The sequence below is a fragment of the Artibeus jamaicensis genome, unplaced genomic scaffold, assembly GCF_021234435.1.
Source record: "Artibeus jamaicensis isolate MK-2021 breed Jamaican fruit bat unplaced genomic scaffold, CSHL_Jam_final contig_1998, whole genome shotgun sequence".
Lineage (NCBI taxonomy): Eukaryota > Metazoa > Chordata > Mammalia > Chiroptera > Phyllostomidae > Artibeus > Artibeus jamaicensis.
The window spans coordinates 1,338,211-1,476,470 of record NW_026521407.1 but is presented as its reverse complement, the minus strand read 5'-3'; the positions used below and the strand labels follow the sequence as shown (position 1 = coordinate 1,476,470).

General features: G+C 54.5%; 3 protein-coding genes and 2 pseudogenes across 9 annotated transcripts in view; 2 read left to right on the top strand and 3 right to left on the bottom strand.

Annotated features, from left to right (window-relative positions):
* GPR179 (G protein-coupled receptor 179) overlaps positions 1-7,482 on the bottom strand; it is a 14,779-nt gene extending 7,297 nt beyond the window's left edge. Inside the window, exons 1-8 of the mRNA XM_037150018.2 lie at positions 6,512-7,482; positions 5,092-5,200; positions 3,322-3,409; positions 2,692-2,927; positions 1,809-1,877; positions 1,306-1,415; positions 764-1,002; positions 441-579 (exon numbers count right to left, since the gene is read on the bottom strand). Coding sequence (XP_037005913.2) covers positions 441-579; positions 764-1,002; positions 1,306-1,415; positions 1,809-1,877; positions 2,692-2,927; positions 3,322-3,409; positions 5,092-5,200; positions 6,512-7,305 — 1,784 coding nt within the window. The 5' untranslated portion in view covers positions 7,306-7,482. The remainder of the gene's footprint in view (positions 1-440; positions 580-763; positions 1,003-1,305; positions 1,416-1,808; positions 1,878-2,691; positions 2,928-3,321; positions 3,410-5,091; positions 5,201-6,511) is intronic.
* Positions 7,483-11,779: 4,297 nt separating this feature from the next.
* On the bottom strand, positions 11,780-13,322 carry LOC119052593 (40S ribosomal protein S14-like; annotated as a pseudogene).
* A 59-nt stretch (positions 13,323-13,381) lies between these two features.
* On the top strand, positions 13,382-48,327 carry SOCS7 (suppressor of cytokine signaling 7). Of its 4 annotated transcripts, XM_037149881.2 has the most exons (10): positions 13,382-14,386; positions 20,868-20,932; positions 23,235-23,339; positions 23,799-23,900; positions 24,772-24,902; positions 25,397-25,565; positions 32,819-32,947; positions 39,126-39,261; positions 39,662-39,811; positions 42,651-48,327. In XM_037149881.2, exons 1-9 carry the CDS (start codon positions 13,431-13,433, stop codon positions 39,780-39,782), a joined length of 1,914 nt encoding a protein of 637 aa, XP_037005776.2. In that variant the 5' UTR covers positions 13,382-13,430; the 3' UTR covers positions 39,783-39,811; positions 42,651-48,327. The 4 variants fall into 4 exon arrangements, with proteins under 4 accessions (XP_037005776.2, XP_037005773.2, XP_053512044.1 ...); XM_037149878.2 differs by lacking the exon at positions 23,799-23,900; XM_053656069.1 differs by lacking the exon at positions 32,819-32,947.
* Positions 48,328-55,706: 7,379 nt separating this feature from the next.
* ARHGAP23 (Rho GTPase activating protein 23) lies at positions 55,707-132,521 on the top strand. 4 transcript variants are annotated; one of them, XM_037149892.2, is made up of 24 exons: positions 55,707-55,730; positions 88,972-89,133; positions 91,878-91,905; positions 93,021-93,116; positions 93,316-93,394; positions 93,537-93,591; positions 96,526-97,690; positions 99,200-99,355; positions 99,565-99,679; positions 99,854-99,911; positions 101,300-101,443; positions 106,022-106,336; positions 107,579-107,640; positions 107,889-108,019; positions 108,548-108,669; positions 109,015-109,170; positions 112,255-112,333; positions 115,900-115,973; positions 116,226-116,315; positions 116,934-117,059; positions 123,707-123,748; positions 124,307-124,403; positions 126,472-126,503; positions 129,789-132,521. In XM_037149892.2, exons 1-24 carry the CDS (start codon positions 55,722-55,724, stop codon positions 130,824-130,826), a joined length of 4,431 nt encoding a protein of 1,476 aa, XP_037005787.2. In that variant the 5' UTR covers positions 55,707-55,721; the 3' UTR covers positions 130,827-132,521. The 4 variants fall into 4 exon arrangements, with proteins under 4 accessions (XP_037005787.2, XP_037005785.2, XP_037005788.2 ...); XM_037149890.2 differs by lacking the exon at positions 55,707-55,730 and adding an exon at positions 63,747-63,996; XM_037149893.2 differs by lacking the exon at positions 55,707-55,730 and adding an exon at positions 85,327-85,548 and having other exon boundaries at positions 106,268-106,336.
* LOC119052585 (40S ribosomal protein S12-like) lies at positions 113,159-113,542 on the bottom strand (annotated as a pseudogene).
* Positions 132,522-138,260: the final 5,739 nt, after the last annotated feature.

The window sequence follows — 138,260 nt, the reverse complement described above, 5'->3', positions numbered from 1 at the left end:
GGATGTGGGTCCTACCTCAAGGTTCACGTTCACACCCGTCTCCGAGAAGCCCTCCCAGAATACTCCAGCTGGCCTCCTCTGGCTGCCTGTAGTATAGACTCGTGCCCACAACTCTGTTATGGACCAGCCCGTGCATGGATTCTACCTCCACACAGGGCCAGGTCCTTACGGACACACAGCAGGCAAGCTGCTGGGACAGCTGCGGTGTGAGGAGGGAGAAGGCAGAAAGCTGAACAAGTGTGGGAGGGTGCTTCCTCTGCTTGGGTGTTGGGTGAGACATGGGGTGCAGGAGGGGGATGTGGGGTAGGGAGAGAGTACAGGTCGGGGCCTTCCTCACCTAGCAGTGTTGTAAGGGTGGCCCTGGGAATGGGGCACCCTCATCAGGGAGAAGCAAGGAGCAGTATTAGGTGGGGAGGAGTTGTGGGGGCGGCCGTCCTCACCTGGCTGCATGGAAGGCAGCAGAGAGCAGCAGCTCGTTGTGCAGGGCGATGCCCATGTAGCGTGGTTCGTGGAAAGCTGAGGGCACAGCCCGGGCGGCATAGCAGAGGAAGCTGCCCCAGCACAGGAGCAGCATCTCGGCTGTGGGGAAGCAGCGAGGGGCACCACCTTAGCAGCGAGGCCCCCCTTTCTCTCTAGGGCTTGCTGGGGGGAACCTGAGCCAGGCGCCCGCCCGGATCCAAGGTGGGAGGAGCAGGACCAGAGGACCCGTGGAGGTGCAGAATCAGGGGCCCGAGTGAGACTGGGCTCTGTGAAGGCAGCTCACCCACAACCATGACGTAGTCCCAGTGGTCATGGTGGCAGAGGGAGAAGTGGCGGCCCGTGGAGGTGTGGCCTCGGGTCACCAGGGGTGTGTGCAGGATGCCTCGCTCCAGGACCCCCACTGTCCACACAGCCAGGAAGCCCAGCACTAGCAGCAGAAGCAGCCCCAGACGCCGAAGCAGCTGCCCGCTGCTTAGCAGGGGGCCCCGCTGGGCCGTTCGAGACAGAAACAGCTGGAGCACTCTGCAAGGTGTAGATGCGGGTGGAGGGGGCAAGGAGATGGGGCCGGGGCTCTGTCCTCTGGCCACTGCTCCCCTAACCCCCACATATACCTGTCTTCCCACCCCTCCCATGGCTTGCTGCCTCCTCACCCCCCAGGAAAGTGACATGGAGGTGAGGACTATAATGACTACGATCATGCGGGCAGGCTTTGGGGACACGGGAGTGGAACTGGTAAGAGTCTCACTGTGGAAAAACTCCATTCCACCAATGAGCTGGGGCGGCCAGGAATGAGCAGCACGAGAGCAAGTTCCGCTCCAGTCCTACCTATACAGCTTGAGTATAATGGTGCCGTAGACAATGGCAAAACCCAGCAGCCGGACCCAGCGGAGAGCAACGCAGCGGAATACACCAGGCTTGAAGTACAGGATGAAGACCTGGTGAGGGGGGTGGGGGGAAATGGCTGCTTTCCACCGCACTCCCACTGCCCGCCAGGCCTATGCTCAGCACATTGTCCATCTCCTCACAGCCTTGCAATAGAAGCAGCATCACCTCCGCTCTCTATAGCTTAAGTGGCTCAAGAATCAGGGAGATCAGGTATCTTGTCCTAAGTCACACAGCAGGTCATAGAGCTCTTTTAAGCTTGGACTCTTTGCTTCCAGAGCTCACTAGGCGAGCCTGCCACTTGTGGGTCTCAGTAGGGGCATCTGGAGATCTCTGGATCCTCCCAAGAGGGCAGAGAGGAGACAGCATTCTGGGGTTTGGAGGGCACCACGCTGGGACTGTGGGGACCCTGGGAGGTGGAGGTCAGCCTCTTGCCACAAACTCACGGGGAAGTAAAGCAGCAGGGATCCAAAAAGAATGGTTTCCAGCAGGACAATTCCAGATGCCCGGATCCTCTGTGAACCCAGGAACAAGAGGCAAGTAAGCAGGGCAGTCAGTGGGAGGACAGAGCCTGGTCGATGGTGTGGGAGGGTCTTAGGCCTATTTTAGGGGTCACTCAGTGGCCCTGGGCTAAGACTTCACCCCATAACATTAGCTCCACCTTCCACCCACAGCCATGCCCCTGTTCTCACCACAGGCTGTTTCCCTGGCCCTAAGCCTGGCGAAGGCCCAGGTTTCAGACCCCAGCAACCTAGCCCCATTCTCCCCGCAACCCCAGCCTGGGCCTTGCTGCAGACCTGGGCTCAGATCAGAAGCTGCTGGAGCTAGAAGGTACCTTATACATTTCTCCAAGCTTTGGTTCAGACTGCTCCCTCGTCTAGATACCCCCTTCTCTGCCTGGTAACCATCCAGTTGTCCTTCGAGTCTGGCTCAAATGTCACTTTCTCCAGAAAGTCTTCCCCATGCCAGCTCAGGCAGGACATCCAGGTCCTTTCTCTGAATTTCCAAAGAAACTGACACATAACTCTATTGACTCCATCCTCGCCTGTGTCTTGCTGCGCTATTATTTATTCACATGCCTGCTGCCTCTGTTCACCTGGGAGCTCCAGGTTTGAATCAACACCCAATGCCTTCATTTTCCGGGTGAGGAAACAGGTCTAAGGTGGCACTTGCCAAATGTCATGTAGCATGTTAGATTAATAATCAAGACCAGAACCCATGTCTCCCAAATTCTAGTCTCAGGTAGCCTCTGGTCTCCAGCTGATGCCAGGGATGCAAGCTGGGTAGGATGCGTGTGCGGAGAAAGACGTGGAGAGGAGCCTTCCTTACCTTGCTCCGGCGGCAGCGGTAGGAAACCAGCATGCTCAGGAAGACGGACGACATGCAGAAGGCCTGGCAGGCCAACACTGCTGTCCGCAGTGCCAAGGCCTCCTCCACCAGGCACGGCGTGGCATCCCTACAGCTGGTGCAGCTCTCGGCACATGGCTGGCACCGAAGCAGCCTCCCGGAGCTGCCTCGTGGTGACACAGATTGCTCAGTGGGCTGGGTGGCACTCTCCTCTGACCCTGTAAAGAACAAGATGGGTACAGGGAGAGGGGCATGGCTGGGGCATCCTGAGATGCTAGCATTCTCTCCCAGTGGTCAGCCCAGCCCTCTCCCTGCCGTCCTTTGGCAGCCTCCTTTGGTCAGGAGGGGAGGGATGAAGACATGGGTGCTCCCAAGGGGGGGCAGGGTAATGGGAAGAGGTGATGCCAAGTCAGGGCTCATTGCAAAGTCAACTTGCAGCAGACTGGCATGTTACGGGCTGGTCCTCAAACTAGATCCTGCCTGCCTCTTCGGCTTCTCTCAGCCTGGGAGGAAACCACCCAGTGTCTTGCCCGAGCCTGCCTTGCCCAGATACCCTCCTCCAACAAGCCCAGCCTGTAAAACACCTGCCCGACCCTCACCACAGTTACATACCCCCGGAGCGGTTCGTGCCATAGAAGCCGGGTCGGCAGCGGCAGAGGTAGCGGCCAAGGACAAAGCCCTGACTCTCCAGAGGGATGCACTGTGGGAACAACAACAACAAAAAAACCCAGTGAATATTTGTATAGGGCTTTCCCTCCCAGGAGGAGATGGAGGGCCCATCTATCTCCCTTTCTGTCCATCACACCTGGGTCCATACCAGGGAACCTCACCAGAAGCCCCCTCTGGGCCCCACGGAAGCCTTCCCTCTATGGAAACCCCACTCTCCCCCACACCTGCACTGCCTCTCTTCTCAAAGAGACACCCAAGCAAAGAGGGTGGGGCTGGATCACCCTTTTGTTCAGACCGGCAGGGACAGGAGCCTCGCAGGTCCCATTGCCCAGTGCCCAGCTGTTGCTAGAATGAGGTGCTGTGGGAGGTGTAAGTAGGAAGAGCTCTGAGCCCAACTGCACCTGTGTACCTACGTCCTGCTTCAAAGGGTCCCGTCAGCCTCCCTCTTTGGCACACAGGTAGATTGAAAAGGCTCCCACGGAGGAGCTGCTTCCTCCATCAGGGGCCATCTGGCTTTGGCACAGGACTGCTTTCCCCAGCCCTGATGCCAGGCTGATGCCAGGCTGGTGGAATGCCAAGGCCAGCTCTTTATTCCACCTCTGCCCATTAATGTTTACCCAGCAGGGGACAGAGCAGACCTCAGAGTCAGGTGAGGAAGATGAGCCCATGGATAAGGCCAGATCTGCTGTAGGGAGTGGCCGGGAATAGGCAGCATTAGGCATAGGAAGGGGTAAACACGCAGAGATTCTATATCCAGCCCGGCCTTCACCAAGAAAGATGCAAGGGTGCTGCCTCTGGAATCGTGGCCCTGCTTCCCCTCTTGCCCGGTGCACTGGAACACAGTCTGCTCCTGCCACGGTCTGCGCCATCAGAGAAAAGCCTGCCCAGAGGTGTGACTGTGGCTTGGGTTTAAAAGGAACCGGACACCAGGATCTCTTCTCTATTCCTGGACTTACAGCTCCAAACGCATGTGCCCTGAAGAGCAGTAGATGCCCAAACCGGCCCCATCTCCCAGCAGGCTGCAGGGATGGCCTTGGCCTCAGTTCAGCTCAGGAACAAGCACACAGCCAGTGTAACTGTGGAGCAAACGAGTGCACTGGCCTCCCAGTTCCCCAGTCCTGGGCTTGCAGGATTAGCAGCCATTGCTTCCACTATCCAGATTCTTCTGCATTCTTGGCTTTGATTCCGCTGGCTTCTGGCCTGGGTTCCATCCTCTATACCAGTCCCAGAGCTCTTCAAGCTCCAGCTTAGGTTAGATTCCTCCCACACCCCAACCAGCAATTCCGCTTATTTCAGCAAACACCAACTGAGCATCTTTTGTGGGCCAGAAGGAGCCTGGAGCTCTGTTGACATGATATGACAATGTGGTCCAGGAGAAGGGAAGGGGATGATTAATAGAGATCCAGGAGATGGTCTTGGAAAGGGACTTCGGAGCCCCCAGAACCAGAAGGGGAAGCAGACGGGGAGGCTCACTATTTCAAAGACATGAAGGCGGTTGTCTCGGGTGAAGGGCGGCGGGGGCTTATGTAAGCACCCTCACTTTTTAAAAGCCTGGAAGCTCATTTTTATCTCCTCACTAGAAACTCCCTGAAGCCCTGAGAGGCTTGTGTGCCTTTGTCAGCCACTTCTGGGAGCTGGGCGGTGGCAGTGGCGGGAAAGGTGGGGGGGGGGGGAGGACCCTGCGCACCGCCCCCGCCCTCCCCTTGCCCTTACCTGGGTGCTGTTGAGATCGCACAGGTGTGTGTTAGAGTACCAGCCTGGGCCGCTGGCACACTGATCGATGTCCACACTCTGAATGTCTACGTCCATCCGCACCTGCCCCCTAGGGCAGTGAATCAGCAGTTAGGGACACAGCAAAGGATGTCAAGGTGGACACGTGTCCTTGAGCCCCATAATACGGGCAATGCCAGCGCTGTGGACATTAGCACAGTGGCTGCAGTGTGTAGAGGGGGGTGCACAGGCCTCCCATTTCTCCAGTGCGATTAACCCCCACTGTCTGCAGGCAACAATCCCTCTCCCCTTGGCTGTCCTCCACCCTCCCAGCCCTCAGCTTTTCGATGTCCTAGCATTTTCAGGCTTCTGTAAATTGGTAGAGGAAGGGGACATGTCAAGACACGTGGGAGCCGGGACTTTGATGATCTGTTTGAAGGGGATTTTCACACTTTCCCAATGCACACTCACACTCACGCATACACACATGGAGCTCAACTATTGACTGCCCCTCACTCTGCCCGAACCAGGTCTGAGTTTATATAGCAAAGCAGCTATGGAAGGGAGAAACCCAGAGTTAGAGCTGCCTGGCCCAAGGGCTCCCAGCCCCTGCTCTGGTTGAGGGGAGAGAGCTGGCAGGCAGCCAAACTTCCTGCCAGCAGCAGGGGACCCTGCTGGGGACAGCGAAAGGGGGACACAGAGCTGGTAAACAATGTTGCCTGCTGAATGACTTGAAGTACTGGGCCTGGTGGCTCCCTCCTTCCTACCAGGGCTCCCAGTCACCTCTTCGCTCTGACAGAGGGGGGTCAGTTATTTGAGAGGTATCACAGCCTCCTGGGTCAGGACAGGCAAGACAGTGGAATCTACCTGATATAAGCATATAGCCATTGGGAGTGACCCTGGGGACCTGGCCAACTGCTGGACCGAAGAGGCAATGGTTTCAACCCTCCCCTAAGCGTTTCTCTTCTCTTGGAAAAGCCTCCTCTCGCAGCTCTGGGTTGCCAGAAGGCAGCAGGTTTAAGCTCTTGCAGTGCCCGCCTGGCTCCTCTAAGACACCTGCTGTGTGGATTATCATTTTCACCCACACAGAGAAGCCCTCTCTCATGCCTCTTATACCCACTACTCAGACCTAGGGGCCAAGACCTACCCCTGGCTATACCCACACACCGATGCACACACATGCGCATAACTGTATGTACATATATTGATTCATACACTGTCTGTATGCTCACACCTGTATGTGTCAACACGTAGTCACAGATTCCCAGAGGTGACTGCAAATACACTCCGCTGAAGGCAAATACACAATCTGGGTCCCCAAACACACCGTGCATGCCAAACGGCCTATGCACAGCTGGGTGGACCTGGGCTCCCCACCCCAACAAACCTGCAGAGACACTGAATCCTGCACAAACCCACTTACCTGATCTCCGGGCTGAGGTCCGGCTTGAGTCCATAGAAGGTGGCCGAAAGTGTGATAAGCCAGCCAGGACGAAGCTGGCCCTCCTGGCATTCCAGGAAGGGAGGAGACAGCCTCACATGCTGCATGTCCCCCAGGTATCCATCTCCCCGTGGCCACTTGGGGCTTCCGAGGGTCCCTAGGTCATTGGTCAGCACCCGTTTCTGCAGGGCAGGAGTGTCGAGGGTCCCGGTGAGGATCTCTTCCAGCACCCTGTTCCCAGACAAGTCCTGAAGGATGGTCTCCTCCCCCATTCGGGTGGCCTGCAGGGCCAGCTGCAGGTGGCTGGCCCCTGGTGGGGGGTTAAAAGTCAGCAAAGCCCGGTACGCCCTTGGGTCCCCCTCGGCCACGCTGCGGACTAGCGCCTGGTACCACTCCACATCCTCCTCCACACTTGACTCACGGATGTCATTGGCTTGTAGCAGCATGTTGAGGAAATTGGCAGCCTGGGCAATGGTGCCTGCTGCCCTCCCTAGGATCGGGGGGACCCCTGGACTGGCTTCTGCCCCCCGAGCTTCATAACGCACACTGCAATTAGTCCCCAACAGCTGTCGGGCATCTCCAGAGTAGAGAAAAGCCAGGGCTGCTTCGGCACCCTCTGGGGGCACCCGCACAGGTACATATTCAGCCTTGACTCCAGAGGACAGCGAGGGCAGAGGGTGGGAGGGCCGCAGAGTCCCCAGAGCCCAGCCACAGAGGAGCCAGCAGCCCAGCAGCCCCGACACTGGAGGGGACATAACCACTTTCCCGGTGTCCATCACTGGGGCAGATCTCAGGGACCCTGGCGTCCAGGCTGCCTGGGGATTTGGTGGCTCAAGAGAGTTCAGGTAGAGGCTGGCTGCGGTCCCAGACTGCCGCCCGCCTGACTCCTCTCCTCGTGTTCTCTCTTCCTCTCTCCCTCCCTTGCTCTCTGCTTGCGCTGTGTCGCCTGCTTTTTCTCTAAAATCATCAGCTGGCTTCTGGATGTAGGCATGGGGCTCTCCCTCCTCTTCTCTCAGTGTGGCCCCCATCACAAACCCTCTTAATCCCAGCACACCACTCTTTCCTCCCCCTGTTATCCAGTATCTAGTCTCCCTCCTCCCATTCTCCACCCTACATCTGTTCCAGAGAAAGCGATAGATGGGAGGGGAGAGGAAGGGCCCAGCCGTTCTCTCTCTCCCTCTCTTTCTGCCTCCCTCTGCCCTTTGCTCCATTCGGAGAGATGGGCAAATCCAGGATGGGGCGTCATAGCAACCGCAGATGAGCCCCTGCTCCTCTCCCCACCCCTCCACTCCACTCAGCCTCCTGGCAGCAATTGCGACAGGCATGAGGAAGGGCCAAGCTGCATCTCCTGGCAATCTGCTCTGGCTGCCTAGAGCCCCGACACTGTGCTGCAGAACTGGGATTTGAGACTAGGGATGGTGAAGGTGGGAAAGAGAGCTTCATAGAACCACAGTCAGTCATTGTACAGACTGTGGCGGTTTATAAAGTGTTTTTCATGTGCATTATCTCAATACGTCTTCCCCACAGCCACATATGGTGAGTATCATCGCCATTTCACAAAAGCGGGGAGGCTCAGAGGCTCACCCAAGGTCACCTAGGGGCTCACTTTGAGTCGAGACACAAACTCAGAGCTCTGACTCCCCTACAGTGCTCCATCAACCCACGACGACCGCCTGGTGATTCATCCTCAGGGACCTTAATCAAGCCCCATTAGAGAGGAGTAGGTCAAACTCAGAGAGGTGAAGGGAATTCCCTAGGACCACACTGTGGCTTGCGACACTGCAGAAGCCTCCACCAGATCTCCACCTCCCCACCCAGGGGTTCCCCCTCCGGCATCACAGAGTTGACAACCACAGCCAATGGGGTGGTTGCAAGCGGGGGCAGGGACAAGAGATTGCACAAAGCTTTGTTTCCGCTTCTTCCACCTTCATTTTTGTCATTCTAAGTCCTGTCTTCTTTTCTTCTTGAAGACCGTGCCTAGCCTTTCTCGGTCTTCCTGGTTTTCTTATCGTTCACACCATTCCCTCCGTTGGACTCAATAACTAAAGAGCTTAGAGTTCGTCTGAGGCAGCTTTCTTGGATCAGAAGGATGTGGGTTCTTGCAGGTAGCCACAGAACAAAGTCCCTTCCTTCCTCTCCCTCCTTCTCCATCACCTTTCCACTGCTGACGTACTCCGCACTCGGTGATCTGGCCCCAAAAGCACATGCTGTGTCTTTTGGCTCCTTCCCTTCTCTCTCTGCTCCTCCCAACCTCTGACATCCCAGATCGCTGAGTGTATGTAGGAAGGGACAGGTGGAGGTTGCTAAAAACGTCCCTTACTTTACAGGTGGTCTTGGCAAACAATTACGTTGTAGGACCCTAAGTGGGAGTTAAGGGGTGGGAGAAAGACAGGAGGCTAAAGGACAAGCCTCCTGCAGACCCCATAAGGTGTCGAAACTAGAAGTGCCTGCAGCCCAGACCTTTCTCTAATAGAGAAGGAAACCGAAACTGAATGTCAGCAAAACGACCTTCTCAAGGCCACGAAGTCAGTTGAGTGGTTACTGGGGTCAGGCCTGCATCACAGCTCAGTAGTTCTGTCCTTGGCTGCTCTGATTCTGCATGCTGACTAACCAAGAGAGGGACAGAGGGAGCAAGTGACCCATTCCTGGGTCCTGTTGTTATTAGTTAGCATAGCAAAGGCCAACAAAACACACTGGGTGAAGACACAACAGTAAGTTGTTTGTTTTCCCCTCAAGAAGCTTTTCACACTAATACCAACTAACAGTCGTATAATGTTTTAGCATTTACATGTAATCCCCACAACAGCCCCGTCAAGAGGGATTATTATTGACCTACTTTTTTTTTTTTTTTTTTTTTTACAAATGAAACACAGGTTCAAAGATGTTTAACTGTTTGCCCTTGGTCATAGCTCCAGGAATTGGCCTGATTAAGACTCAAACGAGAGAGCGAGCCCCAGTGGGACGGGGACTTGGCCTGTCCCACTCGCTGCTGCACCCCCGAAGCCCAGCCCACTGCCGAGTGACTTCGGTGACCGCAGGCCTAGTTTAGATGATCTTCATTGTTCTTCACAAACTTTAGGAACTAGGATCCTACCACTGCAGGGAGCACTTATATATTCTTCAGTGAAAAGGGTATGTGTAGACACAAAACCCGCTCAACACACACCAACCCAACTCATACAAAGTTACATTTCCTTTGCTTGGATCTTAATTTTCAATGTTTTTCCCAGGACCTGAGCTACAGGCATGGACATTTGAGGATGTGGAGAAAGGCGGCATTCCTTCCCCTGCCTTGGAAAGACCCCGTGTGCATTCCCTTGTGCCTCGGTGTACTCCGGGAAGGTGCAGATACCCCAGGCGGCAGACATAGCCTCTCTCTGGGGCTAAGAAAATAGATGGACAGCAGAGGGCGCTGCAGAACTACAGACCTTGCATTACCCCTCCCTGTAATCTGTTCTGGAGCCAGTTTTTCTGACACAGCCCGAGATCTTAGGTGGTCTTCATAGGCCTCAGGGGTTCTGTGGTCCCACAGAAATTTCTCCTTTTTTCCAGAAACCTCAGTGATGCCTGAGAGGTAGTTGAGAGAGAGAGAGGCTAAAGGATAAAATGTTTGACATCAGATAGTGTTGGTTTTGAATACCACTGCAACTTTTTGAACTGTGTGATCTTAGGTGAATAACTGAGCTTAATTAAGTTTCTTCATGGGCAAGGAAGGATATTAATTCTGTTGTGCTGCATGAGATGAATTTGCATCAGGAGACTCTTAAAAGTTGTGAGGTTGTTATCATGAGTCTACTCTGTGCCCAGAAACAGCCCTGGGCCCCAGAGAGTCCACAATGGGCAGATGTGGCCCTTCATGGAGCCGACAGCTTAGCAATGAAGACAGACTTTAATCAAATAACCCCACAGATAATTGACAAATAATATCCGTGCAATGAAGTGCAGCAAAGGGGCAGTCCTGGACCTCAGTGAGGAGGAAGTGCCCTGCCAGGGAGATTTATTTCCCTGAGGTAGCAAGGGGTAGGACGTTACTAAGCAAAAAAAAAAAAAAAAAGTGGGGGGTGGGGGGTGATGACCGGGGTGGGGAAGCCTTCGAGAAAAGGGTATAGCTTCTGCAATGGCCATATATGTGCAGGCTCCACACAGGGCTAGTGGAACTGCACGGGAGAGAGAACAAGGGGGACCATGGTGGGAGATGAGGCCAGAGAGATGCAGGATCAGATCACAAAGGACCCCAAAAGCCTCCTTAAGGGGTTTTGCTTTTATCCTAAGAACAGTGGGAAACAAGAAGCATTGTAATCATTGGCCATGGACACATTTCCATTTTTAAAAGGTCTCTCTGGCTGCAGGAGTCACAGCAGACCCTCAACCCTCTTACCCTCAATGAAAACTCAGGCACCCAAGTTGCTGAACTCTGCGGGCTGCTGCTTCCTCTTGTCCCTTGCATCCCTCCTCGCCTCACACGGGACTATTGCAAGGGTTTCCTAATTGGCCTCCCTGGCTCCAGACAAACCTCCTCTACACAGCAAACTTGATCTTGTTTGATCTTCACAACATGCCTGCAAGTAAGCAAGGCAGCTATCCTTATCTCTGTTTTGCTGATGAGAAAACTGTGGTGCTACGGAGCTGGCTCGTATGGGCTTACATGAGCCAATTATTAAAATTTCAGGAATTCTGCAAGCCAGTTGTTAAATCACAGCCACTGTTAAAATTAAATTATACAAATTTATAATGAATAAATGATATTAAAAACAAAGGTAATATTAAATAAGTTCTCAAAACTCATCACTTCCTAATAATTTTACTATTATTTGCTATCTATGTTCTTGAGGTTATTTATATTGTTGTATCTGCATGATGAACAAATACATAATGTATGCCACTGTTCATCTCTTTTTACCTCTGTGTTCAGTTTCTTTTTTTTAAAGATTTTATTTATTTACTCTTACAGAGAGGGGAAGGGAGGGAGAAAGAGAGGGAAAGAAACATCAATGTGTGGTTGCCTCTTGCACGCCCCCAGCTGGGGACCAGGCCCATAACCCAGGCATATGCCCTGACTGGGAATTGAACTGGTGACTCTTTGGTTTGCAGGTCAGCACTCAATCCACTGAGCCACACCAGCCAGGGCCCTCTGTGTTCAGTTTCAAAGCCAGGTTGGTAGAGTGAAATCAGCCATGATGGCAATATTTACACAATGGAAAATGGCAAACCATATAAATTTAGTGTTAGTGTTTTGTTGATTACCTAGACTTAAGAAAATGATGGAGAAAATGTTAATAACTCAGATTTAAACTTTTTTAGCTGGCACAAAGGTAATTTATTAACAGAAATAATAATTTGAGGACTCCTGTTCACAGAGGATGACCACATAACACCCTTCCTGTGGGTGCTGTCGGAGGGGGTGGGAGTGACATCCTCAATCCATCTGATTTTCATTCCCGAGAAGGCAAGGGCTCTGAGAGCTGACTGGGCCCCTGGCCCAGGGGTCTTGGTCCTATTTCCTCATATGGTCTGGAGTTTGATGTGGAGAGCGGTGGTGCCCAGCCCCTTGCACCTCTGGGCCATATCCTGGGTAGCCAACATGGCAGTGTATAGAAAGGACTCATCTCAGTCAGCCTTGACCTTCATCCCACCTGTCACACAGAGGATGGTTTCTTAACAGAGAAAACAGCGACATGGGTATGAGTGTCATTGGAGGATGTAAAGACCTGGTGGACACCAAATACATTGTCTCCCTCAGCCACCTGAGGTCCGAGGCAGATGACCTGTTCTTCCTTTTTTTCCTCCTCCTGACAAGGTGCCATTTCTGCACATTGGCTCCAGACTCTGCTACTGGAAAGCTCGGTTTAAATTTAATATGGTATGTCTGTAGCCATTGGATTGTGAATAAAACAAAAATTGTGGACATTTTCACCATTTGCAAACTGTTTTCCGATTCAGCAAAGAAGTCATTCCCATAAATGATAGTTAAGACTTTTTTTTTTTTTTTTTACTTTCCTCTTACAGACATAGAGGAAAATAGTAACCAACATCCATGTGACAATTACACTCCTTGGTCAACTGAAACCACAGGGCGACCCATTCAAGAGCGTGGCAAAATCACTGAAAGCATTCTGCAAGAATCAATTGGTTACATGGAGTTTGCAATAGTCTATATTATCATTATTCTTGGCAAATTGTGTGCTACATATCTTTTACATTAGTAAAATTTAGTATATACTTATGTACCTGTATATACATACATACCCCCCCCAGAGCGACAGTTGTTCAACATTTATCAGCACACCTCTGAGTCTTAGAGGTGTATCTATGTAATGACACACATTATTGGTGTGTCATTACCTAAATATTCACTGGATATTAGGGGTGAATCAGACTGTCAATGAAGAAATGACTTCGCCTCGGTAACACATCGCAAATGGCACAGGGGAGACGAAAACCAGTTTCTCGCAAGGCTTGCGGTTCTCTCCTAGGGGCAGTCCAAGACCCCCAGAGCTGCTCCTCCTCACCGGGAGGGATGGCTTCAGCCTGAGTGCCCGGGAAGTGAAAAGCCAGGGTCGAGGCAGGGGACCAACAGCCAGGCGAGAAGCAGCTCAGGGCCAATAGCGGATCAGGCCGGAGTAACGTCACGCTCCTAGGGGCCGGCTCGAGCACACCGGGGGGGGCGTGGCACAGTCTCCCGGAAGTGATGCCATCCGGGGGGCGGTCCTCCGCGGCGGTGGCGCGCGGCCTGCGCTCGCGCTGGGCTCCGCGCGCCCCCCGCCCCCTCTAAGAGGCAGAGGCCGCCGCGGCCGTTAGCGCTGTAGCTCCGGGGCCCGCGGCGGGCGGGGCTCCGGCGGGGCCCGGCTTAGTCCCCACCCCAGCCCGGCTCCTTGTCGCCCGCCCTCCCTCCCTCTCCCCGATGCAGGGGGCCGAGCTCCGGGATGGTGAGGCAGCGGCAGCGTCCGCTTCGTACCGCGTCTTGAGCCGCCTGCTCGGCTATGGAGAGGCGGCCCCCGAGCCAGGCCCGCCGCCACCGCCCCCAGGCCATGGCCCCCCGCCGCCACCCTTCCTTGCACGCCCCGGTACGCGGGGCTCCCGGCCGCCGCAGCTGATGGTGTTCCGCAACGTGGGTCGGCCGCCGGAGGAGGAGGACGCGGAGGCGGCCCCAGAGCCGGGACCCTCGGAACTGCTATGTCCCCGGCACCGCTGTGCCCTGGACCCCAAGGCCCTGCCCCCGGGGTTGGCGCTCGAGCGGACCTGGGGTCCGGCTGCTGGACTAGAGGCTCAGTTAGCAGCTCTGGGACTCGGGCAGCCGGCGGGGCCGGGAGTCAAGACGGTTGGTGGGGGTTGCTGCCCGTGCCCCCCGCAGGCGCCCCCTCCGCAGCCCCAGCCGTCTGCTGCCGCCCCGCAGGCCGGGGAGGACCCCACGGAAACGAGCGACGCGCTGCTGGTCTTGGAGGGCTTGGAGTCGGAGGCCGAGAGCCTGGAGACTAACAGCTGTTCGGAAGAAGAGCTCAGCAGTCCGGGCCGCGGAGGAGGAGGCGGCCGGCTTCTGTTGCAACCCCCAGGCCCTGAATTACCCCCGGTGCCCTTCCCGCTGCAGGACTCGGTCCCGTCAGGGCGCTTGAGTAGAGGGGAGCAGCAGCAGCCGCCCCCGCCCCCTCCTCCTCCTGGGCCCCTCCGGCCACTCGCGGGCCCTTCTCTGAAGGGCTCTCTCAAAATCCGCCTCAGTCGCCTCTTTCGCACGAAGAGCTCCAGTGGTGGTTCTGGTGGCGGATATGGGGCCAGCAAGAGGCCTTCTGGAGAGCTGGCTGCTTCAGCTGGGAGCCTGACCACCGTGGGAGGCTCTGCCGGCCGGGAGCTGGACGCAGGGAGGTGAGACCTGCCGGGGGGGGGGGGGGGGGGGCGACTCACAAACTTCCCTTTTTTTGCTTCATTTCCCTTTTATTCTAACAAGATCCTGACCATTCTGATGACATGGCCTTCATAAGGAGGCAAAGAATTGGGGCTAAAAGTGGTGTGACATCGTTCATTAGGCCAGAGCTAATTACGGGAAACAGCTTTCACTCTTGAGTTCATTCCCCTTGACACTTCTCTGCTGGTTCATATCTCTCTAGTGCCGAGATGATTTGAAACCGTGCCCCCTACCCCTACCCTGGCCCAGCTTTTAAAGTTTTCCCAAGGTGTCTGTATACTGTTACCTCCCATTTGGGCTTTGGGACTTTTGGGATGGAATGTTGGTGTTGCGTTTTGACCACCTTGCTTATTACTCATGTGTGCCAGCACCCCACCCCTTCATACTCATGCATACGAATGATGTGAGGAGTTGTAGGCCCACAGTCAGTTGGGCATCTCTATTGCAAGTTTTCATGTTTCCCTGGTTGGTCTCCTAGATGTACTTGGTATCTCAAGCCTGTGGGCTGATCCCCGTCAGTGAGAATCGAAAATAGCTTTGCTCTCAAGCCCATGTGAGAATTCTAAGTATGAGGTATAGGCATTGGTGTGTTAGTTCTAGGCCAACTGATGACACTTCCCAACTTAGACATTGAATTTTTTTCCCTGAACTTCTGAAGGATGGGCTGCTGTCTAACATCCAGTGTGAGATCTATACATTGGTTTAGAAATCTGTCAACTTTGGTGTCCACGAAATGTGACTTACCTTGTCGTAACCAACTGCCATCGTGGTTTGTGCTGCTGAAGGGGTTAGGCAACTAAATTGAGAACTTTGTGCACCAGAACCATTGGGGGAGCTTTGGGCAAAGGTCAGTATGTCTCAGGGCCCAAGAATTTGAATTTTTACAAAGCTCCCCGGTTGGTCCTGCGGTATCACCTGGACTGGGAAGCACTCATCTATATGTGGGACCTGGGGTACTCCAAAGGAGAGTGGGGTCAGTTTGACATTGCTTCCCTTTCTGAACAGCTATGCCAGGGTCTCATCTTGGGGATCAGACCAAACCTGAACTCCCTAGGGAGTTGATGCAGGTTACCCCCTTCCGGTAGACCTGTGTTTCTGCATTTGCCTCCCAGAGAACTCATGCGCAGGTCTTGAAAAGTGTGTGGCTGCTGAAACAGCTTTTTTGTTGTAGGCTCTGCATTTGATGCTCCATTTAACCAGTACAGATGAAATTTTCCTCATATGGGGGGATGGCAGGACTGAAGCTGTGGGTAATGACATAGGATAGATTGCTGATTTTCTTGTGGTTTGTCTTGCCTTTGTTCCATATTGACCAGGATCTGGTCTAAGATTTCAGACACGCCAGATATGAGGTGTGGCGTGAAATTAGCTGCTCCGTCTAATAGATTAGGAAGTGGAAAAGGCATATAACATTATACGGTGTTTTGCCTTTGGAAGCAGAATTTAATGGTCATTGGCTGCTCTGTCACCAACCTTCACACTAAGCACAATACAGAATTCTGCTGCGGAGCAAACTGGGCTGTAGCTCTGAAAAGCTTAGTTCAGAGCACTGGAGAATTACATTTTTTGGTCCAAGGGCTTTCTCTGATGGATTGGGGAAGAGCTAGGTATTTATGTACGAACGTTCGGTTGACTGCTGTTAGGAGGCAGCGTGTGGGACAGACTGCGAACATCTAATTCCATTTAGAACCCTAGCATCAGCTGTGGGACGCCAGCCAGCTCTGTCTTCTTCACGCTTCTCCCTTTTTGTTCATCAGGAAAATGGGAGCGATTCCTGTCTTTTTCCTGTTCTTGTAGGAACAGAGTGAAGACGAGAAACGGAGATGGAATATCTTGTGCTTTTGGAGAAGTAATAAGATTGAATTGGTGATTTTTTTTTTAATACTCAGGATTCGGTGCTGTTAGATTTGCTTGTTAGCTTTTACACAGCTTACTATGTGCCAGTCTTGCTGGCAGCCTTGCAGCTGTGAGAAACTTGGTTAAGTCTGGCCAGGGCGGTTGTGATTTCTGAGGACCTGCCCCTCCTAAGTCAGTCCGCCCTGTTGGAAACAAGGATGGGTTTGGAATTTTAGCTCGTTTTTGTGTTTTAATTGGTAGGACCTGGAAGCTGTGAGAGACCTTAATCTCTTGCCAGAAGGTGTATATGCCTTCCTCTTCATTGTTGGTTGGAGTCTCTGTACTCTTTGCTCTATAATTTGGAGTTTTTAACAGTAACCTCCGGTCATGACTCTTTGCTCTTCTTAATATCTTTCCTTCAGCTATTGCTAGAAAGTACTTCCTGCAATCAGTTTATAGGACTTAACTGTTTGCATATTTTAACATTAAACAAGATTAGTTCCTTTCAGATGCTTTAGAGTGTGCTAAATGGACCTACCTGGATATTCTGAGTCTTAATTCTAGAATAAGTTGGCTTAGAGAACTCTTTTGAAGCGAAGGAAGAAAGGGGCCCACCAACTAATCAGGTTTCTGCTGTGAAGAACTGGGCTAGGCCTTTAACACATATGTTGGAATTCACAGAGCTGGGCTTGCTGCCTGTGGGCTTCAGTGTAATGTAGAATTGCTATTTCAGGAAAACCAGTGAAGTTCCCCTTTCTGTTTCACATATGTTGAGCTGATTGTCTTCCTTTATATTTGGTGAGAAATGGCATTCGATCTGACTTTTTTGAATCATCACATAATATACATTTGGTTGGAAATGAGCACCTTGTTCATTTTTTAAGTTTTTATTTTTCCTGAGTTGATGGTTGAGGCTGTTGTCTTGGATCTTCATAGTTGTGATGGGGAAAAATGGATGATAGTTCTATGGTGGTTTCCTGTCTATTTGTTTGGAGGGAAAAGATATGGTTCTGGAAAGAGGCAGCTGCCTTGGCATTAGTTTGAGACCCTGCTGTCATGGACAGATTTGGCAGAAATGAGAACCCTCTTCTCTGTTTCGTTGGGTCTTCAGGTCCGAATGGGGTATTTTTAAGAAATAGCACGACATGCCGAGATTAAAATGCTCTGTGGTGCGGGAAGGAAGTCCTGGTTCTGCGTTTGGGTGTTAGGTTCCATGCTCCATGGATTTTTGCAACTGCCTTTCATGGAGTGGTTGTGGTCGGCAGCTCTCATTGGGAGTGAGCAGCCTGGTTTCAGAAATCTCTATCCATTTGAGCCTTGTGTCTTTGCTCCTGAATATTTTTCTCTGCTAACATCATTCCTAACGATTTAGTCCTTGGACTATACATTGCTTGGCTTTTCCCTGGAAGTTCCCTTCATAGGTTCTTTGGTTGGTTTATGCTGGAGTTTTGGATTTGACCTTGGTGCACAGATGTCTGTGTGTTGGAACTGAAACGAACACATGGTTTTTGTGCCTGTAGCACATGAGCAGACACTAGCTTGTGACGTGTTGAAAATGGCACAGGCTGGCTGACTTGGCACTGTGTGCTCAGCAGGGGCAGAGGTAAAGGGTGGCTGTAAAGTCTGATAATTGGGCATTCTTGTTTGGGAGTCACTTTTGAAAAGAGCATGTGTAAGTCTTCAAGCGTAAGTAGAGGAGATTAATGGACCAGAAGGGAGGGCCTTACCATTTCATTGTTTGTAATTTAGGTTTCAAGGAATTTGCAAAGTGGCTGATGATTTTATGAGTGTGTCATCAGCCTATCTAGTTTAATGCTTTTAACTTTTATCCCACAGATCTGTTGCCATACAATTAGCAATTTGCAGAGTGGAAATGGACAGAGGCATTCTGTCTCTTTGTTACCAGAAGCATAAGCAATGCACAGCTGACACAAAGGACTGCTTAGCCTCCATGAAGACCTTTGCCTAAGGTCTTCTGCCACCCTGTTCTGTTCTGTTACCTGAGGCTTAGCCTGCCAAATCCTACTCCACTCTCCCCTCCAAGCCTTTCTGCTTCTTAGCTTTTACATAGCTTTCCAGGATGCACATGGCTTAACTTTGCACTCTAACGCTCATCAAGGTGACCTGGGGAGGAATAAAATAAATGGGAGTGTGGTATAGAAAGGTTAGTTAAAAATGTTATCCATGTCTTCCGTGATGCTCTTCAAAAAACAGCACTTCCAGCTGAGAATGGGCTTCTATCATTTTCACTGTTTCATATATACAAAAGGATGTGTATATAGTGTGTGCACCATAATAATAATCAAATGCGTACCCAGGTACATATCTCTGAGCTTAGCAGATAGAATGTTATGAGTTACCCTTGAAGACCCTGGTGTGTTGCTTCCTGATTACATCGCCACAGCTACCATAACCACCACCTCCGTGTTATGTTAATCATTCCCTTGCTTTGTTTTTTTACAATCAGCTAGATTGGTCTTTTCGAGTGACTGCCATTAGAATGCTCTCAGGATCCGTGAGACAGAAACTGCTTTGGATTTTCAGTTAGCATCTCCCCGAAGAGAGAAGGAAGCACTCATTTATTATTAGCCTTTCAGCCTCTTAGACCTTCTCCCTCTCCAAGCTTCTTGCTCTGAGGCTCCCTTATTTGCCAGGAAAAAAAATCTCAGGGCTCTTAAATGGCTCTGCCTGGATTTAGATTCGTATGTATTTCTTTTTCCAGATCCTAGAAACTATGATTTTCTTCTTCAAAATGCTGGGGGCGGGGGAGAAGATGAAGTGGAGTGAGAAGGCCTCTGCAAGCTGTGTGCATTTGGGTACTGCCGTTCTTCAGTGCTTGGCACTGAGGAGATCCGTCCCCAGCATGGGCAGATGGCAGAGTAATGCAGCTTCCTTTGAAAAGAGGCAAACGGCCAAGTGGCTGAGGTGTGAACCCTCTGAAAGGCCAGTGCTTTAGGTTTCTGCTTGCTGAGTTTAATGTTGTACCCACAGTTATCAAATAAAAATTGGTGTGGAAGTTCTTCAGTCTTAAAGTTCATGTCCAGGGGAATTAACTTTCCATTTCAGCCCTCTGGAGTGTTGGAACTAAGCTGTAGGCTGCCATGAGCAACTTTCACAAACAGAGGGACCGTGTGCGCTTGTGTCTTGTGGCGATGCAGTGCCTCTCCCGTGGCTGCGTCATTAGACTTTTTAAGCCTCGGCGTGTGGGAGGTCGCAGAGGGAGTGTGAGACCGGCCAGGAGACCAAATCAGGCACCTTGGCTATTTCTAAGATCTTTACACAATGGTTTTGAAATTTTGTTTGAAGTGAGTTCTGAGAATCTCAGATACATGTGTTAAAACATAAATGCATAAAGATCTTCTAAAATCAAATAATTCTAAATAGGATTTTCTTTGCTTCCTCCTCCCCCTCCTCTGGCGCAGTTGAAGTTTCACTTAGTCCTTTGGGGGAGAGTAATTTGGGAAGGTGAGCCAGCTACAAGGCCGAGTCAGGCACTGACGGCGGTGGTGGGTGTTTTTCAAAAGAATGGTTTATTGAGGAATGATTTATATACCACCTAAAACGCCCCTATTTAAGGTGTCTAGGTCTATACATTTTGATAAACATATATAATCATCATGACCTCTGCCACAGTCGAGATTCAGCACATTTCTGCCTCCTCCACAAGTCTTTCCTTCCTTCCCTTGCAGGCAATTCAGTCCTCTTGAGATGGAATTTTTTAGCTTAGCACATTTTTAGCCTGAAAGTCTTTGTCACAGTCTTTAGATTTCTTCCATTTCTCTCTGAAAAGACATTTGAAATTGGTACAAAGCAAAGTTACCTTTTGTGTATCTTTTCATGGAAGACCTGGGTTTTCTGGCTGGTTCCCTGGAGCAGTCAGGCAGGAGTCTTGGGGGGAGCCGTGTGGCGAGAGGGCCGTCTTGTTCTGTGCCAGGTGGAGCCCCTGACCTGAGCGGGCACCTTGGTAGCTGATGGTTTTAACCCACGGCTTAGGGACATTTGTGCAGAAATCAGAGGTCTTAAGAGGTTGAAGATTATACGCACGTCCTGTTCCAAGGGGCAGGCCCAGAGGGAAAACTATTGCCCTGACATGTGAAAATCCACTGTGCAGCTGACTTCCTTCCTCTAGATTGCCATTCAAGGTGTTTTACTCTTTTTTTTTTCTGTTCCTTTTTTTTTTTACTCATTTATCTTTAGAGGGGAAGAGAAGAGAGGGAGAGAAATAGCAATGTATGGTTGCCTCTCGTGTCTGCCCCACTGGGAACTGGCCTGCAACCCAGGCATGTGCCCTGACTAGTAATCGAACTGCGATCCCTTAGTTTGCAGGCCCACGTTCAATCCACTGAGCTACACCAGCCAGGGTGTTTTACTCTTTTAACATGCTGGGTATGGAGCGATGCAAAGGGATTTCTCATTGCTTTGCATACTGGTGAATTCTCTAGCCAGACTTGTTTAAGGAATTGCCTTAATTATTTTACTCTTCCCCTTTAAATTTTAAGAGTTGATTACAAAAATGTTGCTGACAATGACTACAGTTTGCTTTGTTTCAGTGCATCTGGAATTGAGTCTTATAGTGATTTCAATGCGTGCTTTCTCACCCCCTAGGAAACCCAGGTTGACAAGAACTCAAAGTGCCTTTTCTCCGGTCTCCTTCAGCCCCCTGTTCACAGGTAAGGGTGATCTCTTTCTTCTGACGTGTAAAAGCTGCGGTGTTCTGAGACCTGTCAGGAATCACTTACAGATGCACCTCAGAGGGAGCTTCAGGCATGTCTGCAGTTATTTTCTTCATTCCATGCTGGGTTTGGAGTGAGGCTATTTTTATGGTGTGGAATGTGTTCTTGACTTTGGATGCTTTATAGTTTAGAGTAGTGGCGGCTTGCTGGTAATTAGGTGGCCCTGGCAGTTATGCAGTGCTTAGTTCAGGGTCGTCACATATAAATTAAAAGGAGGAATTACAAATTTATAGGTTCGCAGTGCACAGAGGACGTTCAGTTCCTGTCCCGGTTTCCACTGGAGGTTGTGCATTGCCTAATAAACATGACTGTGGCTATCCAGTCTATTTTTAAAGACTTTGGGCAAAGGGGATTACATGAACTCTTGTCTTACCCATTTTAGGGGCTAGCAGTTCTTGCAGCTGTTTGACTTCTTCATTATGTCTAATTTAAGTCTCTCTTGCAGCAAGGAGGAACACAAGTTACTAATGTAGGAAAGTGGTTGAATGTCATTTGGGCAGCTGCCTCCTCTTTAACAAGGATCTCCTTCGGAGAGGGAGACCTCTTGTTACGTCAGTCGGATGTGAGGCTGGCTCTCCTGTGAATGAGCTGTAGGAAAGAGGTCGTTAGCCCACTTCCCATGTCTCAAAGCTGAGTACTCATTGGTTATGGCTGAGAAGCCTGTAAAAAAAAAATCCCAATTTCAAATTCTTTTGGTATTGTGTCCTTCAAAAAGATGGTTGCAAGAATTTTGACTAGGGAATAGACATTTTCAGAAGATGTTAAGTGGGCTGGTGGGACCCACATAACTGCAGAGGTGGCCCTGGGCCATCAGAACAAGTGAGGCAGTGCCTGTGATGGGCACGGGCAGGGAAGGAGGGCTCTGTTCTTGGCCCAGGCCCAGAATTAAAGAATCTTATCCTCTAGCAATATGTCTTTCTAGTTAATAATTGTTTCCTTTCTGCAGTAAGGAATGCCCACATCTGTAGTGCTGGGCTTGGTGTTACTGTTTCAGACAGGCCTTAGCCCTTTGAATTACCGGTTTTCATGGAGGTGCCGCACCCACAGTCCAGGCCTCTCTGGCCCTTCAGGAGCCACACTTGTCCAGGCTCATGGCGTCGGTCTGCACCGCTGGGCTCTGTTATGAAACTGTGACGAGTCCAGCTTCCCAGGACATCCACTGATGACTTTGGAAGAGCTTTTCTGCTTATCGTAATGAGTGTTCAAGAACTTTGTAAAAAAAAAAAAAATGTGTACTAGATTCTTAAAGCCCAGCTCCAGACCTTTTAAGAGACATTGGTTTCTATTTATAATAATAAAATCTAACTGAGAGCTAATTCAAATTAGCCTCTGGAATAAAAGGCGTTGGAAATAACACCCTCCAATTAGTGAAATCCTGAGTTTCATCTGTGGATCAGACCTTCCAAAACAAATCTATTTTAGGCTGTCAGCTTTAATAAAATACCCTTCATCCTCAGGTGACTTGGTGGAGAGGGGCAGCTGGGGTTGGGTGGCAAGAAGGAATGTGTGTGGCTGAGAACAGAACTGTACGACAGGCTGGGAACTAAAGGGAAACCACGTGCCATCAAGTTCCTCCTGAGAGGCTTCCTCTAAGCTTACCTGGCTCAGCGGACTGTGGAAGTAGCTAATTGTTAGGGTTGGGAATGCACTTTTCCGTCTCTGTAGCCTTAGCTATTAGGAACTAGTTGATACCTGAAACTGGTTTTCTTGTGACTGAATATTCTGAAAACTCTAGACATTTAGAAAGAAGTTGGGGCTAACACTGGGACCTTTATTTACATTCAGTGTACACTGCAGTAATTACATTTTCTGGCACTTTTTGTCTTCCCCATGTCCATTTGGGCTTGTAACAAGCTGCTTGCCTTGCCCCCGAAGGCAGAAACTGGTATACAAGCCTGAAAAATAAATGGCGTGGTTCCCATTTGAATGAATGAGACCTCTTGGTTAAGGTTATATTGTCCGTGGCAAAACCACAATTAGTATAATTAGTTGACTTTTCCACTGTCAAGCATGTTTTCATCCTAAAGAATCCTTGATCACTAATGAGGCAAGGAAATGGTAGAGTTGAACATTGACTTCCTAGGTGTGAGAGGGGAGTCCAGCCCTAGGAGCATTAGTGTTTGGATGTTTTGAGAGCCATGGACCTCTAACTTGCTTTGCTTGCCCTTTGCCTCTCTGATCTGGCCTCAGCTTTGGGCAAGGTGCTCTCTATAACGTGCTTGCTCTGTGAATCCTTCAGGTGAAACAGTCTCGCTTGTGGATGTGGACATCTCTCAGCGGGGCCTGACCTCTCCACACCCTCCAACTCCCCCTCCTCCTCCAAGAAGAAGCCTCAGCCTCCTAGGTATAGTCCCCTCCACTCTGTCTTCTTGTCCTAGTTGGGGGGTGAGCTCTGCAGACCTGTTGTTCTTTGCTAGGAGCCAAACACACTCCTGGGTTTCTAACAATGAACCTGTTATTTCCTTCCCTCTCTCAGCACCCCTGTCACCACCCCAAGGGGCAGAATAGGTCTCTCACTTGCATGCTGTTACAGCCTTTACTGTCCATGGGTTCACTACGTCTGGATTTATCCTGCCCTTAATCTACAGCTAGTGGGCTGCTTTAGGAATGTCCTTCCTTTCCTGCTTTCAAGCAGAGGAAAGCAGATTAAGATGATTGTTGCCCTTTGTGCAAAAAGACAGGGTGAAGGTCGGGCCATCTCGCCCCCGAGGGCAGCCTGGTGACCCTTCTCCCTCTGCTCTGCTCTGCCTTGCTCATTCTGTGCTCGTATTTCTGAACCTCTTGCTTTTGTTCTCTCTTCTAGATGATATCAGTGGGACGCTGCCTACATCTGTCCTTGTGGCTCCGATGGGGTCTTCCCTGCAGTCTTTTCCCCTACCTCCGCCTCCTCCACCCCATGCCCCAGGTTAGCTTAGATTAGAGGCAAGACCTGCAAGAGTTGGGAGCACAAAGTAATACACTTTTGAAGGATGGGAGAAATCTATTTATGGAAATAACAGAACTTAGGGAAAGCTGAAATTTTTTCCCCTTGGCTAGACCAGAACTCCTTGGAAATGAGGCCAAGAACTGATTTTTCTAACCCATTTTATTTATGGAGTTGAATCTGATTTTTGTTAGAAGTAAAAGACTATTGAATTTTTTCGTCTTTTTGCTGCTGAGACTTTTTTAATCCTTGAGTAGACATCACTGAGGAAACTGCCTTAATTTCAGGGTAGTGAGGAGGTTTAATATGTTGCTGGTTTTCAAAGTTCTGTGGTTTTTCTAAACTTTTAGTATTGACTGCAGCCTTGTAAATAAGTACCAAGCATTTAGTAGCCCACACCTGCTTTGCCAGCCTCCAGTACCCAAGGGATAAAATGAGTGAAATCGGCATTCTTTTCTACTTGCTTGGCAAAATCATTACACTTCCTGGGCAAGTAAGCGAGTCACTATTTCCAAGGCTGCTTTACCGGCACTTCACCTCGAGGTGGGAGAAGTTGGAATCGCTCTAGGCTGGTGAAGGCCCTGAAGTAGTCACCTTAGTCAGGTTAGTGAGCAGCTTCCCACCCCTTCTTGGGGTTCAGTGCCCCCACCCATCCTTCACAGCTTACACAAGCCCACACAGCTTTTTGTTCCAGCCCATCCAGCTTTTCCCCACTGCTTTGGCTTCACCCTTTCCAGCTTAGCTTCTAATGCCTTACCCCTCTTCAGTTAGCATCTTCGTTTTGGGGGGAGGGTGTACTTATGGTTGGGAGCATAGAGGGAAAGCAAGTGACCACCGCTCTGTTCCTCTGCAGACGCATTTCCCCGGGTCGCTCCCATCCGAGCAGCTGAATCCCTGCACAGCCAGCCCCCCCAGCACCTCCAGTGTCCCCTCTACCGGCCTGACTCGAGCAGCTTTGCAGCCAGCCTTCGAGAGTTAGAGAAGGTAGGTGGCACCCGAGCACGGGAGGCTCACCGTCTCCCCCACCCCTTAATTCTGTACCTCGTTCCCCTTTTATTACTTTTAGAGGAAGAATTGTTTCCTTGTCTCTATATTTATAGTGACAAGACAATATGCTACTGTTATCAGTTCCATAAATGATATTATAAAATTGAATCTGGGATGGGAGGGGGCAGAATTGAATGCCTTAAGGAAGGGCTGTAGGGAAGTGTTTGCATCGTCGAAGCTGATTGTGGCAGATGAACTGACCTAGGTCCCTCTTCTCTTCTCTGGGCCTTGGTAATGGAATTGTAGGCTTAATCTTCTGTAACTTTGGAGGGCTAAAAATATAACGTTTATTACTGCTGGTTAAGACCCTCCAGTAACTTTTCCCCACTGAAATGCTTTGGAAGGGAGGGCTTCTCCTGTGGTAAGATGGATTGTGTTGAACACTCCGACATTTCTCTGCTTACCACTTGACCACTTTTTATCTTTGCTAGTGTGGTTGGTATTGGGGACCAATGAATTGGGAAGATGCAGAGATGAAGCTGAAAGGGAAGCCAGACGGTTCTTTCCTGGTACGAGACAGCTCCGATCCTCGTTACATCCTGAGCCTCAGTTTCCGATCGCAGGGAATCACCCACCACACTAGGATGGAGCACTACAGAGGTAAGAGGTGCCGGTGTCGGAAGGGGCCTTTCTCTACCTTTGCTGTTTGCTTTTTCATAGGGAGAATTCATAGAAATGGAAGCGTGAATAGGGGAAAAATGTCATAGACTTAATCGAATGCTAATACAAGCACTGCTTTCAGCCACTAGAAGAAAAGTTGGCAAGGGTAGGGAAGAGAGTAAGGGTTCCTTTTAAAATTTATTCTCAGCCTCTTATTTCCCAAACGGAAGGGCCTGGACAAGACTGCTGAAGAACAGAACAAAGCCAGTAAAACTCTACAGAAGGAAGAAATAACCTAGACAAATCCTCCCAAGCTTTGTTCTTACTTAGCATCTAGAGATACTTTCTATTAAATCATATACACGAGGAGGAGAATTTAGTGTTGATTCTGGACTGTTCTGTTCTGAGTTTCTTTTTTTTTTTTTAATATATTTTATTGATTATGCCATTACAGTTGTCCCATTTCCCCCCCTCATTCCCTTCTACCCTACATACCTCTCCCCCCACACTCCCCCCTTTAGTTCATGTCCATGAGTCATATTTATAAGTTCTTGGCTTCTATATTTCCCACACTACTCTTGCCCCACCCCGTCTATTTTCACCCCACCATCTATTGCTACTTATTCTCTGTACCTTCTCCCCCCTTCTCCTTCTCCCTGTTGCTAACCCTCCATGTGATCTTCATTTCTATGGTTCTGCTCCTGATCTAGCTGTCCTCTTAGTTTGCTTTTGTTTTAGGTGTGGTTCTTAATAACTGTGAGTTTCCTGTCCTTTCACTGTTCATCTTTTTTATCTTCTTTTTCCTTGATAAGTCCCTTTAACGTTTCATATAATAAGGGCTTGGTGATGATGAACTCCTTTAACCTGACCTTATCTGAGAAGCACTTTATCTGCCCTTCCATTCTAAATGAAAGTTTTGCTGGATAGAGCAATCTTGGATAAGGGTCCTTGCCTTTCATGATTTGGAATACTTCTTTCTAGCCCCTTCTTGCCTGCAAGGTCTCTTTTGAGAAGTCAGCTGACAGTCTGATGGGAACTCCTTTGTAGGTGACTCTCTCATTTTGTCTTGCTGCTTTTAAGATTCTCTCTTTTATCTTTAATCTTGGCTAATGTAATTACGATGTGCCTTGGTGTGTTCCTTCTTGGGTCCAACTTCTTTGGGACTTTCTGAGCTTCCCAGACTTTGTGGAAGTCTGTTTCCTTTGCCAGATTAAGGAAGTTCTCCTTCATTATGTTTTCAGATAAGTTTTCAATTTCTTCCTCTTCCTCTTCCTCTTCCTCTTCTCCTTCTGGCACCCCTGTGATTTGGGTGTTGGAATGTTTAAAGATAGATGTCCTGGAGGTTCCTAAGCCTCTCCTCATATTTTTGAATTCTTGTTTCTTCATTCTGTACTGGTCAAGTGCGTCTTTCTTCTTTCTGGTCCAAACCATTGATTTGAGTCCCGATTTTCTTCCTGTCACTGTTGGTTCCGTGTACATTTTCCTTTTAATTCACTTAGTGTAGCCTTCATTTTTTCCTCTAATTCATGACCATATTCAACCAATTCTGTGAGCATCCTGATCACCAGTGCTTTGAACTGTGCATCTGATAGGTTGACTATCTCTTAGTCACTTAGTTGTATTTGTTCTGGAGCTTTGATCTGTTCTTCCGTTTGGGCCATTTTTTGGCAGGGGGCGTCAGGCCATGCCTGTCAGGTAGTGAGGGGCAGAGCCTTAGGTGTTCACCAGGGTCAGGCAACCCATGTGGCTGGGTCGTGATGCTGTATGTGGGTCTGGGGTCCGAGAGGGAACAATGGCACTTGCTTCACTCTCTGTTGGATTTCAGTTCCTTCCACTGCTTTCCCCAACCAAACTGGGCCCTTCTGGTGCTGATTCCCGTGTGGGTGGGCTTGTGTACATTCTAGGACCCTGTGGGTCTCTCCAAGGAACTCTCCTGTGAGGCTGGGAGTCTCTTCCTCCTCCTCAGCTCCCACAGGTGTTTTCAGTCTGTGTTTTGAGGCTTTATTTCCCGGTGCTAGGACCCTGGGTTGCGAGGTCTGTCTTGCTCCCCAGTTTTGTCTGGCTTATCTGCACGTGAATGTGGGACCGCCCAGCCTTGTGCGCCATGCCCCCCCCCCCCACCCGTTGCTGTCTTGTGCGCCTGGTGCTACTGCTTTTGTGGCTGTGACCCCTCTCCGCGGGGCTGCCTGACTCCATCCCTCCTACTAGTCTGGATGAATGTGTCTATTTTAACTACTTGGTTGTCAGACTTCCATATAGTTCAATTTTCTGTCAGTTCTGGTGGTTATTTTGTTTCTAAGTTGTTGTCCTTATTTTGATTGTGGGAGGAGGCACAGTGTGTCTACATACGTCTCCATCTTTGCCAGAAGTCCGTTCTCAGTTTCTTTGCCTGACAGTCACATTAGTTTTTCTGCCAGTCCGCACGATGATGGTAATTCCTCTCTTGGTCAGCTTTGTCATGTCTTAGGAGATAGTCATCAGAACTCAGAGAGTTTGTGGAGCCGACATGCTTTAGTCTGCCTGCCGGCCTTGCGGGCGGTACCCCCTCCCCTGTGGTCAGGTCGTGCTCAGTGCTGCCAGCATATCTAGGACACGGCTTGTTAAACACACACTTCACAGCAGGGCATCCTGTACGTGACGTGGGCCAGACCGTTGTAATGGTCCTTAGCAGTGGGGCTGGGTAATGTATCATTTGTTGAAATACCTGCACATACTGTAAATTTTTAAAATGTAGAGAACTTTGAGGATTTGGGGGAGTTGCCTCTCCCACCCTTTACACTCTTCTCACGTGTGATCACCTTAAATGTGCTGTATTGGCCATTCATCTCAAATGATTGTCCCTCGCGCACTTGCCTCTGTCCTGAGGCACCGCCATGTCTTTCTTGCTCTCAGCCACGCTCTGCTGAATCTGGTTGGTTTGCTTCTCTCTCGAGGCAGGAAGTAGCTGTTGAGGTCAGTGTAGCTTTGTCCATGGTGTCCTCTGTCCCCACTTCCGCCTTAGAGATGCATGAAGAGAAAGGAACTTAAGTCCAAAGACCCAAGAGTTCATTACATGACCGTAGGGGAGGCAGCCGCCTATTTTCCTGCTGTTCCAAAAAGCAAAAGTCAAACAACCAAACAAAAAATGGAAAGCAAAGCATTTCAGAGTGAAGTCTTTTTTAAAAAAATATTTTATTTATTTATCTTTAGAGGGGAAAGGAAGGAGAGAAGGAGAGAGGGAGAGAAACATCAATGTGTGGTTGCCTCTCGTGGGTCCCCTGCCGGGAACTGGCCTGCAACCCAGGCATGTGCCCCGACTGGGAATCGAACCACCATCCTTTGGTTCACAGGCCTGCACCCAATCCACCGAGCCACACCAGCCAGGGCCAGAGTGAAGTATTTTTATAAACCTATTAAAATGATAAATGGCCAGGCGATGGGAATGATGAATAAATGTTTGACCTCTAGATTACTGATAGGTGAGATGCCAAGAGTGAGAGAGAGCTTTCAAATGGTTCTCTGGTTACTTTTTGTTCAAAGAGACTTTTCTTCCTTGAATAAGTGGAATTTTTAATAGGAGCCTTGTGGGCCTTGCAGTTGCTGGTTTGCACTGGAGCATCTGTCTTCGTAGTTTTCGGGGATGCGGTGAGAGCAGTTAGAGGGACATAGACCTGCAGTTCTCCCGAGCGATTCACACCCCCTCTGTGGGCGATTCTTTGGATTAAGAGCTTTAGTCTGGGGAGTTTTTCAAGCCATGGGAGTTCAGATTCCCTTTCACCTTTGGGATTCTGAAGTTTGGGGTGTGATCTTTGAAATGTGTTGGGGTATGGAATTTTAGAAGTGAAAGAAAAGACTTAAAATTTTTTTTGTGCCCAACATATACATGAATGGGTAATACCCACAAAACTCCTCTTCTTGACTTTCTTCGACTGTCCGATGAATACTTGAAGACTTAGATCTTCTTGAGGGGGATGTCATTTAAACCTGCTTTGCTATGGCAGCCTTTTAAAAATATTCTTCAGTTACAACTGACATTCAGTGTTAGTTTCCGGTGGATTGCATAGTGATCACACATTTACATAACTTACAAGGTGATTCCCCGTGGGAAGTCTAGTACCCACCGGACACCATACCCAGCATCACAGTATTTTTACTGTACTCTCTGGACTGGACTGGACATCCCCGGGACTGTTTTGTTACCTGCCAATCTGTACTTCTTTACTTAATCCCTTTACCTTTTCACCCAGCCTCTCAATTCCCCTCCCCTCTGGCAGCTGTCAGTCTGTTCTCCGTACCTATGAGTGTGTGTCTGTTCTGTTCTTTAGATTCCACATATAAGTAAAATCATATGGTACTTGTCTTTGAGTTGTGTCATTTGGCGTAAGACCCTCTTTGTCCCCGTATGCTTTCGCAGTAGGTACGGTTTCCTTCCTTTTGATGGCCAAGTAACAGTCCATCGTGTATATGCACCACAGCATTTTCATCCGCTCGTGTACTGATGGACACTGGGGCTGCTTCCGCACCTTGACTGTTGTAAATAACACTGCAATGTACATAAGGGTGCATATATTCTTTCAGAATAGTGTTTTTTGTTTGGGGGGGTATATACCCAGAAGTGAACTTGCTGGGTCATAGGAAGTTCTATTCTTAATTTTTTGAAGACCCTCCATACCGTTTTCCATAGTGTCCGCACCAGTCCGCATTCCCACCGACAGTGCACGAGGGTTCCCTTTTCTGCACATCCTCACCCACACTTATTGTTCATTGATTTGTTGACAGTGGCCATTCTCACAGGTGTGAGGTGGTATCTCAGCGTGGTTTTAATTTGCATTTCTCTGATAATTAGTTACGTTGAGTATCTTTTCATATGTCTTTTGGGCCATCTATATTTCCTCTTTGGAGAAGAGTCTATTCTGGTCTCTGCCCCCTTTCAATTTTGGGTTGTTTGTTTTTTTGGTGTCAAGGTATATGAGTTCTTTATCAATTTTGGATATTGATCCTTTTTTAAAAAATATATTTTATTGATTATGCCGTTACAGTTGTTCTATTTCCCCCCTTTATTCCCCTCCACCCTGCACACCCCTCCCCCACCATTCCCCCCCTTTAGTTTATGACCACATGTCTCAAGTTCTTTAGATTCTATATTTCCCCTACTATTCTTGCCCTCCCCCCTATCTATTTTCTACCTACTGTCTATGCTATCTGTACCTTCTCCCCCCTTCTCCTTCTCCCACTCCCCTGTTGCTAACCCTCCATGTGATCTTCATTTCTTTGATTCACTCCTGATCTAGCTGTCCTCTTAGTTTGCTTTTGTTTTAGGTGTGGTTCTTAATAACTGTGAGTTGGCTGTCCTTTCACTGTTCATCTTTTTTATCTTCTTTTTCTTAGGTAAGTCCCTTTGACATTTCATATAATAAGGGCTTGGTGATGATGAACTCTTTGAATTTGATCTTATCTGAGAAGCACTTTATCTGTCCTTCCATTCTAAATGAAAGCTTTGCTGGATAGATCAATCTTGGATGTAGGTCTTTGGATTTCATGACTTGGAATACTTCTTTCCAGCCCCTTCTTGCCTGTAAGGTCTCTTTTGAGAAATCAGCTGACAGTCTGATGGGGACTCCTTTGTAGGTGACTGTCCCCTTATCTCTTGCTGCTTCTAGGATTCTCTCCATTTTAATCTTGGCTAATGTAATTATGATGTGCCTTGGTGTGTTCCTTCTTGGGTTCAACTTCTTTGGGACTCTCTGAGCTTCCTGGATTTCCTGGAAGTCGATTTCCCTTGCCAGAACGGGAAAGTTCTCCTTTATTATTTGTTCAAATAATATTTGCACTCGTGGCTGTTCTTCTTCCCCTTCTGGTACCCCTATAATTCGGATGTTGGAGCATTTAAAGATGTCCTGGAGGTTCCTAAGCCTCTCCTCATTTTTTTTAATTCTTGATTCTTCATATTTTTCTGTTTGGTCATTTTTTCCTTCCTTCTGGTCTATTCTCTTGATTTGAGTCCCAGTTTCCTTTCCATCACTATTGGTTTCCTGTGCATTTCCCTTCATTTCAAGTAGTTTAGCCTTCATATGTTCCTCTAATTTGTGACTAAAATCAACCAGTTCTGTGAGGATCCTGATCACCAGTGTTTTGAACTGTGCATCTGAAAGTTTGGCTATTTCTTCATCACTTAGATTTATCAACTCTGGGGCTCTGAGTTGTTCTTGAGCCATGTTTTGATCTGTTCGTGCCTGTTACATATGAGGAGCAGAGCCTTAGATGTTTACCAGGGTGGGGCCACCCAGGTCCCTGGTTTGTGAAGCTGTATGTGGGGGCGTGGTCAGAGAGGGGCCACACAGGTCGCTGGTTTGTGACTATATGTGGGGGCAGGGTCAGAGAGGGACAATGGAGGTCCCCTCTGCCACTTCCTGCCACTGGGGCCTGCACGGTCCGTCTCACCACTCGCTCCTTCACCAGTTTATGGTTTATCTGAGCGCAATTGTGTGACTGCGGTCAGCCCTCAGTGGGTCCACCAGCTGCTACTCCACACCTGGGATCCGCCCACGGCTGCCTGCACGCCTGGGTCACGCGCCCAGTCGGTCTGGTGGGTCTTTCCTGCCCGACCCGGCTCTGCTGTTGGCTCTGCGCCTTTTACCGATTTGGCTGAAGGGTTCGTTGTTGTCAGACTTCCATATAGTTTGATTTTCTGTGGTTTGGCTGCATTTTTGTTGCTAAACTTTATTATTTTTAAACTTGGTTGTGCAAGAAGGCAAAGTGTTTCCACCTACGCCTCCATCTTGGTGGAAGTCCCTGGATATTGATCCTTTATCAGAGATATCATTGGTGGATATCTTCTCCTGCTCAGTAGGTTGTCTTTTCATTTTGTTGATGGTTTCCTTTGCTGTGCCAAAACTTTTTAGCTTGAGGTAGTCCCATTTGTTTGTTTTTCTTCTGTTTTTCTTCCCCAAGGAGATATATCAGAAAAAATATATTTAAAAAAAAGAAATTCAATAAAGTATTTTTATATCTTTTTTCTGACTTGAATTTATTTTTTACTTTAACAAGAGCCTTGTAAGACCTAATGTATGTCTTATCAAAGGCAATATCTTTCTTTTCACTAACTTTAGGACAGGCAGTATTGGTGAACCAGGTGGCTTCAGGGACCTTTGTCTGACTCAGCTTCCCCATGAAATCTTGCCCTCCAGAAAGTGAGAATCATAAAAATGTGCAAACCAGCCTCCCAGGTCTTTTTAAAATGCTTTATGTTCTCACCTCTTAATTTTCCATGGCAGGAACGTTCAGCCTGTGGTGTCATCCCAAGTTTGAGGATCGCTGTCAGTCAGTGGTGGAGTTCATTAAGAGAGCCATCATGCATTCTAAAAATGGGAAATTTCTCTATTTCTTGAGATCCAGGGTTCCAGGTAAGGCTGTAGTTATTACAAAATTATTTAACTAACTTGGGTATGGCCCAGTATAGTATCAAAATGCACCCCTGCACCCTGCCAAAAAAAAATCCACACTTAAAGCCTTATCATCCTGGCTTTTATAGCAGTTACTCTTTCTAGAGCCCAGTGGGTAATCCCCTACCCTTGTACCTTAATCCCTTAACATGTTGAGAAGGAATCTCTGCTTCTCTGACCACATGAAAGAGAAAACTGACCTTCCACTGACGTCCAGGCATCGTGTGAGTGTTTTCACCCAGAAATGTCTTCTTGTCCCTGATCCAGGCGTCTTACACCCACATGTGAAATGGAGGTGAGAGCAATTGTATCATTTCCACAGAACCAGGGAAGGTAAAGAGAGTGAGTGTTTACTAGAAAGGCACCGGTGAGGGTCAGGGATGCCGAGTTCATTGGCAGTCTGCTCCAGGTTTCGTCCTTGTCTTACTAAACGTCTCGTTAAAGAGGAGCCTGTGTCCCTACCAGTGTTGAGCACAAAAACTTTTCTCCCTTTGCGAGTGCTGGGCAGCTCCCGTCCTGGCTGGTGTGGTTGTACAGTCTTGCTGCCCACTAAGTAGAGAGGTATCTGGATAATAGCTACTGAAGGGGGTGATTTGGAGGAATCTGCTTTAAAGTATTGGGAAAAGTAAAATGAAAAGCATATAAATTGAGGCATTTGTAAAATACAAATAGAACTTAAAATGAGAATGTCATGCTTTCCCATTGAATCAAATTAACATGTTTAAACAAACGGTGCCAAAAAACTGCTCTAAAAAGAAGTTGCGGGGAGCCTCAGGCAGAACATCAGGATCGAGCCGGTTACAGGAATGTGTTTTATTATCTCGGTGATTTAAATAAGGCTTGATGGGGTGCGAACTGTATTAATTCTCACCTCATTTAGTATTTGCCTCAGTGCTGTCAACACATTTGGGTCTGATGCAGTTGACTTGGTTAGAGGGAAAAGTTAGAATCCCTTTCTTATAGGAATTGACCTTGCTTAGCAATTTTTAAAGTTTGTAGCTTTGGGGGCGTATTTATTTAACAAACATTTACTTTGTATCTCAGTACTGAAAGTAAGCCACCTTTCTGCCTTCAGAAAGCCCACAGCCTTGAAGGGGAAACAGGAAGAGGAAGGCAGTAGCACAGGTGAAGTCAACAGTAGGCATGACCGGGGCCAACAGGGGCAGGCCAGTGTCCCGTGGGTGAGCCAGGGAAACCCTCTCGAAGGGTCCCGAAGTCGGGGCGTGTGTCTCCTTATAGAGCATTGATTCATGGAGTCTTGGACCCCTCAAGTATGGCTCATTTCATTGCACAAATGTGCCCTGTCTGCAGGAATTTTAACTAAGATTCTTAACATTGTTAATGGCTAAAGATTGTAATAATCACTACTATTTATTGAGTGTCTGCCATGTGCCAGCTACTTTGTCGGGTTCTTCATTGCCATCTCTCTAGGTTCTTCAGCTGACAGGTTGGTCTGTTATTTATGGATAAGACTATTTCCAGATTGCCAGTGAGTAAACTGAGGCTGATGCTCAAAAGTGAAGTTACTCTAACGGTCACTTAGCTGATCGGTGCTGAAGCCGGGGTTCAGCCCCAGCCCCAGCTGGCTGCAGACCCTGTGCTTTGTTTACCACCAGTCTGTCATGGGAGGAAGTAGCAGTAAGCGAACAGGAGCACTAGGATTTGCAGAGACCACATAAAGAAGACAGAATTGTGTTTGTTAGTGGAAGGTGCCTTTTTGTGACGAAGGCTGCAAGTAAGACATCTCTTTGCACTGAAAAGTATAATCGAGTCGAGAAGGCAGGACAGTGAGTATTTGCCCCTGGACCCTAAGTGACCTCTCTTTGAAGGAATGGAACAGAGAAGGCAAAGCCTGCGTTCTCCTTCACTTGCTGGCTGCCCTCCTTTGCTGGTCATAAAGGTCTAGGCATTCCATGAGGTCGGCTTATCAGAGGCAAGGAATTGGTGTGGGGAGAGGTAGCTGTAGCATTTAGGTTGAGCTCTGCCATCCTGCACGAGGGATTTTAACTCAGGCGATTTGGAAAGGAGACTGTTCACATTGGCATGGTGATAACCGAGTGCCCACCAGGGCCGGGTGTTATTTCATCTAACCCACACAGAATCCTTTGAAAGCATATCACAGTCTCACTCTCTCTTTGAACAAACTGGAAAACTGAGGTGCAGTTTGTTGCAGAGCTAGGAGTCAAAGTCAGGTTTTCTCTGGCTCAAATCTAGAGTTGGATGCACCAGCAGGGCATCCAGACTTGTGTTAAAGGGACATCAGGGACGATAGGAATCATAGAGCTAGGCCTACTGGGAAAGCTTTGGATGGGGACAAATAAGAAGCAAAAGGAATTAATTAGAACAAATGGAATAATTAGCACCTGGGGGGGGGGACCCTTGGTAAAAGCGATGGCACCTGGAGCCGGTTTCCCTTTACCTCTTGTCATCGGCACTGAAATATGGTAATAACAAATGGGAGGTCACTGATTACATTCCATTCTGGTCCATTTCACAGTCATAAACTAAGTCCTGAACACCAGGCAGCAGTCTCAAAGAGAAAATGTGATCGGCTTGGCACGTTAGTGAGCGCATTCTTAGTTGGGAGAATCTTTACCATCTGTGTAGTGCATGAAGATAAAATACTTTGTTTTTTAATCATACTTTGAATTAACTAGGAGCAAACCAGTCACCTCCTTTTGTGTCATCATTTTTGAGGTTATACTTGTTCGCTCAGTGATACACCTTCCCTGTGCCCCAGGGTTTCTCAGTTGAGGGCTGTTGACGTTTTGGGCTGGATAATCCTGGTCTTCAGGGAACACTTGGTGTGGCAGAAAGACCTACATGTCCCTGTTTTAGACCTGGAAGACATTTGTCACCTCTACCCTGGTCCATGTTGGGGGGAGGGGAAGTAATGAAGTATCTGGTAACTGGATTTGTGCCCCACACCCCTGGCATGAGGACTAGAGGAAAGTTCCCGATGATCCCTGTTCACCTTGTCCTTTCCCTTTTAGCTATGCTGGTGTCTAACCTTGGCTTTATTTCCATTTTCACCCCTTCGGTTAACAGGCTGTGGATGGAGAGCTCCAGTCATTCGCTGTGTTAGGGGGCAAACAGTGAATGGTCAGGCTGACACCAGGGAACATCAGAGAGTTAACAGGTTTTGAATTGCTATTTGTGTACCTAAGGCTGAAAGTAACACAGTAAAAGAGGCAAGAATGTGTAGTCATTAAAATTCAGGTAGGCAAATAATCAGATAATTGTATGCTGCTTATTCTGATTTTTTTTAGGCACAAGTCCTATAGTACTGAATCTTTGAGAATAAATAATTAGATTCATAAATTACTTTCAACTCTGAAGCATCATGTTGAATTTAACAATATTACAACCAATCCCCAAAAGCTTTCTGTTGGCCTAGGTTAACTCACTAAAGAATATTTTTAGAACATATGAGAGAAAGGGGAAATTCAAAGAGGCATTTGAACCCAAAATAACTTTTAAAGCCACTTGAGTTTAAAAATATATATATATATATTTTTGAAGTATATGATGAAATTTTGTGTGTATATATATATATATACACACACATACACATATATATATATTTAGATTTTATTTATTTTCAGAGAGAAGGGAAGGAGAAAGAGAGGGAGAGAAACATCAATGTGTGGTTGCCTCTTGCACACCCCCTACTGGGGACCTGGCCCTCAACCCAGGCAATGAACCGGTGACCCTTTAGTGTTGCAGCTGTATCCTAAAGAGTCCCGTAGTTTGTGACTGAAGACGAGAACAAATGCACACAGACTACAGCGTCCTGTGGAGGAAAGGGGATGGTGCAGGTACTGTCTCACGGCGAGAGTCCTGCAGCTGCTTCTCTCCAGGGGAGAGCGCCCCCAGCCTTGCCTGGACAGGCTTTTATTGCGTCTCTCGGGTCTTACATCAAAGAAGGATTTATTATCTATTACATGATAATAAATGAATGTTGTTGTCTACATTTTAGGCACAAGCAAGGAAACGAAAATAAACGCAGAAGGGAAAGGTGGCGAGCCGATTACGCTCCGTCCTTGGGAAAGTTTATACAGCTTTGGAAATTACCTTGAAGACAGACAATAAACATCCACTGTTTCAGGCCAGGGCGAGGGAGTTTTAGCAAGAGCAAGCCAGACAGTCTGGATGCGTTTCCTGGGCCTGGTTCCCACGGGGAAACCGGTCCGAGGGTCAGGCTCCTGCCCGCCACTTCGCTCCTGTCGGGTTTCCGATGCAGGGCTGAGCCACATATGCCGTTGCCAGAGAGACCGGTTCCGTACACTGCACTTTGGTTCACGGGCCCTCGCTCAATCCACTGAGACACACCAGCCAGGGCAGTTTAAATATTTAAAAGAGAAATCCATATTTGAATTCTTGTTTTTTAAATGATGTGTGAGGAGAGGGCTGATCACATGGGTGGAGTGGGGCTGCAGCACTGCAAACACAAGCCTTTGGCTTGGAAGGGCAGGAGAGGACCAGAGGGCGGGAGAGGCCGGCCATTTGGACCCGAGGGCCATTCCCTGGGCCGGACTCTCCCTCAGACAGCGGGTGTTGGAGGCAGGGCAGCCTCGCTGGGTCTGTGCCGTGAGCATGTTCTCTGAGCCAAGTGGGCCTCAGTTTCTGCCTCTGTGAAATGGGGTGATATTTGTCTCAAAAGTATAGATTCAAAGACTAAATGAATTAAATGTTTTCAAGGTAAGCCTGTTTGCTTAGGAACAGTACAATATGTATTTTGGTTTGTTTTTTTTTTTTAGATAGTTGTCAACCATCATGTAAAGGCTCTGGGAGGCACTCTGCAAGCTCTTATTTGTTTCCTCTCATGCCTTGAAACAAAAATTTAAAACTTTGACATTAAACTTACAAAATAGTAGCTATTTTATTTTCCAACAAATTGTGTCTGCAGGATTTCTTTTGCTAGGACAATGGCTGAGGAAAAAATTTTTCAAAGATTTTGCAACTCAGATTTTTTCCAAGGGCAGTTTGCTTATTTACTTCCCGTAGCCCCTTTGTGTGTTGAAACCAGGGTGCCCTTTGTTCCTTTGAACCTGTGTCAGGGTCCCTGCCGTTCTGCAGGGGTTGGAATTTCCCAGCCCAGAGCCTGCTGCTGATACCGATGAAGCATCGGGGCGTGGGGCTCCCACTGGGCAGGGCCGGCATCAGTCCGCAGGCTCTCGTGCACCGAGCAGCACTCATTCCGGCTCGCCCAAGCTGCTGTAGTTGCTTTGCTTTCAATAGCATTATCCTCTTCTCTGTTCCTGCACCCAGTCTAAAATTTCAGAAGCAGGAAGGGTGGTTGGGGGTGAGAAATAAGAAGTGGCTAAACCTGCTGGCCCTGGCTTGAAGTAAATGACAGGAGTGATAGGCCTGGAAACTCGGATCCCAGCTGTTACCTTCTCCTTATACCAGCCTCTCAGTTGCAAGTCGGCGGGAACCCCTCCGAGCAGCCTGCCCGAGGCTTCCCCTTCAGGATCCTTCTATGTGTGCCGAACAGGTGCTCCCATTCCCAGCAGGGATGCCTTCTGTTCTTACCCTTCCCTGAGAGCCTCAGGCCTGGGATTGGCCACTTGGCTCCCAGCAAAGTCTGTAGCTTGGCATTTCTCTTTGGACTGTTCTGAATCGCAAGGTTCTCAGCTGTTAAGAATGATGTTAGGCCCTGACGGGTGTGTCTCAGTGGCTCGGGCGTCCTCCCTCAAACCTGACAACGTTGCCGGTTCGACTCCCAATCAGGGCGCATGCCTGGGTTGCAGACCTGTGGGGGTGTGCAGGAAGCAGCTGACTGATGTTTCTCACACACATTGATGTTTCTTTCCCCGTCTTTCTCTCTCTCTCTACCTCTTTCCGAAAATAAATAAATAAATAAATGGATGGATGGATGAATGAATGAAATCTTTAAAAAAACTTGAAGCCAGGGAGGCCCTTGGCCGGGAAGAATAGATTTCTCTAAAGTGAAATGTGGCCGTGCTGCACCTGCAGGTGGAAGTCAGCGGTCCTTCGGGGAAGAAAGCGTTTGCACAGAACACGTGGATGAACTGTAAAGAAGCCCATTTCCTTTGCCTGGACTCTCTTCCTAAGGGAAACTGTAGTTAGTTACATTGTTCCCTCTGAATGTTTCTCTTGGTTTCCATTCTCGAAGGACTGCCACCAACTCCAGTCCAGCTGCTCTATCCAGTGTCCCGATTCAGCAACGTCAAATCCCTCCAGCACCTTTGCAGATTCCGAATCCGACAGCTCGTCCGGATAGATCACATCCCGGATCTCCCACTGCCTAAGTACGATGCGGTCTCGAAGGTGGGGGCCGGCAGGAGGGTTGGTTACAGATGTCAGTGAGGCTGGCAAGCCGGTTGCACAGGCAGAGCCTGGCGGTGTTCACAGGCATCCTCCTTTCCCTTCTCCTGTGTCTTGGCACCTGACTCTACAGCTGTCACATTGCAGCCAGAAGGAAAGAAGGTGTGTGTGTGTGAGCCTCCCTTCTGCAGTCTCTGCGAAGGATGGAGGGGAGGAGACAGACTATGTAACAAGTGAGAAAATGGGGATTCTGTTAGGGTAGCAGAGTCTTTGGTGTAGTCTCAGTCACAGGGGTTGAGAGGAAGGAAGAAGATTGAACAAAGATGGTCTTTCATGGTCTTTGTAAATGACACTGTGTGTGTATCCCTCTTGCGTTTTTTACAGGCCTCTGATCTCCTATATTCGAAAGTTCTACTACTATGATCCTCAGGAAGAGGTGTACCTGTCCCTAAAGGAAGCGCAGCTCATTTCCAAACAGAAGCAAGAGGTGGAACCGTCCACGTAGCGAGGGGCCCCTGCTGGTCACCACCGAGGGTATGCACTTTCCGCCTCTCCGTTCAGCCACGCCTCTTCCTGGGCAGTTGTCATCGTGCATGGGCCTTGTCCCCCCCACCCCTGCCACCCCGTGTGTATGCCCCTGACCCAAGCATCTGCCCATAGTTACCACATCTGATAATGGGGTCCCCAAGGGGCACCCCCATTGGAGAAGAGCAGAGAGACGAGGGAGACTTAAAGAATATTTGTCAAGCCACGTGCAGGCCAGCCACTCAACATGACGGAGGAGGACGACACCCACATACAGTAGCGAAGTGTGCAGCCTGCTCCCACTCTGGCCGATCCCCCTGACACCGCACAAGTGACACGCAAAGCTAGGAACCAGAGTGGAAGGAGACTTCACCAAAGGAAGCACAGACATGCCTTGACTGTAATAGGCAGGCACTTGAGTGAGGGCTCCACTGTGCCCCACGGCTTGGAATGGGGGGGGTGCGGAAACAGCTCTCCCTTCCCTTTAGAGTCCCATTCGGGCCACTCTGAAGTCATTCGTTCAGTAGAATAAGTGAATTAACTAAGGAGTTCGTTTATCTAGGAGGCTATCCTCCTGTTGCCACACTGAGTCTATTTATTTATCTTCCCATAAAAGCTTGTGGAATACTGATTTGTGCAGATGGGTTTTAATTAGTCTTTTAAATTTCATTAATGTGAACACTGAACAGTAGAGGTGAGTAGGGAGCAAAGCTGCCGCGGAGTAGTGACTGTGGGAGTGCGGGTTGATGTGCACGCCTCCCATTCCAGTGCGTGGGTGCGGTGGCGCCCACCCCCAGCTTTCCTCTGTGCAGTTTCCTGGCTAAGCCCTGAATACTTCCCTTCTAACCTCTGTGCCCTAGTCCCAATCCCCATAAAAAACAAAGGGGGAAAAATCACAAGTGCAGCCACCTTAGAGAGGCTTCAGTAACTGCACCCTCTCTGCTCTCTCCGCAATGACAGTGACAGTTGGTGTCTGTGTCCCATGGGTGTCCCTGAGCCACGGCTAAGGTGAACCTGCTGTGTGTCTCCCCCAACTCTGGAAGCCTTCGGCCCTGCGTTGGGTTGGGAGAGGGTGCAGGAGGGGAGCGCGCTAGTGAGGGTTAACCAGGGGAGAAGGGATGAAAAGGAGAGACCAGCAAATGGTAACTCTGGAAGGCTGTGGAGTTTTGACTTAAAGGATCCTGGGTGGAATGTATAATATCTAAGATGTTCAATTATATGCAAATTGTATGTCCTCAGAAATGTCTCCTAAAACATCTAAAAGCCTGAATGTTTAGTAGCATTTCTCTGCTTGGTGGCTTTGTGGCTGAGATGAGGGTGGGAAGGAAGAAGAGGACGCAGGAGGCCCACCTGCCTGACCGCACCCTTGAGGAGTAATAGGGCCCTTCGGTCGGAGTGCCACGCCCTGGGGGGCTGGGGATGGCGCACGTGGTCAGGAGCACGTTCACAGAAAGACCCCCCGGGATGGTGGAGGGTTCCAGACTTCTTCATGTGGGAGTAAATGATGGACGTGAGCAGGGAGGTCAGGGTGGGAGAGGCTCGATGGCTCGGAGACGGAGGTGATGGGTTTTCTAAGGAAGAGTGTGAACAATTCTGTGTGGTCTGGGGGGCGGGACAGGGCCCACAGTGGGTGTGAGTTGTAAGGATTTAGATTTTAGTTCAGCAGAAGTAAAACCTTTCCAACAGAGAGGGCCGAAAGCGGAATGGGTTTGCCACAGGAATTGGTGAGTTTGCCATTTTTAAGTTCATTCGGCAGATAGTGTCTATGTGTAGAGCATCGGCTTGAACTGGGAACAGAGGGCTGAGCAGGTCGTCAGAGGCCGCGGTCCCACCGAGCCGCCGTTCTCACTGGGAGGGACAGGTGGCAGACACATGAACAGGGCGTCAGTTAGTTTCAGTCGCCTGTTCGCGTCATGAGGAAAGTAAAACTAAGTGAAGCTTAGTGATCAGGGTGCCACTCAAGTTTAGATGACCAGGGAAGGCTCCCGTGTGGGTGGTGACAGTGCAGCCGACTGCAGATCCAGGAGTCTGCCATGAAAGGGCCTGGGAACAGAGCATTCTGGGTAAAGGGCCCCTCGGTGGGAAAGAGCATGATGCGGTCAGGGATAGGCTGGGCTTAGCCCCGTGTTGGCAAAGGACCCGACCGAACTCCCAGGGTCTCTTCTTACTGTGGCGCTGGCCTTGTAGCCTGTGTCAAAGGAGGAGCATCCTGCTGTGCTCACACTTGCTCCTGGTGTAGACCCTCGGGCCTGTTGGGAAAGGGCAGTAACACTTCTCAAGGGTAAAATTTGGTCATTATGACTTCTTGTTGGTCAGAAGATTTTAATTTGGGAGTTCTGAGTGGACCACTTGGTCTGTTACCTAAGGAATTTCATGCCAGGGTGTTTGGGGTGTAACAGCACAATCAGAAGGTAGAAGCTGCACAGGCCTCCATGCACAGGTGGTGACATATCAACCCTCTTCAATAGCCAGCAGCTGCAGAGGCCTGCGGCTCCTCTAACCATGTTCTCAAGGCGTCACTCCAGGCCTCGGCTCCTTTTTTAATCCCTAGAGCAGGTGGGCCTCGGGGAGAAGTGGGGCGGGGAGAATGGGTGGAGAGTTAAGGGGTAAGGGAAATGGAAAGAGGAGTTAGGCAGTGTGGCAGGGTGTAGTTATTTCAGAACCTCTTTTCGGCATCCAGGTTCGAGGCTGCTCAGGCCTCCTGACAGAGGCCGCTGCCACAGTGTTTGTGGAAGTGATTGGCTGGCCAGACTCCAGTTCTGCTTTGGAGCCACACCCTAGAGGCGAGGCTGTTCTTTCACGCTGTTTCGTTCCACTCTGTTGAGCCACTCTAATTTCTTTCCCCTAGGCATTTGGTTGCCAAGCTCCGATTTCAAAGAACCAGATGAAGGTACCATGAAAAGAGGAGTGAGAAAAAACAAGAGGAAATGGGAAGGGTTGGGACCCTCTGCGCAAAGACTTGGGTTCCCCTGGCCACCCCGGGCTGGGAAGAAGCACACGACCGTCCTCTCCGAGCAGGGCCCCACCTTTCCCACCCGGCACCTCTGGTGTCCGGGAACTGGGCGAGCTCCCGGAAAACTGGAAGAAGTCTCAACACTGTTCCCTTTTCACAAGTTTTGTTTCGGATATTTACGTTTCTCGGTGTGGAAAACTCACAAAGGCAGCTGGGGTTTATGCCCACTGGGTTGGAAGTGGTGCGAAGGGCGAGCAGGTCCAAAGGAGGTGGTGGGCCAGGGGTGGGGGCGCGGGTGGGACGTCACCAGTCCTGCAGCCGTCTAGCAGCTGGTGCCGAAGGCAGGGTGCAGGTTTCACCGTTGACCTTGAAGAAGGGAAGGGAAGGAGTCAGAAGTGCAAATCAAGTGAGAAGTGTCTGAGGGATGAGAATCTGCTTCTCTCTGAGCACGGGTAGCTTCCGTGGGAGCAGCAGGGAAAGGAGTGGGCGGCCGCAGGTTACTGGACAAAGACTGGCAGATGGCCTCTGCCAGGGGAAGCAGTGCCCCCTCGCATCCTTTCCTTTTAAGACAGGAATCTGATTTCAGAATCACCTCTCACAGAAGCTGGACTTAGTTCGTTTTATTTAATTTTTAAGCTCCGTGACCTCATTTTAGTCCCGTTCTTCCCCCACCCTCTACCCGTTACCCAGGGTGACTGTCCGTTTGCTTTGGTCGTGGCAGCGTTGTTCCCGTCGCTTCCGCCAGCTGTCAGGGCGGCAGTTTTTCTTGTCACCTGAGCAGTGGCGCTCCCGTTGTGGGCTTGGCGAAGTCAACGGAGCGTGTCCCCTGATTCTAACGGCGCAGCGTGCCTGTGACTTAGGAGTCAGTGCTGCTTACCTCCAGTGTCTGTGGGCTGGGGCAAGGGAGTGGGCGGAAGGTGCGAGACGCAGCTGTGTGGTTGTGCCCCTCCGAGAGAGCTGTCTGGCGTCCCCACCTTTGTGGGGTGTCCTTAGAGCAGAGCAGAGGAGGGTGTCACTTCTCCTTCTGTGTGTGCCGCTGTCACCCCACTGCTGGACGGGCAGCCAGCAAGGGCTTCTTAATTTTCCCGTGTTCTTCCTGGCAGCCCAGACGTTTTCCTGTGTCAGGAGCTGGTTTCAGCGTTGCCTGTCTTGCAGCTGGAAGTGAGAAGGAGGAAGAAAAGCCCCAGTGCTTCTCCATGGTCTTTAATGTTTTCTGAAGCAGGCCATCGTCAACTCATACAAGGTTATGAGTTTGCTTTTCTGTAGAATTACTCTAGGGAAGGGTTTGCTATTAAGATGTGAAAATTGAGCTGTTTGGTCTTTATTACTCTTTTGCAGTAAGTGTCCCACTAGACTGCCTCTTCCCCTGTGTCTGTCTGCCTCGTCTCGTAAGATAAGTAATGCTGTCAGGCTTGCGGCCTCCCGATGGTCTGGGGGAGGCCTCGGTGTCCTGTAAATGTACAGGACTGCCTCATCAGGAGGCCTTGCCTTCTGCCTCACGACCGGCGCGGCGCGGCCAGTCTTCCTCCTTGTAGCTGAACAGGGAGGAACTGGTGTTGTCACTTGCCTCTGAACAGGTGGTCTACACGTGAGCTGTAAGCCATAAACACAGTCCACCTCTGATTTGTCAGGAGGCACCTCTTCTGTCTTTGGCTTCCATGGAATGACAGCTGTTTCAGATTTTGATCCCGGAGATTGGCTTAACCTGTGAGTCTTGCCTCTTGAGGGTGTGGACTAACTCGCCACCTCGCAGAAAGCGCCGCCCCCACCCCACCCTGCCATGGTAGAGCCCAAAGCCTGGAATCCATTGGGATCCTTGAGTGGCTGATGTGCAACTACCTGGCACTTTTATTCTTTAACCATTTTTGCCACTCATAATTTAAAAAATAGTTTTTTTAATGTGTGTGTGTTTGCCTGCCTCTGGGGTAGGTACTGTGGGGAACACTAGAAGCAGAGGACACGGCATCCGGCCTTCAGAAGCTTTGAGGTGACCGCCACACGTGAAGCAACCAGAGAACGACTCGGTGTGGCAGAGAGCTGGGCTGTCTGTGCACAGATGCAGAGTGGGCGCAATCAGGGTGGTGCAGGGAAGCTCTGAGGCCATGAGGCTTTGGGCTGTAGGCGGGGGCAGGACCATGAGTTGAGAAACACATGAACTGGAACCTTGGAAGCAGGAGTCTGCACAGTATATACTTAAAGTGCACGCCCCGAGTTAGAGCAGAAGCACTTAAGAGTCCGTTTTCAGTGGGGTGGCCTAGACTGAAACTTCTTAGTCACTGGGCACATCTGAATGCTGAGGGCTTATGGCAAAATGGTCCGAAGCCAAAAGTCAGCTTGGTTCTGCCCGTGGCCAAGGACCTCACTGCTCTCAGTGCAGCCTGGGTGAGTGAGGCAGAGCCCCTGGGCCCCTGTGGTACCAGGTTTCCTTGGGGAAAATCCTACACTCAGGTACTAACCCAAACCCACTGAGGTGGCCCAGCCGCACCCCTGTCCTTGCGTTTCCTGGGAGTGGTGGTGGCTGCCTGCGTCTGTGCCCTCTGTGCTTCCGTCCTAGCCCAGACTGCATCCCGGTTTTTTCCTCAGCAGCACGGGCTGCAGGACAGAGTTGTGCAGGGGGAGGCAGGCCCCTCGGGAGGTGTGGGGGAAGGGGCAGGGCGGAGGTGCCGGCCTGGTCGCAGGAGGAACGCAGCAAGAGCAGCTGGCCTGTGGTCAGCACTGCCCTTCGTCTCTCCTGGCTGGGCCCACCCTCTCCGTGGCCAGTTCTGCGCTGTGCTCGTTGGATGCAGTCTGCGTAGGGTACTTACTCCTTTTGGATTGTGTTTTAAAGTCACACACTGGAAGGGGTCCTCACCCCTCACTGATTTCTGAGCTGTGGGCAAATGAAGTCAGTGCCCTTCGTCCTTGCCTGTGTGGCCCTCACTTGGTTGCAGTCAATCTGCTGTAACTTCCCTCAGGACGCTGTGAACCACTGTGAGCTGGTGACAACTACTGCTACAACTGGCCATGACTTGAAACTTGTGTAGGAGCACAGGGGTAAGGAGGGGAGGAGCTTTGGTGTAGGGACTGGGTAAGTGGGTGACAGCTGGGAGTTCAGGACCGTTGGCGACGACCTTGGCCCTGTGGACAGCCTGTGCCTCGTTGTAGGGAATGCACACTCACTGGAATGCGAGCCGCGGCCTGCAGCCATCAGCCTCCGTGAAGACTGGTGTGCCCGGAGGGGGGCGTTTCCACCCAGTCGATATGCCTCCGCCTCCTTTCCTCTTTTCACGTAGCTGGTTATGCAGGCCCCTTATTAAAGTTGGAAATGATGTTGAGATAGCTGCAAGCCCCCTACAGTGCACACCCAAGAAGAAACTGGGGAACAGGGAGGGTGGTTAGTGGTCCCAGATCTGGGTGTGAGAGACCGGAGTGCAGCTGGATGCCCTGGGGCCTGGCCCATTCAGGCCTCACCAGAGCCCCAAGAAAAGCAAGGCCTGCTAGGAGCCCTCAGGGCCCAGCAGGGCATGGGGATGGGAGGGACTTCCACCGTAGGTTCCACGTGTCTGGCCCTGCTGCTTCTCCTGTGGCCATGAGCCCTGAGGTAGGTCGGAGGCCTGGCCACCGGGATAGAGCCCCACGGCTGCTGGAGGGCAGGCGGGAGTTGTGTGCGCGTCTTCGTGTGCACAAGTCCTGCCGCCGGTTGGGGTGTTGAGAGCATCTCCGCTGGGTGATGCTTGCCATTCGTTTTCCACTTTTAGAAGAACGACACGCCCCCTGTCCCTACCGGAGGAGCTGTGAGTTAGACATTTTCCCTATGGGAATCCTCTCGGTTGTGTCTGCGGGAAGGGGGGACGGGTAAATGATTTTTATCTCTTAATTGTCAACACAGCTGTTCTCACACTGACTTTGTGCTATTGCATACATGTAGCCATCTTTCTTTTCACTGCAGCAGTGTTTATCAGTAGTTCGAAATGATTTATTTACTCCTGGGGAGTAAAACCTTTTTTATTAAAAAAGAAAAAGAAAAAAAATAAAAGTGTGACCCCCCTTCCCCCCATGATCTCGATGGGATTATTGGGCCACAAAGCTCAAGAAGGCAAAGTCAAGTCCGCCGTCTCCATGTCCGTCCTGTTTTGGCGTTGGAGCCTTCCAGCTCAGCACAGGAGGACGGGAGGCCTGGAGGGGGTGCAGAGCAAAGCCTGGGAGGAGTGCGGTGGGCTGGGCCGCGGAGGCAGAGACACCGGGACCCCCTTGGGTGCTGCAGTTAGAAAGGAAAGTAGAATAATCCATTGTATTGCAAATATTGGCTCTGATCTGCCAGGGAAAGATCTTTCTTTACATGCAGATTCACGTTGTCTTTGCCCTTTTCACCCCTTCCTGACCTTCCCGGTAGGTGCTGTCCAGTTTCTTCCTGCTTCCCTTCCTGTCCTTGCTGCCCCTTCTCCCATCCCTTCGCAGTCCCGTCTACCTCCTGGAGAGCCAGTCCTGCATGCTGAGTCTGTGACCTGCCTTCACACCCACCCCATCTCACTTAGAGGGTACCTGAACCGTTCCTCCCACCATGCCAAGAGGCACTGAGGGGCAGGCGACCAGCAGCCAGCCACGGTGGGAAGACACAAAGGTCTGGTTGCAGCTGGACTGCGATCGTAGTTGCTCCTGGTGACAGAGTGCAAGGCGAGCTCAGGACACTCTTGACTGGAACCCAGGATGGTTACAAACCGCACAGCTCTGCTCAGAACTGCGTCCTAAGCCCCCTGCACAGCTCAGGTGGAGTGGGAAGGCTGGTCTGACTGTCCCTGGTGCTCCCTCGAACAGGGACCTGCCCCTCGCAGTGGGGCCCAGAACCTCTTCCAAGGGCCAAGCATAACCTGGCGCCACCGTGGGCAGGCTGGGCACTGGAGCGCCCCCGCCGGTGCTGCCCATGGCACAGCCGCTGCTGTACATTTCTTGGTTGTTTTGAAGAAACACAAGAGGGGTGTCGTTCTGGGCTCGAGTGGTTGCCCAGAGGGGAGCCACACCCCGGCAACCACTTCTGTCCTCAGGCCCCCCCCGCCCCACCCCCCTCCGAGCCAAAGCGTGGCCTGGCTTTTATCTTCCCATTTAGTTTTCCTCCTTTCCCCTCCCTTTTTGTGCTTAATTTATTAAAATAGTTACTGTATAATTTATTTTCATAAACTATAAGAAATTACTAAATGGTTAAAATAGACTTGCAGGCCAATCTTAAATGGGGCGGGAGGGCCTGAGGGTGGGGTGGGGAAAGATGTTTTGATATAAACAAAACAAATGCACTTTGGGTGTGTTTTGGTATTTTTCTGGGGCTAGCGGGGTGGTGTTGGGATGTCCCTGTAGATTAGCTCCAGAGCGGGGTGTCTGTACATACTGTATTAATAGGCATGTTTGACTCGTACAAAGGGGCGCTCGTAGCTGCCGCAGGTCCTGTTTGGAACCCACGTGCCGTTCCCGGTTTTTGTAAGTGTCCGTGCAGGAGACCTTTGGCCCTTGTGTTTGTACCTCCTTTTTATGATCGCTGTACTGACTCATGTCTTTTTGGGGAGGAGGGAAAAGAGATTTGAAATAAAAATGTTTAGAATTACTTCATGTTATCTCGTGTGTGTTTTCTGGTCCCTTCCCCCCATTTCATATGACTCCTCACACCACACCCCCTAGGGTCAGGTGACCCACTCCTGGGCACTGGGGAACCCCTGTGTCCTGTGTCGTTGGCCAACCAGAGCACGGCCAGAGGTGTGGGAAAACTCCCAAGTCTGCTGGCCATTGCCCAAAGCTGCCTTCTCCTTCCTCAATAGGTGAGGGAGAACCCCGGAGAACTTTCTGGGACCAAACGCCTGAGCCCGTTTGCCTTGGTGAGCCGTGGTGTGGGGCTCTGCTTAGGGGAGGCTTACTTGTCTTAGAACGCAGTCATCCCTGGTGTTCGCCGAAGCTGGCATCTAGGCTTTCGTGAATTCGACCTGCAGCCCTCTGCCTTTCTAGCCCATTCTTTCTTGAGCTGTGCTCTTGGAGAGAAAAAGGCTGAGTATATTTCTCTGACAACTCACGTTCCCCCTCTTCACCTTGCCACCCAGTCCTTTACCAGGTTCCCTGCCAAGAGGGCCAGTACACCAGGCTGGCACATTTTGGTTTTTGTTTTGTTTGTTTGTTTCTCCACATTCTCTGCATCCTCAGTACGGGGAGCATGCTGGGTAAAGTCAAACCAGAGTCCTCAGGAGTTGCATTTCCCAGGGCCCCCCTGGAAGTGCTCACGCAGGGAGCCTGGGAGTTCCCAGGCTGCACTCAGCTCATTCATGGGTCCCAGGCCTGTGATAGGAACAGTTGTTTATCAGTATGACAGCACTAACTCCTGATTAAAGTCTTCTTCCATTTTGCAAGAAAAGGTGCTCCAAGCTATAAATTGTGAACGACATTACAAGGGAATCGACGTTTTTCAAGGGATTGACGTTTTGGTGGTTGGAGTGGACCATGGACCACTTCTTGTTGGTGCCAATGGCATCAGGGAGAATGACGGTGCTGTCATTGTCCTTCGGGCAGAAGGCGCTGCTGGTCTAGGATCAGCAGGCTTTGTCCAGTGACCAGAGGTTGCATCCAAACCCCACCTTTCTCCACATCCTGAGCTGCTCATCTCTTCTCATCCCTTGCAGGGAGGTCAAGGCCTGACTTTCCCCTGCCTCAGAAACTTGGCTTTATTTCTGGGCCTTTTCTCTGTAGATCAGGGCTGATGGGACAGGCAGGAGAACAGGGGAGGCTGGGTTTATACTGGGAGAGAAGAGTAAGGATGGGAAGGTGATGGCTGAGCTTGGGGTGGGTTTAGAAGGCTTGGAGGGGACAGGAGACTCCAGCAGCAGCTGTCCTGTGTGAGGAACTGGTGGAGTTCATAAGGATTTTAGGGCCCTGGCCGTGTGGCTCAGTCATGTGGAGCCACGTACAGGAGGCAGCCAGTCGACATTTCTGTTTTACGCCAATGTTTCTCTCCCTTTGTCTCTCTCTCTCACAAAAAAAAAAAAAGAAAAGAAAAGAAAACATGTCCTCAGGTGTGGATTAAAAAAATTTCTGGGACTTTCTCTGTGCATTTCTCTGTGCATTCCCTCCTGGCACCCCTCCCCTGCAGTGGCCACCCTCCTCCTTGCCCTGGTGTTGGTGGAGAAAAATATGGCAGAGGTTGCTCTTTTTCTTCTGGATATAGGCATGTGTCTTTTTTTTTAAATTAACTTTTTAGTTCTCGCCTGCCCTGACTGGAGACTGAACTCACAACCTGGGCATGTGCCCTGATGGGGAATCAAACCTGCAACCTTTCTGTTTATGGGACGATGCTCCAACCAATGGAGCCACATTGGCCAGGGCAGACAAATGTCTTTGAATGGGACACCATACATAGAAGTGACTGCAGGCCCAGCCATGGACACGTTACACTCTCATTGCACCTGGAGAGTGGGCTCTGGGTCCCGTTCCTCTCCTGCCCTGGCCCCCATCTCACAACCCAGCACCGGGCCAACACACCAAGAGATGTGCCCACGTTTGCTGGATACAGTGGGGTGGGTCAAAGACGGGGGCTGGGGGATAGGGGGTAGGCAGCGGTAGGGGAGGTCCTACCGTGGGTGAAATGACCTGTGGTCCTGAACTGGGGGGCAACCATATGGAATAGGAACTCTCATCCGAAGCAGTACTGGTGAGGGGATGACCCAGAATGCCACATGGAGTCTGGGAGAGGGGTGGCAGGAAGGGGTGCAGTGCAGTGGTCTCCGCCAGGACAGCGGTTTTGTGAGCCTGAAGCACTTGAACAGTCTTTTCAAACCTCGCACTCACCCCTAGAATAGGACGCCCTCCTAGACTCTGCAGGACTGGGGTAGCGGTGGGAGTGGTGAGGTGGACGAAACTCAGATGCATCCGAGGGGTCGTTTGCCTCCTGCCCGCCCTATACCCACTGTTAACACTCCGAGGGAAGAAGACCCCACCCAGCATTTGCAGGTCCAGGTTTGAGCACTGGCTCCTCCCCTTGCAAGTGGTGTGATCTTGGGCAGTCTATTAATATTAAATGCTTTCTCAGTTTGTCTCCTCTTGCAAAGAGGGAGAGAATTTTTATTTACCTCGTGTGAGTAAAATGCCTGGCACCTCTTCAGCACTCAGTATTATCCATCATGAACACTTATTACCATTATCAGCAGCATTTTGAGGCCAAGAACTGGGAGCTTTTTGCCTTCCCAGAGGCAGAGAAAAAATGAAAAGACTTCAAGCCTTTTCAGGCTGCAGAGGTGGGTGGGCTGGAGGGAAGAGGGCAGGAGAAGGGATGGCTTGGGGCGGGGCTGCTGGTGAAGGTGGCGTGGAAGGGGTGGGGCTGGGTGCATTGTTGGGCTTTTCCTGCCACCTAGCGGTCCCCTCTGGGTTAGGTCACCCCACTGTCCCCTCGGGTCTGGTGGCGATGGGGAGAGGCTGGTCTCAAACGTTCCACAGTATCTCTAGTCCTCTTCTGCTGCCCCCATTCAATGCCCTGTCCCTTTGGGGACCCTGGCCCGTGGCACATCCTCCACATGACCCTGGTGTAGAGGACAAGTCCCCTTTCTCCAGGTGGAAGGAAGCTTTTTTCCTCTTGGCTCCCAGGCAGAGTGGGGCGCTAAGGCAGACACCCCGAGAGCTACTGGAGAGCACCTCAGGTCTACCCTCCACCCCACGGGCTTGGTGACTGCTAATGGTATTCTTATTTATTTTTTAATCCTTATGTGAAGACTTGCTTAATGATTTTAGAAAGAGGAGAAGGAAGGGAAACATCGATGTGAGAGAAACGTTGATCAGTTGCCTGTCATACGTAACTCACCCAGGGACCGAACCCACAACCTAGGCGTGCGCCCTGACTGGGAATGGAGCCTGCAACCTTTCCGTTTGTGGGACGACAGACACTTCAGGCAACTGAGCCACATCGACCAGGGCTACTAAGACAAAGGGAGAGAAACATCGGCGTAAAACAGAAATGTCAACTGGCTGCCTCCTGTACGTGGCTCCACGCAATTGAGCCACACGGCCAGGGCCCTAAAATCTTCATTAACTCTAACTTCATTAATTCTTGCCCCAGAGAGATGCCAGGGTCTCCTGGCACTGGGAGCCCAGGCCTGTCTTCATGTCTGCCCTGGGTTTTATGTAATTCTATAAATACTTAATATCTTGCGCAGGCTCTGGGTTAAGGTTGTCCTGTGCCTTCCCCTCCCATCTTCCCCAGAGGATTTTGCTCTTCATCTTTGTGAAGAGAGGACAGAGAACTGCAGCCCAAGGTCTGGAGCCGATGGGGCCCAACTGGGGCCTCTGCGTGAACTCGGCGTCTGGGTCTCTGGTTGTCCCCCTCCCCCGTGGGACGGTGCCCTCCTCCCCGGGGCGGCTGCCTGGAGTGATGTCCTGGTTGCATCATGTCTGACTCCAGCTGTGACTTTTCTTTGGGAGGAGGGGGTCTGGCCCTGGTCCTTCAGGAGTAGGCCAGGAGCCACATGAAGGGGCTACATACTGGGCTGGGAGTTCGGGGTCAGGCATCCACAGGCCCCCAGTGTCTGCCCTGCGGCCCACCGCCCTCCCACCCTGGATGCCCACAATTCCTCTAGGCCCCAGCTGCACCAGGCCAGGATTGCATCATTCTTGGCTTTGTGTGCAGAGCAGCAGGTGGAGGAGTGGGCCCGCTGCTTGCCACCCTCCTTCCCCCTCCTCTCCTTCCTCCTCTCTCAAGCCCAGGGCACCCCAGGAATTGTCTGTCTTACCTCAAGGCTGTCAGCTCCCTTTCCACCTTTTCCTGCTCCCCAGGGAGCCCCAGAGGCTACAGGTTACAGAGGCAAAGGGAAGGAAGCTTGGGGCTGGCATCCGCGCCAGGCTAGAAACTGCCCTTCCTCTCCTCTGCCCCCCACTCAGCTGAGGGCAGGTGCCGCCTGATTGTAGCCAGGGTATGGCCTCCAGAACTGGGGGACCAGATCAGAAATTGCCACCCGCTAAACTAAAGACAATAATAATAGTCAATAAAAGATGAATTAATTCAGCTCTCTGTGGAAAGTGCTTCTACTGAGTATTTACATGTTTGATCCAAGGACCAAGCATTTATTTCCTGTTCACACCTCAGTCAGTCTTTCAGCAGCTCTGTGAGCGGACGCCATCATCTTCCCGGTGATGGGTGGGGATGCTGGGGCTCAGAGGAGGGGCCCACCATGTGGCTACTGGGGGGCAGACCAGCAGTTTGAATTGTGGCTTGTCTCCCTCCAGTGTGACGCCAGGACTCTCAAAGAGATGGTGGGAACTCCAATACTGACCAGACTTGGGCATTTTTTTTACCCCCTAAAAGAAGCTTTTTGTCCAAAGATACTCATCAAGAGACAAGACTGTCGCCCTGGCCGGGTGGTTCAGTTGGCTGGTGCATTGTCCCTGTGCAACCGAGGGGTTGCAGGTTCCATCCCCCAGTGGGCACATACCTGGGTTTGGGGTTCGATCCCCGGTTGGAGCACATACTGAAGGGAGGCCACTGACTCCATCTGTCCGATCAATGTTTCTCTCCCTCCTCTCCCCTTTCCTCTCAAATCAGTCAAAACATATCCTCAGGTGAGGAAAAGAAATGTAAAGAGAAATGCAGAGAAAGAACAAGAGAGACAAGACTGTCCTCTTTCAATCTTATGAAGGAAATGAGATACATATCGAATGGCCTGGGCTGAGCCTTGCCTCCACCCCTTACTGCTGCCCCCTCTGAGGTACCGCTGTTGCCGAAGGTTCTGGCCTCTGTGGGTGCAGAGAAGGAAAACAAAGAGCAGGGGGTTGTAGGGGGTCCAGGCTCCCAGGGAAGTCTGGTGGGCTGCATGCTCGGACCCCGCAGCCTGGGCAGAGGTGGTGGGCAGTACCATCCCTTCCTTTCACGGGGACTCTGCTTGGGATGTTCCCGCAGTGCAGGGTGTGCTGAAAGAACAGCTTTGGGCTTTAGCAGCTCAGCTACCATGACTTTGGCCGGCAGGAGTCTAGTCCTTGGGGCCAGCTCAACATCTCTGGGGACCGACGATTCTCAGCCTTGCAAAGCCCAGCTCCGGACCTCAGGCCTGGCCAAGCAGCAGCTGCGGCAGAAGCCCAGCACGGGCCGCTGCTGCCACCTAGGCCGCCGCCTCCTTGTTGTCATTTCCCAGTGGCTGCCTCAGTTCTGAAAGAAAACCAGGAGGAAACCAGCTGGGAAGAATGGAGCCTGCCTTCCACGACCACCACGGTCTGAGAGACGGGCTTGCTGGCTGGCACTCTTCTCTGTCTCCTGTCTCTTTAGCCCAGGACAGACTCCGTCTGAAAGGACAAAGGGCCTCATTGACCCTATAGCCTTGTGACCCCACCCAAGTCTGCCCTCCCCTCCCCAGGCAGCCAGCAGGGCACTCACTCGGGTAGCAGACAGGGGCCATGAGGCCGCAGAGAGGGCATGGTGGAGAAGCCAAGAGAGGCTGCCGCCAGCTGGGCCGGGAAGACCAGGAGAGCATGGGCAGCGCCCACCAGATCCCTGAGAGGAGGGGCGGCCAGGGGCGCAGGGCTGCCAGCCTTCCTGGCTGCAGTCCCAGGAGCGAAGCAGCAAATAAGGCGCAGGGCCCGAGCACGGGAGGGCTGGGGGAGTCCAACCTCAGCCCCAATCGGGGCTGCCTGGGAGCTCAGGGCCTCTCTGGCCTGCATTCCTGCCTTCCTGCCCCCAGCATGTCCCCCACACCCAGCCTATAAAGCCCCCTTTGTCCAGGCCCACTGAGGATCTTAACTCTCCCATCTCAGCTTCCTGCCCCCTGCCCCCTCACCCTCTGGTGCCTAATGAAGAGGCCAGGCTACTGTGAGAAGTGGTGAGACCCCCTTCATGTCGGCCCGGGTGCTGGCCCTGGGGGGCTGGGCAGTCGGCCCCTGAACACCGGTGCCCCCACCCCACTACCTGTCTCACGGCAGAGTGATCCCCACCCCTGTCCACTTGGGACCCCACCCTCCAGCCCTGGGCAGCAGCCGGCCTCTCACATGCCTGCTCATGTGATGCCCCCCCATCATTTTGGCCCTGCCCTGTCAGGGGCTGGGCAGAGAAGCAGTGGGCAGTCAGGAGCCAGGCGGATGGGGGTGGGGGGTGAGCGGAGGGGACAGCCTTTCTGCTACTTCCCTGGTCTTCACTAGAGTGGGTGGCCCCACAGCCCACGGGCCAGGTTCTCAGATGGTATCTGGGGCTTTGGATGCCCCTTCCCTAGTGATGGACAGTTCGGCCATCCTCCTGCTTGGTATGTGCCTGGGGCATGCACACAGTGGGCGGCAGGAATCTCCACGCTGTTCCCCACACCCGGCCCAGGGCCTCACAGCACATTTGAATAGAGGCTGAACCTGGGCCACAGAGAGTGGCCCTTCCCCACCAGGTCCTGTCTTTGCAGGGTCACAAGGTCTAGACCCCTGCACACCCAGGCTGGGCCCAAGCAGGCTCTGTGGGCATCTCCGGCCTCTTGCAGGGAACCCCTGAGGTGGGGCATCAATCAGCCTGGAAGGCAGTGTTCTGGACCACGGGGTCGGCTCTGTCATCAAGCTGCTGTGTGACCTTGGGCAAGCCTTTCTGTGGCCCCTGTGAAATGAGGGTGGGGCCATGTAATTCTAATAAACCTCAAGAATGAGAAGAGGGACTTCCCTCCGAAGGGGGTCTTCTCTGGATTAACAGTGCCCCCCAGGACACGAAGAAGAGAGGGGGCTGGCAGGGGTTAGCCCTTGAATGCGTGAGGAGTGTGTGTGCATTGTGTGTGCGTGTGATTGAAAGAGTGTATGTGCGCGTGTGTGTGCTCACGGTGCCTCCACCCGAGTGTGTTGAGAACAGGGGAGGGGAGGGGGCGGGGCCTGCGGAGCAGGGCGGGGCGGGGGTCTGGGCGGCTGACACCAGGCGCTGCTTGGGCTCCGTGGTGCTGCACTACGGTGGCGCATGGAGGGGCAACCACCCCCAGCGCCCCCCAGGGCTGGCGCAGCGAAAACGGCATAGCTGGCAGTAGTATGGAGCAGGTCAGTGGGCGCGGGTGCGTGTCCGGGAGGGGAGGGGAGGGCAGGGATTGGGGCGTTAAGAACAAGGTGTGGGTGGGCACCCCGCAGGAGAGGGGGACCGGCCGCGGCGGGAGGGGGTTGGATCTCTGAACGGGCGGGGCCGAGGCTCCGGGGGAGGAATGGGGCTGCTTCGGTGTGTATACACACACGCACACACGCGACTATCCCCCACCACGGACACAGGGAGATGTGCACGGAGGGAGCACACGCTGCCTCTCTCCTCACCCCACCCCCCTCCTCCGGAAGGAGAGCACCCGCATTTAGAAGCCCCCCTCCCCACTCGATAAGGTCCCAAGCCCTGCCAGGATCCTAGGCCTAAGGGGGCTGCAGACCGTGCCGATTGAAAGAGTGACAGAAGGTGGGGGTGTCTCTCCCAGGCCATACAGCCACCAGGCTGACCTGACCACCCTAGTGGGACCCTAGGATACGACTGTCCCCTTTGCCCCTACACATCAAGGGTTTCTCCCAGCCGGGCTCCCCTCCTCTCCCAGTTACAGCTGCAGCTGCTGACACCTTTACATCGCAGAGAAAAGATGGGGTGGGCTGGGCAACCTCTCCATATACCCCTCCAAGTAGGGACTTGCACCCCAGGCTGAGGGGGGCTTTTTCACACAGGCTCCATCCCAAGGGGCCAGGGGCAAGTGCTCCCTGAGGCCAGAGCTCCGCACCCTCCCCACAGAGCTCCGCAAACCCTGGGTGAGCGGGGCCGGTTTCCTCAAGTGTGGGGAGGGCTCTATCCTGACTTGCGCCCCCCTTGCTCGGAGAGGGGCAGCAGCCCGGCCCTTGGCCAGAGTGCGAGGCTGCTCCCGGGGCTGCCTGGCTCCCTTCCCCATCCTCACTTCACGCAAGGTCTTGGGGTGGGACTGGACTGGTGGGGTTTTCTCTTCCTGGAGGTGCCTTTGAGTGCTGGGCTTGGCACACCCCCAGGCGCCTTGGGGCTGCTCTACCTGAAGCAGTGGCTTGGGGCCCTGGGCTCTGAAACCCGCTCTTCCAGACAGAGCCAGCCCCGCACCTCTGTGGCGGAGGGATTCCTGGGCTGCCTGTGATGGTGGTGAGGAGGGGCGGCGGGTGAGGAATCAGGGCGGGTGCGGGGGAGCCAGGGGCTGGGCTGATCCCTAGTTCTGGGGTCGGAGAGGGCCACTGGGAGGGTGGAGTGCTCTGGGCATGTACTCTAGCGCCGCGTGATGTTTGGGGTGGGATTGTGGGCTGGTCTTCTCCAGGCCTGTTTGGCATCTTGGTTGTTAATTTAAATGGCCAGTGGCAGCTCCCTGGAGCACCAGGCCTGGCAGGGGGACGGGGGCTCAATTCATCATTATCTGCTGTTGTTGTCGTTGCTGTCTATCCTCAACTCCACTCTGAGGGGGGAAAAAAGGACAAGGGGGAAGTACTAAATGCTGCTGAATCCCTCCATTTAAAATAGTTAATTTTATGTTATGTGAATTTCAACTCAATAACAAAGGGAGGTGCAGAGCTATGGGCCCCCAACTACTGTCTGCCTACATCACCCTAAATGTGTCTCACTGGGTGTGCACTTGGCCTTGAGTCGCTCCCCCAAGCAGCCCCATGGTGGCCCCCACCAGCTCCCTCTCCTCCCAGGGGGCCAGCTGCTTCCTCTTTTCCAGAGGACAGAGATTGTCCCCCCCTGATCTGGCATTATGGGAGGGAGGAGAGAGCGGGACGGGGGATCAGGCCTTTGGACTCCTGCCCTGACCCCATCAAAGAGACACTTGGTGGCTGTGGACTTCTATCCTCTCTCTGGGCTGCTGTGATCCCTGCCAGCTGTGATGCGTGGTGGCTTTCCAGGTCCTGTCCAGGTGTCCCAGGACACCCCTGCAGCAGAGGAGCACAGCAGTCAGCCTGTCCCATGGACTGTGAATGCTTCTGCTGTGTGGGGACTCGGATGATGAGCACAAAGCACTGCTGTGGGCCGTGAAGGTGCCCAGGCTGCTGTCAGTGCCTTAAGGCAGCCCAGCCCCGCCGTCCCCATGGGTATTGCCAGCTTTCTGGATGTGCCGGAAGCATAGTGTGTGGGGGGCGCTTCTGAAATCAGAGCTTCTTTCACGGCACCAGGGGAAGCTCCTATTTTAAGTTTCCCATGTGCTGAGCCCTCTCGTAAAGCAAAGAATCCTTTTATAGTGCAAGAACCACCCTGATGTGTCTGTTTGGTATGTGTGGATTTTGGCATGTGGGGTTGCCTTAAAGGGGAGCATGCCTGGAATCTCTCACAGGGGCTGGAATTGCCTGGTGGTGTGTGGAGTGGATGCCGGGCCTGCCCCACTGCGGTCAGTGCCCTGCCCCTCTTTCTTCTCCATCTAACGCCCCTCACTCTCGCCCAGGGCTGGCTCAGGGCCAGACAGAGGCGAGGGGAGCAGCTGCGGGGGATTTCCAGAGCTTCCAGTGTGGGGGTGGGAGCCACCCTTCCCCTCCTCCTTTCGCCCCTCCCCTCTGTTCCTGTCCCTTCCTCTACATTCCCCTTCTCTCTCTCTTCACTTCTTCCCTCCTTCCCCACTGGTGACAGAGAAGAGAGTGGAGCAGGCCTGTCCTGTGCAGAGTGGTGTGCAGGACCCAGGTGTGGCTAGGCAGGGTCTGGGGGCCTGTGTAGAGAGCAGGCTTGCAGGTCAGTTGCTAGAAGAACGAAAAAGACCTCACAAAGAACAATGGAATTTAGCATCTGGGAGCTAGAAGGGGGCACCTGGCTTGGCCTCTCCCAGGAGGGTCATGCTTTGGAGAAAGAGCAAGAACTTAAATAGGCCTTGAGTAAGTTACTCACCTTCCCTGAGCCTGTTCTCTCCCTCACATAGTGGGGCCAGCAATGCCTGCCTTACAGAGTTGCCATGGGCAGTACCTGAAATCATGCCTGTAAAGAATTTGGCACATGTTGGGTGCTCAACACATTTCAGTTCCTTTCTCTCCATGTTAGTGTTCTCAAGCTCCTGCTAGGCGATGTCATGCCCAGACAGCCCAGGCCACTGGGTCTTCAGTTGTCACAAAGCTGAGACCCCAGCCCAAAGCCACTTCTTCTCCCACAGGTTCCCCGCAGATGGTTTCCCCGAGGGGCTGCCAGCTAGCGGTGGCAGTGCAGGGGCATCAGTCATCCACCCTCCGCCTTGACACCGGGGCTTCTTCTCTGGGCGTGGCTGGCTTGCCTTGCTGCCAGCCCAGAGAAGCCGGAATCTCTCGCTCCCGCCCCAAGCCCACTGTCCAGAGGTTGCTGAGTTGGGACCCCGGCTGTTTGGCTGGTTTCCAGTGTCCCTCGGCCCCAACCTGGCCAGGGGTCTGTAACCTACCCTGTCGGAGGGATGTTCAAGTGGGAGCCCTCTTACCCAGATTCCTCAGGGACCTGGAAACAACAAGGATGAGGGTGGGGACTGGCATCATCTTCAGTGGACGGCCGCCCTGCCCTGTGCCATTAGAGATGCTCAGTGAAGTTCGCCCTGTGGGCCGCCTGGGTCCTCCGTCCGGGCCTGGGCCCCATCCACTGCCCGGCTCTCGGGCTTCAGGCCTCCTTCCTCTGCCACTCGCCAGTCGAAAGCCTTGCTGGTCTAGGTCGAACACTGTCTCCCACGCCCTGGCCTTGCTTCCCTCATCCGGAGGCCCTCGCTTGTTTTGCTTGGTTTTCTGCTCCCGCCACCATCGCTGCACCGGCCCAGCCATCCTTTCGTGTGTTTGTTGCCCCTCCTGGAACAGGAGCTCATTGCAGGCAGGCACATCCAGTGGTTCATCGAACTGGTCCCGCCACTCCACACAGCAGTTTGCATGTAGTCGGTGCTCCATAAATGTCTTTTGACTTCAATGAACTGGGCGCTCACCTGCTTTGGAGATGAGAACTTGAGGGAGGGTGGGTTGCTTTGGGGGGACAAGCAGAGGACTTGGAGGCTGAAAGCCAGAGGCACAAGAAGCCAGATCCCTCCTCAGCATTCCCCTCTCGCCCTGCCCTCTCGCCCTCCTCCACCAGGGGGTGCTCTTTCACCTTCGGTGGAAGAGCCGAAGCTGTGGCCAGGTTTACTGCCACCTGTCCTTTGACCCGCCTTCCCCCCACTGTTTTTGCTTTCCAGCTCACAGCATGCTTGGAATACATGATCAAATCCGAGGCAGGTAAAAAAGGCCTTATTGTCCTCAGCTTACAGAGGGCGAAACTGAGGCTCAGCGAATGTTCTTTTCCTCAAAGACATACAGCTACCAAGAGTCCCAGTCTTGGGACTCTCAGTTCCGTGCTCTCTGATGACACCAAACAGTGCCTTGCTAGCTTCCGGGCCACTCGATCCTAACCCTGGGTGGTCTGGTCTGGAGGCTCCTGGGCCTTCCCCCATGTACCCCTCCTGGCCCGACCTGGCCCTGGGAAGACGGGTTCTTTTTCTTCTGCTCCACTCATCACCCCTCGGGCTCTCTCTCCCCGGGCGCCTGCTCCTCGACCAAAAGGCCTGCTCTCGTCTCCCCCACCCAGTGGGACAGTGCCCCACCCATGGCTCACCTGTGTGTGACCCGTCACTCTCCCTTCCTGCTAATTCTCTTAGAGGGGACGATTTCACGACCTCACCCCTTGCCCTTCCTTGAAGCCCAGTCTGGACTCCGCCCCCACCCCACCCTGGAAGTGCCCTCCCTGCCCAGCACGCTGCCTCTTCCTCCGGCCACCAGCTTCCTCTCAGTCTTCCTCGTTGCCTCTTCCTCCCCGCCGTGCCACTGACGGCGGGTGCTCCTCGGGCCTGTCCCACATCTGCTGTCCTCTCCGCACTGTCTCTGGAGAATCCGAACCACACTCCTGGAGCACCGATGACGCCAAAGCCATGGCTCTAGCTCAGGCCTCCCTTCAAGGAAGTGGACCCCGGGCTTAAGCTGCCCATTACCACTCCACACAGCCTGAGAGTTAAATCTGTGGACTCTGGGCCCGAAGGCCTGTGATCAACTCCTGCGTGGCCTTGGGTAAAATATTCAAGCTCTCTGGGCCTCAGTTTCCTTATCCACAAAAACGTGGAGTGTACTATTTCGTGACTCTTTGCAGGGCTAAATTGGAACAATACATACAAAACACTTAGCATGAGGTTATGACCCCCCTCCCTGAGAACACTTGAAACAGAAATCTTGGAGTTGTTCTAGACTCTTCTATTTCTTCCCCCCAACACTCAGTTGGTCACCAAGTCCCAGGGACTCTGCTGTTTGTTGCTCCATGCCTGGTGCAATGCCCCGCCCCCTGGAAGTGTCCCCCACCCCCCAACCCTGCTCCGCACCCACTGCAGCACCAAACCACAGCGGCTGTGGCACATCTCCTCTTAAATCCCCGCTCCCAACCAGAGTAAACTCCAAGTGCCTCAGTCCCAGTCACTCCAGGGTCACACCCCCACCCGCGTTTCCTTCCTCATCCCTCCACGCTTCCTGTGCACATACACTCCGCCTGGCTCCCGCCGCTCCCACACCCTAGTCTGCTCTCTCCTGCGGCTCTGCCTTTGTCCATGGTAGCCCTCTCCCCAGAGGGCTTTTTCTCCCCATTCCCCATCCTGCCCCCACGCCGCCATCCATGTAGCCTCCAAAAGCTCAAGGCCACCTCCTTCTGGAAGCCTTCCTCTGCTTCTCCAGCCTTGCATTGCTCTTTTTCTGGGACCTCACCCTAGAGTCAGGATTGGTAAGACCCCAGACCCGCTAGGGAATCATCCAGGCCTTATCTCTAGATCCTCAGGGGCCACCTTCACTTCCCCACCCCCTCATATGTTAGGGTTCCCAATAAACATTTGTGAATGAAGAAAGGTGACGGGGTTGGGAGGGGCAGTTTAGATTCTGAGTGAGGGACACCGTCCACACTGTGTTGGGCTCTACTGCCTGAAACCCCAGAGAAAGTGCAAACCAGGAAGGGAATAGGTTTGGGGGTGGATGGTGGGATGCAGGGAGTGAGATGAAGGGAGGCAGGGGATGGGGAGCAAGGACGGAGAGGAAGGACGGTGGCAGAGGTTCTAGAGAAGGTGGATGAGGGAGGGCAGGGACAGGATGGGGGTGCGGGTCAAGGTGCAGGAAGAGGTGGGAAGGGCAGGAGGGTGGGGCCAGAGCGCACTTTCTGGGAAGTGGGGGAGGTGAGTGCAGCTCATTGTGGAGGGAGGAATGGCCTGCCGGCCCGTGTGAGCTCATTTCCTCTCTCCGCCTCCCGCAGTATCTGAGGGCATCAGGCTCTGGAAAAAGTGAGCCAGGGGGCCCCCAGGGGCCACCACTCTCCCTCCCTCCCCCTAGCCCCAGTTCAGTCTGGATCTCAGATGCTCTGGCTTCCCCCTTACAGGGACAACCCATTTGTTATGAGAGAAAAAGACCCCTGGGGCAGGGTGGCCGCAAGCTTTGGGCCACTGGAGCTACAGGGCTGAAAGTGTCAGAAACAGGAACCCGGTTGAAGACTAAGCAAGAAAATGCAGTGTGATGGATGACAGAAAGCAGGAAGGACTTCTCGGGAGTGGGGGATGACGCTGGTTGCACATGACCTTCATGAAGAGAGATGGGGAAGGAAGAGGAGTCATGCACTATCATTATAAAAGCATCCACTCTCATTGACTTCCAGGGGATTTAAGATAAATTAAATTAAATGTAAGATTTATTTTTTATTATTTTTTAAAAGATCTTATTTATTTATTTATTTATTTATTTATTTTATTTATTTATTTATTTATTTATTTATTTATAGATAGATAGACAGAGGGGTAGGGAGGAAGAAGGGGAGGGAAATATCAACGTGTGGTTGCCTCTCGCACACCCCCCCACTGCAGGGACCTGGCCTGCAACCCATGCTCAATCCACTGAGCCACACCAGCCAGGGGAATTATATGTAAGGTTTAAAAACAAGTCAGTATGTCCCTCCTCAGGTTCACAGGAGTAGGAATGGCCTAGCTGGTGTCTGAGCCACTCTCCCCTCCAGGGCCTTATTCCCTGATCCGGACCTGAGGGGAAGGTGCGGAGGGCTTGGACTCATCTGCTCTCAGAAGGCAGGGTGCTGGTTGACAGGTCTCCTGGCCCCAGAGGGCGTAGGTGATTCCAGAGTAGACAGCCTTCCTGCCTTCCTTGCCTGCCTGATCCAAATCATATTCCTATTTATCTGTGGCCTCTGCCTTCCTTTCTTCATGATCTGTGAAACTTCGAGAAGGCGTGGGAAAGAGGTAAGCACAGGCTGTAGGAAAGAGGAGGTAGGAAGGATGTTAGTTAGATAGCAGAAAGAACTGTCCATCAGAAAGGAAGGACTGAGCGACTGTCCCTTCCTGGATTGGCTGGTGGGGTCCTGCCTGGGGGCAGGAAGTTGAGGAACTGGCTTGGGACCCCAATGGCTCTTTCATCCCAACTCCAAGTGAAGCAGGGAAGAGAGTTTATGGGCTGCCTGTGGCTGGGAGGCTTGAGGGGTCTCTGCTCCCTCTGCTGCCCACGGGGGGAGCAGGTCTATTGGGAGGCCTGAGGCATGGACTGGCTGGGCGGGAGCCAGAAAGCCTGGGGCCCCTGCCAGCCTGGTCTTCTGGCCTCCCTTTCCCTGCCTCTGTGAGGCCTATGGGCTAAGACCCTGACTGGGCCATGGGGGCCGGATGGAGGGGAGCTCCCGAGGGTCCCCCTCCTCCCACACCCTCACCCACACGGCCCGATATGGCCCTCTCTGCCTATGCCTCAACTTCCATGAGCCTCTGGATGGGAAGCTCCCTAAGCCTCTTTCTGTCTTTCCCTCTCATCCATCCCAGGTCTTTCGTCTCCTCTGCCTTCCTCTGCCTCTCTCTGCCTCTCTCCTCTCTGCCTCTCGCGCTCTCAGTCTCTCCATCTCTGACGTGTCTGGCTGGCTGTGTTTCTCTTTGCTTCCCTTTTCCTTCCTGCCTCGCCCCCTCCCTCTCTCTCCCTGTGCTGGCTCTGGGTTGGGTGCCCTTGTCCACTTTCCTTGGCCTGCCCAGATCACCGTCTGTTTGGGCCGGACCCTGGAAGCTGGCCTAGACCGTCTCCCTGAGACCAACTGTCTTCCCCAGGCTGTGTTCTGCCCTCTAGTTCTGCTGCCAACGCAAATCCCTTCCTCGGCTCCCTTTACCAGTCTGGTACCCTAAGGAGAGGCGGTGCGTGCGCCCCGTCGGAGCTCAGGGGGAGGAGCGGAGGAGCGGGCCCCGCCCCTCCCGGGTCCCTGCCCGCGCCCCCAACAGTGCCCTGGCCACAGAGCCGCCGCTGCCGCCCGATGAATGGAGTCGCCTTTTGCCTGGTCGGGATCCCGCCGCGCCCGGAGCCCCGGCCCCCCCAGGTGAGGCGCTGGGCCAGGGGAGGGGGTGGGTCCGGGCGCTGCCGGGCAGCTGGAGGTAGGGCGGGGGTCGCCGCGCCCCTGTTCGTCAGGCACAACCTGGGGAGCACGACGCCGGGCACCACGAGAACGACGCAAGGAATATAGGCTGGTGGCAGGCCCGAGAGGGGGCCGGAGCGAGAGCCGACCCGGGCCGAGGAGAGGCAGGGAGGCAGGGGGCTGGGACTCGCAGGGCTGCCAGGGCAGGGGCGCAGACCAGGGCGGCAGTGCCAGGACCCCGGCGGCCGGCCAACGGGGACGGAGGTCCGCGCCTTTTGTCCGGGTTTTTCAGGCGGGGCGCCTGCCGCCGTTTCCTCTGCCCGAGTTTTCGTTTTCCGTTGGCGAGGCCCCGGCACAGCTGGAGGGAGAGGGAGTGGGGGAGGGGGTTCCCAGAGTGAGATGTCCTTGACCACTGCGGCCGGACACCCCCTCCCCGCGCCACACTCGCCCCCTGCCGGGCCGGACCTGGCCGCGAGACGAACTGCCTGGCCTGATTCCTCGCTCCCCTGGGTCCTGAAGGAGAGAAACAGGTTCGGGACCCCTGGTCCTGCCGGCGCGGCTGCTCCCTCTGCCCCCTCGGGCTGGCCGTGGGTGGGTCTGGTCGCAGGGTGCCAGGGGATTACTCAGCGCTAGGCTGCTTTGCTTGGATTCTTTCATCTGCCAGCTGCTGAGGCTGGGGAGGGGCCAGCAGGGGCCTCCGGGCCCCATCAGGGCCAGCCCCCTAGGAATGAGCCTGGCTGCCCAGTCCCGCTGGGGCACCCGAGCACACACTCCACCCCTTCCCAGGTTGAAGGATTGAACGTTGTCAAGCCGGTCGTTCCCTGAGCTTGGAAAAGAAATTCCCTGGGGGTCTAGAGGGGGGTCAGGGTCTGGGCTGAGGCCTCTTTCGCCTTGGACGGGGCTGAAGGACTTGGGGATGCCCTTCCCCAGCCAGACCTCCAGAGCTGAAGTGGGGGCTGGCACTTTGCAAACTTTGAGACTGGTGTGCTTCTCAGGAGCTGGATGGATGTATGCTCAGTTCGCCCTCAGTCTGCATCTCCCTCTCCCCGACTCCCCTCTGCCTTTCAGCCAAAGTGTTCCTAATTATAAACTTGAAATTCAGGACGGACCGGGGGTGGGAGTGGAGGTCATTAAACCTGAATCTCTTGGACTCCCCCCCCCCCGCCCGCCATCAACACACACTTTTCGATCTCTCCAGCATCATCTCCACCCCCCCCCGCCCCGCCCCTACCCTGTGACCCAGCTGGGGGTGGATGGCTTGGATCCCATGTGGTTCTCCTCCCTGCTAGGGCAACAGTTCCATCCCCAAAGTGGCTACTTTCACTGAGATGCTGTGCTCATTGGCATGTGATTTGAGTCTTGATTACATAACCAGTCATTTCACCTCCAAACGCAACTCAAAGGCCCCCAGCCTCAACCTCTTCCACTTGCTCACAAGGTGGTTGAGCCCCACACCCAGGGAGCTAGGAGTTCCCCGTTCCTGCACCCATGGCCCCCAGTCTCTTGATGGGAGTCACAAGATGAAAACTTTTCAGAAGGGAACATTATTAGGAAGGCGGCTTTAGGATGCCATGGGGAATGGGACAGGCTTTTTGAATGGGGCAAGTCAAAAGGAACTTGTCCTGGGGACTAGGCCTGTGGCCAGGCACCTTGGATGGGGACTTCTGTGCCCCCTCCTCAGTCCGACCCCGAGCTCATGGGGGAGGGGAGCAGGAGATCAGTCTGGCCCCCCAGGGGTGCAGCATGTTTGGCATGGGTGGCAGCGGGGGTGAGGGAGGGTGCTGGTACCGAGCAGGGCCATGCAGGAGTGGGTAGAGGTATTTACTGCTTCATCCTTCATTGCAGGGATACTTAGAAGGATTGCATGATATGTATGGTTAAAAGACAGAGTAGCCCTGGCCGGGTGGTTCATTTGATTAGAGTGTCATCCCACGCACCAGAAGGTTTTGTGAGTTCGACTCCTGATCAGAGCACACACCTAGTTCAGGTTTGATCCCAGGTCGAGGTGCACGCAGGAGGCAACGAATAGATGTTTCTCTCTCTCTCTCTCTCTTCCTCTCACTTTAAAATCAATACATGTCCTTGGGTGGGGATTTAAAAGGAAAGAGAGAGAGAGACTACAAAAGAGGAGAATGGAATAAGTTACAATATGAGGGATTGCAGTTAGCTCTTTGGGAGAACTTCCAGGGAGAGGCTTGTGAGCTGCCCCATCCCAGGCCAGCCTGGAACACCATGTAGGGAAGTTTCCTTCAGTACAGTGGGTTAGGTAGTTTCCTGCGAAGTCGGATTCCAGTGCAGAAGTCCTTAGGGGATGCAAATATAGTCAAATGAGCATATACATTAGTGCCTAAAAGTGTTGTAAGGAGAGGGAGTGGCTATAATAGTATAATTGATAGCTAAGACGTAGATAGCAATTTCTCTGGGCCAGGATTTATATAAATTACCTCATTAGCCCTCACAACACAACTACAAAGTGGGTAGCATTGGTAGCCCCATCTGACAGCCGAGGACACGGAGAGCTAATAGCATAAACAGTCACATCGCTAACAAGTGGCAGAGCCAGGCAGGGTACCAGAAACCTGGTTCGAATCTGTGCTATCACCTTGCCATCCTTCTCAGGACCTGCCTTGACCTGCCATCATTCCCACCTTGAATCCAGGTCCATCTTCGACACGGCCCAAGATCAAGGTCGACCTCTGTCTAGATTGCAGCTTGGTTGCTTTTCTTTAAGTTGGGACAGAGATGGAGACGAGAGGCCTCAAGGTGGTAAGGCCTCAGGTGTCCACGGTCGGAGGGTGGGAGAATCAGCTCGTTTACCCCTCGACCCCACTTCCCCGCCCCATGCTAGCCTATAACACCTGTCTGTGCTTCGGTTCATTGGTGTTTTCCTACCAAAGGGGCAGGAGACCCGATCTGTTCTCTGCAGGGGTTCGAAGGTGAGATATTGGCTTGGTCAAGGATTTAGACAAAGCCTGGTTTTAATGATCCTGCTCTCTTTCCCTCCCCGGAGAGCCATGAATAGGGCCTGCGGGAGCTGGCTCTGCCTTTCCCCTAGCGCCCCACCCCCTTCAGACGCCCGCCTCTAGATCTAGGCCCCTGTTCCATGTGAAACTGTGCCAGCTCCTCGGCAGGGCAGTGCTAGCCAGTACCAGGCGGGCCTCAGTGGGACGCAGGCCGGGACGGCCTTAGGACTCGTCTTTAGGGCAAGTTTAAAGCCCTGCGGGATGGAGCATATTCATCACCTGTCAGTGTGGGTCAGGACCGGACGGGTCATCTCGTCCAACTCGCCATACTGCTGTGGGGAAACAGGTCAGAGGGTGTCCGCAGTCAGGTGGCCCGTGAGTGGTGGACGTGAACCCAGGTGTTCTGACTGCTAGGCCCCCAGGCCGTGCCTTCCCACACATGGTTCTGTCCTTGGTGCCCCCCTCGGTGCACCAAGTTCTGGGACTGGGCCCAGGAGGAAGAGGGAGGGTGGGGAGGAGCCAGGGTGAGTGGACAATGTGTCCTGTTCATCTCTGTGTCCCCAGTGAGCAGCACAGTGCCTGGCACAGAGTGATTCTCCATAAATGTTTGTGAAGTGCAGGCCAGGGAGCAGCCCCTCCCCTGGCTTCCCAGGGGCCAGCTCTGACCCTGGCATTGTGAGTCACTCTACACAGCCCTCTCCCCTGCCAGACTGGCATCATCTGAGGACAAGAAAAATAGTAATGGTAGCTGCTTCCAAAGTGCCCGCCCCTCTAGGTAGGCACATTATCATCACCCCGTTTGACAGACAAGGAAACTGGCACAAGAAGAATACATGGCTCCGCCCTGGCTGGTGTGGCTCAGTGGATTGAGCGCGGGCTGTGAACCAAAGGGTCGAGGTTCAATGGGTTCAAAGGGTCGGGGCACATGCTTGGGTTGCGGGCCAGGTCCCCAGTGTGAGAGGGGGTGTGTGAGAGGCAACCATGCAGTGATGTTTCTTTCCTTCTCTTTCTCCCTCCCTTCTCCTCTCTCTCAAAAAATATTTTTTTAAGAAATAAAATATTTTAAAAATTATATTTAAAAAAAAGAAGAATACGTGGCTTCCTAAGGTCACGCTGCTAGTGGCAGAGCTGATAGCTAGTGGTCACACTGCTAGTGGCAAGAACACTTGACCTTGCTCTTAGCCTCATTCCAGGCAGGCCCCGAAGTGTCATATTTATCTTGGTATCCACGGAGCCTGGCACGTAGCCGTGTTTGTTAACTGACTGACCGTGTGTGGAAAAACCACAGAATTCTATCATCTCGCCTTGTGGAAGTAGCCGGGATTGGCGTCTCGGGAAGGCAGCCTGGCGGGGCTTTGCTGCGTTATCTGCGCCGGGAGCACCTGAGCCAACCCCAGCAAGGAAAGGGAAGCCCACCCACGCCGTCACCGCTGTCCTCCACCACTGAGCAGGGGACACTGGCTACTGACTCCTCTCTCCCTTTCTTCTTCTCCTAGAGGGGTCAGTGCTGAGGGGTCAGTGCTGAGCACTGGGCACATCAAGAAAGGCTACAGGTTGGATTAAAGAGGCCGGTTCCTTCCTCATCGCTCTGGCCCTGAGGTGTTCGGCGCAGTGCATCCCCTTGGTGGAAGATTCCGCATCTTCGAAGTTGGAGGGTGCGCAGAGTATTTAGTTAGGGCCTGTCGGGCTATCTCTTCTCTCTCCCACAGTAAGGGTTACTGGATTTCTAGTTATCTCCAGTCCCGGACCCTGAGATGCCCAGGGTCATCTCCTTCAACCCCCTCAGGCCCGTGTGCCCCCAGGCAAGTGACTACTTCCCCTCTGGCCCCCTCTGTTCCCCTTGTGCCGTTTGAATTAACACCCGTCTGCATCCCAGGCCACTGTTCATGCTGTAACAAAGGCTGGTGGGGAGCCGGACAGGGGAAAGGAGGCTTAGTGTGGGGGTGACGTCTGCCCTGGCACAGCCCCCCGGCCCCTGGGGAGGCAGGTGGGGTGTCAGGGGCCTCAGCCCGCTGAGGTTCAAATTTCAGCCCTACCCCTCGTTCCCTCTGTGACCTTGGCCAAGTTACTTAATGGTTTTTAGACTCAATTTGCTTAGCCCTGAAATAATCCCTCAAAATTGTTTTTGGATTAAATTGGATTAAATGAGGTAATACAGGTAAAGGGGCTGTCATTCCATAATCTCTACTCTAATAGCAACTGCTGTTAAACAAACCATAATCAATGAATGGAAACCAGAACAACACACTTCCGGCTCAGTAAGGAGAACCCTGTAAGGCCGGAGTGATCCGCAGAGGAAATGAGCTGGCCCCGGAGCTGCCGAGGTTCCCAATCAGAGCAGTGGACCGAGCACCGGACGGACTGGAGAGAAGTCAGGCTTGCGTGAGAGGCTGACGCAGGAAACCTTGAGGGCTCTGCTGGGGGATCAGCCCCGTGTGCCAGGAAGCCAGAGGAGCAGGTGGGCCTGGTTCCTGCTCTCAGGGGTGGCAGGGGGCAGGGGGAGGAGTGAGAAGTTGGCTGCTGTGCTTTAGGCTGTACTGTGAGGCTCCTCCAAGAACAGGGAGTCCTGGGCGGCTGCCTGAAGGAGGGAGGCCTGGAAGGGTGGGTATGGTTCCAGGGGTGGGAGGCCCTGGACACTAGTCCTAGAGTCGTCCCCAAGGCAGCCTCCACATTCTGGCTGCCCAAGGGGGTGAGTGTATCGTGGTAGTGGTAATGGGGGAACTGGTAGCGCCCTGTTGCCCCCACTCCCTGCCTCTCCTGCAGGAGGGGCCAGGGCTACTCCCTGCGGCAAAGAGCAGGGGCCTGTACGGAGCGGAACTGGGGAAAAAAAGACTTCTTCTGCCCAGCGCATTTGGGGGCGTCTGGGGGTCGGAGGAACAGTGGAGCCTTTGTCCCCAGCTGCCGGGAATCTGGCCGAGGAGCCGGCCCTGGGTCTGGCTGGGTTCTCACAGGCAGGTCCTCTTTGAAGTGACCCTTTCAAAGCTCAGCCTGTGTCCCGGGGTGGAGAGACAGCTTGGGGCGGGGTGTCAGGATGAGTGAGACCTGCAAGCCAAGGATGGAAGCAGACCCAGCGACTCTGGGCGGGCAGGCTGGCAGGAGGTGTGTGGGCTGGAGGAATGTGGCCGGGCGGGGGGCACATGTAGGAGCCATGTGGGAGGACAACCGCTCTGGGCTCTTGGCATCCAAGTGGGGGTCAATGTAGGGAAGGGCAGAGTTCATTCTGGCCCCCTGCCTGGTTTCTATCATTCCCCGCTTGATTTCTGTCTGACTCTGGGCTCCTAAATCCACAGGTTCTTTCTCCTTTTTAATTTCCTCAAAGGATGTGAGAGTTCCTTCGAGAGAATCCAGGGTGGATGCAGGCCTTAGAGCCCTCCGTAGAGGGCAGGGCGGAGATCCGGGCCGTCAGAGCTTTCCCTGCTCCCGAGAACCCCCAAAAGGCTGAAAGGGGAGATTAAAGTGGAAACCTCAACCCCCACCCCAGAGCTGTCCTCCTCAGTGTGAAGATCTGTATTTCTTCAAATGACAGAGAGAGACAGGCAGACAGACAGACCCCTGAGTGGGAACATCTTCAAAATTTCAGCTGGGGGCCTCTTAGAGACCACCCCTCTGCCCCTGACTCTCCACTTGACTAGTGAGGCTACTGAGGCCTAGAACAAGGTCAAGGACAAGGAGACAGAGGCAGAGGGCAGGGGAAAGGAAAGTGGGAGGAAGAGGCAGTTGAGGAGGGAGCTCAGGTGGCTGAGCTTCTTCCGATCAGAGGGTGGTGAAGAGCCCTTCTCTCTTCCACCAACCTGCTGGGATTCCATGAAAGGAGGAAGGCGGGGAATCAGTTTCTGCTGGTTTGTTTGTTTGTTTTGGATTGAGCAGTGGACATGGAGCCTCAGGCAGCCCAGGTGCGAACCCTGCCCTGATGCTGTTTTCTAGTTCATGCCCCCACATCCCAATCTCTTGACATAATGACATGCTCTGTACTTGGGAAGAGTCTTCTAAATCTCCCTTACCTTGTATGAGGGTGTGAGCCTTGGTTCCTCTTCGAGAGAGGGGCAGGAGGGAGTTGAGAGTCCAAGGTCGTGTTGGGGGGCTGCAGGCGGTTCTGGTACTCTCCTGTATCTCACGCTGGCATCTGCAGAGCTGAGCCCTCATTAGCTCTAATGAAGCCCTGGAACTGTGCCCCACCTCTGCCCTGCAGCACCTGGTGGGAGTGAGGGGGCAGCTGAGATTGAGCCCAGAGACCAAGGGAGGTGGGATGTCTGTAAGAGTCAGGAAATGGGGGCCACGCAACAAGGCTGGGGCTGCCGACAGGACTGGGAAAGGGGCCCACATCACTTTTTCCTTTGCCACTGGGACTCTTCCTTGTCCAGTGGCCCCTAGGTGCTTAGGTGCCACAGTGCAAGGGAAAGTGTTACCTGAGAGACTAGGACATTCCCAGGCCCGGCTTGCATACAGTGCTGCCTTGCCCTCTCCCTAATTTCAGCCTGGGGCAGGAGAAGGACCTGACTCCAGAAACTGGAGCTTCCGTCCTGGGAAAATCAGGCAGCAGCCAGATCCCAAGGCCAACTGGCCTTTGTTCATTTGGTGGTCATTCCTGTGCGCCCTCTCATTTCCTGTGTTGCCAGCTCTCTCTGTGGCTTCTGGGACTTGGAGAAAAAAGACACAATCCTGCCCTCAAGGGGTTTCTGGTCTGTTTTTCCTACCATCTAAAGGCTCCACTAAGATTGTATAACCATGGGTTCTGAGATTTGCATCTACACTGTCTGCCAGTCCAGACCACCCCTTAACATCCTCTGCCAAAAATATTAAGATAAAAATGATCTGGCATAACTGGGGAGACAGACCGGAAGCAGACACTAACGAGTGTCTTCACTGTGACAACATGTGAGGATGAATGTGGTAACAGCGGTTTAAAGATGGAAACAGTGTTGCTGGGTTGAATCGCTATAGGCATTGGTTAAAAACTGGTTGGCAACATGATTCATCTCCTTTCTCTCATTTCCTGTTTCTACCTACCACTGAGGATTCTTAAAAAAAAAAAAAAAATATATATATATATATATATATATATATATATATATATATATTTAGAGAGAGGGGAAGGGAGGCAGAAATAGAGGGAGGGAGACACATTGATGTGTGAGAGATACCTTGATCAGATGCATGCCCCCAACTGGGGGCCTGGCCCATGACCCAGGCATGTGCCCTGACTGGGAACCGAATCAGGGACCTTTCGGTTCCCACGCCAGCACTCAATCCACTGAGCCACGCCAGCCAGCACCATTGAGGACTCTCTAGTGAAACTTTCTATGGTGAATTTTCAAGAGCCATAACGAAGTGGTTGTATATTTACTGATACAAGAACTGATACCCTAAGAAGGTTAATAACTCCACCAAAGGCTGCCCAGCATCTGGATTTAAATCTGGGTCTTCTGAATCCTAAGTTCATCCTGTGCCACTGCTACCTCCCCTGACAAAGAAGAGCCTGGGAGACCACCCTCCCACCCTGGGGAGGCAGGCACTCCCTGCTGCCCTGAGCTGAGCCTTGAAATTTAGGTAGGGTCTACATGATGAAGGAGGATGCAGAAGCACAATCATTTTCTGCTTCTCCGTGACTCTGCTGTGCATAGGGTTCTTCCTGTGCCTGCCCGGAGTCTGGGTGTGCCCTTGAGTGATATGGAACATCCCAGGGCTTCATCAGCAAACCCAGATTGAACCCCTCCTTCTTTTAAAGATGCTCCAGCTCTGAGGGAAAGAAGGCTTCACTGAAGAGGTGAGGCTGGTCCACGCTTGAAAGATGTCTACCTTGAAAGATGTCTGCTGGCCCTGGCTGGTGTGGCTCAGTGGATTGAGTGCTGGCCTGCAAACCGAAGGGTCCCCAGTTCAATTCCCAGTCAGAGCATATCCCCAGCAGGGAGTGCTCGAGAGGCAACCACACATTTGATGTTTCTCTTCCTCTCTTTCTCCTTCCCTAAAAAAGATATATGTCTGCTGGGACCATAGAGGGGTGGTGGGCATAGAAGGGAGAGATGGACATTCCAGACCCAGCGTGACTTGCTCCCGTAGATGCTGTGAAGCCCTGGAAGGGTGTCTGGCAGCGGAGGCAGCAGACCCGGTGATGAGGGCTGACACGAGCTGGCGATGGAGAGGACAGGGTAGAAGCCCCCTTCATCTTTTCCTTTCCAGAAACTCACCACACCACCTCTTCCGCTTCTCTGAAGAGCCTTCCCTGCCTTCGCCATTTCTCAAACTCCTATTCGTCCTTCAGTGCCCAGTGGAATTATCCTTCTCTGTCAAGCATGCCCCCACACACAATGTCCTCAAACGTATGAGGACTTCCTCCTCTGTGCACTAGGCTGTAAGCCCCATGAGCAGAGACTTTGTCCTGTTCACTCTTCTATCTCCAGCTTCTAGCCCAGGCCATGTTGGCTGGGTGTTGTTGACCAATGAACTACATGTCCCCATAGCACTTGGGCCTGCATTGTGGGGAGCACATCATACTGACAGTAGGAGTACTGGTCGCAGCTGCCATTTGTTGAGTGTCTCAGTGCCAGACTCTGCTTGCTGAATGCTTTATACACTGTCTCTTCAATCTGCACAACAGCCCCGTGAGGAACAGATGATCTCTGTTTCATAAATGCAGAAACAGAAGCTCAGAGAGGTTAATAATTAGTTCAAGGACACACAGTTAGGAAGTGGGACCAAGCTGGCCTTCAAACCCCCAAATCCTCTCAATCCTGTTTCAGAATTTTTAACACCGTGCCTCTTTATTTGGTGCATGTCTATCTCTTTATAGAGTCGGGGACTGTTTTATTAATTTAAAAAAATCCCTGTGGACTACCAAACTGAGATTTGTGCAACATCTCCCAGGTTCCAGGCACTTAACACTGGGTCCTCTCGAGAATGCCAGTTACAGCTCAGGAGACGGAAGCTTGGAGAGGGAAGAGACTTTACTTGGGTCCCACAGCCAAGGCCTAAACTTAGGCCTCTTTGACGCCTCTTTCCCCAGTGTCACTGGGCCCAGCCAGTGACACCCAGCCAATAGTCCTGGAATGAAAGAAAAAAGGGACTCTGAGTTTAACTGACTTGTTTGAGGGCACACAAAGGGCAGGACTGGGCTGGGGACTGGGTCTTCGGTCGCTAGCCCAGTGTGCTTCCCACTGCCGTCACTGATGAGGAAACGGGGTCCAGAGGCACGGGGCAGGGACAGGCCAGTGACATTTCCCAAATGCCCAACTGTCAGACACAGAGCTCCGAGCAGGAGAAGTTGACAGGGCTCTGGGTGGGCAGGGATGGTGTCTGAAGGTCATAGTCTTGCAGGGCCTTGAAAGAATGAGGGTGAGAGGCCTCTACCTCACAGTATCAGTGCAATTTGAGTCACAGGGTGACTCCAGGCTTGGGAACCACAGCCGCCAGGGATGCGGCTGAGGGAAGGGGCCCTGCTCAGCACTGCTAGACTAGAGCTCAGAGACTGGTTGATTGCCTATTGGGCGCAAGTTCCCAGGCCCGCAGAGACCCGCCAATCAGATACGTCCTCTGCTCTCTATTAGCATGGCCACACCCCTTTGCTCCAGCCTCTCAAACTCTGCCCCCAAGCCTGCCTCTTCTGCCTCCGCCCCATTTCTGGCCCCCTACGCAGGGCTGGCGTGGGAGGGCTAGGGTGGGGGGCTGCAGCGCTGGGAAGGGCCGACCTGGGCTGCCAGCCTGGCTGCACTATTCATAGCTCAGGGGCTGGCGTAGTTCGCATACTTGGCGTTTCTCAAGTCTGGCTGGCCCAAAGCTGCCACCCCATCCACACTGCTCCCTCCCTCCCCTCCTCTCCCCTTATCCCCTTATCCCTCTCCCCTTATCCGTCTTCCCACTGCCTTCCCTCTACCTTCATCATCTTAGCCAATCTTATTGACATCTTGAGGTGGCTGAGCTTGCAGGAGGAAACTGAGGCCTGGAGAAGGGGCGTGTCTTTGGGCGTGGTCTCCACTGAGAAACTAGTAGTAAGGAGTCGGGTAATGCGGTGGCCAAGAGCCTGGACTCTGTGCTCTGTTGGCAGACAGAGCTGGGCTTGAATCAGACATGTCACTACTTCTGGGACCCAAGCAAGTACCTTAACTCACAGTGCAGGAAGCTTTTCAGAAGCAGTCAAGCTAAGACCTGGAGGATAGGGGATCAGCTAAAGGAAGATGAGGGAAGGAGAGAGACAAGTGTTCTATTCCAGGGAGAGGGACCTGCGGATGTGGTGGGCCAGCCCTGATTGGACAAGGCTTGGCCAGCTAGGGGACAGAGGACACTGCCAAGGGGACTGAAGCAGTTTTCTTTTTCTCCCCACCTCTTACACCCTTATTCCAGCACCTGGCCCTCCTTTCTGAATCTGGTTCCCACTGAGGAAGGGGTAGGATCCAAAAAGATAAAAGATATGAAATAGCACCTACTCCAGGTAGAACTCCCCACCAAGGACTGTCTCGGAGGAGCGAGTCATTCCTTCCTACTCAGAAATAGGATGCCCAGTACCCAGCTTGTAACAGGAACTGGGGATTTGACAGCCAGCAAAGCAGAAGATCCCTGCCTTCCAGAACTCACAGCCCTGGGGAGTAGAGGGAGGGATTTGTTGGTCCAAATAACCTCATAAATACATAGACACCAACTCATGAGTGGTATGAGAGGGTGCAGAGGGACCTGACCTGGTCTGAGGACCAGAGGAAGTGACATTTTTTTCTGAGAACTATAGGGTGAGTAGGAGTTAATTAAAATATGGGTTGGGAAGGTAGGGAGGGAGCTGAGGAAGAGCACCAGCATTCCAGAAACAGCATGTGCAAAGGACCTGAGGCTGGATGGGTGGAAGGGTGCCTGGTCCTCAAAGAAGCTGGAGGAGGCCAGGGTAGCTGGAGCACAGAGGAAGGGGGGTGTGGTGGGCGTGGAGCCTGGAGGCGTGTCCCACAGAGTCTGGTGGTTATAATAATAAAACAATTGGTCTGGATGGTCAGGAGCCAGAGGAGTGAAGGCAGCTTGGAGCAGAGGAGTGGCCGTGGTGAAGTGGTAGACTTAGTTCACTCTCTCTGGGTGGAATGTAGGGTTGGGGCCATGACACCTCCCATGTATCGGTGCCCAGAGTGCCTTCCCAGTGACTTTGTCAGGCTGCTATCCCTAGCTTTGTTTTGTAGCTGAAGAAGTAAGAAAACCCGTGTGACCTTGAGGTCCCATGGCCAGAAAAGGGCTAAGGATGGCACCAATGGCAAATGTGAGTCTTTCTCCATATCAGCCTTCTTGATGCAGGGATAGTGATCTTTCTCACTAGCGCACTATCCCCCCCCCCATCCCCACCCCACCCCCAGTGCTTCTGTGAGCCCAGCACAGCACCAGACCAGGGTGGGGGAGGGGCCAAGGTGGCAGGTGTGTGTGTCACACTTATCCCAAGAGGCTGCTCTGCTCTTTCTTTTTTTAAAGAGATTTTATTGACTTATTTTTAGATAGAGGGGAAGGGAGGGAGGAGAGGGAGAGAAACATCAATGTGTGGTTGCCTCTCACGTACACCCGACCGAGGACCTGGCCTGCAACCCAGGCATGGGCCCTGACTGGGATTCGAACCAGAGACCTTTCAGTTCACAGGCCTGCACACTGAGCCACACCATCCAGGGCTTTTAAATGAGGTAATGCATGTGCAGTGTGCCTGCAGACAGTAAGGGCTCAACAAATATTAACATGGGGCTAGGCTAACTGAGGACGGGTAGGGTCTGGGGCCGAAGGCGGTGCCATCTGTCCTCTTCCGACCACAGAGCCCAGCCCAGAAACCATCTCAGTGCCTTCCTGGGCAGGAGCCAGGGGAGGTTGTTTGTCCCTGCAGAGCCACCATTCCCTCCACCCTTTCGGCTGCCTCTGGGGCATCATGGGCTTGATTAGGGAGAGGTTCAGCTCCTAAGTTGGGTGAAGGGATGACCTGGGCAGGTTGGGCAGGGCCTGGGTGAGGGGGCGGGTGGTTTCAGGGGTGGGGCTGAGAGCCTCTCTGCACAGGGAACCCCATGTGCCCTGGGGAAGATTTCCGGAATCTGCTGAGGCCTGCCCTGGGCGGAGATGTGGTCTCAGTTTGACTAGGACTGAGCTCGTCCTTGGAAAAAATACAAACACACACAAAAAACAGGGGGTGCACCTGTTGTTTTTGCCCAGGTGGTCAGACAACAGGGAGCATTTCATAGAGAGAACCTGGAGTTCTCCACCCCTCCTCCACTGTCTGCTCTGAAGTGAGTTTCCCAGGGCAGTCAAAGAATGGATATGATGACTTTGGAGAGGAGTAATTGTGGGCATTTTTCTGCCCGCAGGAATGACTGCCCTAAACATGATGTAAGAGGCTCTGGCCTCTTTCCAGTACTGCTAGCCCCAAGGGAGAAGCTTCCTAAGGCTCCATAGTCACTCTGTCCTTCTGCAGGGGACCCTGCTCTCTTGTAGGAGATGGGGACTGGTAATCCTGGAGTGTGACGGGAGGGGCCTGGAGAATGCAGTGGGGAGAGGCAGGGTGGAGGGAATGAGGGCACCCTGCCCACTCTGGGCCATGAGAGCCATAAGTGTGCTAGATCTCGGCCAGCAGGGGGCTCTCCTGCACATGGGACCCGTCTGCATCTCCGACAAGACTGTGCATCCTTCAGTGTTTAGGCATGTTTTTCTTGGAGTGTGTGCATGGGAGAGCATGTGAGAATAGAACCTTGCCTCTGTGTGCACACCTTTGTATGTGTGTATGTTAAGGGTGTTTTGTAGGCTTGGAATAGATGTGTGTGCTGTGCGGGGTCAGCCCTCAGGAGGTGGAAGCCCCACACTTAGCCCAGCTTCTGCTGGAAAACTCTTCCGAGGTCCTGACACCATGGGATATGGCATCCCCCGAGTTTGAGCCTCTACCAGTTCAGCCGCTGATAGGTGGCAGGTCCTTTATCAATGCCAAGGACCTACTGCATCAAGGTTCAGACTCCTCCGCAGCCTGAAAGCTCACCCTGTGCAGAGAGCACTGGAGCCCCCAAAGGTGGCAATAGGGGGTCTGAGACGGCACAGTGGAGAGAGGTGGGGGCGGGGTTCTCCAGCAGGAGGTGCCCAGCTGTCTTGGACAATCTCTGGGGGCGGGTCTACCTCTGAGCCCCCGTGGGAGACGTACCTGTTCATTTGTTTCATCTTCTTTCAACAACATTGTGTTCCATTTGAATTCTGATCTCGCCATTTTTTATTGCAGTAAAATATGCAATATTTTGTACTGAAAAATAAATGTACTGTTTAAAAAACATTTTTAATCCTCACCTGAAGACATTTTTTCATTGCTTTTAGAGAGAGTGGGAGGGGGAGAGAGAAACATCGATGCAAGAGAGAAGCACCAATTGGTTGCCTTCCGTAGGTGCCTGGACCAGGGGCTGAACCCACAACCTTTCGGTTATGGGATGAGGCTCCAACCAAGTGAGCCTCACTGGACAGGGCAAAATGTACTATTTTCTAAGAGTACAGTCCGGTGGCATTGAATACATTTACATAGTGGTACAACCATCCCCACCACCCATCACCAGAACTTTTTCATCTTCCCAAGCTGAACCTCTATACCCATTAAACAGTACCTTTCATTTCCCAGCGCCCCAGCCCTCGGCAGCCACCATTCTATTTTTTAAATCTCTCTGAATCTAGTTATCTCACTTAAGTAGAATTATTCAATATTTGTCCTTTCGTGTCTGGTTTATTTCACTTAGCACAATGTCCAAAATTCCATCGTGTGTACACCCCCTTCTGTTTACCCGTTCATCCGCTGATGGACGTTTGGGTTGTTTCCACCTTTTGGCTCGTGAATAATGCTGCTATGACCACGGGGGTACACGTATCTTTTGGGGTGCCTGTTTTCACATCTTTTGGGTACACAGCCAGCACTGCAATTACTATGTTTAATTTCGTGAGGACCCGCCACACTGTTTTCCATAGCAAGGGCATTATTTTTGCATTCCCACCAGCCATGCACAAGGGATCCAATTTCTCCATGTTCTCGCCATTCACAAATAATTGTCGAGAGCTCACTATGTACCCAGCACTCTAGGCGCACAAATCTGTTGCGGAAACTTCAGTAGCTGTTATCCTTGTGAGGCTCTCAGTCCGATGGGGGAGACTCAGGCCATGCCCTTGAGAGGTCTCCAATCTGAGGGGCAAGACACAGGCCATCAGTCACCTCTGGGAGACCCTGGATTGTTATGGGGCAAAAACAAAGAAACACACAAACAAAAAATGAACCCTGCTGTCAGAGAGTTCTCCTTCTGATGGGGGAGGCACAGGCCCTTCCTTTTGGGGAGTCCCAGACGGGCCCAGAGACCAGAAGGGGTACGTGGAGGGCACGCATTGAGACATCAAGGGGCTGCTGAGCAGAGTAAATCAGGGGGTTGGAGAGGGCTTGCGGTGGGCCCTGTCCCACAGGGCCTGCAGTTGCCTAGGCAACGGCCCTGCTGTTTACTTTGTGGCTGGCTCTAGACTCACCCTTTTGGGCAAGTGCTCATTTCCCACCATGAGGAAAGATGCTCCTTTTTTGTCTCCCCTCCCCGAGGAGGGAATGGCTCTTCTGCTGGGAAAGGTCCTGCCAGCCTGGCACTTTTGCCAAGTTCCTCGTCTGCCAGGAGCAGGCCCCATCCCAGGGTCTCACGTCTCCCACCCCTTCCCCACTCCCAAAGAACCTACAAGACGAGGCTCTGGGCCTGTCCAAGTTCTGCTGTCGAAGGAGGGTGGTCCTGATTGGGGGAAGCTGGGGTACACAGGAGCCTGTAGGGGCTGGCAGAGGGAGGTGGCGACCCCCATGTCGGTGGGTTTGTCTGGCTAAGTGTGCACGTGTGTCTCTGTGTCTTTGTGCACACGTGGCTGAGTTGTCCCCATGTCTCATGGTGAGCGTGGCTGGGCCTGTGAAAGTGCGAAAATCCAAAAGGCACTCAAAACAGCCCGCATTAACCTTGAGGGCATTATGTTAACTGAAATAAGTCAGACCGAAAAACACAAATACTGTATGATCTCACATGCGGAATCCTAAAAAAACGAGCAAACAAACAAACAACCAAGACCAAACCCCCCCCCACAAGCTCAGAGAGAACAGATTGGTCATTCCCAGAGGTGAGAAAGGGGGGTTGAGGGGAGTAGGTGGTGGATGGGGGTTAGGTGGGGGGTGTTGAGGGCATGGCCAAATGTCAAAAGTTCCAAACTTCTAGTTCTAAAAGAAGTCACAGGATGTGATGTACATACAGCGTGGTGACTATAGTTAATAATACAGTGTTGCATATTTGAAATTGCTAAGAGAGTAGATCTTAGAAGTTTTCATCACAACAACAAAAAAATTCTGTAACTGTGGCTGATGACGGATGTTAACCAGATCACTGTGGTGCTCATTTCATGATGCACACGTCTGGAATTACTATGTTGTACGTCTGAAACTAACATAATATTGTATGTTAATTGTACCTCAATAAAAGGTTTTTTTGAAGGAAAAGGAAAAAGAACAACAACAAAAAACCCTTACATTTATTGAATCCCTACTGTGTGCCTAGGGCCTGCACTAAGGACTTTCTTTAATTTACTTAATTCTCCCAACAACCAATGAGGCAGAAGTTAGTGCCATTCTCATTTTATTTTATTTTTTTAAAAATATTTTATTATTTATTTATCTTTAGAGGGGAAGGGGGGAAGGAGAGAGGGAGAGAAACATCAATGTATGGTTGCCTTTTGTGCGTCACCTGCTGGGAACTGGCCTGCAGGGAACCGGCCTGCAACCCAGGCATGTGCCCTGACTGGGAATCGAACCGCGATCGTGTGGTTCGCAGGCCCGTGCTCAATCCACTGAGCTACACCAGCCAGGGCTCCATTCTCATTTTAAAGATTTTATTTATTTACCTTTTAGAGGGGAAGGGAATGAGAGAAGGAGAGAAATATCAATGTATGGTTGCCTCTCGTGCACCCCTGCTGGGAACTGGCCTGCAACCCAGGCATGTGCCCTGACTGGGAATTGGACCACGATCCTACCGTTCGCAGGCCCGCGCTCAGTCCACTGAGCTACACCAGCCGGGGCCCATTCTCATTTTACTGGTGAGAAACCAAGGCTCAGAGAGATTAAGTGGCTAGGCTGGGTCTCACAGCCAGAAAGTGGTAGGGACTCCGGAGCCTGTGGTGAGCTCACCCCTGGGCCCTGCTGCCACGGCAGAACGAGGGGTTTCTGTGCCACTTGGGATCACGCTGGTCCCTCCTGGAGATGACACTGGAATTTCTGGCATCTCAAGTACTGCCTCCTCCCCTCCCCCAGCCGTCCCTGGCTCTGGCTCTGTTTAAGGGCCGGAGGGGAGCGTCACTACCACCTCAACTCAGAGCAAGGTTGGCCCTGGACGGGAAGGGGGGAGGGGAGCATGAGTCTGGAGCGACTCTCGAACCACGCCCTGCTGCGGGACCATACCAAGCTCGGGGTCCCCAGGTTCCCAGTGACTAGGGTTATCAGATGCACACGGAGGGTGTTGGAGCAATGCAAGCTTGTTGGGCCGGCTTGCCAGCTCAGCGTGTTGGGGCACGTCAGGACTGTACACAAGTGGTTCTGGGAACCAGGCATCTGAATGGGGCAAAAGGGTGGGGGAGGGCCGAGGGGGCAGCTGCCCTTGAATGAGGAGACTGGGGCAGGGATCAGAGGCCCAGGCGCGGGCGGGCGAGATGCCTTGGGTATCGCATTGCCCGCATGCCTGGGAGGGACAGGGCTGGCGGTGCATGCGCTCTGTCTGGTGGGGAGGCTGTGGGATAGTTACAGGTCTGCGTTTAGTGGTGTTGCAAGGACGGGTGGATGTGTGGGCCCAGCTGAAGCTTCCGAAATGCCAGATCATTCTCTTGGGGTGAGAAGCCTAGTTCTTACAGCCTGGGGCCTACATTCTGGGAGGAAAGCCAGAAGAAGGAAAAGCAGGAGAGTTGACCCCAAGCCCCCTCTCTCACTTCCTGAACCACTCGCCCTTCAGCGCAGCGGTGTTCTTCCTCCGGTTCCCAGACCCTCACCCCGGGACTCTCCTTCTCCTCGGCTCCTGACTGTGGGGCTGGCCCCTGCAGCCTTTTGCTCCTCTAGCCTGGGCCGCCCTCTGGTTCAAGGGCTCTGGCCCCACCCTCAAACAGACTGTTTCCTCCCAGGGAGAAGAGGCCCAAACCCCTGATAAGGGGCCCCCTTGATAAGTGAGAGTCTCCCTCTGTTCTGGGTGAAAGGAGCAGGCTCGGGCTTGAATGTGGAACTTGGAGACCCCTAAGAGTTTTGGGACCTGTTGTGCTAAGAGAACTCTAAGTGTTCTGATGATGAGGTCTGCACTGGTCTTATTCTCCAAGGTGCCCCAGGCCCTGGCACAGTGCCCGGCCTGACACTCGAGAAATGGTTGTTGAAAGGATAAACAAGAGGGAAGTGGGAAAAAAATCTGTTTCAGGCTTTAAAACCCTGGGACCTGTCCCAGCTTAGTAAAAGCGAGGCTTTGAACCAGTCACTTGTCCTCTGTGAGCCCCAGTTTCTACATCTGAAAAATGGGTGTAAAAATAATCCCTGGACATCCAGTTCTTAGGGTAAGGGTCAAATGAGATAAAATGAAAGTGCTTTGAAGTAGTAAAGGGATGATTATGTCATTTGGAGAGAAGAAAACTGGATGCCCTTCTCTTGAGGGTGCAGCTCCCAAGACCTGTCCCGAGAACCCCTGGAAGATAAGGTTGAATGGATTTTGCAAGCTGGTCAAACTAGAGGATGATGGGAGGGACTGCTCAGCTGGGTAATTCCTGATTTGGGGGGGAGGAAGCTGGGGAGGGTGTAGGGAAAGAGGACTCACACTAGACAGGAAGGCTTGGAATAGAATCTCAGCTACGCCTGGTATTTCCCAGCCCTTGGCCCCCTCCCCCACCACCCTCTGGGGCCCACCCCACATTCCCTTCCCAGAGGAAATGGGGGAGGGGGTTGAGAGGCTCCCCAGGCCTGGAGGATCATTTATTCAAACTATGTGCAACCTTGTACCCTACTGTGTACACCCCCTTCTTGATATTCCTGTAGAAGCAGCTGGGGCTCAGGGGGAGGGGGAGGGAATGTATGGGTTTGTGTTGGACCAGGCTGTTACCTTCTTTGCTGGGCCTGCTGCTTCGGCCCAGCGAGAGGGCAGGAAATAGACATCATCCATGGCTCATCACTTCCCAGGTATGCGCATCACGGGACACGGAACCCCCAGGGGTTGATCCAGATGCACAGCAGCACCTGTTGGCCGTGAGAGACTCCCTGGGGCATGAGTGGGGAGAGTCACTCCATTTCCTGAGAACCAGGGACTGGACTTACAGCAAGAGGAAAGGAAGTTAGGTATCTGGAAGGACTTATAGACTGCTTGCTGGGAGAGTAGGCCAGATGGAGGACACCCTCGTGGCCATTGCCCTCCACTTGGGGCCACAGGGTCTGACATGGCTGAGGACATCTTGGTGCTTCCGGCAGGAGGGGGCCAGCCCCGGGTCTGGTTTTCTAGTGACAGAGGAACAGCGGAGGGTGCTGATGGGGACGTCATGAGTTCTGCTCCCTTGACCACCATCCTTTCCCACTCTGCTCCCGGGCCCTCCTGACTCAGCGCTGGCGGCAGCCTCCCTCTTCCCGTCTGGCTTCCGCCAGGGTGGGGGTGGGGGTCCAGCTCCTGCACAGGGGGCCCTGCAAGCAGCAAACAGGAAACAGGAGAACAAAACCGCTCCCCGGCCCCCACATGCCTCACCCTCACCCTTCCTCCTCCCTTCCTTCTCCCTCCCTCACTCCAGCCCGCCCTGAGGGTCCTCTATTCTCCTCCCTCTGCTGCCAGGACCCCTCTCCTCTCTGGGCCCCTCCATGTCACTCCCCTACCGCCCACACGGCTGTCCTTCCTCGGACGGAATGAGGGAGCCAACCCTTCTGCTGGGCTCTCCCTTTGGGTGGCTGCCAGTGAGGACCCAGTGCTGGGATTCTGTCCCCCAACACTCCCAGATCCGGGAGCAAGGTTTGGCTGGAGCTGCCTCCCCCACCCCAACCCCAGCCTCCCTTTCTTGACTGCTGGCTAGAATCTGGAAATAAGGTCCAAGGTTGGAGTGAGGGGTTCTGGGCTTGGAGTCTCAGTGATGTCTTGACAAGCTGGGTGCTCTTGGGCCTCAGTTTCCTCATCTGAAAACTGAATCATAGCGGTGGCCCCAGGCCACAGCAACGGGCCTTGTTGAGAAACACACTGTCTGTGAACAGTCGAGTGGGATAGCAACGGTGGTGCTGATGGGCACTTACCTACCAGCCCAGACCTCTGCCAGCCCCACCCGGGAAGGGGCCTGGGGAGGGAGGAGGCGGGGGGGGGGTGGCGAGAGTGGGGTCTGCCATGCACTTGGGCTACCTGCCTGACTCACAGGCCGGGTGTGGGGCGGGACCAGCTTGGAGCAAGGTGTTGGCCCCTCTGGGCAGAGTGAAGGGGTGGCGGGTCCTGGGGAAGGGGCAGTCACATTCCCCCCAGTGACAGTGGGGACTGCACCTGTAGCCCTAGGGCGCCTCTGGTGTGGGTGCCAGGCAGAGTGTGTGCGTGGAGTGGGGGCGGTGGTGACGTGGGCCGTGTCCGGCGGGCTTTCAGGCCATCGTGGGTACGTGTGCACGCATGTCTCTGTAGGACGTGTGAACCATACACGTATGGGAGGTGTCCAAAGTGTGCGTGCATACGGCATGCAGTCCATACACGGTGTACGTGTGAGGGGAGTAGGGTGCTGATGGGTGTGTTTCTGTGGGGTGTGTGGAAGAGGGAGTGTGCGTGAGTGTGCGTGGCTGGGAGGGTGTGGGATGTGTGTGTGGTATAGGTGTGTACTGGGTGGGTGGGGTGTGTTTATGTGTGTGCCTCCATGTGAAGGACATGCGTGCACATGTGAATGTGTGCTTCTGTGGGCGCAGGAAGCTGGGTGCGGTGTGTGCAGGGCCGGTAGGGGTGAGTTTTTGTGCGGGTGGGAGGGTGAAGGGGCTCTGTGCTTGCGTGCCTGTGCAAGGGCACTGTGTGCGCGTGTGTGAGTGTGTGTGAGTGTGTGAGCTGGGCGGCCCTGCACAGGGGCCGCCCCGGAGGGGGAGGTGTCTGCTCTGCGCGACTCGCCGGCGTGTCCGGGCTCCGCGCCTTCAGCGGAGTGGAGCCGGAGGCGCGGAGACGCCCCAGCCGTCCTGCCGTCCTCTGCGCGGGCCGGCCATCCCTTCGGGGCCCCCGGGCCCCGGGCCCGTGGCTCTGGGGGGCGGGCGGGGACCCCTGGGGTCCGTCTGCCGCCAGGAGGGCCGAGGACGCCGCCCGCGGGGCGCCGAGGAGTGGCCGTGGTCCCCCGCGCCGCGCGCCGTGCTCCGGAAGCTGGGCCCCCGGCGGCGCAATGGGGCCGGGACCACCGGCGGGGCCGGGGGCCCCCACCTGTGGCGGCGCTGGTGGGCAGCGCTATGTGGCGCTTGGAGCCTGCCGAGGCCCGGGGCTGGCGCTGGGAGCGTGCCGTCGGTGTGGACTGCAGCGCCCCAGAGCCGCGCTGCCTCTGGCTGCCCTACCTCAGTCACAGCGACCGCCACGCGCCCGGGTCGCGGTGGGCCAGGGTGAGCGCTGAGGGAGTGGGGACTGAGGGCAGGGGCCTGGACAGGCCTTGTGGGGAGGCGGGGATGCGGGTGCTGGACCACCAACTCCCTGGGATCTTTGAGCCGTGTGTGCCCTGTGCTCTGGGACCAATGCCCCAGAGTGGGGAGTAAGTGAGTAGCTGGAGAACTGCTGGGGTGGGTGGTAGGATCGTGGCTGAGAGCTTTTCCAGGGGTGCTGGATGACAAACCCTAGTCTGGGTGAGGGCCTCCAGGAGGCCCGAGCCTACTAGTTCACAAGCAGCAGAAGCATGGAGGAGACCTGGGTTCTTTGAAGAGATGCTGGGGCATCTGGAATCCTGGGGAGTTTGGGCCACGGGGACCTTGAGCCAGAGGCAGGCAGGAGCACCACTAAATGGAATGGTGAACACCACTCTGCCCTCCCTTTGGTAGTGGACAGGGGCCCCCCCCGGGCACACAAGGGTTTTCTAGGGGGCAAAGGAGACTGAGGTGGCAGAACGGGTGGTGAGCGATCAGTGGGTGAGGACTAGCACACAGGGCGGGAATGGGGAGGTGGGGACAGTGCTTCTGATGTCGGGGATCGACCGGGCTGGCAGGGCGTGAGTCACAGTGGGCACCCTGCCCGGTGTGAACGTTGTGCTCCCTGCAATGGCCTCTTTATGCTCCTGGGGGAGGAGCAGGACTCCTGGGGTCTCGTTCCTGGTGTTGCCGGAGCACCGTGTGTCCGGCTGTGTCTAATCTGTGGCCCTGGGGCCGCTGCCCTTCTCCTGGAATCAGCTGGTATTTCTGGATGTCCCTTTCTCTCCTGACATGAGGGTGGGAGCTTTGAGAAATAGATCTGGAGCAGGAGAGCATTAATCAGGTGTGTCCCTGTGTCCCCTGAGCCCCTTTTTGTCCCCTGAGCCCCCCTTGTCTCTGTTCCAGCCTCAGAGAGCAGAGTTGGGGATGTGTGTGAGCGGCACCCCTTCCCAATCTAATCACCTTTCTAGTGCTCCTTGCTGGCTCCTCTGTTTCTGCCTCTATCAGAGGCTCGTTCTCCAGCAAAACAAGAGCACGACCCAGCACTGTCCCTGGTCGGATGGAGGGGAGGAGAGGGCACAAACCTGTGTAACTGTGTGGAGGGATTGCGGCTAAACCTAAGGAAGGGAACTTCCTGCAGCAGGGCCGCCAGGGCGGCTGTGGATGGGGGCTGTGGTGTCCCCACTTCAGGCAAGAGTGTGGTAGCTGTGGCCGGGGGATCGCCACGCTGACATCCTCAAAAGCCTAGTTGGAAAGGATGGGGGAAGGGAAACTGGAAAGAGGGAAAAGGGAGATAAGCCTGAGATAAGATTGGGGGCCCCAGCAGTGCCTGGGTGAGGAAGGGGCCTGAGACAAGGTATGTCTACCACCCTGGGTTACAGGCAGGGGCCCCCCAGAGGGTGGCACCCCCCAGGCAGCGGGCAGCTCCAGGCAGGATGTATGCTGGGGGAGGAGTGGGGAGCATGCGGGGACCTGTCTCAGCCACTTCTCGTCACTGGGGCAGCTGGTGGCTTAAACCTTAATCCAGGACACCAGCAAGACAATGGTGCCTGCAAACAGCCTCAGCTCGGAGCCTGAGCAGAGGGCGTGCAGGGGCGGCTGCCCCCACACTGGAGAGGAGCTGGGGCTTCTGGGAGGAGCGGGCAGGGGAGGGTCTCCTGAGGCCCTCTCTTCTCCCTGGTCAGTTCATTGCCAGGTCAGCAGGGATAGGAAATCCGAGAGATTTCAGCCCTCAGCAGAATTCCCAGAGAATTTTCTCCTCTGGGCTCCCACGGGACTGTGGGTCGAAGTGGGAGAGTCCAGGCTGCCACCACGGGTGGAAGGAACTGCGGGGCATCGCCGGGCCTCGGACCCCACGCCAGAGTCCCAGCTGAACCCTGTTGGGCTGGGGGACCTGCCGCTTTTGCTCGAACCCTTGCACGGACAAAGAGCCCGCAACCGCCTCTGGGCAGCCTGCCAGACCTACATGCCGGCGTGGTCACCTCAGCCTGGAGCTGCGCGTCCTCCTTGCCCACCCAGCTGCGTCCCCTGAATCGAGGCTGCTGCCTCTGCCACGTTTCCCTCTACTCTTCCCGACCCCGGGTCGAGTTCTCTAGCCTAGTGCTGGGCACGGGGCCGGCTTCCTTCCACCAGATGTGTGAACAGGAGGCTGGATGGAAGTACGATGGAACTTCTTGTATCAGTACATTTGAGTGGCAAACTTGAGCTTTCTCCAACTATTAGACGGGGAGGGAAGGGGCCTTAAGAGGAAAGGGGGAGCTCCTCACCCCAGAGCCGGCTTCCCTGGGCACCCAGCCTTGCCTTTCTTTCCGGTGCCAAGGAGGAACGAGGGGGCTGAGGGCTGTTTAGGGGGGAGAGGAAGGGACTCCTTGGCCTCTGAGGGTTGTTAGGTTAGGCTGCTCGAAGTGGGGGTTTGAGAGCCCCCGAGGGAGCCCCCCCGCCGCTTTACACCCGGCGTGCCGCCCTGGGCTCCTGTCTTCTCCAGAACGCCCCCCGCCTCCCCGTGAACACACCTCTCTGACACCCCCTGTCACTCGCTTTCCCTCTCTGTGTCCGAGCAGGGACACTGTCCATCCTCTCCTCCCTCAGGCCCCAGAAAGAGTCCTGTGTGTCCCCAAACCCTCGTCTTCACACACCCTCTGCCATGCCATCCTGGGCAATCCCCGAGTATCCCAGCGGGCCGGCCAGGGGGCAGCAAAGTGCCCGCAGCCCCCACCCGGGTTCCTAGTCACCGAGAGCCAGCCAGGCCTCTGGGCTGGGCTCCCCGGCCGCAGGAAGTCTCTTCCGTTCAGATGTCCAGTCGACTCCCTCGTGGCTCTCGGTCCCCCACTTGTTCCACCTGCGGCTCCTGAGGGACATGTGTGTGGGCCAGTCTGTCCATGCCTATGTATGTCTGTATGCGTGGCACGTGCTACGTGTGAGGCTGATTACGTGCAACTGTGTGTAGCCATGTCTGCGTGTCCACACAAGAGAGCATGTGTGAACTCATCTGTGTGTATGTGTTTTGCACATGGGTGTGCTTCTCTGGGTCTTGTGGTGCGTGTGGAGGTGTCTGCATCTGCCCATGCGTGTGCCTGTCTGTGTGTGTGCGTGAGAGTGTGCAGCAGCCAGAATGAGCTCAGAGAGCAGCCGGCCCCGCATGTCCAGGGCCTGGCACATGGCAGGCAAATGTTTGGGGAACTGAGTGGAGCCAACACCTGGCTCACTCACTGCTTCGCATTGTTTCCTCGGAGGCAAAGGTGTCAGGAGGGAATTGGGAGAGAAAGAAGGAAGAAGCTTCTGGGCTGATGAGGGTGAGAGAGGAAGGAACGGCAGGAGGGTGCCTGGAACCCCAAGGACCCCACCCTTTCAGGTCCTCTGGGCTGCGGGAGGTAGTGGCCACTCACCCTTCTCCCTGTGCTTCTACAGCTGCCGCTGGGCCCGAGAGATGGGTGCGCTCCTGGGCGCCCCCTCCCCTGGCAGGGGACCCGGACGCTGCTGCTGCACAAAAGTCCCCAGGATGGCTTCGGCTTCACCCTTCGCCACTTCATCGTGTACCCGCCCGAGTCTGCCGTGCACTGCGGCCTGAAGGTACGCCCGGGTCGCCCGTGGCTCCAGTCCACCGTGAGGACGCCTCGATGGGGGAGAGGGGATTGCTTTGTACTGTCCCATTCCTCCAAGTCCTTTTTCTGTGGCCCGGGTCATCGTCAGCTTCTCAGGTGAAAGCGGCGGTTGTGGGGGGAGCAGGTGGCGGGTTCAGTACAGGAGACCTGGAGGTGGGGGAGCCAGGATGCTAGTTCACACCTCAGACTCGAGGCCCCTGGAAGGGGAGCCACCTGCTCAGAGAGGTGCATGCAGTCCCGGGACCCCTGGTCCACTGGCCACTTCTGAGTGGGGTTTGTTGCTCCCTCTCAGCCTGAGCCCTCAGAGGGTCTGTCCTAACACACCCTGGGAACCCCTCCCAGAGCACCCAGGCCCAGGCCGACCTCCCTCTGGGTGCTGCAAACAACTCTGGGTGGGGATGGAGGAGGCCTGGCTTCTAGCCCTGGTACAACTCCCAACTCACCGTGGTCCCTGGGGCTTCTTATCTCCTGCTGTAACCTGCGGGCGTTTCTTTACTTGACCCTTAAGGGACCTTCCAGCCCTCATATCAATGTCACGTTCTCTTGAGTCCGGGAACCAGGGCAGCTCAGCCCAACCCACAGAGTCAGCTTGGGAGGAGGGGGTCCTGAAAGTGAAGCACTTATGCAGGAAGCCAAGGGGGGGCCCAGGCAAGAACCAGGGCTCCCCAGGAGAGCCCTGCTCCCTTCCCCAAGTCTCCCAGCAGGGGAGAAAGGTTTGTCTTGTATATATTTTAAAAATATTTTATTTATTTATTTTTAGAGAGGGGGGAGGGAGGGAGAAAGAGGGAGAGAAACATCAATGTGTGGTTGCCTCTCGTGTGCCCCTACCTGGGGATGTGGCCTGTATGTAACTCAGGCATGTGTCCTGACTGGGAATAGTACTGGCAGCCTTTGGTTTGCAGGCTGGTGCTCAATCCACTGGGCCACACCAGCCAGGGAGAGAAAGATTTATTTTGGAGTCAGTGAGCCCGTTACTCCGCTTCCCCCAGGGCTGGCACCAACCAGCCTGCACAGCTGCTGGGGTCTCCCCCTTGGAGAACTCGGTTCCACCTGCCAGGGAACCGAGGCATTGGATTTCACGGCCTGTGTTTGTGCACTTGCACGGCTCTTTGTGGGCACATGTGTGTGCATGGTGTGCTGTTCATGTACACACACATGAACATGTGTATATTGGTGTTTGTAAATACGCATCACGTGTACATGGCTGTGCAGCTCTCCTCACCATGTCTGAGTCTGGGGCGTGTGGGCTGCACACGCTATTCTCACTGGCTGCAGTTATGCTTCTGAGTGTAAGTGGGGACCGATGGTGTGTGGGGGGGGCACGGCCCTGCCTCTTGATGCCCAGGGACACCACCCCCTAGTTCCCTGGAGCCTTCAGTCCTTTCTTCCTTCCTTTTCCAGAATGCCTCTCCTTCCTGCCAACTTCTCTCAGGGGTCCCTGCTGAGGGGTGACAAGGGCAAAGGCAGTCTGAGTGGCCAGGCTGGGCAGTGGACCTGTCTCTGAGAGACCTAGCTCACATGGGCGCTGGCAGACTCTGGGGCAGAGTGAGCCAGGGGCAGGCTCCATTCCCTTTCCAGAACCTGCCCAGGACTGGGAGCCTGCAGGGAGGGAGCTCAGCCACCCTAGTGCATTGTCCACCTCTGCCACCCGCTGCCTGCGCTGTCAGCTCCCATTGGCCGGCACGCACCCCCCGTGGGAGGGCGGGGCAGAGCGACTCTCCAGCAGCGCCCAGAGGCCCTCCTGTCCTGGCTGGTGTGCCGAGTCTTGGCTTCCAGCCATGGCTCTGCTGCTGAGCCTCTGAGTGGCCCTGGACGAGTCCTCTGGGACACGGATGCTCTGTGGAGAGGGTTAGCCGCATTGACACTGCAGGTCAGATCCTGCTGGAAAGCGCCTCATCCCGCGGGCCCGTTTTTGTCCCTCTGACCTCTGTCCGTTTCTGCTTCCTCCCACATCCAGTGCCCTTCCCCCTCACCAGGGTGACCCCAGAGGCCCCCTAATGGGTCCCCTTGACTCAGCTTCTTAGCCCTGCACCTCGATGCCTCTTCTCCAACTGGTATTTTCACAACCACTCGCTCCCACTCAAGAACCATCACTGGCTCCCTCTCCCCCTCATTTCAAACTCAAACGCTTCGGTCCGACTTCTGCGGCTGCTGGTGCTGACTTTCTCCTCCACCCCTGCCGATGCAACCCTACATATCTGCTTATTTCTGACACCAGGCGCCTGCACACTCCACTCCCCTCACACAGGAGGCCTTCTCCCAGCCCTCTGAAGGCCCCTCCCCCAGGGACACTCATCAGGCCCTCCCCTCCCATTCTCTAGGAACTGATAGCCACTGTTTGCACTTGTCATGCCTGCTTATCTCTGTCTGCCTGGGTTCCCTCTCTCTGTGCTAGTATGTTTGCTCCGGTCTCCCCAAGGGAGGGGGTCATGGGTGCCCCACTGGACTGGGGGCTTTCGGACGGCCGCGATGTTGAGGTGGTGGGATCGGCGTGAGAGAGAGCTCATGTCACTGGGAAATCCTGCCTGGGACTTGATGTCCCCAGACACCCTCCTGCCCCGTCCAGGCTCAGGGCTATTTGGGGAAGATAAGGAGGTAGGCCGTTGGGTGAGGGAGATTGAGGGGCCCGCCCAGGCGGAGCCGGGCAGAGCCTCCCTCTGTGCCGCCAAGGGCTGGACCGAGGGCCAACACCCATCTCTCTGTCCCCTGCAGGAGGAAGAGAATGGAGGCCGAGGAGGAGGTAAGGGGTGGTGAGGGCTGGGCCCCAGGGGCTGGGCCCGAGCTGGGGCTCCAGCTTCTGTTTCTCTCGCTCTCCCCAAGTCAGCCTGCATTTCGCTGTGCCCCTCAGCCTCGACTGCTGTCCCCGTCCTTGCTCTTCTTTGTGTGGCCACTCTGGCATCTGCTCACACTCTGTCTACCTTCCCTTTCTTCCCTCACATTGGCCTCCCTCTGGACCTTTCTGTCTCACACCGGAGGTGGCACCTGGGGGAGCAGATGGGTTTCTGAGACCTGGCCCGCGCTCTGGAGTTACTCCCAGCCTACTGAGGCACGCAGGGGCTGCAGGGCCTGGAGGCTGCGGGGGGGGGGGTGCAGCTGATCAGGGGCTGTCCTTGTGGAGAAGAGCCTGCAGCCCCTGGCTGTGGCCCTTGCTGTTGAAAGGATCCCTGCACCCAGGCTCCCCAGGGTATTCAAGGCAGAACTCCTTGCACAAGCAGCCTTCTTCCTCCCCTGCTCACAGGGTTTTTGCTGGGAAGCCACAGGGACTCTGTCTTTCTGAGTCCTTATTACAGAGGCCTGTGGTGAGGGAGGAGCCAGCCGACTAGAACAGGCCCATTTCTCTGAGGGAGGCGGTAGCGGAAGAGTATCTCTGGGTATAGTGTGATGTCGGAGGTGGGGAGTTGGGCGTCCGTGAGATTCAGGGCCTTCCCGCAGCCTCCCCTGGTCTGTGGGTGTGGACATTCTCTGTGTGTGGGAGTGTCTCTCCCTGCTGGTATGTCTGCAACGCTCGATACAGCCTCTTTTATGTTACTCTTGCCTCTGCCTTGTGACTTGTGTGTGTGTGTGTCCATCCCACGGGACAAGAAGCAGAGAAGGGGAAGGACCACGTCTCTGCCCTTTTCAGTCTGCCTCCCAGCACAGCGCTGGGATGCGCGAGGAGCCACCCTGCACCTGTGTGGAATTTCCCGCTCCCAGGAGCGTGTCTTTCTGTCTCGTCCTGTGCACCTGCGCCCCTTTGAACACGTGGGGCTCTGTTGGTGTCTGCGTGAGTGCGGTTATTCTCTGAGTGTGTGTAGCTGTGCATGGGTGTGACCTTCAGCAGGTCCCCCGCCAGCTAACCTGGCTGATGCCCGCCAGGACCCTCCCCCCGGCACCGCCTGGAGCCCATGGACACCATCTTCGTCAAGAATGTGAAGGATGAGGGCCCTGCCCACAGGGCGGGGCTTCGCACAGGTGAGCTGTCCCAGTTATTAGGCTCATTGCACCCCTCCGGGCCTCTTCTCCTTACCCTCTGGTTGGATGGGATTCTTGGATCCAGGTGTTAGGGAGGCTGCTGTCACCTGCTGTCATCCATTCTGAGTACCGGGGTTCTCAGCTGGGTCCATGGATGTGCCTTGGCCTGCTCACACCCGGCCCTGCCCCTTGTCCCCAGGAGATCGGCTGGTGAAGGTGAACGGAGAGAGCGTCGTTGGGAAGACCTACTCCCAGGTCATAGCTCTGATCCAGAACAGGTGAGCGCCCTCCGCCTCCCTCTCCCATATCAGCTCCTGCCCAGTCACTGAGCCCCTGCACACCCTTCCTGGAGACCAGGGCCCCTGTTCCCCCAGACCCTGTTGCCTCAGCCGAGCCTGACCCCCTGCCCTGTCTCTGTAGTGATGACACTCTGGAGCTCTCCATCATGCCCAAGGACGAGGACATCCTCCAGCTGGTGAGTCCTGCCCTGCACTCTGAGGTGCAGGACCCCTGGAGCCTGGGGACAGGGTATAGCCTTCCCCCTCCGGCCTCCTTCCTGTGTCTGCCCCTCTGGGAGGTAGAGAAGAGAGTGGGGGGGGGGGCAGCACCAGCCTGGCGTTGCCCAATCAGGGATGCCAGGCCTGGCCCTGGGCTGGGACTGGTTGTTGCTTCATTCAGGGCTGCTGTGCTGGGGGAGGGGAAGGCACCAGCCTTGGCAGACAGGATTCCTGCCAGGGCGTCTGGAAGGAGGGTGACCCAGCGGGCCCTGCCAGACTGGCACGTTCTTGTTGGCTCCCGTGAGAAGCCTGTTACCCACACCTTCCCCCGGCCCCAAGTGAGTGTGTCTCCTGTAGCTCTGTCCACGCACACAGCACACCCGCCCTACAGTCGTGTGCTCCAGTTCACACGACACACCATTCACCACTCTACACGAGCAGAACGCACCAGCCACACGATGCAGCCCCTTAGCATGCTCTAAACTGCGGCATGCGACACACAGACACACCACAGCAGGCGCACGCCTCCACACACACGACCTCGGTGCACCGCAGAGGCCATGCGGCCCCACACAGCCCGCGGCGTCTCCATTCCCACAGCACGGCCACGTCCCGTGTGTCACAGCGCAGGTCCTTGAGCTTCTCACTACCACGCGTGAACACTCGCTGACATCACGCTGCTCCCTGTCGTCACGACAGGTGTGCCCCCAAACACCACGGCTCCAGCCCAACACAGGCACCAGCGCCCCCCCAACACACAGTGACCAGACCGCCCACAACCACGTTGGGCTGTGCGAACTCGCCTCCCTCACAGGCGCCTCAGCCCACCTGGTGCTCAGCGTTGAGCCCTGCACATGCCATGGACATTGTGTGCATCACGTGTGTACCTGTCTACCCCACACACTGTGCACACACACTGTGCACACTGCACACTCGGTCTCTCTCTCTCTCTCTGTGCCCCACTCCCAGCCCTGCCCCAGAGCCCGAGGCAGTTCTCTCTGTCCAGTGCCCAGTTCCCTGGTCTCAGGGGTCACAGCCAGATGCCAGCTTACTCGGCCCCAAGGTCACTGCCCCCCCCCCCGGGGAGGCCGAGTGCCAGGCCCAGGAGGCCCTGAGAGCCACTGTGTTGGCTTCTGCCCTGGACATGGTCTCGTAATCACTGTAATCACGGTGTCCTGCCTGGCACCTTGCCCCTCTGGGAACCTCCACCCCCGACCTCAGCTGCCCCCTTGCCCTTCCTGGCGATGGGGAGGCGAGGATGAGGGTCCAGAGAGGGGCATGGCTCCCCCAGAGTCTCAGAGGCCCTGCCCAAACCCCCCCAGGTTGAGGCTGGGCGAGCTCTGGGCTGGGATGACAGGGAAGGGCCTGGGGCTTGCCCTCCCGCTCCCTCTTCAGCTGGAGGGGGGCACGAAATGGGGAGGGAGGCGGCCTGGAACTCTGCTACCCAGGCTGGGGGGGCAGGCCCAGATGTCAGCATTTGGGGGCCTCCGCTGGCACCCCCATCCCTGCCGGCTAGAGGGTGGGGCCCAGGCATTCCTGTGGTCGGGAGCCAAGGCTGGAGGCCAATGGGGCCGAGGCAGCGGCTGACGCCACCGCCGACGCTGCGAGGGCCCTCCACACCCATCCTTTCTCCCTCCTCCTCCCGCGGCCGAAATAGCTGGCGGGGGCCAAAGGCAGCCGCGGGGAGGGCAGGCGGGGGTGGGGGGCCACGGAGGCCAGGGCCGGCGCGGTGGTCAGAGGGGTTAGCCGGGTGGGGGAGGGTGGAGGCCGGCGGGATGCTGCCGCCACTGGTGTGATTGCGGGGAGCCGGGAGCTGAGCCGGCAGGATGGCAGGAAGGAGAGGTATGTGCGTCCCGGCCGTGCCGGCTCAAGGGGGCTGAGTGTGCGGGGGTGTGGTTTAGCTCATTTTCATCACATGATGTGTGTGCCCGGGACTGGAGGTGTAGTTATTTGTGTGTGTGTGTGTGTGTCTCATTGTGTTTTGCTATGTATGTGTGAGTGTGTCTCTGGGTGTGTATTTTCCTGTGTCTCCTGTGGGGTGTGTGTGTGTTTGGTTTCACTCTCCCACCCTTTAGTACTTCCCCCTGAGATAGACCCCCAGGCACCCCATCAAGGGCCAGGCTAGGGCAGGGCCACCAGGCCGCTGTCCCTGGGGGCTGCCTCCTTTGTGGCTGGCCTGGGCACTGGCTCTGTCACTCCTCAGCAATGCAGCGTCAGCCTCAGCTCCCAGAGCCAAATTCCAGGCCTCCGGTGGCAGAAGGTGGCCCAAGGCCCCTCAGCCAGTCTGGCCCCTCCCCCAACCTGACCCTGAGGAAGCAGGAGGTGAGCTAGTTCCTCCTCACTCCAGGGGCCCAAGAGCCTCCACCCCGCCTCCAGCCACCCCCGCCCCATCCAGGGAATGGTGGGACAGCTGGGCATTCCAGCCTCCCCTTAGACACACCCCTTAGCTGGCTTCCTTCTCTGTCATCTGCCACCTTGACCTGTCTCTGGTGGGATGTCCCAGCTCCGCCCGAGGGGCTGTGGGCGCTGTTGGACATGGGGGAGTAGGGAGGCAGCTGAGGCCAGCATGGGGGGAGGACCCCGGAAAACAGATGTTGGAATGTTTGCGGCTAAAGGCAGTCCTTGTCATAAGTCCTAGAGGAATCCTGGCCCTTTCTCCAGTGTGTGTGTGTGTGTGTGTGTGTGTGTGTGTGAGAGAGAGAGAGAGAGAGAGAGAGAGAGAAAGAGACTCTCGCAGGCCTCCGATTTTCTTATTTCTGTCCCCTACCCCACCCTCTTTGGAGCATGCGCTCCTACTCCCACGACTCAGGACTCCCCCTGCTTGGTCCTCTCCTTTCAGCCCCCACCTCTGTCTGTCGCCCTGCCCCGTGCAGCCTGCCCAACCCAGCTCACTCGCCTCTGTCCTCCGCCAGGCCTACTCCCAGGATGCCTACCTGAAGGGGAACGAGCCATATTCTGGAGCGGCCCGGAGCATCCCAGAGCCACCCCCAATCTGCTACCCTCGGAAGACATATGCCCCGCCAGCCCGGGTCTCCGCCTGGGCCGCGATGGTGCCTGAGCCCCTCTCAGCACTGCCCAGTGACCCCCGGAGTCCTGCTGCCTGGAGCGACCCGGGAACCCGCATCCCATCGGCCGCCCGCGCCCATTTGGACAACCCTTCCTCGGGGATGAGCCAGCCCCGCCCCAGCCCTGGTGCCTTCCCCCGCCTTCCCTCAGAGCCCCGAACACCGCGTGCCTTCCCGGAGCCTGGCAGCCGGGTGCCCCCCAGCAGACTGGAGTGCCAGCAGGCCTTGTCACACTGGCTGTCGAACCAGGTACCCCGCAGGGCGGGGGAGAGACGGTGCCCCGCCATGCCCCCTCGGGCCCGCAGTGCCTCCCAGGACCGGTTGGAGAACGTGACTACCCACCACCCGTGGCCCTGCTCCACCTCCCAGGGTGCCTTGAGCCAGCTGGGCCAGGAGGGCTGGCACCGAGCTGGCTCAGACGACTACCTGAGCCGGGCCACCCACTCAGCTGAGGCACTGGGGCCAGGGGCACTGGTGTCACCTCACTTCGAACGCTGTGGCTGGGCTTCCCAGCATCCATCCGCCCGTACTCCTGCCTGCCCATCCAGGGACCTGCCTGGACCCCAGACCCCGCCCCTGCCTGGTCTGCAGGGCCTGGACGACATGGGGTACATTGGGTACCGGAGCTACAGCCCATCATTCCAGCGCCGGACTGGCCTCCTACACGCACTCTCCTACCGGGACTCACCCTTTGGGGGGCTTCCCACCTTCAACTTGGCCCAGTCCTCCGCGCCGTTCCTGCCAGAGGCCTCCGAACCACCCAGGGTCATCCAGCCAGAACCCAGCTCCCGGGCCCCAGAGCTTCCTGCCGAGGATCGTCGAGACGAGGTGGTCCTGAGGCAGAAGCCTCCAACAGGCCGCAAGGTCCAGCTGCCCCCTGCAAAACAGATGAACCGTGGGTTTGGTGACGAGTCCTCAGACCCAGAGACCAGCGGGCGAGCGGAACGCCTAGGCAGGAAGATGGCCCCTTTGGCCACGACAGAGGACTCCCTGGCTTCCATCCCCTTCATTGGTGAGTGATGGTGCAGGAGGCTGCCTTGGGAGACCCGGCTGTGCCCTGTATGCCCCACCCGCCTGTCACCATGGGCAAAACTTCGGGTTGGGTGCGGGTGGGATCAGACTGTTTCTCCATCCATCCCTTATTCTTTCCTTCTTCCCTCCTTCCTTTGTTCATTTCTTTCTCCCTTTGCATTTCTCCATCAGTCTTTTTCTGTCCTTCTATCCTTCCTTTGTTCCTTTCACTCTTTGTTCCTTCCATCCACCCTCCAACCTTCCATCCATCTGACGAGTGTTTGTGTCAGCTGTGGCACCAGGCCCCATGCCCTCCTGGGGCACGTGGCCCACCAGAGGGACTTGTGATCAGGCCAGAGCAGGTCGATGGGGTGGGGGTGTGATGGGCAGGCGGGGAGCTCTAGGAGACAGGGAAGGACCACGCAGCCTAGACCGGGCCATGGTGGCCAAGGAGAGAAACTTGGAGAAAGATTTTGGCTAAGCCTCGAAGGGTGAGGAGGAGTTAGCTGGGGGGGGGGGGGGGAGAGTTCGGGGAGAGAGACTGGAATATGCAAGGACTGAGCGATGGGGGCAGGAGGCCTTTCCAGGTCATCAGAACGGGTCTAGAGGGGGCTCGTCAAACTCTACGGAGTCTGTACTTGATCCTGAGAGCAGATGGGATACCGAAAGCTTGCTGCCTCTAGAATGGATGTTGGATAAGGGAAAGTCAAGGGAGTGGAGAAGCTGGGTGATTCCCAGGTTTCTTGCCTCGCTGTGGGGTGACACCTCACCTGCATTTGGGAAGGAGAGGGAGTGGGGCAGGGAAAGGTTTAGTCTTTGCTGAATGTGAGGCACCCATGAGGGAGCAGGATGGGCTGGGCTGGGTCTGGGGGCTTGGGAGAAAGACAGGGTGAAAGGTCGTGGGGCTGGCGGGCCCCTGGGCCCCTGGCCCAGAAATGGTTGCCGGAGCTGCAGCCCGGCAGGCCGTAGTGCAGGCATGGGAGGGAGGGAGGGAGGGAGGGAGGGAGGGAGGGAGGGAGGGAGGGGAGAACCAGCCCCAGCTGCCCGCAGCCGGCCTTCAGTGCTTCGGTGTGAGTGGGCAGGCGCAGTCTTAGGAAGCTCCCGGTCTGACATGGAGGTATAGTCTTCGCTTTCAAAGTGCTCCCCATCTAAGGGGAGACACAGCTCCTGCCCTCGAGGAGCCCCCAGCTAACGCAGGAGGTGGGCTTTATTCTCAGAAGCTCGCAGTCCGGTGGGGAGACACAGTTTCTGCCCTCAGGAGCCTGGTCTAAGAGGGCTGGCTGAACCTCTTGCTGGTGCCCCTGGTGTGATGGGGGAGTCGGGGGCCATGCCTCCATGACCACAGTCTGGTTGGGGGGATACCCTTGGCTGTGCGTATGTTGCCAGCAGAACACTGGAGAGTTGAGGGGCTTTGGGGATGTGGGCTGGGCCTGGAGGCAAGTCTGGGGGTGGGGGACAAGCAGGCTCAGCTTTCTGCCACCTCCACCCACCACTCCCTCCCTTCTTGCAGATGAGCCCACTAGTCCCAGCATTGACCTACAAGCCAAGCATGTCCCTGCCTCTGCTGTGGTCTCCAGTGCCATGAACTCGGCTCCCGCCCTGGGCACCAGCCCATCCTCCCCAACCTTCACCTTTGCCCTCGGCCGCCATTACTCCCGGGACTGCAGTGAGTGCTCCCCACGCCCACAGCCCCAGCCCCACCTTGCCCTTCCCCTTGCTGTCTTGTCCCCACAGTCTCTGTTGGGTCTGCTGCCTGATGTCTGACCTCTTCTGGCCGGCTTCAGCTCCTCCTGGCCCTGCCCAGACTGGAGGGCTCCGGGGAAGCCCCTGGCCGGCGCCGCACTGACCCTGGGGCCCCGTGCGGTGGTTTTGCAGGCAGCATCAAGGCCAGCCGCCGGCGCTCCTCCTACCTGTTGGCCATCACCACGGAGCGCTCCAAGTCCTGCGACGACGGGCTCAACGCCTTCCGGGACGAGGGCAAGGCTCTTCGGTGAGGACGCTCCGGTCCAGTGCGGCTTGCTCCCAGCCCTGGGGTCCTCCCTCCACCCACCACGGCAGTGAGCCTTCTGCCTGGAAGGCCTTTGAGCCTGGGACTCGGGGAGGGTGGCGGTTCAGGCCCTCGCGCGGCCTTCCACCCGCCTCACTCTTGGTCCTTGCTCCCCAGGCGTCTGCCAAACCGCGTCCCCAGCTTGCGGATGCTTCGCAGCTTCTTCACCGATGGGGTGAGTGGCATGCGTGTGTGGGGGCGTCGAGGGTGTTGGGGTGCTGGGCAGGGCCTTGGTGTGGGGTCCAGGCCCATGACCTCTGTCATCTGAAATGGGCTCCTCCGGTTCCTGCCCTCTCCTTTCTCTCCGAACCCACTCGCCCCTATGTCAGCCACGCGACCCACCCTCCTCCGTGGGCTCTGTCGTCACTTACAGATGCCTCCCACCCTCCAGCCAAGGTCTTTGCACCCGCCGCTCCCTCCCTGGAATGCCCCCCCCACAGCTGCCCCCCCCCACAGGACTCGCCTCGTCTGCTTCTGTCACGTGTTTTTAGGCCTTCCATGAAATTTCAGCCTCCCCTCCTGACACTTCATGGCTCCCTTCACCACTTTATTTTTCTCCTGAGCGCCCCTCATGTTCTATAATCCATGCATCCACCTCCTTTCCTGCCTGTCTCCCAGCTGGAACGTAAGCTCCATGCAGACAGGGGTTTTATCTGGCTTGTTCGCTGCTTGATCTCGATGGGTGCCCACGAGCGGTGCCTCCAGGGGCCGGGGCCATGGGAAAGGAGTGGGGGACACAGGGTTGAGGGCGATGGGGAAGCTCGAGTTTCCGGCCTCAGGGCCTGGGCCTGGGGAAACAGCAGGTCAGTTCTGCAGTGGATGGACAGGAAGAGCCATCTTTTTTTTTAAAAGCTTTTTATTCATTTATCTTTAGATGAGAAAGGAAGGAGAGAGGGAGAGAAATATCAATGTATGGTTGCCTCTCATGCGTCCCCTGCTGGGAACTGGCCTGCAACCCAGGCATGTGCCCTGACTGGGAATCGAACCGCGATCCTCTGGTTCTCAGGCCCGCACTCAATCCACTGAGCTACACCAGCCAGGGCCAGCGAGAGCCACCTTGATTTCACACTCCCAGTATCTTTGGTTCGTTTAACACTCGATGACATTGTCACCGGGCTTACTCCTTCTAACTTCCTCTGCTGACTTCACTGTCCCTCGTGTCACCTCTGTGGCTGGAGTCCTGCTGACACTATCACTTCCTCCGTTTAACCCTTTGTGGACATGACTACCTGCTGCACTAATTTAGTCTTTGTTGATGTTCCAACTTCCTCTGTTTCCTTAATTCCTTCAAGTCTATAAAATTAAGCGAGGCTCTCGATGGGCCTTTCTGGCGTGACGAGGCCCGTGGTCTGCGGATCAGAGCCTTTTCCCCTTTCTGGCTTCCCCAGTACCTCTGTCTCATGACCTCAACCCAGCAGCCCAGGGAGGGCAAGCGAGGCCGCGAGGCCACACAGCTCAGCGGAGCACGGCGTGGGCGCCTGCGGCTGCGAGGGCTCCGTGGGGCTCCAGAGACGCTGGCACTCTCGGAGCCACCTCAGGTCACCCTCTGTGGTCTTGTTGCAGTCCTTGGACAGCTGGGGCACTTCCGAGGATGCTGACGCTGCTTCTAAGCGACACTCCACCTCCGACCTCTCGGACGCGACCTTCAGCGACATCAGGAGAGAAGGCTGGTTGTGCTATAAGCAGGTCCTCACCAAGAAGGGGAAGGTAAGATGGCTGGTGGAATGAGGTGAAGGTGGATGGAAGCTGAATCCAGAAGAACCTCCAGCTTCTTACCCCGTAGTCTCCCGAGCCAAAGAGAACCAGCTGAGGCTGCAGCAGGACGGGTAGGAGTTAGATGCTGGGAAGAACTTCTGGGGGACCCAGAGCACGCATGAAAAAGAGGTCTGTTCTGTGGAATGGATCTGATCGAGTTGTGCTTGGAATTCTGACAAAACCAGCCCTTGGTTGGCAGGTCACCCCAAAAGTGGCCACTAGGGTTCATGGAAAATGAGGGAGCAAGGCCAGGGTGATTCTCTCAGGGGGGCTGAGGCCCCCAAAGAAAACAGAGGTCAGCCTTTCCAAAGCCAGCAAGCGTTTTAGTCTTTATCCTGAGAGCAACTGGAAGCCTGAGCCCTATCTCATGTGGCTTCCTGGGCAGTGCATTAGAGCCAAAGCGGAGGCGAGAGGATCAGTTAAGAGCCGCCACAGAGACCCAGGTGAGAGATCGGGGGGCTTGGGCCTGGGGGTGGAGGGCCCGAAGGGGAGACAGTGAGGCCCCTGGTCTGGGTGACTGAACCTCAGTTCCAGGCGGGTGCTGTGGCCGATGTGGAGGGAGGAGAGGCGGCCCCGCGCTGAGCCTCTGAACAGCGCAGAGCGGAGCAGAGTGGTTCTCATAACCCGGACCTGCCTCTTGGCTGCAATGCGAATTGCCGGGGAAGCTTGGGTGACCCGCCGGCCCAGGACTCAGTTTCCTCCTCTGTAAATGGAACTGATATAATCCCTAGCTCGCGCATCTGTTGTTGGCGGTTGGATGAGATGGGTTTACTCGGTGCCTGGCACGGGGCAGCCACTATTCTGCTTCCTACTTTTACTCGAATGTTCCAGCCTGCCTTCCAGGGGTCTTGGGCCTGGAAAGAACATAAGCTTTGAAGTCAGACAGACTTGGAATTACTGCCAAGCCACTTATCAAGCGCAGACTCTGGGCATAAGGTCTGTTAGCTTCTGAGCCCTCTCCTCTCTGGCATGTAGGATGGGGACGATGTCACTCTACTCCAGGAGCCAAGGGTGCAGTGAGATGGCTGTCCAGGCAGGGCTGGCTCCTCTGCGCCCTCACCCAGTCTGTGGTAATGACTGAGGGCGTGGCCCGCCCTGATTCTCAGTGGAGGTTCTGGGGATTTCGTGACGAGGGAGCCAGGCCAGTCCTGCCCTGCTGGGGCTCCTGACGAGCAGAAATAGCTCAGTTGCATAACAGTTTCTACTGCCCGACTGCTGTGATGGCGGTGTCCTGGGTCATGGCACCCAGTAGGTGAGGACGGGGTTGCCCTCCGGACCACCCGGAGACGGGTGGGGAGGGAGTGCTGGGGAGCTGGGAGCCAGGCCAAGAGGTGGCGGCCAAGGCAGGGACTCGGGCACCTGCCTGCACAGGGGGCTTTTTCACTCAGGGCAAGAGCTTTAAATGGGGGTGGGGGGTGGGGGCCCAGGAGGCAAGTGCTACGCCTGAGACAAGAAGAGACGATGCCACCGCTGTTGTCCCAGTGCACGAGGGCGCAGGCCCTGACTGAGACTGTGGCGTGGGGCTGAGGGGAAGGGACAACCTAGAGAGGGTCGAGGGGAAGGAAGGCCTGGGCTTGCTGATGGCTAGAAGGTGAGGAAGGCTGGGGGCGGCAACCCTGGTCCCTGGCGTCCCTGGGGTTGTAAGGTGGTGGGTCCCCTGAGCCACAGGCCCTGGAGGGACAGGTTTGGGGAAAGGAAGCCAAGGTTTCCTTGGGCCCATGTGGAGCCCAAGGGTGGAGGTGTCCTGGAGACCGGGGTGCTGAGGATACAGCACTTAGGACGGAGGTCCCCCAGGGAGGGCACTCATCCATCAGGGTGTGTGAGGGCACTGGCAGCCAGGGTGCGGGCTCCAGAAAGGAGAGGGCCAGAGACAGGCTGCACCGTGAAAGGAAGGGCGGGGAGACGGGGGCCAAAGAGGAGGGCCAGCAAGAGGGCAGGCAGGTGACCAGGAGGTGTGACCTGGGAGGCTCAGGAGGGGGAGCCAGGTGCCAACAAACGCTTTTGGCCCAGCATTTGGGTCCCTTGACGGGCCTTTGAGAGCTGCTCCTCCTGCCCGCCTGGTAGCCCGTGCCCCAGCTCTGGGCGGCCCCTGGAAGCCCAGCCACAGTGTTTCTGGGGCAGGGAGAGGACCCGCCCCCTTCCCGCTCACTGCCCAGCTCTGGTGGACAGGGGCTTCCACTCCCATCTTGGCCAGAGTCTGATTTCACTCGCCCCCTTGGTGCCATGGCCTGGGAGTTAGGAGAGGGGCCCTCAAGTCAACTTGTAGCCCCTGGTCTGATCGGGGTCCTGATTGCCAGCCGGGCGCTGTCTGTCCCCACGAGTCCAGCCTCTCCTGGGTGACCCCCTCATCCCTCAGTTTCTTTCAGAGACATTGACTATGAGAGAGGGGAGGGAGGATGTTTTAGCAGCAGGGAACACTGATGCCAGGTGAGGGGGCTGCACTTGCCCAAGGTCACCTGGCTCAGTCTCAATGGTGCATCCTTGCTACCACCTCACCCCGACATTAAAATTCTCCTGGAGGGCCCTGCTGTCCCCTGTCCCGGTCCCCGGCTGCAGTGGTAGGCAGGCTTGCTGTGTTGACTCGCGTGCTGGGTGCTGGGTGCGGAGCAGCAGGTGGGCCACCAGCCAGAGGGAAGGAGCTCTCGGTCTGAGGGTCTGAGCCAGAGCCCCTGTGCTCGGGGCGCGCCAGGGCTGACTCGGCCACTTGTGCAGTAAACACTGATGAGCACTTACTGTGGCTCCAGGATCTGGGGTGCCGACTGAGAGGAGAGGTGAGCTTCCTGCCCTCAGGATCTTCCTCTAAACGGGGGACTTCCATCACCCGTATCACCTGGGACGGCAGTAAGCACCCAGGGAATGGGGTTGCCTTTAAGTCAGAGGGAGGGCGCCCCACGGGGGGAAATGGTCAGAGAGGGCCTTGTGGAGGAACGGATGCTGGTGACATTTGAGCTCAGACCTGAAGGGCAAGAAGGGAGCAGCCACAGGAAGTAAGAGAAAGGGCTCCAGGTGGAAGGACCATCTACTGCAAAGGCCTGGAAAGGGTGGGTGTGGCTTGTTCACTGCAGAAGGAAGGCCATGTGGCTTGACATGGGGAGGAAGGAGGGAGAGGAGATGGGTTTGGAGAGGGAGGACCAGATACCCAAGTCCTTAGATCTGATTCCAGGTTGGTGGGAACCCCTGACAGGTGCTAAGCAGGGGAGATACACGATCTCGGCTACGTTTTAAAATCGTGGCCATGGCTGCTGGGCAGAGAACGGCTTATAGGAGGCGAGAGCGGAGACTGGGCAGGTTTGTACGGTTGTCCAGGCAACAGAGGTTGATGGCGTGGACAAGGTGGTAGCAGGTGACGTTTGGGAAGCTGAAGTGGCTTTCTGACAGGTTGGATATCAAAGTGAGGAAAAGGGAGGAGTCAAGGGCAACTTTGAGGTTTCTGGGGACCCGGTGGGTCAAGTGCTCCCTACTGAGCGGGGCCTGTGGGCTGTCCCTGTGTAGATGCCTCAGCAGCACCTGAGGCAGGGGATGGGGCCGCGGAGCCTGGGGTACCCTGGGCATCACCGTGAGCACACAGACGGTGCCATGGGGGGGCACGCAGGGAGAGGGGAGCCCAGCACAAAGTTTACCAGCTCCCATCCTTCAGGGCGGCGTCCCAACCTCTCTATTGACGCCTGGGGCCAGACAATTCTGTGTTGTGGGGCGTCCTGGGCATCGGGGGCTGTTTAGCAGCATCCTGAGCCTGTGCCCAGTAGATGCCATAGCACTTCCCCAGGGGTGACCATCGAAAATGTCTCCAGACAAATGTCCCCTGGGGGCGATTCACCGCTGTTGAGAACCCCTGGTGCAGAGGAGGTAACTAGTGGAGGAGATTTGAGAAGCAGCCAGTGGAATTAGCAGGGAAACCAGGGGCCGTGGGGTCCCAGGTGCTAGGAGAAGGTTTGAATAGTGTTTGAAGGCATGGCCAAAGGCTTCAGAGAGGCTAAGGAAAAGGCCCAGAAGGGCCCGGAAGTGGCTTCCTGGGAAGGGGTACTGTGTGGAGTTTTGAGGGAGAGGCAAAGAAAGGAGGGGAGCAAGTGTGGGTGACACCCTGCATCGGTTTTGCTGTGAAGGGAGCGTGTGTGGACTAGGAATGGCTTTGTCAGGATCTGATGTAAGGTGGCTCCCTCTGGGTGGGGCCGATTGCCTTCCCAGGGCCCCTGGTGGTTCTCTGGGGCATTGCCAAGGCCGCGAGTGTGGATGCTGGGCTTTAAGGATGCTAGTCTTTAAGAGAAGGTCGTGGACTTTCTGGGGGGGACTGAGAACGATGGGTAGGTGTGTCCAGGCAGGCGAGAGGCTGAGAGTTGGAAAACTGTGGGCAGGGGGCTGCCCGGGGTTTTCACCGGAGTGAAGCAGGGGCCTCCCAGTGCACGACGAGGTGTCCACTGTCTACAGTTTCCTACCACCCCGCTCCCTGGGCTCTGGGGCGGGGAGGCAGGCCTGGCCTCTCACACCCTCCTCCTCCTGTCTCTCCCCCCTCCTCCTCCTGTCTCCCTGCAGAAAGTGGGCGGCGGCCTGCGCCAGTGGAAGCGGGTGTACGCCGTGCTGCGGGCGCGCTCCCTCTCGCTGAGCAAGGAGCGGCGGGAGCCCGGGCCGGCAGCGGCGGGGGCGGCGGCCGTCGCAGGTGAGGACGAGGCGGCGCCCGTCTGCATCGGCTCCTGCCTGGTGGACATCTCCTACAGCGAGACCAAGAGGAGGCACGTGTTCCGGCTGACCACCGCTGACTTCTGTGAATATCTCTTTCAGGCTGAGGACCGGGATGACATGCTGGGCTGGATCAGAGCTATCCGAGAGCATAGCAGGGCCGAGGGCGAGGTGAGGGCCCCGCCCAGCCCCCACTGGGCCAGGGAGGCCAGGGCGCAACCCAGGGCCACCTCCCACCTGCCGCGGGCCTCCTTGCATCACTCTGAGCCTCAGTTCCCTCTTCCATAAAGTGGGTCAGCAACTGTACCCATTTAGGGCTTGGTGTGGACAGAAAACACAGTGTCTCAAAGAGTACCTGGCATCTTTAGTGTGCCCTGACTGACGGCAACAAAAAATAACCGTGGGAATGATAGTAATTACTATTTTTTATTATTGTTATTAATTATTTTACGATTGGAGGCTCGGCTCAGCGAGGTCAGCTCCAGGCCAGCCTCAGCTTCTGGCTGCAGGCTCGCTGGTGTGTGTGTTTTCTATGGCATGTGTCACGGCACGGGGTGCCCCTGTGCCAGGACTGGGGCTGGCCCTTCTGACAGGGCTGGTCTGTCTGCAGGGACACGAACACATTGACCTTGGGAGGAGGCCAAGAGGCTTGGCCTTTGGCAGCAGGCAGCAGGGATCGAGCCAAGGCTTTGGCAGGGACTTCGGGGGAATTGAAAAAATGGCGCCCCTTCCTAGGCAGCTGCACACCAGGGGCCTGGGCTAGGGTTTCCGCAAGCGCCCGCAGGGAAGTGTCTCGATACACCTGCACAAAGTGTTGTGGGGGTCCTGGGTATGGGGGCCAGTCTCTGCCTAGGGGACGGAGGCCCGGGGCCCGCCCCTGCAGGGCCCCTGCTGACTGTGGGGGGAGGGCTGCTGACCCTCTGGGTGAGGACGCACCCTCTCACTGCACCAGGTCTGCCCCTCCTGGGACATTGTCTGTCCTCACCTCAAGGAGGAAAGCACCTCACATCTGGGTCCCTGCTCTGGGAGGCCTGGCTGGGCTGTCCCCAGCAGGGCATGGTCAGGGGTCCTGAGCCACCTTCAGTTTCGAGATACCTGCTCCTCATGGAGCACCTCTCTCATGCCTCGGCAGGGCTGCGATGGAGGCTGGGGGCCTCATTCTGCACCCACACTCTGAGGTTGCTATATTATCGCTCCCATGTTACTGCTGAGGAGACTGAGGCTCAGAGCGTTATCCGAGGCCCCGAGGCTGGTGGGGGTTGCTCAGGAATCCAGCCCTGGTCTTTCTCGCCCTAGGGTCTGTGCCCTCCAGCTGGCAGATGGAGGCGGGGGGGAGGCAGGGGCCAGGGCTGGGTTCCGGCACGGGCTGGCTGTGGACCTGACCACATCTGCTCTCCCTTCCTCCTCCTCCAGGACCCCGGCTGTGCCAACCAAGCTCTGATCAGCAAGAAGCTTAACGATTACCGAAAAGTGAGGTGAGCATGGCGCTCAGGGAGTGGTCCTGGCTGTGGGGCGGGGGAGCACTCCTCCGGGCTGGCCTCCGGGCCTGAGGGCAGCCCTGGACTTGCCCTCTGCTGGGGGTAGAGAGGGTGGCAGTCCCCGGAAGGGCATGCAGGGCTCACCTCAGGAGTAGGGGGGAGATCCAAAGTGGAGGGAGGGCAGGGCCGGTGACGTGCTGAGCCACCCAGATGAAGACCCCTTCTTTCCCCCTTTTTCTGTGCAGCCATAGCTCTGGGCCCAAAGCTGACTCCTCCCCAAAAGGCTCTCGAGGCCTGGGGGGGCTCAAGTCTGAGTTCCTCAAACCGAGTGCGGCCCGTGGCATCAGGACGCAGGACCAGCCTGCAGGGGGCAAGGGTAGGACATGGCTGCTGAGGGGTGGTGTGCATGCGGGCGGGGGCTGGCGGTGTATCTGCCCATGTGTGTACACCTGTGAGGGTCTGGGGCTCTCAGGGTCTCGGCTGGAAGGGTCTGGGGCCTGATTTGTTCCTAAGACTTCCCTGCTAGACAGTCTCGCTGTGTCGCTTTGAGGACAGAAGGCCTGTCCTCTCAGGAAGCGGCCTTTTCCATCTTTACGCACTTTTGGCTGTTAGAAAGTTCTTCCTTTGGTTGTACCAGAATCCGTGGCTCCCACCTCATTGTGTTAGCTCTGGAGGCCTCACAGGAGTCCTTACACAATTCAGAGGCCTCTCTTCTCCAGGGTGAACACCTCTATCCCTTTGGCCTTCATAACTGGCATATAATTTTCCATCAGCCCTCAGCATCCTGGTGGCTTCTTTGCAGAGTCCCTACTTGTCCAAACATGTGCAAACATGGCGGGTGGGTGTGGTTGCTGCCCCTTCTTGGGCTCAATTCATCGTGGCATTTTCTGCCTCACTCCCACAGATGACAGTGGTGCTGCCCCCAAAAGTCCCTGGGGCATTAATATCATCAAGAAGAACAAGAAGGCAGCCCCCAGAGCATTTGGGGTCCGGTTGGAGGAGTGCCAGCCAGCCACAGAGAACCAGGTAGGTCTCTGCCACGGGGAGACAGAGCTGCAAGGGACTTTGGAAGCAGCTGTGCCCCTCCTCTGACAGACACGGCTGGGGAAGCCCAGAGAGGGAGCAGCGGCACTGAGGCCGGGCCCAGAATCCCCAACCCCTGGCCGGTGCCCCTTCTCAGACCTGGGCGAGCCTTGGGCGTTCCTTCCACCTCGTAGGCTGGAGGCAGCGAGGGCCCTTTGTCCTCTTAAAGGGCCCCTGGCAGCAGCTGGGGCTTGTGCTGCCCCATCTTGGCCCACCACCTCCCCTGGCCCACTGGTGGCGGAGGCTGCCCTCACCCCCCCTGACTCTGCACCCCGCCCGTCTCCCCAGCACGTCCCCCTGATCGTGGCCGCGTGCTGCCGCATCGTGGAGGCCCGGGGGCTGGAGTCCACGGGCATTTACCGAGTGCCGGGCAACAACGCGGTGGTGTGCAGCCTGCAGGAGCAGCTTAACCGTGGGCCCGGTGACATCAACCTGCAGGACGAGGTGGGTGTGGCGGGGGCTGTGGGAGGGGCCCAGCTGGCCTGCCTGTGGCCGTGCCCTGGGCGCCGAGGTGGACAAGTCAGGACTTGCCCTTGCAGGCCAGCCCTGGGGATGGGCAGCGCCCCAACTGAAGTTGAACAAATGGTGCAGTCAGGGCCTGGGAAGCCCTAAGACAGAGGCTCACTAGCAACAGGGTTTTGTCCCTTAAAGATGAGCAGAGTTCCCTGAAAGCCAGGGACAGCCAGGGAAGGGTGTTCGGGCCGAGGAAACGGCCTGGGCACAGGTGTGAACTCAAGTTCGCCGTCGGTTAACACACTGGACTTTCTCTGTAAAGGGCCAGGTAGTGAATATTTTGGGCTTTGTTACCTATAGCCTCTGTTGCATACCTATCTCTTCATTTTTCACAATCCTTGAAGAATGTAAAAATCCATTCTTAGCTCAAGGACTCCGAAAACAGTGGCCGCTGGGTGGGTGTGGCCTAGGGGCGGTGGTTTGTGGACCGCTGGCTGAGAAGAAGGGAAGTGTATGGTGTTTTCTGGGGTGGCCAGCGTCGTGGGGGCTGCCAGGTGGGGAGAGAAGAGGCTCGTCACAGGAGACGAGACCAGCTCATGAATCTGACAGCTACACTCGAGTTTTTAGCAGGACCAGTGGTTCTCAGACTGTGTTTTCCAGAATCTTGAATTTCCTTAGAGGGGCTCTGGGAGGCCAGGGCTGACTCAGGACCCCCCGATGCGTGCTTGAACTAGGACAACCCTGATGTATTCGATTTTGGGGTACAGTTGGGTTTTCCGGTGTGATTCCGTTTGACGAAAGAGGCTCTGCTGAAAAAGAGGTTCTGGGAAACCATCTGGGCGGTGGAATCCCGTGAGTCACACGCCATGTGATCCATGGCAGTCTTCCTGCCCTTGGGAGGGGAATGGGGAGACCACACCAGTGTGTGTGAGATCGTGGGCAAGAGAAAAGAATATTCTGATCTCTCAGCAAGAACCAGACTGCGTGATGAGGAAGGAGAGGATGCTGAGGGCTGGAGCAGAGGGCAGGCTTAAGTGTTTGACTATTTGCGGGACGAATGGGGTGGCGGCGGATGGACCGGAAGGCAGGCCAGGAAGGGCACGGAGGCATTTGCTAAAATCCCAGAGAAGGGTCTGAGTCTCAGGGCAGAGAACGGACCCTCCTCCCTTCCTGGGCTTCACAGTGGGGAGGGTGAGACCCAGGGCAGGGGACAGAGGGCTTTGGATGGCTTCCTCGAAGCCTTTGACCTAATGCAGTGGACAATGGGAAGCCTTCGACAGATCTTCAGCTGGGGAGACATAAGTGAGAGTGCGGTTTGGGAACGATCACTGCTTTAGCTCACACTTAAGGGACGTGAATGAGGAAGGCTCAGAGCAGGGTGTCTAGGGAGGAAATTGCTGGCATATTGGAAGTGGACTCAGTAGTCTTAGAAGAATAAGGAGGGTGGATGAGTTAGTTGGCTGTATGAGAGGGAAGAGGAGGGACAAGAAGAGGCAGAAGTTTGAGTTGACAGCTGGAAGTATCTGTTCCTGGGAAGTAGGGCAGGAGAGGGAGGCTGTGGCAGGTAGTGGCCCCACTGGATTTGCGGTGATGATGAGTCACCCATATAGGGCGGACGGTGTCATCCAATACCAGACCAAGAGTGGACTGACTGTGGGCAGGGGCCGTGCGGAAGGTTGGAGGTGAGATGATGAAGGGAGCTGCCATGGCGGGGGGGGGGCACCAGGAGTGCAAGGCCCGGGACCTGCAAGGGCAGAGGCAGAGGGAGCACAGATGAGGCAGGGGCTGTCGACACGTGCACATAGAAGGGGCCAAGAAACAAGGGCAAGGCCTTGGGTTCGGCAGCTGGGAAACGAGAAGGCTCACACATCAGGGCCAGGAGGCAATGGGGGGAGGTGGGCAGCTGCCCCACTGGGTAGGGGTGGGTACACGCGGGAGCACATTAGTGGGGCCTTAGCCAGGGAGAAGAGGGCCCAGCAGTGGTGGCCTGTTGGGTGTTTTGGGTGTGTGGTTCTGCCTCAGATGTCCATGGTGTCATTTGTTGGTGGTGCGTGGGTGGGAGTTGAGGTGGTGTCACAGTGCCGGAAGTTAAGCCCTGTGTTTGGGGTGAATCTAACTCCCCTTCAGGCCGTGGGAGGTTAGTACTTGCAGGATGGTTGGGCATTAAGCTTTGAATTCATTGTAACAATTTTGTATATTATTGCACTGTGTGTCTTTGTGTAAATCGTCAAGCTGTGTGTCTCTGTTGTGAGTCTTGTTCTCTGCACGAGTTCCTCTCTTTGGGGATGTTTTTCTAGCCTTTGTGTTGGGTGATGGTGCCCCCTGGTGGAAAGAAGGGGAAATGGCCCTATTGTTCATGTATTTAGCAACCCTTTATTTAGATCAGGGTTTTCTCAACCGTGACACTTTGGACAGAATTATTCTTTGTTGTAGGAAGTTGTCCTGTTAATTGGAGGAGGTTTAACAACATCCTTGGCCTCTATCTGCCAGATGCCAGTAGCACCCCCTAGTTGTGAAAAACAAAATAGTTCCACAGGCCCAATGTCCCTGGGGGGGCATAATCGCCCTCATTGAGAACTACTGACTTAGACTTTTTGAGTGTCAGAAATAAGGAGAGAGGTGTCAAGAACAACTCTTTGCTCAGTGGGGAGCACTGGGAAGCAGGAGCTGGCCCTGAGTAGGTGTAAAGGAGGTGCAATGGGCAGGCTTGTGAGGGGGTGGGTTTTGTTCACTTTCGACCCTTACAAGTACCAGAGAAGGCACCTGGCACTTTCTGTGGGTGGACAAATGTTGGAGCTCAGTGGGCTGGCTGGAGCAGGGAAGGACTGGGACCAGGTGGGCAGGGGGCTAGGACCTAGCTAGGGACTCCGTTCCCCTGCCCCTGATGAGTCTTCTTAGCTAAGAGACCCCTGGGCAGCGCTTGGTGTAAGTGGATCCCAGGGAGGGCCTGGGCTGGGCCGGGCTCTAGGGCTGGACTAACATGGAAGCATGGGCTGGCCCTGGACCTGGGGGCACAGGGGTTTTGGCACCTGGGCTGAGCCTCCCTGTGGCCTGACATCTTTGCACTTTCTCCAGCGCTGGCAAGACCTCAACGTGATCAGCAGCCTGCTCAAGTCCTTCTTCCGAAAGCTACCTGAACCTCTTTTCACTGATGGTGAGTAGGGGGTGGGAGTGGAGGATGGGAGGAAGAGGGACATCCTGACCACTTTTCAAATTGGGTGTGTTGGTTTTATTTTGGAGGTTTTTGTTTTAATACAAAGGAAGCACATGCTTGTAAAAGTCTTGGGTAGTACAGATACGAATAAACACAAAGGTCCCTGCCATTCTCCTAACCCATCTCCCGAGGTTATACTACCATTCTCCCAGCATTTCCTCTGTGCCATGCACTACTCCTCCCTACAGCTCTAGGAGGTAGGTACTATGATCACCATTTCACAGATGGGGAAAACGAGGCACAGACAGGTTAAAGGACTCACTCACAGGTGGTGAGCATCGCAGCCCGGACTGGGACCCGGGTATCCGGCTCCGGAGCCCAGCTTTGACCGTTTGCGGAGCTGCGTTTCGGCAGCCTGTCTGGTTTCCTTCCAGACTCCCTGATGCACACAACGAAGACACATGCGCAGTCGGTGCTGTGCTGGCGGATGTTTAACCTCTGGCTTTCTGGGAAAAAAAAGAGCCTTGACCTGTAGTGTTTTCTAATTTCTTTGGTGTAAATATTCCCACCACGGCGGATGGCAAGCTACTGAGAAGCTGCCAGCAACGTGGAGCTGGGGGGAGACGAACACGGCCGGCTCTCAGGAGCCAGTGCGAGCGGGGTGGTGCCCGCCACGAGCTGGGCGGTTCTGAGCAAAAGGAGGCTTACAGTTTTGAGATTCATTCGTGTCAGTACAAAGAGCTCCACCTCATTCTTTTATTTATTTATTTATTTATTTATTTATTTATTGTTTTTGAGAAACAAAAGCCAAGATTATTTTGTTCATTACTTACGCTGGAAGGCCTTCTCGATGACATCCTTGGCCTGAGACTCTGCCGTAGTCCTTCACCACCACCCAACTGCAACCAGCCACCCTACGGGGCTTTCCCTTCCTGTAGATTTTACAGAGGCCCAGCCGGTCCCTTTGTCTCTGGCTGTCCTCGCCGTCCTTAGGTCGCTTTGGAGGTTAGGGCCTCCACCAACTTGACACTCATCACAGTTGGATGCAAGCACCTGCCGGTGGGCTCCATGCTTGTCTAAGGCTTTGGCAGCTTCTCGAACCCCGTGCACTAGCCCGTCGTGGGTGAGTGTGGTCTTCCTCACCTCCTGTAAAACAGTCTTAACGTCTGTGACACATCCGGCAGCAACGCCTCCCTCAGTCACGGCAGTGGGTTACGGGTGCAACCGAGTCTTGAATGCACTCAAGCCTCCACACACCTCCACGGTGACAGGGAAAGAACCGTTTTCCTTTTAGATAATTTTTAAAAAAGATTTCATTTATATATATTTAGAGAGAGGGGAAAGGAAGAAGCAAGAGAGGGAGAGAAACATCAATGTGTGGTTGCTTCTCTTGTGCCCCCTACTGGGGGCCTGGCCCACAGTCCAGGCATGTGCCCTGACTGGGAGTCGAATTGGTGACCCCTTGGATTGCAGGCTGGTGCTCAGTCCACTGAGCCATACCAGCCAGGGCTAGATACTTAAAAAAAAAGATATTTATTTATTTTTAGAGAGAGGGGAAGGGAAGGAGAAAGAGGGAGAGAAACATCAGTGTGTGGTTGCCTCTTGCACGCCCCCTACTGGGGGCTTGGCTCACAATCCAGGCATGTGCCCCAACCACGAATCGAACTCTTGACCCTTTAGTTCATAGGCTGGCACTCAACCACACCTGCCAGGGCCCATTTTTCTTTTTCTTCTTCTCCTTCAAAGATTTTACTTATTTTTAGAGAGGGGAAGGGAAGGAGAAAGACAGGAAAACAGCACTGTGTGGTTGCCTCTCAAGCGCCCCCTACTGGGAACTGGCCCACAACCCAGGCATGTGCCCTGACTAGGAATCCAACCAGCAACCCTCTGGTTTGCAGACTGGTGCTCAGTCGCCTGAGCCACACCAGCCAGGGCCCATTCTTCTTTTAAATGAACCACATAGTATTTCGTGGTCTGCATAGACCATAATTGGTCTAATCACCCCCCTATTGGTGGATATTCAGGTTGCCTTCACATTTCTGCTGTACAGAACGTGTTGCAAGGATTTTCCTTGTGTGTATCCCTGCACGTTTGGATCAGTGTCCCCGAGGGAGGTTTCTCGATGTAGAATTGCTAGGTCAAAGTCCTGGTAAACATTTTTTTGAAATAGTTTTTTATTTTTAATTACAGTTGACTTCAAGATTATATTACTTTCTGTTGTGCAACATAGTGATTAGACACCTATATAACTTAAAAAATGATCACCCTACTAAGTCTAGTACCCATCTGATATCACACCTAGTTTTATAATATTATTGACTATATTCCCTGTGCTGTAATTTACATCCCCGTGTCTGCTTTTATTACTGGCAATTTGCACATCTTAATCCCTTCCCTTGTAAACCTTTCTGAAAGCTAATGTCAGGTGGCACTGTGGGCAGCGGGCTCTCATGCACATCCCCCCCCACTATCAATTTTGGATGTAATTAATATTTTAAACTTTTACTAATTGGGTAGGGGAAATGGCATCTCTTTATTGTTTTCAGTTTCATTTCCCTCATTACCAGGGAGAGATGAACTATCTTTTCACTTGTTTATTGGTCCTTCCTACTCCCCCCACACTTGCCTGTGCAGACTGTGTGCCCCTTTTTCTGTTGGGTTGGGCTGTCTGTCTTTTCACATAAATTGAAAACAATTACTTTAAGCATAGTCGAAGCTGTTAATCTTTCATGGGATCTGCCTGTCATGGTTAAGAAGGCTTTATGATGATGAAACTATTTCCTTATTTTTCCAGTGTTTTAATAACTTTTACATTTGACTCTGTAATGCAATTAAATGTGCATTATGTGAGCTGGATATGAGTTTGTCCCCATTAGGGCAGCTAATTGTCCCAGGGACATTTATTGATGCTGCCATCCCTCCACACCAATGAGAAGGGCCACCCTGTCCCACCGCAGAGACCCACGGGCCTGTCTCCCCCTCTCTGTCCCCTCCTTTCTGCCCCTGTCCTTGTTCAGCCTTCCCTATCAGTCCCACGGCTGTAGCTGCGCTGCCGCTGCCTGTTTTAGTGTCTGGACGGGAGAACCCTCCCTGGCCATTCTTCCTGTAAAACACACCGTTGGCCACCCTTGTGCCTTTACTCCTCCAGACGGGTCTCAGAGCAAACTTGCCACGTTCCGTTTTAAAAGTTCCCCATGGACTTCTGAAGGGAGTTGGGGGCATCCTGACCCAGATAGGGCGTGGTGTGTGGAGACCGGAAGGCCCTTCCCTCTTTCCAAGTACCTTTCTCATCTGACCTTGCGGTGTCCTTGGCCTGGAGACCGCTGTAGGGACCCCTTTTCCAGTATTCATGTGCAGCTCAGGCCTCGTTTCCTCCCACACTTGCACCCCTTGGCTGCCCCAGGTCAGGTGCACACACACCTGAGTGCAGCACGGGTGGGTTTGGTCACCTGCACACAAGGCCACGGAGCCCTTCAAAACGGGAACAGCGTAGGCCTCCCTGATCTTCAGCCTGAGGGTGGGGGAAGGGACTCCCACGTCCCTAAAGGTTCTGTGGTATGTTTCAGACAAATACAACGACTTCATCGAGGCCAATCGCATTGAAGACTCGAGGGAGCGAATGAAGACTCTGCGGAAGCTGGTGAGGGGAGAGATGCTGTTAGGCAGAAGGCAGGCTGGGTGGGGAGAGCCCCAGTGTCCCGGGGACCCAGAGTCCAGTGCCACCAGTTCCCTCTGTGACCTTGGGAAGCCCTCCTCCACTGCAGGCCTCAGCTTCTCCATCTCTACAGGGGGGGCAGTTAGAGGACGGATTCCAGAGCCCCGTAGATGTGAAAGCCCCTTTGGGGCGTGAGGGACGGGGAAGCCCTGACAGCCCCTTCTCTCTCCCGCCCAGATCCGGGATCTCCCAGGACACTACTATGAAACACTGAAATTCCTCGTGAGCCATCTGAAGACCATCGCTGACCACTCGGAGAAAAACAAGGTGGGCGGGGGCTCCGGCCTGGCGTGGGGGTGAAGGAGCGTGCCTGGGTCCTCCTCAGAATGTTCTGAGCTCCTCTGGGTCAGACACCCTGCAGCCCTCCAGACTCACCCCCCTTCCTGGCCAGTGCTTCTCCCTGGAAACCATCTCTTGCGTTTCTGTGGGCCCAGAGCCACAGCTCCCCTGTGGCTACTGGAAATCTGTCCTTCGATTTAGCTGGGATTTCTTGCACTGCATTTCCCCAATCAGACCTCTTACATCTTACGGTTTTGCAGTGGGGAAAATGAGGGGAGCTGTAGGGTTTCTCCCAGTCCTGAAACACCCTCGGAACTCAGGGTGGCCCCCACCCCAGCACCTCCCATCGCTAGCGCAGAAGGCACTTGTGGGCTGGGCACTGCCCATGGCTGTCAGGCCCGGGCGCGAGTGGGGCCGAACTCTGGCTTCTGCTCTGCTCACTAGGCACCTCTGTGCCTGTGCAAGGAGGTGTTCAGCCCCTAAGCCAGGGACAGCTCAGGATGTGGTCAGGACCGGGGCCTCAGAGGCCCAGAGTGTGGGAGATCCAGGGGACTGGAGTCAGGCTCGCACGGTCATTGACACTGGCCTGCTCCCCCCGCTGCCCAGATGGAGCCCCGGAACCTGGCCCTGGTCTTCGGGCCAACGCTGGTGAGGACCTCTGAGGACAACATGGCAGACATGGTGACCCACATGCCTGACCGGTACAAGATCGTGGAGACGCTGATCCAGCATGTGAGTATGCCCGGGCGGGGCGGTATCCCCCTGTGTACCTCACTTCTGCTCACCTGGGTGGGTGTGCACAGGGAAGGGTGAGGCAGCTTAAGAAAATGCTGCTGGGAGGGTGAATGCCCTTTGAGGCTGACCAGGAATGGATCCTAGGATCCCTGCTGTTCTGGGATTCCCTGAGTCCCCAGTAGGAGAGACTGGAGGCCTCTGAGTTTCCACAGTGCGTGTGAGAGTCAGAGGGAGGAGGAAGGTCAGGGGGTGCTGCTGGGTTGCAGAGCCAAGGCATGAGTGCAAGGGCGCCTTCAGAAGCTGGCTCCCAGGAGAGGCGTCCGGCAGAACATGGCAGACAGGTACAGGGGCGGAGGCAGAGCTTTGCCCTGTGGGGCCCTATGATGCTTCAGGGAGGACATGGTGATGCCCGGGGTAGGGCGGAAGCAGATGGGGTGCGGAAAGACCTGGCCTGCGACAGGATCCTGCACTGTGCTCAGTGTATCGTGGGCTGGTCACCTCCCTTCTCTTGGCTGCTTCAGGCGGCAGAGGCCTGTGTTTCTGAGAACTCTTGTTGTCCAATGAGGGAATGAGAACCAAGAGTGGCCAGCAGAGGGCGCAGGAGGCCTTTGTCTTCCAGAGCCAAAGCCAGAGCAGTAGTGCCCCCTTCTGGGGGCTCAAGGATTTTTTTTTTTATAATGAATACTTAATCTCTTTCCAAATGTTGGTGTGGTCTGCCCTGCAGCCCACAGAGGGCAGAACCAAACCCCCTCCTGCCAGGAGAAATATGATTGGCAGCCATTCAGAGGAAGGGAAGGGGCCTTAGCCTCCCCCACCTCATACAGACTTTAGGGAAGGGGAACTAGATCATCTTACAGATGAGGAAACTGTACCGGGCTCTACTTACCAGGCAAAAGGCAGACAGGGTTGGGAGAGCAAGGTGACTCGCTCAAGGTCACATAGCTAATAAATGGCAGCCCCGGGACTTTAACCTGGGCCTGTCTGACCAAAGCCTGTACTTCCCTCCCCACCTCCTGGGAGGGCAGATTCCTTGGTCTGTCCTGGAGCGAGGGAGGCTGGCCAGGGTCAGTGAAGCAGGGCCATGGGGCCAACTCTGGGCCCGCTGGCTTGCCTCACCTGTTTGTTTCTTTCCTTCACTGCACAGTGAAGACTCTGAGCCATAGGAGGGAGCAGTGTGGCCCGTTCTCACCTTAAAATTGGGATGACAAGCCCGAATGCCCATTCCAGAGCTGTCCAGGAGGCCAGGCCACCAGGCACCGTCAGGGATCCTGATGAGAATTTCCGTTGGGAAAATTCAGCTCTCCAACCCAACAGGGAGGCCCCCAGAGCCTCCATGAGTGTGTGCTGGGTGGGGGGGGCGCAGTGGTAGGGATGCGAGGGAGGCTGCCCCCATGGAAAGGAACTCTCCTGTGGAAGTGCCTGGAAATTTGAGTCGTGTGGTCAGCTGGGGTGTCAGAACCAACAGCTTTCAGGGAGAAAGGAAGCCCAAGATATGTCTACTTACTCTCCCCAGAGCCTCGAGGGAGTCCCCAGCCAATGGCAGCCCCTCCTCTGGGCAGGTTGGGGGAGGCGAGCACATCTGTCCCCTTTATAGGTGTATTCCCAGCACTGAGCCTAGTGCCTGGCGCATAGTGAGCACTCAGTGTTTGCCGGATGAGTGGATGGATGGGTGAGTGAATTGCTACTGAGGTTATGCCCGTCTGGGCTTTTCCACCAGGGGTTCATTTCTGGAAGCTGAGCTGATGACCCTCCAGTTTCTGCCTCCTTGGCACTTGGACATGATCATCCCCAGATGGTTGTTGAGGGAACAAGCTGCCCCTTCTGCAGGCCCGTGGCCACCCAGCCCCCACAGGTGTACAGGGCTCTGTCCAGCCCAAGGCCATATAGCTGGGGGTCTGTGTAGTCATGGGTCTGCGTAGTCCCAGTCCATGTAGTTCCGGTCTGTGTAGTCTTGAGTTCATGTAGTCATGGTCTGTGTAGTCATGGTCCATGTAGTTAGGGTCTCTGTGGTCAGGGTCTATGTAGCCCTGGTCCATATAGTCCAGGGTCTGTGTAGTCACGGTCCATGTAGTCAGGGTCCATGTAGTTCTGGGTCCAGGCTGAGGTTGCCCCTGCTCTGGCTCTGAGGCCCAGCCAGTCAGAGGACTCCGGCTGGAGTTAGTGGGTGATATGACCTCCTGCTGGGGTCTCTAGACATGGCCATCACCTGGCCGGCCTGCCCTGCCCAGGACTCCTGTCATCTGCGGTATGCACGGACAACAGAGCTGGAAGTGGCCATAAGGCAGCAGACCCACCCTCACACTGCACAGAGGGCGGAAGCTGAGGTGTAAAGAGCACAGTGACTTGCCCAGGTTCACACAGCAAGACAATGTCAGAGCAGAGATGAGCAAACCCAGGCGTTCAGCTCTCCAACCAGCTCATACGTGTTTACTAAGCCAACTGGGACCTAAAGACCTTACCAGGACATTTGTTTAGTTCTCACTCAGCAAACACTGTGGTACCTACTCTGTGTACATTGGCATTTTTCAACCTTAGCACTGGTGACCTTTGGGGTCAGATCATTCCTCACTGTGGGTGGCTGCCCTGTGTGACGTAGGGGGGTTAGCAGCGTCTCTGGCTAGGTGTCGGGGTGTTCCTCCAGTTTGCAACCATGGAAAACGTTTCCAGACTTTGCCACATGCCCCATAGGGGGACCAGATCCCCCCCAGTGAGCACCACCGGTGAATCAGGTCAGGGCGCTGGCTGCGAAGCCAGCCTGCCTGAGGTCGAACCCTGGCTCTGCTCCGTGTATCCTGTGTGGCCTGTCTTTGTTCCTCAGTTTCCTCATCTGTAAAGTGGAGATCATGATAACAGTACCTGCCTCTCAGGGTTAGGGAGAGGGTTTTGTGAGTTAATATCTGTAAAGCACTTACAGTGGTGCCTGGCAGTTCATGAGGGTTATGTGAAAGTTAGCTGTCACCACTGTCACCATTCCATGCCCGAGATGTGCAGGTACTGGGGACGCTGATCTGGATGGAACTCATCCAGCTCTGAAGTGATGCCCCTTCTTCGTGCTCTGGGCTGTGCCCAGGGAAGCCCCACATGAGTAAGGCCCTGGGCACAGGGCTGCATTGGCAGAGTCAGGGAGTTCTTGAAAGGTCTTAAAAGCCCACGAGGCCTTTAGCCAAGCAGAGAAGGGAGGGGAGTGCTCTAGGTAGAGGGAACTGCATGTGCAAAAGCGGGCATGAGTGTGAGCATGAGCTCCTCCAGAGAAACATGGGCCATCTGGAAGCTTCCGTAGACTTCTGGGTCCCCAGAGCACATTTGGGCACTCTCAAACCCAGGTCAAGGCTGGCTTTTCAGGGCTCCCTCTGGTCAGCCTCTCTCTCGGGACAGCACTTTTAACAATAACAGCTATTCTTTTTAGTAATTTTTATATCTTTATGTATTTAGAATAATTTACATATTATATTTAATAATAGGCATTTATTGTGCACTAACAATGAAACAGTATCTCATTTCCGGGTCACTTTTTAAAAAATCGAGCTGTGACGGGTCTATGACACAATGACTCAGTACTCTCGCATAACATGCAGTGATCAGCACAGGGAGCCCAGCTGACGTCTGCACCGCACGCGGTCGTGCGCTCGTTCTCTCTCGAGAACTTATAGGTCTAACCTCTAAGCCTGTTGCAAGCTCACAACGCGGTGTTGTCACTGTGGTGCCGTGCTGTGCATCACATTCCCAGGACCAGGTCACAACCCGAGCGTCTGTTCCCTTGGACCGCCCCAACCCATAGCACGCCCCGCCCACATTTGTTCCCTCGGACCGCCCCCACCCATGGCACGCCCCGCCCATCCATTCACTCTTGGCTGCTGGCAAAGTATTCTCTGCATGTATGAACTCGAGTTCTGGGGGATTTTTAATGACTTTTATTTCACATTTAAGTGCAATCATCCATTATTTGTCTTTCTCTGACATTTCACTTGGCGTGATGCTGTCAAATCAGTGGTGGCAGGTGGCAAGGTTTCCCTCTTCTTATTGGCGGGACAATACTGGGTCCGGCAGAAGTCCGGCCCATTTGAGTGTGGTTGGCAGGGTGATAGTATGGGTGCAACAATTTACAGTTTTAATTTGAACATTTCACCTAAAATTCATATGGCGTGCTTGAGTGTGCTATTGTTATGTTGCAGAATTACACGCTTATGATTGTGTAATAAAGAAGGGGCGTTATTTGTGCGGGCTCTGTGTTCTGTTTCATTTTCTGCACCCATTCACCCACCTACAGACGCCCGGGCTACTGTGAGTACTGTTCCCTGGGCCACAGGGAACATGGGGTGCACGTAGCACTTTGAGTCAGTGTTTTTGTTCTGTTCGGACGCCCAGAAGCTGAATTGCCGGGCCATATGGTGGTCCCATTTTGAATTGTTTGAGGAACCTCCCTGCTGTTTTCCATAGTGATTGCCCCAGTTTGTGTTCCCGCCAGCGAGGCCCAAGGGTTCCCCTTTCTCTGCGTCCTCACCAACACTCGTTCTTTCTTATGTTTTTGGTAGTAGCCACATGGTATTCCACGTTCTTTCTCACCACAGTTCTCGATGGAGACGCTGCTATTATTGCGCCCATTTTACAGGCGGGGAAAACAGTCTCAGAGAGGTCACTTGTCTGAGGGGAAGCTGAGCCCAAGATGACCGACCCCAGGTCTTTCTTAAACTCTCTCCCTCTTTCCTCTCTGGTCTCTCTCCTGTTTTTGTTCTGTGCCTCTTGTTTGAGGAAGTCATGTGCCTGACTGTGATTAATAATAACTGAGGTTTGCGGCACATGGTCAAAATTGTTTTCCCCCTTCATCCCTGACCCCACCTGCCTCCCCTCCCACACATACTCTACAGGTTAATGTGTGTCCTTCCAACCACCTTCTGTACTTATTTTTATTTTCTTTTTTTTTAATTTTATTTATTTATCTTTAGAGGGGAAGGGAAGGAGAGAGGGAGAGAAATATCAATGTATGGTTGCCTCTCGTGTGTCCCCTGCTGGGAATTGGCCCGAAAGTGCCCTGACTGGGAATCGAACCGCGGTTGTATGGTTCGCAGGCCGCGCTCAATCCACTGAGTTACACCAGCCAGGGCCTATACTTATTTTTAAATAGATGCATATCCTTAATGATGTGTAATAGTCTCTGTGTGTTTTAACTTTTAACCAGTGAGCTTAGCTCATATACTTTATTGTAAAGTTTGTATTTTTAGGGCTTATTTCTGTTATCCTAAATGTTATTTGTTTTTATTTTTCCTATTTACCACATTTTCATTTAATTTTATTATTTTTATTTATTTACATTTTAGAGAGAGGGGGAGGGAGAGAGAAACATTGATGTGGGAAACATCCATCGGTCGGTTGCCTTCCAAACACACCTTGACCAGGAACCAAACCTGCAACCCAGGCCTGTGCCCTGACCAGGAATCCAATAGGCGACCTTTTGGTTTGCAGGATGATGCCCCACCAACTGAGCCACACTGGCTGGGGCCATTTCATCTCATTCACTTATTTTGGTCTGTCTTACCTGGCTTTGGCTGTATTGATTTTTATTTATTTTTAACATGAAAATCATACAATTTATAAAACCCATACTTACGTTCAAGTATACAATTATAAATCCCATGCTTATGTTTTGTTTTCATTATCAGTTTCTAAAGCTCACTAAGTGTCCACATCGTCCTTCCACCACACCGAAAGCCAAGTGCCTCGGTTGGTGACCTTTCACCTCTCCCTGGGTTGGAGCTCCAGGTTGTCATGGCTGCACTTTGTGGGTGTGTGTGTGCCATTCTTGGTTTGAGGACAACGGGCTGTTCCACTCTACCATCTCCAAGCTTATTGCTCAGCCCTGGATTCATTTCTTTACTTGCTCATGTACTCAGTTAAGAGAATCTTTGTGTAGTACTTTCTGATATCTTAGAACAGCTTTGTTTCACACTCGGACTTTAATGAGAATGTAACAGGGCATAAAATTCTAGGTTCGGAATCCCTGCATTTGTGGTCCAGCGACACACTGAAGTGTAATTACTTCCTTCTCTTGAGCCTATTGCCGTTGAAAGTTCGGGTTGTAGCTGGTGCATGTTCATGTGTAAGCAGTCTGTTTTCGTTTTTTAGAAAACTTCTAGTTTCCTCTTCAAGAGTCTCAGATTTCACAAAATATATTCAAGAGTGGAGTTTTTTACTTTAATTTCTGTCCCGTTTGGCATTCGTGAGAAATCTCTTGCCGGCCTGCCCCTTGTCCTAACACCTCCTTCCAGGCGCTTCCCTCTTCTGCGCGGAGTGTGCTGCCCCCGGTGTGAGAGTGGACTGGCCCGGGGCTGGTGTGGGGTGCACGCAGCTCTCCCGGCCGCATCTCCCTCCCACACTGGGGCACAGTCTTTCCTTTCCGCAAGGGTTTCTCATCGTCCGTGGGGTCGGTTGGGTTCCCTCTGAGGCCTCTCGGCAACTAGGCCAGCCTGGGGCTTACCAGTGAGGCGGGGGTTGGGGGGGCCTGGCCTCTTGGCGCCCCTCCTGTTCCATTCTGTCCGGCGCCTGCCTGCGTGGTCCTCTGGACTGAGCAGGTGGGCAGCGTGTGCCTCCCCGTGTCCCCTTGGCCCCTCCCCACACCTATTCCATCACTTCCTTTGTCTCCTCTGCAGTCAGACTGGTTCTTCAGTGATGACGAAGACAAGGGAGAGCGAGTAAGTGGTACAGAGGGCAGGCGGGTGGGTCCGGTCCCAGGTGGGCCCTCACCCCGAGCTGGGGGTGGGGGAGAAGCAAGACTCAAGTAGGGGCAGGTCCCTGTCCTCACAGCACCTCCAGTCTGATGGAGGGAAGAGAGCTCCTGCCCTCAGGGGCCTCCAAGCTGATGGGAGACGCACCCTCACGAGTTCTCGGTCTGTGTGGGGAGACGGAGGCCTCCTCTAAGGCATCCGAGCCCGGTAGCAAAGGCAGACCCCACCGTCTTTGTGGAGGACATGGGTTTTAGGAAGATGCAGTCTGCTGGGGGACATGGCTCCGGCCTTCGGCTGCGGGAGCAGCTCAGGACTTTGGGGTTCAATCAGGGAGTTGGGAAGGCTCAGGAGAGACAGGGAGCACCTGCCCCCAAGGGTGCCCGACTGGTGGGGTGACAGTCACTGCCTCCGTGAGCCCCGGGCCAAGGGAGGAGATATGTGCCCTGTCTTCAGGGAGCCCCATTCTGCAGGCTCCACAGTCCAGCCGCCCGAGGGTGCGCTGGCTGACCCTCCCTCTGTTTGCAGACCCCTGTGGATGACAAGGAACCTCAGTCGGTGCCCAACATCGAGTACCTCCTGCCCAACATTGGCAGGACAGTGCCCCCTGGCGACCCGGGCTCAGGTGAGTGCCGGGTCCTGGGAAGGGGGTGGGATACTGGTGGGCTCTGCATTCCTGAGGGTCCCAGATGCTGGGCCAGACGCCCGGCTTCCCTGCTCCCCCGCTCCTGCCCCAGCAGGGCCTTTCCCTGCCCCACCAGAGAAGGGGCTGTGGCAGGGTCTTCTCGCTCTCTGGGCGGGTCCAGCTTGCCTGTGCCCACAATCCCTTCCGCTCAGCTGCCCCCGCCCCAGGGCTGGGTAGGAGCTTTGTTCGCCCTCCTGGTTTCTTTCCTGAGCTTTTTTATTTCTCGTGGGCTGTGTCCTTCTGGGCATGTTCCTCTTTTTAATTTTTCTTCCTTTTCTCCTTGCACCCCTCCACCCCCCTCCCTCTTCTCCCTGTGCCCTCCCCCCTTGCCCTGCACCCTGTTCCTTCTCTTCCCCTCCCCTCACCCTCCTCCAGCGGACCTGTTGGAGATTTAAAGGGTACAGTGTGGCGTCGCGTCCTCGGTCACTAACCGTGGCGGGTGATTATAAGATGTCTGGGCAGGCGTGTGGGGCAAGTAGAGACATCTGGGCTATGAGGACCTCATCCTGACATGCCAGCTACCCAAGGCTGTTCACAGCCCCCATCCCATTGCACAGCCCCTTCTCAGGAGGAAGGAGGCAGCTGGCCAGGGCCAGATCCTGTCCCTCTTGCCAAGAAGGCCGGGCACGGCCCGGCTGCCCTGCTGCAGGTCTGAGGCCCCGCCCCACAGCCTGGTCTGTGCAGAGCCAGCCTGTTCTGCTCTCCGGGCAGGGGGACGCTTGGCCGGTGGCAGGGGCCAGGCTCCCTGGGCACCAGCGACATCACTTTTCAGAAGCCTCTACAGCTGTAGCTCCCGCCTCAGTTACCTTGGAGGACTGTCTCTTTCTGCTTCTGAAACCAGATCCCCCAGCCATTTGGCCTCTGGCCAGGCCTCTGGCCTTCTCGTGGCAGAGTAGCCCAGAGACCAAGAAATGCCAGGTCCCTTTTTGGCTCAGGCCGCTAACTCTTCCCACCCCGTGGGTGACCTGCCTGTGGTATTTTGATGAGTCATGTCTCTGATGGAGGCATATCACAGCGCCCCCTTGTGGCAGAGGCAGGCTGGGGAGGGTATGGGGTGGGGAAGGCAGAGAGGAGCCCCTGTCTCTTCTAATCACCCGCTGCCGCCCCCAGCCCGTGGTGTGTCTCGTGTGGTCATCACGTCTGCTCTTCTCACCGTGCGGGGCGGGCGGGGCTGAGAGTCTAACTTGCTTGCCAGCGAGTGTGGATTAACCGCACCTGCCCACTGCCCCGTGGGGCCCGGGAGGTCCTCGGATCCCCAGTTCTGCCAGGACTTGTTTCTGGCTCCTTCTCCACCCCAGTGATATGAAAGGAGTGGGACCCAAGTCCGATTGAGGTGATACGGATCTTACTCTCCTTCACAACTCTAGTTATAAACTAGGGCCTTGCCCCGTAAGGGCGGACGGACCTCAAGTCTGGAGGCAGAACCTGTGAAGACTGAAGTCCTCAGGCCACTCTACCTCCTATGTCCACCTGCTCCACGCCGGCCCCTGTGTTCCATCGCTCATCCACATGGTCCTCCTCCTCCTCACGTCCTGAAAGTGGGGGGTGAGGGTGCGTGTGCTGGGACACCCCCCTCTCTGTGCACCGTGATCTCCATTTCTCCAGAGCATTGTGATTTGCTGTGTGTCACTGTCGTGGTTTGTGGACTGCATCCGATACTGGCCGTTTTATCTAGTGCCCAGAGTAACAGGGGTAGGAGGGGGGAGAGGAACTAGGCCCCCCAGAAAGCCCTCCTTGCCCTTATCTCTGGGCAAATGAGGGTTCAGTGGCTGGCTGCCTGATGTCACTTGCTGCCTCAAATGGAAGTGGTGATTGACATCACTCTCCGCCCCCTCCCTATCCCCTGGGAGATGACCGCAGAGGCCCATGGTGCTCCCCGGGCCCAGGGAGATCTCAGGTCTCTGAACTCCCCGGCCCGTGAAGCCTCTGAGGAGAGGGGAATGTATTCACATCTCAGCCCGCTCTCGCCCCATCCAACTTTCGTTTTTCTTTCTGTTTTCACCAACAGACTCTACTACCTGTAGTTCAACCAAGTCCAAGGTAAGTCCCAAGGCCATTCTGAGGGCTTTATCCCTATATAAGCCAGCCCACTTCACTTGTTGGTCAAGGGAATTGGCCGAATTGCATCTGGACCCTGAGGGAAGTTCATGGTCACGGGGAAGGAGGGTAGGAAACACCGATGTCCAAGATAAACTGAGGAGCCGCTTGCCTTGGCAGTGAGGCGTCTGGTGTAGTGAAGGGCCTGGCTTGGGAGGCAGTGTTGCCCATTGGTTAGAAGCAAAGGCAGTCCTGGGTTTGAGTTCTGGCTCCACTACCTGGTAGCTTTGGGGCACTGGGCAAGTTACTCAACCTCTTTCTGACCCTCAGCTTCCTCATCCGTAAATGATGGGGCCAATATTTATCTCCATAAATGGAGTGAACAATAAATACATCCCATAGAACTATGTTTAAGGGCTTTGGAGAGCCCAAGCAAGTAGAAGGAAGGAAATAATAAAGATAAGAGCCGAAATCAATGGAACTGGAAACAATTGAGAAAATCAATAAAAACCAAAGCTGGTTCTTTGAAGCGGATCTCACAGCCAGCCTCTCGCCTGCCCCAGCCTGCCCTCCGAGGCCGAACCTGTCAGGCCTGCCGTGGAGAGGGGCGAGTCTCAGCTCAGGCTGCCGTGCAAAATACGCAGACTGGGCAGCTTAAGCAACAGGACTTTATTTTCTCACAGTTCTGGAGGCTGGATCCCGGATCAAGGGGTTGGCATGGCCAGGGCCCGGTGAGAATGTCTGTGGTTGGCCGCCTGCCCCCTGTGTCCTCAGACGGCACAGAGGGAGCAGGACGCTCTGTGGTGTCTTTTCTTACAAGAGCACTGATGTCACCATAAGGTCCCCACCCTCGTGGCCTCTTCTAAATCCCGCATCTTTTGGACCATAAGACACACCTAGGTTTGAGAGGAAGAAAATAGGAAAACAAATTTTGAAGCAAAAAACGTGATAAAATATTTAATAACATAAATAACAATATTTCACCAATGTAAATGTAAACAGAACTCAACAGCAGCATTAGCTACCATTATTCCTCCCAAATTTGGGGGGGTGCATCTTACAGTCCCAAAACTACAGTAATTACATTGGGACTTCAATTAGTTAGGGCTTCAGTATATGGATTTGAGGGATGGGGCACCATTCTGTCTATAGTGGTCGGTGAAATCATTTAAATATTGCTGGTTGAACTGAGCTCATCTCTGTCTGGGTCTCTAAGCCTTGGCCAGGTCCCAGCGAGCCCACTGTGCCTGATGAATGCACTGGAGAGAAGGAAGCCTGCTGTAGTCAGCACAGGCCCCCCTGTAATGTCTCCATAAAGTCTCTGCCTGCATACCTGCAGTGATGGGGAGCTCACTCCATCACAAGACTTCTGTGGCAGGGAGCAAGTTCATTATAGTGACCCGAATCTAGCTTTGTGCCTTCCACCCACTGCACCTATTAGCCCCCCCCCCCGCCGTTTCCCATAGCCTCTCCTGCACTGGCCCCTTGGCCTTTATGTGAACCTACTGACCTCTGCATTGACTGGAAGTAACCATTCTGACCTATTACTTCTGTAACTAGTTGGGATGAGAGGGTCATTTGGTCAGATCGTCCTCAGGGCCTCTCCAGGCTTTCAGAGACTGTGGACAGGACAGAAGGCAGCACTAGCCACCATGAGCCTCAGACTGGTCACAGCAGTACTGCTATGTCACAAAAGTCCAGGGGTGCCTTCTGGAGTCGTGCATTGTGGGCAGCCATGAGCTAGGGCCACGTGCCTGTGAATCCTGAATTCCTGATGTGCTCTGGCTTCCTCAGAACTAACTGATGTGAGAGAGAGAGCACAGGATGCAGTGGCCACAGCAGGCACCTCTGTGTCTCCATTTGTCTTTACACTGTGGCTGAAACAGGAGGTGGCCTGTAAGGAGGTGTCCAAGGGCAGGTCATTCCAGCCCAGCAGGGGAACCAGTCCCAGCATCTGCCTCTATAGGGCTTTCTATACTGAGGGAATGCCACCTACCCATTTGTTCATTCGCTTAATGTTTATTGAGCACTTACTATGTGCTAGGAATCATGGATGCAAACACAAGCCACAGACCTTACTTGCTCTCAGAGAACGCAGAGTTTGATATAGATGATGTGGAAGCAAAGCTATTCTGATGTGAGAAGAGCTGCTGTAAATGCATCTTCAAAGGGCTATGGGACAGAGAAGTGATTTACCAGCTCAGCCAGAGGAAAGGTTGTGAGGTTGCTGCACAAAGGGTGCCATGTTTGAGCTGGGCCAGGAGGAGTAAGAACTCATCCAGCAAACAGGGTAGCTGTGGGGGGAGGGGAGCGGGAAACGAAGTCAGCCAGAGTTAAAGTGCAAGTCATACTGAGGGAAGGGTTGGTAGGTCTGCACTGCCAGAGTGAAGGCTGGTTTGGGTCGGGGTTAGGACAGGGAGGGCACTAGGCTGGGAAAGCCGAACGGGTTGTGAAGGGCCCTGAGCCCCTGCTGTGGTGGGGGGTGGGGTCCGGGAGCATCCAGCCTTCCCTCAGAAGGATTGATCAGGATTGATTGCTCCAGAGGAGAAGGGACTGGGGTGCCTGGGGTGGAGGCAGGGCGTCCTGTTAAGAGAGGAGAGACTTGGAAAAGTCCGAGTGAGAGCCTCAGTGGAGGATGATGAGGATGAGCTAGCTGGTTTTGGGAGTCATTTCAGGAGAATGGAGAGAAGGGGAGAGGGAGGGCTCAGATCACTTTAAGGAGATGGTTTGGGGCCAGGGTAGGGAGCGTACGTGGTTCCAGATAGATGAGTTTCGGGGCCCTGCAGACACCGTGGTAGACACTGATTCGAAGCTGGAAAAAGAGTTCTGGAGCTCAAGTAGAGTTTAGTGTGAGACAGGACGGCCCAGGAGCAGGGATGTTCAGGAAGTGTTGGTTCCCCGGCAACACAGAGAAGAGAGGGAGCTGAGAGCAGAGGCCTGGAGAGGTGGCAGAGGTGCTAGTCCAGCCCTTGGCTCACAGGAAAGAGCTGAGAGTCTGGATTAAGACAGGAAAGGCTTCGGAGGACGCTCCAGGGTAGGGGGAAGGCAGAAGGGTTAGTCTCTGGAGATACAGTGGCACTATAGCTAGGACAGTGGTCCAGGAGAAAAGGCTTATGATGCTGGTAGGGGTGCTGGGGCTGGGCTTGGACCTGTTGAGCCTGGGTGCCAGTGTGGGGTGTCCGGATGGGAATGTGGTGGGCACTCAGGCCCTCCTTACTGGGGCTGGGTGAGTGGGCAGCACTGGCGCCAGTCTGGACGCCTCCTGAATACTGACCTGTCTCTGCCCAGGGCACGTGGGCCCCCAAGAAGGAGCCGTACACCCGGGAGATGCTGGCGATCTCCTTCATCTCAGCTGTCAACCGCAAGAGGAAGAAGCGGCGGGAGGCCCGGGGGCTGGGCAGCAGCACAGACGACGACTCGGAGCAGGAGGCACACAAGCCCGGAGCGGTGACAATGGTGCCCGGTTCCCAGGACCAGCCAGAGGGGCAACTGCTGGGTGCCCCCGCCCAAGAAGCCTCCGGGCGCCTCAGCCCCCCGGCGCCGGAGGAGCGGCTGGCCGCGGACACGCGCTCCATCGTCTCGGGCTACTCCACTCTGTCCACCATGGACCGCAGTGTGTGCTCTGGCGCCGGCGGGAGGCGGGCAGGCGCCGGGGATGAGGCAGATGACGAGCGCAGCGAGCTGAGCCACGTGGAGACGGACACGGAGGGAGGTGCGGGGCCCGGAGGGCGCCTGGCACGCAGGCCCTCCTTCACCTCGCACCATCTGATACCCTGCGACACGCTGGCGCGGCGCCGCCTGGCCCGGAACCGCCCGGACGGCGAAGGCGCGGGCGCGGGGCGCGGTGGTCCCCGTGCCGCCGAGCCCTCCGGCTCGGCCTCGTCCAGCAGCCAGGAGTCGCTGCGCCCCCCAGCGGCAGCCGCGGTGGCGGCGCTGGGCACGCGGCCCTCCCGCCTCGAGGCGCTACGGCTGCGCCTGCGCGGCACCGCGGACGACATGCTGGCCGTGAGGCTTCGTCGGCCGCTGTCACCCGAGACGCGGCGGCGCCGGAGCAGCTGGCGCCGCCACACCGTGGTGGTACAGAGTCCTCTGACCGACCTCAACTTCAACGAGTGGAAGGAGCTGGACGGAGGGTGTACTGCGGGTCCCCCGGGCCCTCGGGCGCACAGTGACAACAAGGACTCTGGTCTCAGCAGCCTGGAGTCCACCAAGGCGCGGGCTCCGTCTTCCGCGGCCTCGCTGCCGCCTGCGCCCGGGGAGCCCGGGGCCCTGCAGAGCCAGCCCCCGCGCCGCTCAGCAGCCTCTCGCCTCCATCAGTGTCTGTGACCAGCCCCGTTCCCTCCCCTCCCAGCGCCATTCGCCTCCCACTCAGAGTCCCTTGGGAAACAGGCATCTTCTCTGGCTTGCACCCCCTCTCCTGCTGCCCCTGGTGCATCGGGCGCTGTGGCCATGTCTCCAGTTTATGTGCTGGGATTGACAGGGGGTGGGCAGAATGTGAATGGGAGGGAGGGGACTGGTGGAAGGAGAGGGGAGAGGCTGCTGGGAGCCTGTGTCCCCTGGGTAGATGACAGAGTGTGCCCTTCTGGGCCCTTCTCTGTCTGCACTTGAAGCCGCTTTGGCTCTGGGGTGTGGATAGGGAACCCCCTAGTCTCAGGCTAAAGGAAAAACGGCGTGATGCTGGTTCTTCGCCTCCTTCCTCTGCCCCCACCCCCATTAGCGCCTAGCTCCTAGCTAACGGGTGTGGGGATTTCGTATGTACGTCTAGGGGGAGGAGGGAGATTGGTGGTGTCCACGGGAGGGGGGCTGTGTATGCAAGTGTGTGTAGTCACTGTGCAAACGTGTTTCCAGTAGCAACCTCCGCCACCCCTGCTTCCTTTGTCCCTCCGCCCCCATGCCCACCAGGGCTCCTTGCCTTTGGCGCACACAGGGATCCTTCCCTCCTGCTGATTTTTAGAGCTAGAGGCGGGGGTTGTGGCCACTCCACAGAGGCAGGGCTGAGACTTTCACCAGGTTCACTCCCCTAGCAACCTTTTGGCAAACTCTAAATCAGCGGTCCCCAACCTTTTTGGCACAAGGGACCGGTTTCGTGGAAGAAATTTTTTCCACCGACCGGGTGAGGGAGCAGGGGAGGAGACGGGAGGTGGAGCTCAGGGGATAACAAGACGCTTCATAAGCTTGCCAGCCGCTCACCTCCTGTTCTGCGGTCCAGTGGAAGGCCACAGCCCGGCGCCAGTCCACGGTCCAGGAGTTGGAGACCCCCGCTCTAAATCATCCCACCCTCCCCGCTGGGCTCTGACCGTGCGGAGTTGCCCATTCCCCGGACAGTTTAGTCCAGTGTCCCCGCCCCACAACTAGACCTCCCTCGCCACTCTTTGTTCTTCCAGCTGTGCCAGCTTCTTCCACAACTCAGGCACACCCCGCCCCCCAACACACACACACCCCTTCTGCGCTCGGTGGGTAAGGGGGGCGCAGTAAAGCATCCTTAGTCTCAGCCTCTCTCTCTCTCTCTCTCTCTCACACACACACACACACACACACACACACACACACACACAGATTTATGGGGTCTGAGCTGGGCTGTTCCTTCAGAATGGGCGAGACCCAGCCCCTCTCCTCCCCCCATTGTAAATGGACCTCCTATCCCCAGGCCTCCCACGCTCGCCCTCACTCATTCCAGGGACACCCACGTGGGGCCGCGAACCCTACTGCCACGTCTATCAGTCCTCTTGATTTATGCAAAGATTTGCTGTAAAGTAGATTTCTCCTTTCCCCTCCCTTTTATTGTAAATATTGTCTCTAAATGTGTAACATATTATAAAGAATTTATAAGGATTTTTAAAGCTGTTTTGCTCATTTAAAGTGTTGTAACAGTGTTGCAAAAGCCTCCAACCCCACATCAGCATGTCCCCCTCCACTGTGTCTTTGGCACACCTCTCTAGGCAACAACTAAGATATCCTGCTTCTGAAAAGTCCTGTCTTAAAAGTATAGTCTATATCTTGAAAATAAACGGCCTTCCTTGAGGCGTGAGTCAGATGTCTCACTTGTTCTGGAGGGAGGAGAGGGCCAGAGCGGGGCTGAGACGGGGGCAGTGTGAGGTCTCTGGCTCATGAAAGGAGGGCAGCTGGGGCTGGACCGGGGGTGGCAGAGTGGAGGCAAAGCTCTACCTCCCGGTACTCATCGGGGTCCTGTCCTGGGAGACTGGCATGAGCAGTGACACGGGCATAAGATGCCGGATGGGAGGGCAGGTGACCCTCACTGCATGGAGTTTCTGTGCACCTGCTCTGTATTCCCACAGAGGCCAGGCAGGTCCACAGGCACCTTCCTTCTCAGGCCTGTCTGGACCTTCAGAGAGGTCCAGAGATGCTGGCCAGAAGACAGGAGGCGTGGGCAAGGCCTGGGCCACTGATAGGACCCATCCCAGCCTGCTGTCTTCGAAAGCACTCTGGGCCCTGGCAGTATCCCCCGAGGACATTATAGGCTTTGCCTGTTGTCTCATTCATGTTGCAAATGTGCAACACGGGATGGGTTTCGTTCTACCTCTTGGTGCTGTAGTTTCACCTTCCAGCTTCCAGGCTGCCTTTGATGAGCCTCTTTTCCATCTGTAGGAAAAGCAGGTGTCAGCCATCAAAGCGAACCAGGGAGGGGCCCAGGAGCTGGGAAGAGAGTCACTTGCCAAATGCCGCTCCTCCTCCACCTGGGCCCCAAAGGTGGTTTTTGTCCGCAGATGCGCTAATTAGGAGCCCGTGTTGCTGTGGGCATATCCACTCCCAGGGCTTTTCAGGTGGTAAGTCGACCTTCCAACACCCTTGAGCTCCACACCACTGCCATCTTCATTTTACATGTGAGGACACCAAGGCACAGAGAGGTGGCGTTGCTTGTCCAGGGCCACACAGTTACTGAGTGGTGGAGGCAGGATAACTCTAAGCCCAGAGACAAAAGACATACCCGCCAAGGGGGCCACCTTCTGTGGGCTGTACTAGGCTTTGGATGAGAGAATGAATCAAAACCTGGGCTCTCCTTCCACTCTCCTTCAAAAATAAAGGCAAAATGAAGACATCACCAGTCAAGGAAAACAGAGACTTTGTTATTGGTACACCTGCCCTTTAAGAAATACGAAAGGGAGGCAACACACTGAAATGAAAGTACATGAGGCCAGTAACTTGGATCCACACAGAGAAAGAAAGAACACCAGTAAGAAGCACTACATAGGTAGTGTGAAGGACCGTGTAAACACTTTTATTTGTAATTCCTTTCTTTCTTTGTCTTTAAAAAGCAACTGCATAAAGCAATAATTCCAAAACTGTGTTGACAGGTTTACGCATCCGGGCGAGATGCGCAGACCGTGCGGGAGAGAGCAGGAGGGCCTCCCCGGGGGTCCGATGGTGCAGCGGTCCCCTTCCTCCTACCATTCAGGGTCCAAAGCCGAGGCCAGCCTGAGGCCGGTCAGACCCTGACTTGGCTCAGTCCGCCTTCCCCATCAGTAAAATGAAGGTGATGACACCTACACCTGTGTGGCGAGGACCAAACAAACGCCCAGTGCTAGTGAAGAGTGTCGCAAGTATCAACAAAACTCTTTTGTTCGCTTTGCGTTGGGCGCCACCAGCGGGCCTGCCCTCGAAGGCTGGGTCTGCGTTCACTCCTCACCCCTGCCCGTCTCTTCTCCAGTGTCCAGAACTAACCTCTAAAACAGTGTCAGACCGTGTCTTTCTCCTACTTGAAACCTTCCAAATGCTTCCCACAGCTCCACGAAACCCACCTTTCTTACTGTATCGCCCCTCCCCCCTCCGCAGCGCCTCCAGTGACGGGACTTCCGCCCACTGCTCTGGGCTCAGGGCACGCCCTCCCCCCTCCATTACTCTCCTTGGGTTTCATTCATTTTCTAGAGGCCACAAGTGATTTCTCACTGAGGGCCCTTCTGCTTGGGACACTCAGCCACCAGCTTCCACACAGACACTTATTCCTAAAGTCTCCATTCAAACGTGACCCCAGGGCTTGGTTACCCTCTCAAACATGGTCTCCACTACTCACTACCGTGGTCGCTGTAGGCAGACTCAGATAACAGTCATCACTTCCCAGGATAGAAGGGTTGGTGTTTGGGGTCAAGGTAGAGGAAACCCAGTAACACCCCAGGCCTCAGCCACGCAAGAGAGTGCCTAGAAGGGCAGTCTCAAGGACCATTAGAACACGCTGGAACAATGATAGAGACTTCAGAATTCCAGGAAAAACCTAAAAAGCCCCATCAGGACATCCAGCCCACTCAGTGGTGGGCAGGCTAGACTCTGGTGTGGTGACCTGGAAGGGTTCGGGCAGCTTGCTGGCTACAGGGTCAGGGCCCAGGTCCCTACCCAATCAGAACCAAGTATAAATCTCCTTCAGGGGTCTTTCGGTTTCAGAGGAGACCCTGGGGTAAGTGGAGCCAGGAGGCCCTGGAGGAGGAGAAAGCAGAAATGCAACATGATGGGGTCTGGAACTAGACCTGCAGACAGTATGTTCCAAACTGGGGGTTTTGACCCCTTGGAAGGTCATGAAATCAATTTAGTGGCTTGTGACTCACGTGTTTAGCATTTAAGAGAGAAAACCGGAGTGCACTGTAAAAACACTGTTTCACTAAATAGATGGGTGTTTGTGCGTGTGCATGTCAAAATTGTTGAGATGAAAAATGTATTTCTTACCATGAGCTACAGTTTTTTTAAAAAGGCTTGAGAGCTGCTGCTCTTGAAAGGATGAACGGACACCATGAAGGGTCATCCCGCTCAAAGGGCAGAAGGCGGAGACCCAACCCTGGGGAATCCTGGAGGCAATCAGACCCTACCTGGTTTGGGGGGGGAAGCATTGGGTTTGGGGCCAGGCAGAGCTGACTCAAGTCCTGACTGCATCCTACAGTTGTGTGACTCTGAGCCACACACCTAAGGTCTTTGGCTTTGTCACTCACAAGCGGTAAGTAAATGCCAGTAGCGACCTCTCTGACGGTGGTGAGTCACCTAGCCGAGAGCCAGCACTCACAAGTTAGTGAGCTCCTCTCCAGCATCCTGATGATGTCAGTTTGCAGGGCCCTGGGGGGCAACGGAGGCCCTGTGGGGGTTTCTGCCCCTCCTGCCCTGAGCCTTGCCTGCTAGGCAGCCGGGCAGTTGGCTGCCTAGGGTCCCCATCCCCTGCCCCATCCATCCCAGCACCTTCCAAGGTGAAACTGAGAAATAATGAGACAGCAGCCTATAGGAAAGAGATCCGGAGAGGAAAAAGAAACAAGTTTTATTTAAGCCCCAAACACTCGGCTAGAAAAACCAAAAAGGAAAGAGAGCAAGGAAGTGGGGAGAAGAAAAAGGACATTAAAAAAGAGACAGAGAAAACACAGCAACCCTTTTCCATTTAGAAATTGTCAAATTACACTGACAGAGGTCACAGAATATCCACAGAAGCCATCACTGCTACACCAACATGGGCCCTACGGGGTGGACCGGGCAGGGTGTGGAGCCAGGGCTCGCCCCGGGGGGGCCCCAGCTGGGACCCCTCTCAGAGCCTGAGGCTCCTGGGGAAACAGCGTATTGTGGAGGGGGCAGGAGAGCAGGCCCCGTGCGAGTTACACAGCACAGTGGGTGGGGGCTGGGAGGACCAGGTACAAGGGTCGCCCCAGGCGATTCAGTTTTCTCTTGGTCAAGCACACACTGATGGACGGGGCAGCGAGGCGCATGCAGCTGGGGAGGCGTTGACGTGCTGTGGGCTGTGCAAGGGCCGTGGGGACGGGGGCTCAGGAGGGCAGCCGGAGCAGGTGGTGCAGGGGCGGTGGAACACACCCAGAGGCACTTCCACACACCTGGGTCTACACGCATTTGCACACTCATGCACAGGTCACATGCACCCGTACGTCCACACATATGTGGCCCACACACTCAAGTCTCTCGGAGCTACACACGTCTGCACACACACATTCCATGCATCCTCACACGCAAAGCTCTTCTCCACCAACATGCAGGTGAGCACGTGCTGATGCCCATACGGGTTATACACACCGATGTGTGCACACCTCCCTGAGCACGGCTGCGGGAGCTCACACCCATGCACACACATGCTTCTCCCCGCACATGGGTAAGTGTGCTTGTGTGGTGCACACACACACACACAGGCTGCACACAGTTCCACACAAACGCCTCTCAACCCGTAATATGCAGGAGCCAAAGCGAAAGAAAGTTCTGTGAATCCCACTGGGCTCCACGTGAGCAGGTGGGGTGGGCCCAGGGGTCCCTCCGTCTGCCTCCTTGTGGATGGACACTCCCCCCCACTTCCATCTCCCCCACAAAGGGACATTCAACTCAAGACAATGACGGTGGGACACACATTCAGGTCACAGGGCTGAGGGCGGGAGCAAGTGAGAGTAGCAAGCAGAGTGATGGAGTGGAGGGAGGAGGGGGCACCACTCCCCCCTCCCCTCCCAAGTCAGAGGGTCTCTGTACAGCCAATCAGACCGAACCTTGTCGCTGGACCACAGAAGCCAGGCCGATGTGCCCATCCTCCAGCCCCCCTCCCCCGCCAAAACAGCGGCCAGGGAGAGAGTGGTTTTCTTTTTTTTTCTTTTTTAAATATTTATATATATTTATATTACGTATATTATATATATAATATGTAAATATATTTTTAAAACAATATAAAATGTTAAGACACTTCACTTAAATGTAAAGAGTTGCCTGCAATTAGAAGTAATTGCATCATTTATGAGGTCCTTTTTTTTTTTCTGTTTTCCAGGGTATTTTTTTTTCGGGAGGGATTTTTTTTCCTCTTCTTTTGTTCTTTTTCAAAAAGGCTTACTTGCCTCTGTACAAAAATGATTCAAAGCTAGAAAACAAGGATGAACCGACAAAAGCAAAACAAAAAAAAAAGAGAGAGAAATGAAGAAACACAACCCAATTTTCCCGCCCTCCCCCAACCCTCAACAGCTCCCCCAGGCTCTCGGGAAGAGAGGACCTGCCCACCAGGTCCCAGGGTCCAGGAGGTGCCGCCCCTCCCGTGGCTCCTTCTTTCTGTGCTTTCTAAGGGCGTGTAATCCCAGCCCCCCTCCCCTGTGCTAACCCCACTTTGTGCTCCGAATAGGAACCCTGCTCCCTGGGGATTCCCGCCATCCTCCTCCTCCTCCTCCTTCCCCACCCACAGAATCTCCCTGCCCGCCCCTCTGCCCTCCGGGGGGCCGGGGCTGAGAACCAAAATTGGTTTCTCCCTCCCATCTCCGGACCTGGCCCCTAGCCACACTGTGGTCAGCTTCCACAAGGCGGGTGTCCCAGGCTGGGGGCGCTGGCTGTGCAGCTGACTCAGGGACCGTCAAGGATCTCCCCAGAGATCACCAGCATCTCATTAAAAACTGTGTCTTACCCCTTCCCTGAAAACCCTGAAATCTCAAAAGAGGATGGTCGAAGGTCAAGTCACCCTGCCCCTGGGGTCAGAGCCGTCCTCACTGCCGCCCATCAGCCTCCTCTGTGCGCCCCCATTGCCCTCACAACTAGACCCTTCCCACCCTCCAGGCCTCAGAATTTAATTATCTAGGCCCTTCATTCTCGCCCGCCCCACCCCCATTAAATAAGTTAATGTCATTTAAAGTGCTAAATTAGGAAACGAAAAGTATCAAATACCCCTCCTCTAGGCTACCCTCTCCCGAGGCAGTGTCCCCAGGGTCAGGCTGTCTGTTCAACCACCCTCCACCGCAGGTGGTCCAGAAGGGCCCTTCCCCACCTCGGCACAGGCCGGTGGCCCCTCATCACAGGAAGGGGCCCCAG

What these genes read in the sequence shown, in the direction of transcription:
- ARHGAP23 (XM_037149889.2), top strand. Translation starts at nt 85,402, where the DNA reads ATGTGGCGCTTGGAGCCTGCCGAGGCCCGGGGCTGGCGCTGGGAGCGT. An exon ending in GAATGGAGGCCGAGGAGGAG is followed by an intron (nt 91,906 to 93,020) that starts GTAAGGGGTGGT and finishes GATGCCCGCCAG; the next exon opens with GACCCTCCCCCCGGCACCGC. An exon ending in ACGAAGACAAGGGAGAGCGA is followed by an intron (nt 123,749 to 124,306) that starts GTAAGTGGTACA and finishes CTCTGTTTGCAG; the next exon opens with ACCCCTGTGGATGACAAGGA.
- SOCS7 (XM_037149881.2), top strand. Translation starts at nt 13,431, where the DNA reads ATGCAGGGGGCCGAGCTCCGGGATGGTGAGGCAGCGGCAGCGTCCGCT. An exon ending in CGGGAGCTGGACGCAGGGAG is followed by an intron (nt 14,387 to 20,867) that starts GTGAGACCTGCC and finishes CTCACCCCCTAG; the next exon opens with GAAACCCAGGTTGACAAGAA. An exon ending in CCGGATCTCCCACTGCCTAA is followed by an intron (nt 39,262 to 39,661) that starts GTACGATGCGGT and finishes CGTTTTTTACAG; the next exon opens with GCCTCTGATCTCCTATATTC.